The sequence below is a fragment of the Anarhichas minor genome, unplaced genomic scaffold, assembly GCF_050575085.1.
Source record: "Anarhichas minor isolate MPS153535 unplaced genomic scaffold, ASM5057508v1 ptg000030l, whole genome shotgun sequence".
NCBI classification, from domain to species: domain Eukaryota; kingdom Metazoa; phylum Chordata; class Actinopteri; order Perciformes; family Anarhichadidae; genus Anarhichas; species Anarhichas minor.
The window spans coordinates 2,850,214-2,969,716 of NW_027466476.1; the positions used below are offsets into that span (position 1 = coordinate 2,850,214).

Below are 119,503 nucleotides of genomic sequence, written 5' to 3' on the forward strand. Positions count from 1 at the left end.
ATCTGCAACTATAAGCATTCTCAGCCTCACACTTTTTGTAAAACACACTACTGTGTATGTGCGTGTGCTAAAAGTGGCTAAAAATTAGGCTACCCATTATGTAGACTGGCCTATTTCAGGATAATGTATATGTAAGCAGCACTGATGGAGCTGGTAAAGGTGCAGTTACTTTTATTTACTTTAAATACTGCCAAATTAATTCGTAAAAATTAGTGCTGGGCAACGATTAAAATATTTAAATCGCGATTAATCGCATTGTTATGGCAAAGTTCAATAATGAATTCAAAAGTAGTGTATTGCGCACTTTTTTTTTTTAAGTACTGCTATATGAACAAAAGTGCAATAACATTTGGTTCACGAGATGCAGGTAGCATGTTATATACTTAATGTGAATATAATTCATACTTTGTTGGCATCTTATTCTGAAAACCGGATGTTCATCTGAAGAAACCGGATGTTGTCTCACGTTAATGTTTCCGCTAACTTTCAAGGTCCTTCGCTCGCTCCCGATCTGTGCCGTTTAAATGCGTTTACCGTGAATTTCAGCATATAGGTGCACTAAAATGTAAGTGTCTGCTGAGTTGACCACGGAGATCTGAGTGTCTGCTGACTTTACCGCAGCGATGTCCAGTAGTCTCCAGGGAGAGCAACAGCTGGTGCAGCTTCTCTCTTTATTTCTGCCCCCCCTCGACCAGAAGCGGAAGTCGCCTTTTCTCTACGGCAACCCTGAAGGGACATATCATCTCCAATACAAAACGATAAACATGAGACATGAGTCTGTTACAATAATAATAAATTAAAAATACTTACCTGTTTTGTTTGTGTTTTGTTGTTGTTGTTTTTTAAATTATTATTATTATTATTTATTTGTTTTCCCATCTCAAAAGGCTCAAGGACATACACACACGTTCACACACGTACACACTGTAATGTAATGGTACTACTTTATCGACATGCAGAGCGGAGTGATCAGGTGTGTGTGATGTCAGACGTGGGCGTGTACAGTCCGCAGTCCGCACTGGGAGTTGTATGAATCCAGTCAGTCAACAGTCTTGGTGTTATGCTAATGTTGAGCTAATAAAGTTAGCCAAAGATACTACGGTCTCCTAACTTACTTTACACATAACACTACACACACACACACGCACACGTACACACGCACACACTGACTATAGGATGTTTGCTGGCTTTTATCCCACTGTTGTCATCCTCTTGTTGTTATGTCTATGTATTGTCTCTTGTCTTTCAATAAAAAAAATTTATAATAATACAGTTTTAAAAATGCGTTAACGCGCGATAAAATAATTGTCGGCGTTAATTAATGAATGCATTAACGCGAAAATAACGCTCTGCAAAAATACCACTCAAATTATTCCACAAAGTTGGACACTAACTTTAGAGTTTAGTTTCCTGCAGAAGGTTTACTAACACCAAACGGCCACACGGTGGTGCTCTTCTCCAGATAATTGATGCCGTTGGTAGGATTTGAAGTGGATGAGCCTTCGCCATCGTGGTCTCGTGGTCTTTGATCTTTCTTGCCCAAATGTAGCCTAAGCAAACCTACATGCACTGGGGGGAGTTCCTTTGATTTTGCATCTGTCGTGCAGAGTAGTATACGATATGAAGCTAGCAAGTGAACCTGGCTTAAGCCAATTTAAAAGCATGCCCTGCATTTTAACAAAGGGGAATATTTCATAAAAATACTTCTATTCTGTACAGTTCATATTCTGTCCCAGTCCACATTCATTGAATATAAGTGTGAGCAGTGACCTTTATCATAAAACACACATATCCAAAGCTATTATCCGAGGGTCTTTCTGTCTGCTGAGGATTGCCAAAAAAATCTTTTTTTCTACCAATTGCAGATACATTATTTTGCCAGCAGATGGGACTGTGTTATCACCAGCAAAAATATCCATATCATTCAACCATGAAATCTTCTTTACAATTTTAATTCAGACATTTCCACCTCTCTGCTTACTTTCGAAAGCATCTAACCAAATAATCTGCATCTGCATATTAAAAATCTCCATCATCCATATGTAGGTTTTATTGTTGTTCACAGTTCTTAAGAAAGGTTGTATTATTATGTAGCAAATAAATCAGCACCCTCATTTCAATGAAGAAGAGTCAAATAAGGCATCAGAAGACCAATAATAGACCACCAATAAAAACAAATGCTTTTGTTTTTCATCCTTTTTACTATTTGGAAGCCGTATCAACACCAAAAATAAATATGTCTGTACATCTAATCTTTACCCGTTAAAGACTAACATGTCTGTGTGGGAGTCAGATTTCTCCCTGACCATTTAGTAAGATGGAAATGTTTGGGGGATGAGTGTGGGTTTTTTACTTCTTCTTTCTCACTAAGTGAAATCATGTGTCAGCAGGGGCTTTATTTTGAAACCAGATAGCGGAAGTTGTATCGTTATGTTTTGACGTAATTGACACCAAGGGGGATTTCAACGGCGACCCATACAGGTGCTTCTGGACATTTGTGCGTAATTTGCGGGCGGCATGAAAATGCGTGTTTACGATGTTAATGCATGCTGTTTGGCGTAACAGGCAGAAATGCGCGTCTACAGCGGAATGGCTCTGCACCTCACACACTGACAACCGTGCAACTGGGGCATGCATTGACTTTAATTCAGATGTGAGCATGGCAATCACAATAGTGGTCGGTGATAAAGTCCCTGGACACAGTTACTGTATGAGACTAACCAATAATTCATCCTCATTTATTACACTCCACATGGAAAAAATGTATTTTAAAAATATAACGGTATATTAAAAAAACCTGCTAATATCAGCAATATTCCACTATACCTAAACTACTGAGTGGCTAATCAAAGAGTTTATACGTTAAATGTGGGTTCTGCAGGAGAGCGTGGGACCAACGTAGACTGGAGATTAATTACCTCTGTCCATAACAGTAGTATAACCTTTGCTTTGTTGACTGTAATTCTCTCTAATGACTGCTGCCTTTTTAAAGAAGACCAGATGTTTGTGTGCTGTGCTCCACCAAGACTCGCTGCGGCGGGGTATGTGCTTACATCCGTGATGCATGGTGTCAGGACGCTGTTGTGGTATGTAAACACTGCTCACCACTGGCGGAGTTTATGATCATAAGGTGCCGTCCTTTCTATCTGCCGAGGGAATTTACAGCGATTCTGCTCGTCGTTGTTTACATCCCTCCCACCCCCAACAACAGTGACAGAAGTGCGGCCCTTTGTGAACTGTATCAGGCCATCAGTGAACAACAGACAGCTCACCCAGAGCTCACAAAGGAGCGTACAAGGCCTCAACCCTACCCCACATAGGACTCTCTGACCACATCACCGTCCTGCTAATGCCAGCATACAGACCAAGAGTGAATGTCTCCAGACCGGTTATGAAGCAGGTACGGGTGTGGCCAGAGGGGGCCTCCTCCGCTCTCCAAGACTGCTTTGACACAACAGACTGGGGAATGTTTAAGCAGGCAGCCACATACAACAATCACACAGACATTGAGGAGTACACAGACACTGTTACTTCTTACATTAGTAAGTGCATTGATGATGTGACCCACATTAAAAACCATCATCACTCAAAACCAGAAGCCATGGCCACACATACACACAATACATTTAATAAATGCTCAACATAGTCACTGGTTTTATTATATTTGTTATAAAAAATATCTCTGTCATGATAAATACCAAATTCTAATGCCTTTCGATAATATTTTGTCATTTTATTATTTTACCCTCTAGTATAGAAACAAACACTCATAAACATTAAAACGAGTTGCTCCACACTTAATCATAAAGAAGGAAACCAAAGAAAGAGGTTTTTCTCAGTATTTTATTTGAGACTCAACAGCTGTGCTTGAGCAAACACAAAATGCCTATTCCATCAGATGTTTGGGTTAATAATCTTGCCCATGAAGAGAACTTTTTCTGTGTTGCGTTCAGTGATGATGACCATAAATGGACGATTGAACTTCAAGACAGGGATATGGCGGAAGGACATAAGTGTGATGCCAATGCCTGTGGCAGCTGCTGCAGTGGCTCCGGCTTCATCAACATCCAGGGTAGCTTGGTGAACAACCTACGGAGCGATGGAGGATAAGCGAGATTAGAGATGGATGGAATATAGACAAGGAGAAAATATGTGTGAAATAAAATAGGCTCCCTGTCCTTACATCTGAGACTGCCAGTTTGTGCGCATCTGAAATGCCACCGAAATTTGCACGATCACCAAACATGTGTGTCATTCCCATTTCAATCAGCACATCATTCAGTGTGTAGGAAGTCTTGATGGAGAACTTTGGAATATATACGTCATGTGTCCTGAAAAAAATGGGAAAAAGACAAACATCTAGTAATTGATCTGACAGTAATAACTGACCTGAGAGGACAAAGCTGAGTTGTTTATACAGTGTCAAATCTTCCATATTAGAAACCAAAAATGTGAGAAAGATTTTAGATTCTCTCGACCTGGACGTCATCCACTTTAACCATTTGGTGACGTGGGCTGGGCAAATGGCATTCTCCAGTGTTGACATGTCGTCAGGTAACAACAGCAGCATGGAGTAAGAGCTGTTGAAGGGCAGCTGGAGGACTGATGTGTTAATCGCCCTGTCGTAATAGGTATCAAAACGCTCCTCCATATTCATCATCTGGACTGGAACCTGAAAAATGACAGCTTAATCGTGAGGTCCCTTAAATGGAAAAGATACATGATGATGCATTATTGCTGTTACTCAAAACCATTCTGAATAAATGGTGCAACTTTGAACCTTGGTGTTCTCATCCACCATGAAGATGTCCTCCTTGGTGAGTTCGGGATCAAATGGAGTCGCCCACATTCCTGTTTGACGATGAGCAAAAATAAAACACAACTTATGGTTGAGACATAAAATTGAAAGGTGTGACCTCAAAACCAACCACATCTCACAAAACCTTTTACCTTTGTAGTAGATGTAGCTGATGAGATACATGACTGTGTTTGGATCCAGGCTTTCGACCAGCTTGTCTATCTTCCCGTTGGTCTTCTCCTCCACGTACTTATTGATGGTATTGGCAGTATCTGTGGTTTGGTTGAAGTCGACGCTGAACCCATCTGCTAAGTAGGACTGCTTCAAGGCCTCCAGGAACTCGGGATGTGCCTTGAAGTTGTTGTCCACGAATACAGCGGTCCCTTCACTGGTGTCTTCCTGAGGTGTGTTGTTTGTCGTTTTGAGGAGAATCTGGAAGGCCTGATCTACATCTGTCTGCGTCAGTAAGGTGTTGTTGAACCCCAGACCACTGAAAAGCTGACGGTGGGTCTCCTCCCGTGCTCCTGTGGACAAGGCAGCCAAGGCGACAGAAACACTAAACGGGGAGAAGAAGATATTCTTGCCTTCCGAGTCAGCATGAGCTGCTAATTTCATGTACAGACGGTAGGCAAATTCTTTGTTTGCTAAAGTCACCAGTGGGAGGCTGTTGGCACTGCCATCGGATGCAGTGTCTTGATCTACCTGATCATTGCCATGACTACCGTGGGCATGGTGATCATGGTGACCATGATCATGGTGATGGCCCCTCCCCATGCAGATCACTGCTGATAAGATCCAGATACCCACTGCTCCACGCATCATTGTGAACTAAGACAAAAGTTCAAAAGGGCAGCATTGTTAATTTGGGTTACACAATGTTTGCTATTAGAAGTACTCATTCACTGATTCTCCTAGAAGCACCACAAACATGACAATTTAAAGGCCCTAAAAAAATGATTTTCTTAGATCTCTTTATGAAGGGCTCCTGCTTTCTGCAGACATTAGTGCAGTTTTGGTTGTTTTAGATACATTTCTTTTTCTCTGTGCCTTGAATAAGATTCTGATGAGTAGGGCTGTTTGCTTACTGTCAGTCAAATCTGACCAAACTCCACCCACACAGTCCTTATGAAGCAAATCAGCAGAAGTATTAAGTGTCAAACTCAGAATAAATTATACTTAAAGATGTTTTTTTGGATTCACTAAAAGTTATGTTATTGAGAAATACTTAAAGTTTATTGGGGATTTAATTTAAAATTCCTGAAATTACAACATTATATGCAGTGAACCTCCAAAAAGAGGCTAAGAAGAGTAAATGTAGTCATTTCTAAAGAATTTACATTTACAGTTGTAACTCTCCACGTCCAATTCCAGTGTGCATAGTTGTATCTCAAACTCAAGACATCACACATAGTTGTAATTGTTGGCAGAGTAGTTAAACCTGTATGTGAAACACATACTGCTAAAACAATACATCTAAGCTCTCTCAATTCTTTTAACCACATACCTTCTCCTGGTGGAAGCACAGACAGCGAAGCACAGGCTGGACAGAGTGAAATGTCCCTTTTATAAGATTGATCAGAGCAACTGAACTTTGGCTTTGTTTATTCTTTATTCCAACCTCTTATTTGCTCTGGCCCTGCATTTGTTCAGTGTAATGATTACTGTCGAGCCATTGCATCAAACTGAGACTCTACAGGATGATAGCACAAGCCAAGCTGCCGATGTGTTCTTCAGCAACATTTACGAAAACATGTTCGTGACGATTATTGTCTCAAGCTCAGACTCTGTATCATACTGTGCCATACAAAATAAAGCAAATGACAAACTTGCAGCCGTCCAATCAAAACGCAAAGAAAACTTCTTCTTCTCGTAAATTGTTAACTCCAGCAGAACAGGCTCCACGAGGCGTGTTGCTGCCACCCACAGTCGGATGAGGAGACTGCAGTTGGTTGCTCTGATACAGTGTGACCCGGATGAAGGCAAATAAATAAATAAATGCAATAATACAACCCTGCTCAATAATGTACATAAGTGGCGTCCCTCTCCCTCCTCTCATAGGTTCAGAAACCTTATTATTGCTACATATGTCCCTTTTGGTGTCCCATCTTTGTGTCCCATGTGCTTGGTTCAGCAGCAGTCAAGTCCCACCTTGTTCAACTTTTCAAATTATATTAAAAGCTGTTAAACACACACACACACACACACACACACACACACACACACACACACACACACACACACACACACACACACACAATACATTTAATAAATGATCAACATAGTCACTGGTTTTATTATATTTGTTATAAAAAATATCTCTGTCATGATAAATACCAAATTCTAATGCCTTTCGATAATATTTTGTCATTTAATTATTTTACCCTCTAGTATATAAACAAACACTCATAAACATTAAAACGAGTTGCTCCACACTTAATCATAAAGAAGGAAACCAAAGAAAGAGGTTTTTCTCAGTATTTTATTTGAGACTCAACAGCTGTGCTTGAGCAAACACAAAATGCCTATTCCATCAGATGTTTGGGTTAATAATCTTGCCCATGAAGAGAACTTTTTCTGTGTTGCGTTCAGTGATGATGACCATAAATGGACGATTGAACTTCAAGACAGGGACATGGCGGAAGGACATAAGTGTCATGCCAATGCCTGTGGCAGCTGCTGCAGTGGCTCCGGCTTCATCAACATCCAGGGTAGCTTGGTGAACAACCTACGGAGCGATGGAGGATAAGCGAGATTAGAGATGGATGGAATATAGACAAGGAGAAAATATGTGTGAAATAAAATAGGCTCCCTGTCCTTACATCTGAGACTGCCAGTTTGTGCGCATCTGAAATGCCACCGAAATTTGCACGATCACCAAACATGTGTGTCATTCCCATTTCAATCAGCACATCATTCAGTGTGTAGGAAGTCTTGATGGAGAACTTTGGAATATATACGTCATGTGTCCTAAAAAAAATGGGAAAAAGACAAACATCTAGTAATTGATCTGACAGTAATAACTGACCTGAGAGGACAAAGCTGAGTTGTTTATACAGTGTCAAATCTTCCATATTAGAAACCAAAAATGTGAGAAAGATTTTAGATTCTCCCGACCTGGACGTCATCCACTTTAACCATTTGGTGACGTGGGCTGGGCAAATGGCATTCTCCAGTGTTGACATGTCGTCAGGTAACAACAGCAGCATGGAGTAAGAGCTGTTGAAGGGCAGCTGGAGGACTGATGTGTTAATCGCCCTGTCGTAATAGGTATCAAAACTCTCCTCCATATTCATCATCTGGACTGGAACCTGAAAAATGACAGCTTAATCGTGAGGTCCCTTAAATGGAAAAGATACATGATGATGCATTATTGCTGTTACTCAAAACCATTCTGAATAAATGGTGCAACTTTGAACCTTGGTGTTCTCATCCACCATGAAGATGTCCTCCTTGGTGAGTTCGGGATCAAATGGAGTCGCCCACATTCCTGTTTGACGATGAGCAAAAATAAAACACAACTTATGGTTGAGACATAAAATTGAAAGGTGTGACATCAAAACCAACCACATCTCACAAAACCTTTTACCTTTGTAGTAGATGTAGCTGATGAGATACATGACTGTGTTTGGATCCAGGCTTTCGACCAGCTTGTCTATCTTCCCGTTGGTCTTCTCCTCCACGTACTTATTGATGGTATTGGCAGTATCTGTGGTTTGGTTGAAGTCGACGCTGAACCCATCTGCTAAGTAGGACTGCTTCAAGGCCTCCAGGAACTCGGGATGTGCCTTGAAGTTGTTGTCCACGAATACAGCGGTCCCTTCACTGGTGTCTTCCTGAGGTGTGTTGTTTGTCGTTTTGAGGAGAATCTGGAAGGCATGATCTACATCTGTCTGCGTCAGTAAGGTGTTGTTGAACCCCAGACCACTGAAAAGCTGACGGTGGGTCTCCTCCCGTGCTCCTGTGGACAAGGCAGCCAAGGCGACAGAAACACTAAACGGGGAGAAGAAGATATTCTTGCCTTCCGAGTCAGCATGAGCTGCTAATTTCATGTACAGACGGTAGGCAAATTCTTTGTTTGCTAAAGTCACCAGTGGGAGGCTGTTGGCACTGCCATCGGATGCAGTGTCTTGATCTACCTGATCATTGCCATGACTATCGTGGGCATGGTGATCATGGTGATGGCCCCTCCCCATGCAGATCACTGCTGATAAGATCCAGATACCCACTGCTCCACGCATCATTGTGAACTAAGACAAAAGTTCAAAAGGGCAGCATTGTTAATTTGGGTTACACAATGTTTGCTATTAGAAGTACTCATTCACTGATTCTCCTAGAAGCACCACAAACATGACAATTTAAAGGCCCTAAAAAAATGATTTTCTTAGATCTCTTTATGAAGGGCTCCTGCTTTCTGCAGACATTAGTGCAGTTTTGGTTGTTTTAGATACATTTCTTTTTCTCTGTGCCTTGAATAAGATTCTGATGAGTAGGGCTGTTTGCTTACTGTCAGTCAAATCTGACCAAACTCCACCCACACAGTCCTTATGAAGCAAATCAGCAGAAGTATTAAGTTTTAAACTCGGAATAAATTATACTTAAAGATGTTTTTTTGGATTCACTAAAAGTCATGTTATTGAGAAATACTTAAAGTTTGTAGGGGATGTCATTTTAAATTCCTGAAATTACAACATTATATGCAGTGAACCTCCAAAGAGAGGCTAAGAAGAGTAAATCTAGTCATTTCTAAAGAATTTACATTTAAAGTTGTAACTCTCGACGTCCAATTCTAGTTTGCATAGTTGTAATTGTTGGCAGAGTAGTTAAACCTGTATGTGAAACACATACTGCTAAAACAATACATCTAAGCTCTCTCAATTCTTTTAACCACATACCTTCTCCTGGTGGAAGCACAGACAGCGAAGCACAGGCTGGACAGAGTGAAATGTCCCTTTTATAAGATTGATCAGAGCAACTGAACTTTGGCTTTGTTTATTCTTTATTCCAACCTCTTATTTGCTCTGGCCCTGCATTTGTTCAGTGTAATGATTACTGTCGAGCCATTGCATCAAACTGAGACTCTACAGGATGATAGCACAAGCCAAGCTGCCGATGTGTTCTTCAGCAACATGTACGAAAACATGTTTGTGACGATTATTGTCTCAAGCTCAGACTCTGTATCATACTGTGCCATACAAAATAAAGCAAATTAATGATTTTGTATGTAATCAGCACTGACGTGTAAATTGAATGCCACACATTCACCAAAAGCTGCATCAGATCCACATTTTTTAATGTAAAACTTAAATCCATTTAACATGTACAAATTTACAGAATATAAATATGTTTTAACTACAAGTTAAAGGCAATTAAAACATGATGCAGGAGATGATCAGTGCTGCAAGTCCCTTTTCAAAAACAATATTAGTACAAGTATATGAAATCCATGTATCCTATTATTATACTTTTAACAATATGCTTGAGCTATCTTTTGTCACATTTTGTTCTCATGTTCTGGACCCATGAAATCTGATGCTACCAGGCAGCGTTCAGTGAGTGCGAAAGAGACGGCCATCCAGTTTGATGAGCTGTCGGAGGAAACCTCGATTAGGGATGACACCCCGGTTATCTTTCACAGCACAAATAGCCTCCACGAGGGTCAGGTTCTGCTTCAGCATCAGGTAAGCCAGGACCAGGGTGGCGGAGCGGCTCACTCCTACATGACAGTGCACCAACACTTTGCCTGAGAATTCAGAGAAACATTGCAACATCAATTTGAAAACAGACATGCCTTTAAATGCATCCGCTAACCCTCCTCTCACCTCCTCTGCTGAGAGCCCTGTGGATAAAGTCTGCTGCTGCCTGGAAGTTGACGCTCATGTCAAAGCCACAGGAGTCATGAGCCTCTACGCCTATGTAGGTGATCTCCATGCCCTCGTAGATGTCTGGCTGTACTCCGCGTTTACTGTGAGCTGCATTGAGGATGTGAGTGACTCGATGCTTGGATAAATCAGCCCGGTTCACTGCACTGTGTCTGAAAAGCACAACGCTCTGTATTCACTGACAGTGTCTGACAAGGTGTACAATATACAGTCAAATGTTGCAGGTGTTTCTTGATGAACCATTTGCAAGTGTTGTTGCATGTTCCATTGCGATTGATTGGTATTTTTAAGTTGCTTCCAGACATGCGAGCTGAATTTATCAAGAGATCCGAGATGTGCTTTCATGGCGAGGCATCAGTCGAAACTTTCACATACTAGCATAGCTGTAGCTTTTACACATGTTCCCAATGTGGAAGGCAACTTGTGGGATCCTAAATGACTCATTCTGCAATTGAAACTGATTCATGATCAGTTCCTCTTTAACACGTGGACTAAATCAAAGTCTAGACTTGGGCAATATTTGTAAAAAGGTCTCAGTCCACTGTCTCTGTCACAACGCAATAATATTTGGAAAGTAACACAGCACAGAGTTACAAGGCCATGCTTCATTATCGACAGCCAGTCTGAGGCCCAATCCCAATGTCAACACTCACAGGTTTTGAGGCGCACTCCTGCAAAGTCTGTGAGGGTTTAGTTCTGTCAATCACCGAGTGTTTGAGGGCTCTCTCGCAGACATTTTGAGCCCTTTACGAACCCTTTCCGTAAGTCAGCATTTCTTCAGACTTTGCTCGAGGGGATTACCCAGAATTCATAGCAATGTGACGTTTAACATGGGGTTACCAGTGCAAAAAAAAATGTTAAAACGAAGAGGCAAATCACATTTACTCAGAAACATTTAGGACTAAAGATGGAACATAAAAACACATACAATCAGAGGAATGAGACTGTATTACACAGATTTATTTATCAAACATTTAATTATGTCATTGAAGCCATTGTGACAAAAACGAGTAAATGGATTATTTGAAATAACTTCTCATTTTGAGGAAAGCGCCTGGAAGACGTTCAAATTAGGGAGTATAAAATAAATACCCACAACTGTACATAATATTGCTGACGTTGTAATGGTAACGTGTTATGTTGCAGCAAAGTGCTGTTCCATTCCTATTTAAACCATTTCAAGCCCTCACAGTCTCTGGATGTTGGGATTGGGCCTGAGAGTTTTTAAAAATAAAAAAAGCGAGTTACTTACTGGTCACCAACATAAAGCCTTGGCCACACTTCATCTGCATGGCTGATGATGGCTTTGCCAGTAAACAAGAGTCTTTCCAACTCAAACACTGCTAAGCCAGGTGAACTCAGGTCAATTTCCACTTTGCGAGGAGGAGGGTTATCATTCCAGGAGGCAGGACGCTTGGATCTATAAGACATTGCTGTTTCTGTGGTGTGCCCTTAGGTGACACAGGCGTTTTCCAAGAGGCAACTTCTAGTCCTTTAGAAGTACTCGGTACAAAAAGTCAAAAACAAAAAAGATTGCAGCAGTTTGTAGCCACCTAGTTTACCGAAATGACTTCCAGAGTGAAGTTAAAAAGTAATCCAACAAGCTGTAGGGAACCACTGCACCAAACTAGGCAGAACGAATGGCACAGGTGATTTTAGTCTCAGGCTTCTTTGCCTCAGATGTACTCACCACAGGGTTTCCTAAGGTTTGTCAGGCCATCCGACCCTCGCATTAAATCCAGCCCATGTGCCTCAAGCCCTCAGGGGCCTGTGTTATGCTTTTGCATCAAAATAGCCATCTATTTAAAGACCTGTATGCTGCCTGGCAGATGTAGGACGTGTGGACCCATGCAGCAACTGCCACTTGACAAAAAAAAAATTAAAAAAAAGCAGTTTCTCATTCGTCAATTTTATAACAGGATTTTCTTTTTAGGAATGAAATACGCTCATTTATCGGCCCCCACCATCCATATAGAGCTGGATATTTCTTGGATAAATTTGCTTTCTAACCCGTCTTTGTACACAATATAAAACAAGTGAGAGAAAAAAAAATAAAATTCATTTGATCACAGTTTAAAAAATATACTGACATTTAATTATTTCTCTGCTATTTTCTCACTTAATAATAATTGAAATACTTATCAGGCAAAGATTCCCATCTTGTGTTGGAAACGTGCGTTACATCTTGAACTGTACAGTTATGCTCCATGTAAACAGAAAGTTAACAGCACAGGGAAATGAACACATTGACAGGCGATCTGTTTTTTCCATGCAAAGCTTGTGATCATATTTTTTATTTTTTTTTATTTCCAACTATATAAAACCATCCCCTGAAATATGGCACTCTTTTTTTAAATTTTTTTTAATGAATGATTGAAAAAAAACAAAAAAAAACAGACTTGTTCTAAACATGAAAATAGATTATGGTGCAAATCTGGATTTGTATAACAAGGGTATCAGTGTGGCAGAAAACAGAAACAAGGTCCAAATTAAACACTTGATCCAAGTGCTGTGAACAATGTTGTCATTAAGCACAAAACATTACTGAAAATGTTGAAGTACATACAGCAACTGATGGAACACTTAATTCTGAAAATACAATTCACTTGCTTGTCATGTGTATATATATATACACACACACACGTATATATACACACCCCAACCGTTCAAAAAGGGATAAAAAGAACATAATTTAACATATTTTCAAGTAATTCTTAAAGTTCCTTATGTCCTATGCATCTGTTATAACAGTAGTTCCTAGAGTAAAATACATGGCATTCATATGTAGGTCTGAATCTAGATCAGCACTCAGGAAGAAACTTCATCCAAAAGATGGAATAACAGGGAAAGCAATCTTTAGTTATTTTTTTTTTTTTACTAATCAGCTTTAGGCCCAATTAGGAGCTTTGAGATGTTCGGACTGTATTGAGTGCTCGTCTGACGTTACAGTGCATGCAGGGCTGGGAGCACAATCGAAAAGGAATGCTTTGCACCTATTCCTGCAGAGAAATGGAGAAGTAAGTGACAACGCAGTGTATGGCCTCTATCGGAGGGAGGACAGTATCGTGCAAACAGACTATGAGATGAAAAAAAGATGTAGGCTCAGACTGAAGCCAACCCCACAATCCTGACCGACAGCATGAATCTGAATCACAGGTTAAGAGACCACTAACAGTTGCAACGTGGCACTAAATCCATCATCCTGTGAGTCTGCCCTGCATTATGCTGGCGAAGGCATGACATTAAAGAGAAGCGGAGCAAGAGTGTCAGGTTGTGTAGCCTGCACAGCCACTCACTGAGGCTGAAAGTCACTTCTGTGTACAACCATCAATTTACACTTCTAACACCATCATATCACTTCGACCAGCATAATTGGGCAAAGGTTGATTCCAGGTAGCAATGATTGCTCTGCCTTGGTCTCGGGTCCATGCCACTTATGTATGGCATTGTATATCATGGTGGTGGAAAAAAACCTTAAGATAACACAGCTCAGAGAGAGAGAGAGAGGGAGAGAGAGAAGACTTGACCCTCATTGTGTCCATGGAAGATCTGGAAGAAGAAAACAGCAAGACGTAATGACCCACAAACTAGTAAATAAGTCCAGTTCAGAAGGCTTTCTTCTCCAGCTGGTCCAGAATGGCCTGGATCCTCTGTACGGCCTCCTTTCGGGCTTGCCGGACATTCTCCTGTCCCTGAGTCTCCACAGAGTCCAGCACCAGCAGCTCTTTGGTCAGCAGTTCCTCCAGACACCGATAACTCTTGTCTGACTTTTTGCCAACAAACTCATCAACATCCTCGTGGAGCAGTAGCATTCTGGCCATGACCTGTTGGACCTTAGCTAGGCCGTGGCTATCGCTCAGGGGATGAGGTCCAGCATGGCCTGGGCCTGGAGCTGGAGCCCGGGCCGAGGGCGGGGGCTCACCTTGCGAAGGCTCGCCTCTCCCGGTTTTGTTGTACATTTGGGGAGGTGAACTTATTTCAGCAGGCTTTCCATTGGGGGGATTTAGGGATGGGGTTGGCCGGGGTTTAGGTCCCACTTGTGGAGCACGTTGGTGCTGTTGCTCCTACAGCAACATAAAACAAAAGATTGTTAAGATATTTCATAATCCTCAAGCTCAATACCATACAAACACACCATTTTATCGCATTGCCTTAATCAAATAATCTATGACTATACTGTGGCAAAACATGACATTTTGGTTTCTGAGATCTAATTCTCTAAATGTGGTTTCATTGAGTCACATCAGTGTATTGCTGTTCTACTAAATGTCTGAGCATTAAAAACGTAATTCCCAAATATAATTAATTTTCCTAATATCTGTAAGATAATACAATTCAGATCAAGACATGTGTGACGATCCAGTTTTGAGTGAATCAACTCCTGAGAGAATACTAATTTGAGTGTTTTATTCCGGTCTTATATCGGCCTCTCTTCCTATTTGCATCATAAAAAAAAAAAAAAATCATAAAAACCACGTTGAGAAACAGTGGATGCCGACTCATACCTTGGGTTGGTACGGTGGAGGAGCACCACTTCCAGTCCCGGGCCATGCTGGAGGATGCGATGGACGGACAGGATTTCCGTAGTGGTTTTGTGGAGGCTGCTGGCCTGTCGGCCATTGCTGTTGTGGGGGGGCATACGCACCAGAGTGTGCCCAACCATCGGCCTGAGGGTTTGGGTGAAGAGCCTGGCCGGTGGGGTATGGGGGGTTTGAAGGCATAGCATGACCACCTTCACTGTAGTGAGGGTACGCCCCAGGAGGATATCCAGGACCCTGGGGAGTAGAGGCAAGACAGATATATGTAGTATTTCCAAAAGTACCTTCTTTCTTTTGTGTGTGAAAGTAATTTTGGTTCAGAGAAAGTGTTTTATTACTTCTATCACTTTGTATGTATGTGTAAGTCACGGTCAAAGACAATCAATAGTCATGTTATATTTGGCAAATCCAACATTTGACATAAGTGTGTGTTTAAATGAACTCACCCCTTGACAGTGTGGACCAGGATAGTGATGGTGCTGGTGTTGAGAGTGTGGCTGTCCAGACGGCCCGCTGCTCTGCTCCGCAGGACAGCCCTGGTTAGGATAAGGACCGAGGGCCGGTCTCTGACTGTCGGCACAGTAGAAAGGGTTGGACGGGTGGAAACCACTTGTTGGATATGGACTCTGCGCTGGGCTGTAGACACCATGGCCATTTGGATAACCTGCAGGCATTACCTACATGGAAAGCACAAGCGGGTCTGAATTATCAGACATACCATTGTCTGGGTGTAAATATATCATGCTGATGTTACTGTTCGGCATGACAGCCGACCGTTGGGACAAGGTGAGGGAAAGGTGAAAGCACTTAAGAGACTAAAGGATAATGAGTAGATCTAGAGGGGCAGGTTATGTTGCATCGCGAGCTGTACCTGTTGATTGTACTGAGGCTGGACCTCTGATCCCGAGGGGTAGGTGTTTGCATAGTGTCCCGTGGAATGAGACTGGGGATACCAGTAGTGTGAGGGGTAGCCTGGATACTGAGGAGCGTCCTGTGAACACAGAAGACCACACAGGAGTTATTTTAAGAGAACATCTCTGTCCTCGAGTTGCAGGAGTACTGTTTAAACAAGCTAACAGGAATCTGTAAACCACATGCAGCAACCGGCTAAACGGTGACAACAATGAATTCACTGCATGCTGAACCCGTTTAGCACAAAACAGATAAATACTGTAGCGCTAGCCGAAAACAGGCCACGGTTGAATACATTTCTCTAAACGTGCACGATGTGACACGACTGCAGTAACCTCTAACGTTACCATCAGCAGTGTCGTCACGTCCAGATAAACGAGACAAAGTCGGGCGACAGCTGAACAAGTAGTGTAAGCACTAACTATTACATAATGCCAGCTAGCTCCGTTAGCCGTCCAGCTAGCATGGGCTAGTACCCCGTAACGCCAGCTACCTGGGTAACAATGTTTTCCGTGCAAAGCCAGGTCGTTTTAAGATAACAAAGCACGCTCAAACAGCGGCAGAGTCACAGCGGACAACGGCTGTGGATTTGTCTCAGTGGTGTTGCTTACCATGGTGTTATTCCAGTTTCCGTTCGTATTTTCCGAGTTGCCAGTCGAGGGCCAGCCGGATTTCTGCATTTGATGAGGGTGCATCAAGCTAAGCGCGTTCCGCGATAGCCGTCCTGTTAACTGCCATCGTAAAAGACAAACCGGTAACTTAAAACTAACGTTGACGTATCCGAGCCGTCGGTTAGTCCAAACTGTAAACAACAATACTGCCGTTTCCCCAGAAGTGGCGATTGTCTGAATGGAATCAGGAAATGATGGAATGACACCAAAGCTTGTGCGATCCTGTCCTGTAGCTTTAACGAAGGGCACGCGCAAAAGTGAAGAGCTCTCACTCTGCTGCTGCTTTACGACACCACGAACCTCTTTACGGAGAGAGGGACGTTTTACTCATGCTGCATACAGATGTGAGATCATGCAGAAGGTCCACCGTCTACTTGTGTTATGATGAAAGATCAAATTTAATTTTAATAATTGTATGGCTACACAAGCGAAAGTGTTGCATTGTTCCGAATCTGTCACTGTCGATCGTATACGATCTTTGGTGTAACCCGTGCGTCAGTTGACGCTATTAGCCAATAGGAAACACGTCATTAAATATCCTATTATTTTTAATATGAACTACTATTTTAATTTTAATAAACGACCTGTATTTGATGTTACATTTATTTAAACATGTTTTATTTAAGCACCGGTCCTAAAAATATATTGAATTCACATGTATTTGGGTTGCAGCGCCCAAAGGGTTAAGCGACTACAGGAAGTTTATCCCGGGCGTGTATAAAGACGCTTCCTGTACTCCACTTGAAAGACACATATTTTGAAACATTCATGGCTTGACGTTACATTAAGGTACACGAAGCAAGTAAAAAAGAAACAGCCCAAGATGAACTACGTACCAGGGACAGCAAGTCTCATAGACGACATCGACAGTAAGTCTGAGGATCCGCTCCTTCGTAGAGAGACATGGTTTGCTGAAAAGAATCGTTTAAAGATGTGGCATCGTGTCTGATACCAACTGGATCCTTCGTGACCGTTCAATGTTGTAATTAAACATGCTTATGTTGGTTGTATCTTGCAGAGAAGCACCTGGTGTTGCTCCGAGATGGCAGAACACTGATCGGTTACCTCAGAAGCATTGATCAGTTTGGTATACCTCGTTTAATTATCTCCCACTTGTTTTTACTCATAGGGTGCAAAACACAAGCCGAAGCATTTCAGCTGATTGCATAGAGGCTCAATTTAAATGCCCATGCGATTCCCACTATCTGGTGTTTTTATTTAACATTTTAAATGTTATTCTTTCTTTATTATCCTGCACTTTATTTCCTTAACCTGTTTCTTTTGTGTCTTCCCCCCCCCCCCCCCCCCCCAGCCAATTTAGTTTTTCATCAAACAGTTGAGCGCATCCATGTGGGGAAAAAATTTGGTGACATCCCCAGAGGAATATTCATTGTGAGAGGAGAGAATGTGGTGCTGCTTGGAGAGATAGTAAGTGGGAATATCCTCGTTTTATTTCTCTGTGTGTTTGGTATGTAGCTGAAATGATATGAAGTGGGATTCAACAACATTCATTTGCCTAAGTCAAAACTATGTTATTTACCCATAACGTTAAATGTAGAAATGGGTGTTGGAGTGAAGATTCACATAACCATGTGGCCAAGGATCCAAACAAGTTTGAATGGAAACAACAAGGGAACATATGAACCTAGCTTATTAACCCAAAGTAACGTTTATATTTTCATCTTTCTGGGTGGGTTAGTCTCTAGGTTACAAACTAAGTGAATGAAACAGCTTGGATGTTTTAATCTGCCCTTTTTTTCTTTTTTAGTGTGACAAGATAAGCCTCATTAATTATAACGCAGCTTGTTTTGCAAACAAGGATGCAGATTAAGCTGTGTTGGTACATGGGAAATGGGATGGTGAGATGTGGCTTATGCAGCCTCCTACATGGCCAGTTAAAACATATTAATCCATCTGCCATGTTGCTGTATTGTAAAATAACCAAAACAAAAAGCGCCGTAATATATCTGAAACCTACAGAAAAAAATGTAACTTGTGCTTAGCCACTTAAACTTCTTATTCAGAACATTAAAGGAAAAGTTTAAGAGACTGAAACATTTATAATATTATATTTTAATCATCATGCATACATGTGAATTTGTGCAGTGACACGTTAAACACGTTACAGGCACATTGCAGTGACCGTATAGGACCGGCCTGAACACAGCTCAAACATGACTCATGAACCCAGATTCTGTATCTCCCTCCATAAATATGTGTCATACATTCAGTCAGAAATCTGCATTTTGACAGCAGCACAGCCTCTACAGCAGCTGTACAGCATGAAGCGAGTATAGCAGTTCATGTAATCAACAAACGATAGATGCAAAGAAGTTATGGGCATCATAGTGCATGGTTTTGTAATCACATTTGAATTTTTTAAATGAACACTATTGTCGGGCTCACTGCTCCACATCTTTTGTGGTAGGAGAGGTTTGCGGTAGCCAGATAATTACACTTTCATTTTGTTATTCATTTGTCACTCGCTGTTAATCAATTTATGTTTTCATTGCTGGAAAAAAGGGAGTTGTGAGTGGAGATCGAGTCCGCATTCAGGCTGGGTTTGTGGTTGAGTAAAGATGCATTTTCAGATATAGTGTCTCTTTAATATAGTGTCTTTTCAGATGTAGGTCTATCTGGTGAGGGATTGGATGATTACGTTTGGCTAACAGTGGCAACTCCAAATCAGCAGGAACATATTTACATGCAGAATGTTAAAGGTTCCTGTGCTAATCTTTAATCTGAAGTTGTTATGGGAGGAAAGGGTGAACAGTTTGCTGATGTACAAAATGTGTGCGTTTTGTCACAAGTCTGGTGACCGATGAAATGCTGTCCCTGTCTCTGTAGGATGTGGAAAAGCCCTGCGACACAGTCCTGCAGCAGGTCTCCATTGAAGAGATTCTGGAGGAGCAACGGTTGCAGCAGCAAGCCAAACAGGAGACGGACAAAGTCAAAATGCAGGCCCTGAAGGACAGAGGCCTCGCCATCCCCAAAGCGGATAACTTGGATGAATACTAACCTTGATTCCATGAGCCTCTTTCTCAGTTTGTATCAGACTGATAAGTTTTACTTTGAGGTTTTTTTTTGTTCAAGGCTGCATCACGCTGGGCCTGTGTACTGTATGAATTTCATTTGGAGAAAAAAATGTGATGCTCATTTGTTCAGATCCTTACAGCAAAATGAAAGAATCATGTGTTTATGTAAGATCACTCTGTCTGCAATTTAGTAATTATTTTACAGCAGCACTTTCTATTTTGTCAGTGATATGTCGAGCCTTTTTATTTGGAGATATGTGGGCCTGCTATTGACAAAAACTACATGCTATGCTCTAATAAAGAGTTTAGTTTTTCATTGTGGAAGGCGAGCTTGGAAAATTGTGTCATATACCATCTGACCATGTTGCCCATTCTGTTTTGTTGAATGTGATGCATTAGTAAGGCATTACGTGCTGAAATACAGTATTTGGGGACGATTGCAGCCAGTGCCCTATTGGTCCTGTGTGATGGCGCCACAATGTCACCATGCAGACCACGTCGCACGCTGCAATGTGACATCCAACCCATACAGTCTATGAATCAAACGTGCGACCCGTGCATTTGTTATGCCTCCAAAGGAAAGTGCATAATTGATTAGAGTAATTCAATGTAGACATGCGTCATATCGGTGCATCAAACTACCGCGTATGTTCTGTTTATAAAGATAAGAGCGCGTCCGGAGAAGTCGATCCTATCTGCCATCATCGGTCAATAACCAGCCTGTTAATCGTTTGGAAGGACACGGCGAGTTAAGATCGCCCCTTTGCAGTGGTTGAAGCTGCGGGCAGATAGGCGCTACTGGGTGTTATGAACTCTTTAAGTCTTTTATTTTTTTTATATTTTACAGGGAACACTACAGCAGCCTGCATGCACAAAAAAAACAAAGCGTTTCCAGAAAAATGTCAAGCTGTGTGCAGTTAAAACATCAATACCGGTCAACCTTCAAAGTAAAAGTCCTTACAATTACAGGAGGCATTACAGGGGCATACATTAATCAGGAGAGCAAATATTGAACAGTGTAAACATGCGAGGGACACAAAGTGTCTTTATTGCCCTGCCACTGGTAATAACCCATAGGTTACATCATGTAGGCCTACATATACTGCTTTTAGGTGCTGTGGAGATGACGGAAGATATGAGCCTCCCAACTCAAATATAAAATTGTCATACAATATATACTATAATACAGGTTGCATATAGAAACTTTTGGAATCCTATAATTTGGATCCTACTCTCTCAAGTGCTACCAATACGACATGAAGACACAGACTTACTGACCTGAATATGACAAACAAGTGTTGTTGAAATAGAAACTTGCAGCCATATGAACCAATTCAATCATGGCTCATGGCATCATCTGTTGATCTCAGCAGTGTGCAGAGCCACTGCACAAGTAACAGGATAACATTCTTTGACAGGGGCCCCAAAACAACAAGGGGCATTGCTGCATAACGCAATGTATCCATCATATTATGTAGTAAATTATGAAGAAGTCCTACCACCAGAGGGTGCCCTTATTCCCACTCAATCTTCACTACTACAGTCATTTGCGGATTTTACTCCCATTTGTGTCATTACAGTAGAGACAACGTGTAGTTAAAACCAAGATGAAGAAAAGAACGAGCATGCATTTGGCTTTATAACAAGGATTTCACAGACATGCAGCTATGTCCAGTTATATAATGTGTGACGAAGAACTTCTGCACATGAGGTGTGGCTGGTTAGACCTCTATAGGTTGGTGCTTTCCCCCCCTTTTTGCAGCCTTCAACTTCTTGTTCTGGCTATAATGCAACACGGGGCACTACCAGGAAAAAAATACTGATATATGCTCTTATTGTGCTGACAATTTTGCTTCACTTCTGGTGGAGTTGTTTCTCTCGCTGGTTTGACGCAGCTGCCACAGAGAAGCCCAACCCATTTTGATCACGCAGCAACAGGGGAGGGGGGGCGCGCGCTTGATGTCATTTCTGAAGCGCTCAACCAACCGCTGCTGTTGTAATGTAAAGCTAGCAGTGTCCTGGTGAAGCGCTGTTAAGGACCCGGTTCGCATACATTGGTGCCTCCGACTTGAATATTCTCTGCATCGGAGAGATTCCGCAGCCAAATTACGCATGGAATGGTTTTGGGGGAATTGGAGTAGAAATGCAACGCCGCACTTCCAGCCCACAACAAGAACCATGCCCAGCATACATTGCAAGCAAATCTATGACATCCTGTTTTATCCATTATTACTTTGATATGAGTGAAATTTGCTTGGATACTGACGAGGAGTGAAGAAAATACACACTGCATACAAGCTGAAGGACGTTGTTTTCGCTGCAGAAGCTTGTGAACCGAAAAATCTCTGCATTTAGGATTTCTTTTTTTGATGGAGCTGGAGAACATAGTAGCCAACACTGTACTGCTAAAAGCAAGAGAGGGTAAGTTGGCACATAAAAGAGCTGCAATTAGTAAGTAGACCTGACTGTGTGACAGTTTGCGCTTAATATGCAGAACAAGGTGGGAATTATCGTAATGACGGCAGTAGGTACCCTGTCTGCGGACTGTAGGGCTCAGTACAGCAGCAGGTAAATCCTACAGATGCCACAGAAAAAGCGTCTTACGCAATAAGACACATCTCATTTAAAATAATTCGTCTGGTGATCAATTCTAACCTTAAATCAATCTCATGTATCATTATTTATCCTCACTGATTTTGACAGATTCTATGCGTTTTCCCACATAGGCAAGGGGTGGGGGGGGGGGGTCTGCATCCCACATCCGCTTTCTCTTTCTGCAAATGAATGCGCTTTTTCGCAACGTTATACATGCTGAGGCACAGAGTGCAGCAGGGAATAACTCTTTGCACAGAGAGAATAAATGCGTGTCGGGAGGCTGGGATTTGAACGGTGATCTGATGATGTGTCTGGTGTTGAAATCGATGTATGGGGCCTGCACTGAGAGAGTCTGGTTATCAGAAACAGTCCAATGTCTGAGAAGGCCAGATAGTCTGGAATATAAAGGTATATAGTGTTATTACTAGCTGTTTTCCCCAGGGGTCTTCTGGGGGTCCCTAAACCTGTTTTGGGAACAAGTGGGTTAAAGAAAAAATCCACCAGCATTATACTTCCTTAAGCAAGTATAAATATATGTGTCATACTTATGTCTTTTCAGAATATTTTATGACATTTTTTACTAGAAATTCTTCTAAATAGGCCTAACTCAGTGTTGTGGCACACACATTTACAAGTGCACCCACAAGTTTGGTTTCAGGCAGCATGTGGTTCCATGTGGCAACAGTATCTGTGCTGTTGCGAGGTGACGCAGGAGAAGCCTGTGCACCTCTGGCAGCTCCTTCTATTTATCCCACATGATGACATACTTGGGAGAAAAAGGGGGCTGGTCTGCAAAGAGGGCAGAGAGAGAGTCATGGGAATTAACAGAGTGATGAAGTGAAACAGGAAGCCGCCATGCTGTCAAAACCCTTAACAAAGGATGCGTTCACCTGCGGGTCGATCTGGACATTTTGTTTTCTGGGGGCGGAGCACGACTGGGCTTGTGAATTCAGCTTCTTGAATTAATAAGAGCAGTTAATGACCCATGACAGATCTTGCTTGTCCCAGCTGCTCCATCGGTGCTCATCCAGTCCGTGCCTTGACTGTGTGGGGGAGAGAAAGGGCCTTTTACAAATTCACATTAAGGGCTGAGAAGGTTCTTTGAGTTAAAGCTGAAGCACGACTTTCTCTGCAGCTTGATTACTGGCCCTACAAATGCAGATCAACAGTTGAGTTCAAATGTGTTGCACTGCACACATTAAAACGTGTCACAGGTTGTTGTGAGTGTCCTTTAACTGTGTGACTCATTGGAGGTTTTATCTTACAGGGCCCAGTGCCAAAGAGATCCCGATGTGCTGCTGCTAACTCTCGTGCTACACAGAGGCTCACTTTAGGTTCACATTCTAGCAACAGTGAGGGGATGTGAATGGAGCGAAGAAAGAGTGTTTATTCCTGTTTGTATATGCGAGTGCGTGTTAAGCCGGAGCTGAAGCGAGAGGCTTGCATCCTCTTTCCAAATGCTCCCAAGGCCGAATTTCCACTGCGATCTTTGCCGTGTTTCATGCCAGCGTCCTCACACCTTCCATACCAGTAAAACAGTGTGAGTTGCAGGGAAGCCTAGAAATAAAAGAGTGATTTGATATCCCCAGGCCAGGAGCTGCAAAACAGGCCCTGTGCCAACTTCCATCATTCTTTGGCTCTTCTGTGTCGGACAGATCTGACGGTACAGATCTGGATTTTGCCTTGTGGACACCTCTCATTGATTAGAGAACTTAGAGATGGGAGATTAAAACCAGCTGGTACTCGTTTAAAACTTTAAGATCAAAGAGGATTTACAACCAATATGCTATTTCACGTTAATCCCAGAGTGGAAAATATAACTCATATGGATTTCCATAGAAAAAAAAGCAGCTCTCATCATATTGAACCATCTCGTTAAGTGACCGCTCTCTTACATAAAGCCAAATGGTATTATACACTATCAGTTAGATGCAGCCCATAAGCTATTTAATCAAATTGATTGTTACATAACAAACTGAGTGGGCTACTGCCATCCGAGCTCCATCTTCCTGTGGAGCTGCTCTCCGGTCTCTGCGGAAGATACTTTATGGATGATGAGTGAGTATGCAGTGAAATGAAACACCCCGATCTGCTGCCCGGTCATCTGAGTATCATCTGACGGCTGCAATACTGTTACCAAATCTTAAAAAGCTCTGCTGTCTGCATGATCTTTGTCAACTGAGGAAACTGGGGGATCCAGCAGATCAAAAAGGAAGTTCTGTGACGTTATTCATGGCTCTCTGTTTCAGTCAGCTCTGTTGGAAAATGCCTTTTCAATGAGAGCTGCCGGTTCAACACTAGGGTATATGCTGTAGATTTATGTGTGTGTTAGCAGATGAGAGTTGTGGGGGTGAATTCCTTTGTTTAAATGTAACCTGAATCCAGCTGCCTTTACAAGAGCAACATCAGTGCAGTAGAGCCTGGACTTAAAATGTGCGTGTCTGCCTCCCCATTCACAACTCTTGCTGGCAGCAGTCACAGAATCCAAGCCAGGCGAACAAACGTCATCGGCTGTCGAAGTGAATGAGAGTAAGGGGGGGAAAACTGCATTGCTGCATGCAGATGCCTTTCTTGAATTGCTGTAGCAGAGCCGGGTTATTTAGTTTGGGCTACTAGACTGAATTCCACTCCGATGCCTGCTGGCTTTTGCTTTCGGGGCTGTCGTGTTTTTGGAGGTTGTGGTTGCGAGATTAAAAATCACCTCTGTCACATTTGGTGTGTAGTTCAGTACAGGGAAATGCTTCGTACAGTGCAGCCAGTATGTTAAGGATATCTCTGTGGTAAAATCACTTTAGTAGTGAAGGATTAGTTTATTTCCAGGTACTAAAGACATTATGATGATGATGATGGCAAAATGGCAGCTCTTCTCTCCATTTGTTTGACTTTTTTCCCCTTACTCATCATTTTCTTAAACAGATTTAGATAATGTCATCAGACCAAGAACCAGACTAGTTGGTTTTGAAAGACTTTGTTATGACTGTGACCCTTTACAGTGATATATTTATTTGTTTTTGGAGTCTCTTTAATAAATGAAGGACCTTGCTTGAAAGCTTATGTATGCTGTGGATGAAACTCACAGTAGAATTTTAGAGGTGCAAAAATGAGTCAATCAATTATTTGATCAAAAGTGAATGAATCTGCATCTGCATGGATAATTGTTTAATCGTTTCCATAGTTTTTCATGCAAAATGCCCAAAATGTGTTGGTTGCAGCTTCACGGTGAGGCAATCAGCTGATTTTCTGTTTTATATGATTGTAAACTGAATATATTATTTCAGTTTTGGACTTCAGTTTTGGAAAAACGAGACAACCGAAGATGTCACCTTGGACTCTGAGAAACTGGGATGGATGTTGTTTTGCTGTTTTTTGACATCTGATAGACTCAGCAATTAATTGAGAAAATAATCAGCACACTATAGGAGTAATTTATCGATAGATCTGTAAAACTGAGTTTCTCCACAAAGAATCACACAAAAGCATCACTTCAAATGTTGTGTTTACTAGATATGTGCTCACAAGTTTCTTGGAAATAAGTCATTCAGCATAAAAAAAAGTATTAATTGTCAAAAGAAATTTTAGCCGACTAGGACCAAACCGATCAATTAGTCGACTTATAATGAAAGTAAAGGTTATTTGCAGCTTTAGTATGATTACATGTCTCAAAAATAGTAATTTAATAGGCCTGTTGCTTATCAAGAAGATCAAACGTAATAGGTAATACCTTGCAATTATCTGACATCGTTCCAGAATTAAGTGTTTTTTAATGAATGTTGGACTAATTTCAGTGCTGAAGTGTAAATGGGGTAATCCATAGAGAAAAGCTGTACGTGATTTGTACCTACATATAGTGCTATCCAATCATTTGGGATCTCCCAAAGTGCAATGGGACTGTAAAGAGTCCCAGATTCAGTTTTCAAAGAGTCCTGGTGTAATCTGTTGTGTTTGAAAACAATGTTATCATGATTTTTCTTTTCTTCTTTATTTTGTGTGGCCCCATTGCACTCTCAAGAGGATGTTTAGATTAGCCGGGGGTTGTCAACTGATCAGTAACTACAAGTAGCTACGAAAGATACAAGATAACATGAGATAAAAGGCATGAGGTATTTGTCTCTACAAGCGATTTGGGTCACAGTGCACAGTGTCTTTGAGCTCCTGCTGCAGGCGGGTGGGGGGTGGGGGAGTTGGGGTGGTGTTGCTCCATCATGCAATGCCACAGCAAGTCGAAGCAACTGGGGGAGCTGCTGTTGTTGGTACTGACAGAATTCTAGTGAAATAAGCCTGCTTGAATCTGCAGCCATGACTGTCACACACACAACACAGGTATGATCCTTCACCTGTCAGCTAATGGTAATGCCAGTATGAATAATATCCTGTAGACTCTCACATACTTCTCTCCCACTTCCACACAAACAAAAACACTTGCCTGGAGTGCTCCTCCCTCAGGATCTTCCTGAAAGGACGGAGCCATGATATAATGGCGTCAACTTTCCTTTGGTAGAGAGCCTTAATGGAGGGGAGAGTGAGAGTGAGAGTAATACACGAGCGGGAAACCAGGTTGTCGTTTCCTCACTTGGTTCTTCTGACGGGAAAGAAGCAAGGCATCGGAAAAGAAAACCTGTAAGAAATGTAGTTACAAATAGCTGCAGGGCTGCTCGTGACTCTCTTATTTATCAGCTCTCTTAGAGGTGATTCATGTTTGATTATAAAAGCGATAGTTTTTTTTATTTTTATGTTTTCACTTCCCGGCATGCATGCTTCAGGAGCACTTAGACATTAAATATTAGACCCAACAGAATGTACTGGCGGTCGGGGTTAGCCTACTGCTAACTGGTAATATTGAGTTAGTGACATCAAAAAATACTAGCGGCGTCGGTTTCTTTGGTCCGGACTGAAATATTCTAATTTAGAATATTTGAAGTCCAAGTCTACTGACACCAGCATGTTGACATTTTGTATTTTATGTTGGATGGATTGCTTTGAAATTTGGTTCGGAGTTATGGATTTATGTTTCCCACAGGATGAACTGCAATCATTTTTGTGGTTCCTTGAATTTCCATCTAGCACCATCAGCTCAGCATTTTAATTTGTCCAACACTTTGTTTTATGACCAACGGCTTGCAAAACGAGTGCCATTCCCATCAACCTCAGCTGTACTTTGGGCTGATTATCAAATGGTAGCATGAGCATTTTAACTGCGTAACTACAGCATGTTAGCAAGCTGACATCCAGATTTATTCAAAGCACTACTGTGACAAAGTACAGCCTCACATAGTTGCTATAGCATAACCGTATACTCTTAGTCTTGTTTCAATGTTTTTCAGTATTATAAATCCATCTTGGCTGCACCTCCTTCCCAACTTCAGGACATACGTAAACACAGGCTTCCATATTATTTGGAATTCTAGTTTCAGATGTTAAACCCAATTGTTTTTGGACCAATTTGGATTTTGTGTCTTATTCATGCAGGTTACGGTATAAAGTCATTATTTCTTGCTCAGATATTTTCAACACAGTTTCAGTTGAAATTGAAAGAAACCTTTCTGCATCATTTTTTTTGTGTGAGTTCTTCAGTATTAAAGCACAAGGGCTTTTTCTTGGCTTCCCATTTTCTACCAGTTGTTACATGGAGAAATAAACAAAAAAGTAGCAGATATACCCATTTCTCCATCATCAACGCACCACAAGGCTCGCCGTGTTTTGAGTAGGAGTGTGACTCATTTTTTCTTGAGTGGAAAAATTCTGCTCTCTGGCTCTTACTATCTCTATTGTTATTGCTGCCTCTACCCACACATACAGTATACATAACTCCGCTGGATGCAACAAGTTCACGCCTGTTCTCCGGGGGTTGTCGAGTGGAATTCTGGGAAATATAGGAGATCATTATTTAAAGTGGAAGTAGACAAGGTGGGCTGAGGGAAAGTGGATGTAGAAAAAATTAGAATTTTATCAGCTGGACTACTTAAGTACTCCAGGAATGCACCGAGCAGCCAAACTGATGATATACTTTTTCACCACGTTAGGCATACAGGTGATTACTCATGCAGCATTTTATCGTGTCTTGATGCATGCGCAGCCTTGAAACCTGCTTCCTGTGCTCTGCATTGCTGCCACATCTCTTTAATGGAACATCCAATAAATATTTGATGTGCATTAATCGTGGGATAATCAATAATGTAGCTTATGAAGCTTTTTCCCTCATGTCTCCTGTATGAGGAGCTAAATGCTAGACTATGCACTTTTTCAACATATCCCTAGCAAGTCGTGTACTCGTACACAATATGGTTGGACATTTTGAAATTACATGAGGCTACATATTTGAAGATAATAAAAAGAGAGGACTTTCTGTCATCAAATATTGTAAAAAACTAATAAATCCCAGACAACCACTGCTTTTTCTAGAGGCTTGCTGTGATGATAGTGAAAAAAAGACAAACAAAATTGCCCCATGAGTAAGTCCAAAATGCCCCAGAAAACCAGGTAAATGAGGTAAAAGCTGAAACAGCTGCTTTCTCTCAGCAGTTCAGCTCAGTCAAGGCCACAACACACACTCAAGTCCCTTTTTTGTTCTTTTGAGGGATGTTGCCATAACAGGGACAAAAGAACATGGACTGTCAACACGGGAGCAAGACGTGGAACAAACATCTTCATAAAGAGAGTGTGTGTGTTAATGTGTTTGAGGACAAAAAGGAAATGGAGAACAGCGAGAGAGGACAGCTCGAGAAGAGCAATGTAATCACTTTAACCCTATTTCCGAGATGGGTTTTTGTGCGCGTACAAACGCACATGTTCACTGCAATCTATCCACATACAGTACAGTGCACAGTGTGTTCCATCACTTTGATAAGTTGGACCTCTTGTTTTCATTGGAAGCACTGTGCTCGATGTTTGCTCACTTGTGATGTAACTGCAGAGTTTCACTCCGAACGAGAGGAAATAAAATCATCCCTCTTAGAGATTTTGGATAACTTTGCCGTAATGTTTTCGCCTTATCAAAACATTTATAGAGGTGAACAAACACTGTCAGAGCGTAGGAGCACCCCATTATGGCTAGCCTCATGTGGACTATGCTCTGTCCTCCTGGATCTTTATGGATGAGCAAACAGCATGTATTACCCAGCGTGCCCTGGGCTGTGTGTGGTGCTTTGATCGGACAGCCTGGTGGGTTATATCATTTCAGTCTATTGAATGTCCCCCCCCCCCCCCTTCACATTCCATATTTAACAGGAAACTTGTGGCACATGACTCTATCCCAGACAGGATATGTACCCTGCCTTCTGCTGCCTTTGTGAGATTTCTGCCCTTGCATGCGAGTTTTGACACTGGTTACCTTCCCGCACATGCTTGTTCACATATGAACACGCTTCACAATCGGACACAGTTACTCTAGCGGCAACTGTCACAGCTCACAAGCTCTGAGGTCATGGACCGGTTTGGCCACCTCGGTTTGTATTAACACTGCTCCTGTCCTTGGCCTGGTTGCTATTTATAGCAGTAATATTTACAAGGACATAAAGACAGGGATATAGTCACAGTTGTGTATTTTTTCTTAAAGCTTTGTGTAAATGTAGCTGTGAACATCATGTCACATACTGAATTTATGTCTAAATCAATCTTAAAAACATGTAGCTTTCCTGCTATTTACAGCTACATTGTTAGGTCAAGTTAGATTCAAATGTTATTGCCAACACAGCACAAATGGCACATCGGGATACAGCTGTGCGCCTGCACAGATACTGCTGATAAAATCGGTCTTTATTGTCTATGACTAATTTTGAGTTTATGAGCCTTCATTAAGTGATTTAACGTGACCCCCGCTGCAGCCAAAAGAATAGTCGAGTGTTGCCAGGTAAAAGGTGTACGTCACAGATGTTTGTTTTGAGAGTGCTAGCAGATGTTACAGCCGGGATTATGCTGTTATTATTGCGATAATGAGGAATATGTGGACAGAGAGGCTCGTTCAGGGGGATAATAAGGCGGCTGAACAGAGAGGGACCGGCATGACATCATGGCGAGCAGGGCAACAAAGAGGTTCTTCCTGCTATAGTCCTCCCCTCCTGCTCAGGTCTGGGCAGCGTTTCCCTCAGCTTCCTGTGACACACAGACCACACACACAAACACACACTTGTTAAACTAAACCTGAGAGCTAACCCTAAATTGTTTAACAACAGGTTTTTCACATTTAGAGATCAAGGTACTAAATAATAAGGCCTCATAATGTACTATAGGGTTGAATCAATGAAAAACCTGAACTTGTACAGGTTTTTACAATTGATTTATTGTCGTGATGTTGGCTGGAATGCATTAGCTTGTACAGATGTATATTAGAGTTTAGTTGATTATCTTCCATCTTTATTTATCTCTACATCCCTGCTCATATTGTATACATAGTAACCTGCAAACACGGGACTTGCTGCACAACCCACAAAAAGCACAATCTGGAAGGGTGTGATTTTATTTCAAGCAACTCCATCTCTGTCTTTTTTTGCAAGAGATGGACATCTAAAACAGTGGCATCTAGATGTTTCTTGACACCGTATGTTGTTAAGAATTGCTCTTCCGAGCTCTGAGAAGCAGGAACAAAATGTTTAACAGCGAGTGCCAATGCAAACTTCTCTTAAATTGCTTGATAGTCTGCTTATTGTGTATTTACTATTAATGTTTTGCATGCACAATATCACGCGCGCCCTTACCTGCAACTCTAATACAAATAATGTCCGTGTATTGAACAGTTGAACGTTGTGGGAGAGAAAGAAAAGGGAGACTTTGAGAGAACAAAGGCGTTTGTATTATCGTCTGGTACTGGTTGGCTTCACTGTGTTGGTACCTTGCTGACCACCACGGTGTGACTCAACTGCGAGGCCGACATTTAACAGATCAGACAAAGGAGGTGAGAATAAACGATGATCAGAAAGAGATAATCAGTTGTTTGTGATGCATGCGTAGAGTCACAGAAATCTACCAAAATCTCCCTTTCTGAAGAGTGTAGGTGTAGAGAACAGCACATATTCACTGTGCTCCTGCCAGCACACTCTGTTGCAGATGTTGTTGTTACATACATGCCAGATGCACAGCGTGAGCTTCAGGATGTGGTTTCGGCTGGTTGTCCACAGCAGATCTGACTGCATGTCTGGAGTAACGGTGTAAGTGGAGGTGTTTGAAACCAAAGAGACCGTGTGTGTGTGTGTGTGTGTGTGTGAGAAAAAGAGAGAGAGAGAGAGAGAGAGATACACACCGGTTGATGTCCTAGTTTATTTTGTGTTTCAACACTTTATGAATATAACCTCACAGTTAAGCAGGGAAGTTTTTTAGGATGGATGGGGGCCTGTAGAGCTGCCCGATAGTGTTAAATTGACCACGAGGACATTACTAGAGAGAGGTCACAGAGGAAACAATGTGAGCACACACAAACACAGATGTTTGGGATGCCGGTAACCCCCTGGTGTCGCGCCAGACGGATGTCGTTCCCTCTCTGACCTTATTTTTGCTTCACTTGACATGCCTTCATGATGTCAGAACTGTTAAGCAGAAACATAAATAAAAGGCGACCACACTGCCCTCATGGAACAAATTAGACTGACAAGTTCCTGTGTGCAGGGTACCAACGGCCCAGTGCATACTTCTACTCATGTGTAAGTGACACACGATGAAAGAGTGAGAACTGTCTAATAGAGAAAGAAAGAAATGAGGGAGCAAGTACAAAGGGTTTATGGACGACATTTAGGAGCATATTCATACTTTTAATAGCCCAGTTTTGTTAAACATGAACCCACAGTTAGTGATAACTAACACTTACAGATGAAGCTTTATTTTTCCTGCAGCTTCATACCCTGGTTTTAAAATCACTGTGCTTTCTTTTATGTTGATATTCACAATCCTTTTTGTAAACTTGACCCCCCCCCCCCGACTTAGTTTGTTAAATCTTGCCAAAATATCTCCCTTTTAGTAGGCAGATATACAGCAGATATACAGCAGCTGACGGCCACCAACAATGCAACACAGTATTTGAACTCATGTGAACCGATCACAGTTGTACATCAGAGATGTCAAAAGACAGGAAATTGCTTGTTACATCCAGATGGATGAGTCTCTTATGTGGAAATGAATAATTTATGCACGATATTTGCATGTTTGTGGGAGCGGTTGGTTGTGTTTGCGTACAGACGTTCAGGTCTTTGCATCAAACAAGCCTCTGCTGTTCCTCATGTTCCTTCCTGGAGTAAAATAGTTTGTTGCAGCTCGACAAATTTTGCATGCTGACAGGGTAGCTGGTAAGAGATTGGATGTTTTTATCTCCACTAAAACTTTCCCACACCCTAACTCACTTTTTTCACAAAAGGTAAAGAATGACATTCAAGGTTTTATTTGCCTTTATGAATATGCTATATTTGGCTCCTTAATTAAACATCTTCACTAAGAGTGCAGAAAACAAATATGTTCCTGCAACATCAACGTTTTTTACTCTAGCTTTGCTTTTTTCAATGAACTACCGGATAATTCCATCACCCCTATGTGTGACCATCAGAATATTAATAATAATTGTTTCAGTGTTCAAAAGGCCAAAGGGGAAGGGAACCTGATCTACAACGATGTGCTGTTTATATGCCCATAAAGCTGTAAACTTGCGACCTTGTCGAACCTTAAAACAAAGGGGGTCGATAGGCCTGAAGCGGCAAATGAGGTCAGCCATTGGCTGCCAGCGATGATGTAGAAGTTATGGTGACAGAAAATCCTCAACAGAGTCTGGAAAACAAAAAGATGGATTACAGGAAACAGAAAAAGAGCTGAATGTTCGAGGAAGGGGAAGATGAGGAGGAGAACAAAATGGAAAATATATATGGAGAGTAGTGAGAAGGAAAGAAAACCGGACACTGAAAGAAAAACAAGGATTATTTGTGGTTGTCTCAGCATTGTATAGAAGTTGAATGCCTGGGTGGAGCGCAGATGTTTGGTACAATTATTTGACATAGCGTTGACCCTTCAGAGGAAATCTCTGCCATTTGGTGGACACTTTTATCCACAAATGCCTTACAGTAGCATTCATTTTTAGCATGGTGGCCCCCATGGGATATGACCCTCTCCGCTGACTCTCCTGTTATGCTTTTCGGCAGACAATGTGTTAAAATAGATTAACACATTGGACCACGCAGCAACACAGCAGAGTGCGCTGATGTTTAGCCGCGGAGCATTGCTTTACATATTAACTGTTTTCAGAGAAGAACTGGTGCTTAGTAAATAAGGAAGTGTGCCTGTTTTTAGCTCGTTTGGTCTACACAGTAATGGTGATGAGGAGCAGGTGCTGGGAGTTAATGATTCTCTTAGGGGATATTTTGACTTGAGCTATTAATAAATTCAAGCTTCGTGTTTGTCCGTGGTGATATGGCTGCACTCTGTGTGTCAGCTGTGGTGACGCAGGGTCCTTTATCTAAAAACATACCCTACCTGAAGTTATTATAAGGGTTCCTACAAGCTTCAAAACCCCCTTTTTTTGTGGATTTTGTGGATCAAAAGTGTGAGGAATGATTTAAAAGTGTGTTTGTCTGCTCTAACATAAGCTGCAATCGTTGACCAAAACCTGTGTTGAATCTTTCCTGATATTTTGTGGGAATTCAACTTTTTCTTCAGTGGAAATAGAAAGAAGTAAACTGACATTCAGGTTCATGAGACTGTTGTGGCACAGTCATTATATTTGAAATGGTTACTATCCACCTGTTGGCCACAAGAAATACTTGCAAAAGATGCAGATTTTGAGTCTTTAATCTTCACATTGTTGAGTTTAATTTAAATGCCTTGAGTTTTTGTCCAAGTGAGTGTATCATATAATATTGGAAAGGCAACGCAGATTATTTGAGATTAATTTAAAACAGCAGAGGAGGGAGAGATGAGGCAGTAATGCAGAAGAACTGATGAGAAAACCTGTGAAAGCTTTCCCTCAGAGGCTCCAGCATGACGCCTCTTGCATTCCTGGGTTATTACCTAAAGATGTCCGCTTGTCACATGCTTCTCCTGCTCTCATACTCTCAATGTTGCCTCTCACATCAGGCCAGCCGCTCGCAGCCAATTTCCACTGCAGAGAGTGGTTAAAGGAAATCCCTGTCAGTTCATTAGAGCAGTCTTTGCATATTAAGAAAAAAATAAAACTGAGACAAACATGACGTAAGGCACAGCAAGCTGGAATGGATGGAAAACAGTGGAATAAGTTCTCACAGTTGTGTTTAAACAGTATCAAAGAGGAAAAGGCAGAGGTGATTATACCATGGTTTGGATGGGAAATGTTGAGAGGTCAAATGTGAGAGGCAAGATGAATTGGATTAATGGATGACTGCATGGAAAGCTTCCCTTTAGGAGGTGGACGTAAGGGACTTTTGTACACGTTGCTGCAGGAAGCTGATGCATGATTATTCAGAGCCGTGGAATCCAGTCTGGCAAATTCCCGGGTTCTGATGGGAACTGAGCTGGTCAGAATAGGCTTTCTGTCTGTGTGGACATAAACACACACACACACACACACTGTTCCACAAAAAAACTGAGTCAGGAAGAAAGTCAGCAGAGCGTAAGGAGTGATTTACGGAGGAAGTGAGACATAATCTATGAATTATATATACACACAGAGAGACTATGATTTCATTCAGGGGAGAGCCCCCTCCCACCCTTCTCCTACTCTCTTTAGCCGTTCGGCCTTCGTTTGCTCCTCGCTGATGAAAATAAACTTTGACAACTTTATTAAGTTCTTTCAGTATAATTTTTTCATCTCTGCTTTTCTCTCTGTCGCCACAGGTGGAGGAGGAAAGCGGAAGGGTAGGAGCAAAAAATGGAAGGAGATCCTTCGCTTCCCCCATATAAGCCAGTGCACTGAGCAGGGAAACGACATTGGTAGGTGTTTGTGTGCTCACCTTCATCGGAAGAGAGTGTGTGTGCCTATTGATGTTTCAAAAGGCAGAGTTTCAAAGTGTGTGTACTTTTTGTTTTTCCTGCAGAAAGGGACTATGTCAGCATCTGTGAGAAACAGCCTATCGGACGGCTACTGTTTCGTCTTTACTGTGAGACCAGACCTAAACTGCAACGATGCATCCAACTACTGGACGCATTGGTACACCCACCCACACACACACACACATACACACACACACACACTCACTTTGAGTGGGTGTTTTTTCACCAGAAGTTTGCCATTACGAATCCTGGAATATCCCCAGGAAAATATGGGAAGTGAATAATCAACTCTCTTTTTCCTTTTAATAATTACCATCAAAGTGTCTGTATTCATAGCATTTAACCACGAATAGACCGTTCACTAACTCTAGCTTTAACTAGGAACAGCAGGCCTCTGAAACTTTGGATTTCTGCAGTTAAGGAACGCGTAAGGGTTCTAATAACAGATATGTTACTTGGTATCCTTTCCCAAACCAAAAAACACAAGAGCAAAAGTGTAAGGAAGGGATAAACAGGAATGGTCAAGCAGTGGGAAAAGCAGCACTCTTTCCTGGATTACTGCAAGTGTGGAAAACAGCCCCATCCACTTTTTCAGTGCAATCACTTTCATTACAGTTTAGCCTGAAAGTACCTTGATGCTAGGTCATGCAGCAAGAGGAGACAATTAAACTGAGTAGTGATTATTCAACCAGCCGGAATCCCCCTCCCCCGGGTTGTTGTCCCCCCCCCCCCACCATTCTCTCTCTCTGCGTCTAGACGAATAGCTCCCACATGACACATTTAACCCTTTATCTATGCCCAGAATATCTTTGCGGGCATGAAAGACAGAAAGGACAGCATTGTTTCCCACACCACCCCTTCCAAACCCCCCCCCCCCCCTTCAACCACACAGCCCTAAAAATGACCATCACCCTCTGCGAGGGGGAAACCACTTACAGGCACTCATCCGAAACACATGCTGGTGTTAATTCTGCAATCCATGAGGCCAAACTCAGTGTTGAGCTTTATACTCACCACTCTCCAGACTAGCTATAAACCAGGCCCGAGGGTGATTACAACCAGGCAGGTGCTATTTGAAGTGATTCATGTGATTAACATGTGATTCCTCTTCAGCTATGAGGTTTACTAGAAACTGTTTTATTATGTAATTTGGACATCGTGCATTTACAGATCTATAAAACAGTATATTAGTTTTTCATCAGTCAGATGTACAGAAACATTTATGTGTGTGTGTCTGTGTGTGTGTGCAGTGCAGTAACCGCTTTGTCGTTGGCAGTAAGCTACTATGAAATATTACGGGGAACTTTGCCTCATTTGCAAAGTTACGAGCTGTTTACAATATCCCTGCAAGTTTTGTAGATATTCTCAAAGTCCAGACTATGTCAGGAAGCATATGCTTAACTCCGAGTCCCCGGAGGCAATAAATATATTAGAACCAGTTACTCGCAGGGCAGTCTCCCTTTTCTATCAGATCCTACACAACAGAGCTCTGCTGAACACATCAGGACTTAAGCAGGCGGAGGCGGACGAGCTGCATGCAGCACTAAAGAATAAGGTCTTGGACGTTTGTTTGAAGAGTATACATAACTGTCACACAGTCTCCATCATTCCAGCGAAAAGTTAATCAACTTTTCACTGATGTTTCACCTGTTTGTAATCAAAGTCTATGATCAGTAATTTAACACATTCTGTCTGGTCATGCAGTAAACTTCACATATTTTGGGCCATCTTTGAAACTGCAAGCTCCTTAGCTTTTGCCAATAAGAATGAAATGGCTGTTTTGTTTGGAATGGTGAGTACACAAAAACGTTAGTCTTGCTAGTGTAGAAAAGGGACCCTGCAGCCACAAATGATTTGCGGTTGTTTTTTATGTAATTATGACTGTGGTTATTGTTATTACCTAGGATGTCCGGTGTCCTTTTGTGTTGTTTTTTCTTGTTTGTTTGTATTCCAGCTGTGCTCACAAAAAATGATAAAAAACAGAGCAGGAGTGTGTAAGCCATGAGAAAGCATGAACACGAGTGTTTAGGTGGAAGTGGGATTGTGTGTGGGATTGTGTGTGGGAGGGGGGGGGGGGGGGTGTAACAGAGGAAGGAATGCGCTTGGGGGTTCCAGTGGTTTCTCTTACATCATGAGAAAGTGTATGTGCATTTTATGTGTGCGTATGTTGGATCCCCTCTGCTTCCAAAAGGCTAAAGGGGCGTCTTCTTTTCCATTTGGCTGACCCCCCGCTGGCAAAGGGTGGGAGTCAGATAGCTCATTTACTCTGTATGCGTGTGTGTACGTGTGTGAGTGTGTTATTTCTCTGGAGCCTCTGATAACAAAGCCTCAGTTAATCAACATTTGGCAGCAATCACAGTTCAACCCCGTCCCCCCGTCCCCCCCGTCTCTCTCTATGTCTCTCATAGTCCTATACGTTTGCTACATTTGTATATATGCAGTATGTATTTATTTCTGGTCTTCTTTTGGCTTTGTTCCGAAGTGTCAGTGACGCTGTGGCTTTTTAAAGCCTGTTTTTCCTAAAGCTCCAAGCTTATGTGTATATGTACTGAATATATACAAGTGTGTGTGTGTGTGTGTGTGTGTGTGTGTGTGTGTGTGTGTGTGTGTGTGTGTGTGTGTGTTTTGTAGTGGAAAGCTGGTGATGCTGGTGTGACACACTGTGACACTCCAGGACCTCAAGGAATCCCGCCGTGTTTACTGTGTGGTTGCCAAGCGACACAGGACCATGTTGGGAAAAAAAGCCCCAGATAGAACGAGGCCAGCGTGCAGCACAGGCGACATGTTGCTTCCCCCCTTTTTTGAGAAGTTAAAAGTGCTGGCTACGAAATGCGTCAGAGCGCCTCTGCGAGAGAGTCCAATATGTCCAGCGTGGAACATCCAAAACTGTTTGTGTCAACAGCTTCATATGTTGAACACGAAGCCAAGAGCGGCATATGTTTATGTGAGAGTGACAGCGACACAGAGATACAGAGTGAGAGGTGTGTGTCCTCGTCACCACTAAACAGCAGCTACTCTATCTGACAAGTTACACAACCAATTCAGCTAAATTGTTTTCGTCAAAGGTTTTCTTTTTCGTCACTTTTATGTATATAGCACAAATAGGTACCCCTTTCTGTTAAGTCACCCTTTATAATGTTGTAACTAATGCTTACATGATGTTGATATTCTTTATAGATTAGTTATTAACCATTATTAAAAATAATTTGGTTGCCAAGTTGTGAAAAAGTCCTTTTGCTGATGTTTCACTTGATCACAAATAAAGGTGAATGGGGATAGTTCATCAATTTTTCAGTTACAAACGTTATTTAAGTCATTAATGTACAAGTTACAAGTTAAATTGGTTTCTAATTAGAAACAAGTCTGTAGTTAGAAATGTTAGGTAATTGTTAATAAATCCATTTTGGATGCACAACTACATCTTCTGTAAGACACGTGGGTCTTGACGCTCACAAGATGAATACGCATACATGGCCAATAAAGCTGATTCTGATTCTGATCAATTCAGTGCTTTCATGTAATCTGTTGATATTTATAACGCTGTAGAATAATGTTTACGATATGATTTATTTTATTATTTAGGAAGACTATGAGGTGACACCTGATGAAAAGAGAAAATGCAGAGGGGACCAGATCATCAAGACTTTTCTCTCAAAACAAGTAAGTTTCTTTATCTGATACATTTTTCGATCTTTTTTTCTTTCACATTTTGTAGTAAAAGTGAATTTAGTAGCATTTTACAGTGCTGTTTAAACAGACAATAATGTTGAATAAAAACACTCACAAGGGTGCTTACAAAGGGCGTAGTAGTCAACTTACACATTAAATGTACAAAATAAACGAATGTACTGTTTGCACAGCGCGCATGTGCATAATGTGCTGATACTCTACGAAAAGTTAAGTGTGTTTCTCCTTAGTCTGATGTAGTGTGTGTGTAATAATAAGTAATGTATTTGTGTATGTGTGCACCTATGTCACTGTGTGTGTGTGTGTGTGTGTGCATGTGTTGATGTAGTCACCTCAGCGGGTAGACATAGCAGAGGTTTTTGCAGAACAGTGCAGAGAGAACCTCGAGCTCAGCCCATGTAGGGAGATCTTCAGCAACTGCCTCAAGTGAGTCGCCACTCTGTTGTTATTCCCTCTCACCTGTTTGTTGGACTCTCACCTGTTCTCTCGCTGCCTTTTTTTTTTTTACCTCATGAAAAGAATGTTTGTAACAAACAGCACAAATATTGCTGACTGATTTATAGCATGCATTGTATTCTCAGTTGTATCTGTTTTGTGTGGGACCAGGACCGTCCATGACTACCTGAGTGCAGCTCCATTCTTGGACTACCAGAACAGCATGCACTTTGACCGATTCCTGCAGTGGAAGATGCTGGAGTGGTACGTAAATGATCTAATATAAGTCGTTTACATAGGAGAGGTAAATTAGTTTTTAAAAATTATTATTATACAACTGAATATACAATCAGTGGCCGCTTAATTGGGTTCACCCGTACCATCTAATGCAGTTCAATACAACAGCGCTGCCACATATTTTAGCTTTACAAAATGTTTAATGTTTTTGTTGGAATTGTCGGATGTATGTAAATTGAATTAAAACGTTTATTGCTGAAGTTTACTTTGTTGCATTGCAACTTTGATTCAAACACATGAAATAACTCTTGTCAGATGTGATTTCCCACGACATCATATCAGTTTGAAGAACAAAGCAAATGGCAGGTGAAGAAACTTGACTTGGATAAAGTCACGCTTCCCTTCAAAGTCTCTTTAGAGGAGTATGATGACTCTTGGCAGGAAAATATTTGATGCAGATATCAAAGGCAGTTAGAAGTAAACAACAGGCTTTTAGAGCAGCCTTGATTGTATCCGTGTCTGGAAAGTGAAATTGCGCACAAGAGGCCCCACCCTCTGCACAGGAAACAGACTCAGGATGGTATTGAGTTCCGTTGATAACATCTCTGTCCTAATCGATACTATATGAGCATCTATTAATGGATTTTGCTGTGTCTGTGTTCTGTCAGGCAACCAATCACTAAAGACACATTCAGACAGTACAGAGTGCTGGGGAAGGGGGGATTCGGAGAGGTAAGAAACGATGATGATGATGATGATTGTAATAATAAATATGGATGATGATGCTTAAAGTATTGTGATTTTGAATGACAGCAATGTGAGAGATACGTAGCATTTTGTTTTTTTTCGCCTCAGGTGTGTGCCTGCCAGGTTAGAGCTACGGGGAAGATGTATGCCTGCAAGAAGCTGGAAAAGAAGAGGATAAAGAAGAGGAAAGGGGAGTCCATGGCTCTCAACGAGAAGCAGATTTTAGAGAAAGTCAACAGTAGATTTGTTGTGAGTAGAAAATGTAAAAGAAGGGTTTGAAGGTTATCTGCATGCCTGTTGCTTTGTCTAAGCACTTTGCATACCACTTAACACGTACAAGAAAACACTTTTCTTCTAGGTGAGCTTAGCGTACGCATACGAGACCAAAGACGCTCTGTGTCTGGTGCTGACCATCATGAACGGCGGAGACCTGAAGTTTCACACCTACAACATGGGCACGCCGGGCTTCGAGAAAGACAGGGTCCAGTTTTACGCCGCACAAATCTGCTGTGGACTGGATCATTTGCACAAGGAATTCATCGTCTATAGGTAGCACTCTATATGTTACACGGTCTTAAATGCATTCTGAAATGTAGTTCAGCTCAATTTTTTTATTTTTATTAATTTAAAACTTTCCTGCATCAAGTTTTTAAATGCTATAGATTATAACATGTGAATTAATACTTTTGTCCTTTAACAAATGCTGTGTTATTTGCAGGGATTTGAAACCGGAGAATATCCTATTAGATGACAATGGTGAGTTTCAGTTTATATTACTGGTTACTGCATAGCACAGCATTTTTTGCTGTGCTAGACAATTTCAAACCACATGCAGGCTTTATAATCCACTGAACTTTGAATAAATGAAATGCACCATGCTCACCACTGTTATGCTGCAGGACACATTCGTATTTCTGACCTGGGGCTGGCCATCAAAGTGCCTGAGGGAGAACTCATCAGAGGCAGGGTGGGGACTGTGGGCTACATGGGTAAGAAATACTGTAATCAACATTTCCGTGAGTACATTTACCTGAGTAATTACCAACTTTAAACCATAACAACCTATTTCCCCTCCTCTGCAGCTCCGGAGGTGATAAACAATGAAAAGTACGGCATGAGTCCTGATTGGTGGGGGCTGGGCTGTCTTGTTTACGAGATGACCGCCGGGCGATCGCCCTTCCGCGCCCGTAAAGAACGAGTGAAACGGGAGGAGGTGGAGAGGAGGGTGCAGGAAGAGGAGGAGGAGTATAACGACAAGTTTACAGAGGACACAAAGGCCATCTGTAGAATGGTAAGCGTTGACGGAAAAAATGTTTGTATGGAGAGACGGATGAATTAATTTAATTATTCATCTTTGCTTCTGCTCACTCAGCTGCTGACCAAAGACCCTAAGCAGAGGCTGGGGTGTCTGGCGGACGTAGCGGCGGGTGTGAAGGCCCACTCGTTCTTCAAAAAGATCAACTTCAAGAGGCTGGAGGCAGGAATAGTGGAGCCCCCCTTTGTGCCTGATGTGAGTATAATACAGTACATACTGCATGTTTAAATAGATCTCTCTGCCCACAAAACATATTCTGAAACTCTACTTTTTCTGTATTTTGTTAGGACCTTAAATGGTCCGAAGTGGCCACAAAAGCAAGTAAAATTCCATGATTGTAAATTATCTTTTTAGATAAACTTGTCTTCTGTTTTTCCTCTTAACCCTCGTCTTTTCCGTGGTCATTGCCCTTTCCCAGCCTCGGGCAGTGTACTGTAAGGATGTTTTGGACATAGAGCAGTTCTCCACAGTCAAGGGAGTAAATTTGGACCAAACTGACAATGACTTCTACTCCAAATTTACTACAGGCAGTGTTTCCATCCCATGGCAGAATGAGGTAAGTGTGTTAATATGATTTCTTTAAATGCTCGGTGCAGTTTGTGTAAGTGCTGGAAGACCTCACTTAACAAAGTTCAACACATATTCTCTTTCCTGTCCGTTTCTCTCCTCTTATTCAGATGATTGAAACTGAGTGTTTCAGAGATTTGAATGTGTTTGGGCCTCAAGGGATGAGACCTCCAGATCTGGACTGGAATCAGCCACCAGAGCCGCCCAGACGCAGCCTGCTGGACAGGATCTTCAGGAGGCATGTAAGTGAACACACACACACACACACACACACACACACACACACACACACACGCATTGATAAATACTTACAAACTAGCTGACACAAATCTATCTTTCTCTTTCTACGCAGCACCCGGAGGTGTCCATTTCCCACAGTCGTGTGCAGTCTTCCAGCGTAAACTCTGTGGACTCCATGTCCAACTCTGCCCCCTAGTGGCACAGTGACAGTGTGGGAGCCCCACACACACAAAGGGAAGGAGCTCTGAGGGGCTTCCCCGCTGCTGATTGGTCCACAGCCGGGGCCTGAGCAGCAGCCGGAGACAAGCCTAAATGTTCAGGCCATGGGGGGTGGGGGGTGGGGGGTGACCAGGCCCGGAGAACCCAGGCATTTGTAGTGGGATGGTCAATGTTGCAAAGACGTTTGGAAATATTCGGACAAACATTACTTACCCTCAGGATTGTTGGACTATAGAACAGAGCCACTGACGTTGATGACAACAAAAAAGGATAGAAAACAAGCTAATATTCAGGGGATCCACTGTATAATAGAGACCACCACAGGGAATAGACGATGGGGTCTTGGTGAATTTTTTGTTTTTCTAGAAAAGGAATTTATTTTTCACTCATTTCCAGTCCTTTACTTTCTGGCCTGTACCTTGTATCTCTCCATCTATCTACACCCCTCTGTGCTTCACGTCTATACAACTCTTACTGTAATTTATTTCTTTCTCTGCATTTCCACCTCCCATACTGTACCTCAAATATCACTCCTAAACATTCAGAACACATCACCTCAACAACCTCAACACATAAAGTACATTGCCTTGCGTACGCTCAGGCCAAAGATTACAGTTTAGTTTTGTGATACTGTTGTCATGTTGATTTATTGTTTTTTCAAGGTTTTCAGACGTCATTTAGAACCACAGGAGGATTAGAACATGTGATCCGTTTTATACACTTTCTCTAAATATGAGCCTACAGACTTATCATATCGCTTAATACATGCAGTACATACATACACAATCAGATAGACATACAAAGACAGAATTGTGAGAATCGTGTTGTGTTTTCATTGCATGGACAAGTGTAAGTATGGACAGATCCTTTTCGCTTCTGCATACCTCATTCCACTGATGTTACCATCGTACACCGTACGACACGCAGACGTCTCCATCGGTTCAGTGTCACTTTATATTTGACATTATGTGGAAACAAATGAATATGCTGTACAGAAACAGAAATCTTGACTCTTTTTTTTTTTTTTTTTTTGCTCAATTTTTCTGCACAGTCCCCCATGGAGTGGAGAGGAACACATGCACTCAGCCTGACAAGTTGCACAATTAAAGCTGCCATGCTCTTTCTTCTCCAAATGAACTTGTTTTTACCTCTGATCATTAGGGCACATTATTATACTGATATTGTAAAACACCGCTTGTTTACTGCGTCTGAATCGAAAGTGTTCTTGCTCTCTCATATGAGTTTTTTTCCATTTAAGACATATAGCTGCATCGCCATTGTTGTCACATGTACAGGTTTTTATATTTGGCTCCTTTACACTTAACATGCTCTTAAAAAAAGCCTCACAAATGTATAAGGCCTATCTTTTGTTTGTGCCCAACCGTAATCTAACAATCAGGGTATAAACGACTACGTAAAAGGTTTATCTCATCAGAATTTTATTTTAATCGGTCCAGTTCATCCATGTCAGAGCAGAGGAAGACGCCAGAGGATCCCGCAGACACCACACAAAGAAGTGGCCTTCTCGCAGCAGCACAACCAATTGAAAGAGAGGAAGAGCTCACTCTCTTCTGCTTGTTTTAAGAATGTGATATTTTCCTTTTATGACGTAGTGAGAGCTGGTCCATGCAGTCATTTTAATCGTCCTTGCAGATCTCAAGCAAGCAGCCTGTTTTTTTTTTCTTCTCTTTTCTGCATACTTGATATGGAAAAAAAGAGACTCTGAATTAGACTGAAGTGCCTCCTTGTTAGCATGATCTCCCAGACAATGCCCACACAGACATCAGGACTTTGTTTATTCTCTGACTGTCATGTTTGTTTTGCTGGGGAACGCGTCAACACAAATACACACAGACATACACAATTTTGGAGGGATTGAGAGGAGAGGGTCGATGAGGGATTCTTAATGTGATGCTGAGTGCATGTGAAAGCCAAACCCACTGTGTCCTTCAAGTCCCAATAAACTCTGTGCTATAGTTTGAGTACTCCACAGTTTGACGGTCTCTTTATTTCCCTGTCTCCTTTGTCCATGTGGCTGCAGAACATTTCCTTGTTCATATTAAAATACAGCTAAATGATGAAGATACTATTTTCTTACTCACCATTTTCTTAGAGTTCTTCATACATGGAACAGCAGACAGCAAAGCTCTTATCTTCATGGTGACACAATACTGCAGTGTTGTGTGCTATACTACAGTTAACGGTATTATTATTTGCAATACTTTAAGAACATCATTATAGGAATACAATATATTGCCACACACTCGTACAGCACAGATCTATGATAAAGTTATTGTGCAGGTGAATCATAAGGTGAGTGTTTTAAAAAGTACTTCAGATGCCTGCTTAGAGTCCATACCTCACTTTATCTGAAGGATAGTTAATTGTTTCAAGTTTCTAGTAAAACAATTAAGAAATATATATATATATATATAAAGCTGATATGAGGGTTGTGCAGTTTGAGTTTGACAAATCAAGAGGATAATATCCAAAATGACAGTGTTTTATCACTAAATTGAAAAAATACAAAGAGGATACTTAAAACACTATGACTAATACAGCAATGAAAAACAGTTCCATTGTACTTATGGGCATGTCTTGTTTTAAGACAGACCTTTCCTCTATGAAGACCTATTGTCTCCTGGCACATTTATAAACTGAACTATATTTATCTATTGTGCAAGAAGATTAAATTGACATTAATTCATGCCATATGGATGTAAAAAAAGAAATCAACATGATAAAGTTACAAATATGAAACATGACCCTTTGCCAGTCCATCATACTGCAAATGAAAGCCTGACTTTCACTACTGGGGAAAAAAAATGCAATGCATGCAAGTAAAACAAATTGTTCCAATGTCATTATCAAATCCAAGAAGCCTCTTAACTCACATCATCATTCATTAACGTTTTTTTGTCTGCACATCAAAAAAGCTAAAGTGCTTACAGAAAGGCACTTACACTTTTAAAATACTTTTTAACTTTTTAACCTTCTGCAGGTTCTTAAACCCTCACCAGTGTGAGATCCACATTAGAAAAATGCAGTTTGCCCCATGCAGGACTGAGGCTCATTAAAGCATAAGGCTGCTCTTGTCAAACAGGGAACCATTAGCAACAAGGATATGATCCACTTTAGCTCCTAATTCTCTGTCTCCGAAAAAAAGAGCTCTACTGTACAAGAGACATGGGCGTGTGGTCTGTCCACGGTGGCTGAGTAATGGGTCAGATAGTTCGAGGCCTGTGTGTTCCCATATTAAATGAGAGAACTCACCCTGCAGAAGGCCAGAGCAACTGATGGATAATTATGCCATCTAGCCAGAGGGACATGAGGTTGCAGGTTAAGGTGACTTCAGTCCTTCTTTGGGAGTTATTCATATGTTCCTGTTTTCTCTGTTGACTAATCAGATGGCCTGCTACTCTCTTGACAGGTTTCCATTCCTGTGGTCATGTGCACTGTTGACTCTGAATGCATGTTTGACGAGGCAATATTGATGTTAGATAGTTTGGATTGTGCTTGGATGGAGTAAGCAAGGTTGTCAAAATATATGAGCAGCTTGATAAAACATGTTATTAACAGATCATGGTTGCGCTATTGGACGGTTAAGCAAGCCTTTTGGGAAAAACGTCAAAAGAGTGATTCAATCTCACTCACAGAGCCTGAAAGCAGAATAATGAGGCTGATGTTTGGATGTCGGTATTATCAAATGGGATGTGTTTTACAAGTCTAACCGCCATGGAAAAACTGACATGGTTGCTCTAACCTTCACTTTTAAAGGGTAGGTTGACTGAGCATATTGCAGCCTACATGATCTGTTACCTTTTATATATATATATATTATATATTTAACAGACGACATCACCCCAATCCTGGCTTCTCTTCACTGGCTCCCTTTTCGTTTTAGAGCTGATTTTAAGATCACTTTTAAAGCACGTATGGATCTGGCCCCAACATATATTGAGGAAATGTTGACCCCCTATGAGCCAGCTCGCAGCCTTAGATCCTCAGGTGGGGCCCTTCTGGCTGTTCCAAAGTCGAGGCTGAAAACTAAAGGTGATCGGGGCCCCTCGGCTTTGGAACGACCTGCCCGAGGAGAGAAGGCTCGCAGAATCAGTTATCTCTTTGAAATCACTTCTTAAAACACATTTCTACAGACTGGCTTTTATGTGATGTCGTCGCTTTACTGTTTTATTTTGTTGATTTGACTAAATTATTTGACTAAATTATTTTATTTTATTTATTTATTATTTTATTTTTATCATATCGACTGTTTTTTTTCATTTCATCTATTGTACTGTTTTATCCTGGTTTAACTCTTACCTTAGTTACTTAGTTGTAGGTATGTAGTATGTAGTATGAAGGTAACAACAGTGTTGAGTACGTTTTTTGAGCTGTTAAAGAGAGCCTAAACTCAATGACCACAAACAGAACATTAAGATAATGGCTAGCCATTTCCACTCAGTGAAAATTATACCAGAGATATGCTTCTAGCTCAGATATCAAACATAATGTAGAAGAAACAAGCCAAACTGAATTTATTTTTTGTCTTCAAATTCCAATGAGTGTTTAAGCTGTAATGGACCATGATTAAGGGATGGATGAGTCACTCAGGGTCCCTCCCCTTGACCTCTCTTTTAGGTATGTTCATCACTGAAGAGAGGCTGTCTCTCCTATATCACCCACTGGTATGAGAATGTTTGTGAATGTGTGTGTGTGTGTGTGTGTGTGTGTGTGTGTGTGTGTGTGTGCGTATGTGTGCGTGTGTGTGTGTGAGCAATGCAGTGGGCCCGGGCACCGGACGTTATCTGACACAGTGTTTGTGAGAGTCTGAGACATGCTCGTCGTGTCCGCCACGCAACCTTGGCGACATGGCCAGTGAGGGGATGTGTGTGTGTTTATCTACGTGGTGATAGCCCGGCGACCTTGTGGGTACTGCTCTTATATATTCAGACACTTTCAAACCTCCACAGTTAGAAATCCAAGTCTTCTCTTCAGCACTCTCAGCCGTCGGTTCACTTCTTTCAAGAAGTTTTACAGCTCAGCCAAATATTGAACCTTTGTGCTCGACTTGCTTTTACACTTTTCTAGTTCTCTTAAAGCTGCAACAAACTCCTCAAACAGAAAATGCTGCCTGCAACCTTCAAACTGTTTGCTGGCATCTCATATCGGCATACGAGGAACATGACAGGTGAGTGGGACAGTCCTGTTTAGACATTGAACAATCTTGCTTTTTTAAATGTATGAGTTCTGCAGAGAGCCGAGGGTCAGTGTGGCTGAATGACAAAAATGAAGGAAGAATAAAGCTAAAATCTTCTTTTCTTGTGATTGTCTTCCTTTTCATATACAGAATTTGCAATCAATTGATTTAAAATTGTAGAAACTGTGTATTTCTTCCCTCTGCCTCAACAGGTTTAAGGAAGAATGCCATTGAGGCCATTCACCATGAGCTGAACAGACTGGCAGGTCCGGGCCCCAGTAACTGGATCAGTCAGGTCCGCCGACGAAGCTCCCTTCTTAGTGAGTTGTTAAATGTCGAAACAGATAGAAATAATGCTGACATTGAGTACTTTAAAATAGATACAAAAAATAAATACAGAAACATAACAGTGGAAGTTGACATATTTTACCTCCAAGGTTCTCGGATTGAAGAAGAGGAGGGGTACAACGAGGAGGAGATGTCTTACTTGAAGCAAGGTGAGGACGCACTGCAGAAGGCAATCAGCATCCTCAGCGAACAAGACGGCTGGACCATTGAAATTGTAGCCGTGAGTACTGAGACAAGGCACACAGAATAGAAGAGTATTTCACTAAGTATTTATAAATTCAAACATTACAGCAGTTGTCATGTTGTGATTAAAGGTGTGGGTCTGAAGAGTGAAAGTGCTGGTGATGAGAATAGATAATGTGACACTATCCACTGTAGATGTTTTCAAATGCATCCTTTCATTACTTCTTTACACCTCTCCTCAGGCAAACGGAGACAAAGTCTTGAGTAAGGTGTTGCCTGACATTGGGAAGGTGTTCAAGCTGGAGGTGATGTTGGAGCAACACTCTGACAATCTTTACGAGGAGCTGGTGGGAAACATGGAGCAAATGGGGGACTGGAACCCTAACGTCAAACAGGTTAAGGTAAGAGAGAGGCTGCCCTAGGGGTTGGAATATGAACAGGGATCCCCTTTAGATTCTGCTACCTAAAATGAAGTTTCACAATTCACAACGAGACATACTGCATATATCAATCCAAGAACACTGATAGATTTTCACAATGGCATCCCACAGATCCTTCAAAAGATCGGCCAGGACACAATGGTTACCCATGAGGTTTCTGCAGGGACACCCGGCAATGTGGTGGGACCGAGGGACTTTGTCAGCGTCCGCTGTGCCAAGCGCCGCGGCTCCACCTGCTTCCTGGCAGGAATGTCAACTCAGCACACGAAAATGCCTGAGCAGAGGGGTGTGGTGAGGTGAGCTCTCACCTGAGGGGGAAATCATTTACTTGTTGTGATACGTGCAAGCATTTATCTTAGGAGTAAATAGACTATTTTATGTGCAGTGGATGGATGAGAATATCTCATGCAGTTTAAACTGATGTTGTACATTGATCTTTTCCTTTTTCAGGGCGGAGAATGGCCCTACCTGTATAGTCATGAAGCCATGTGCCGAAGACCCAAATAAGACCAAGTTCACCTGGTTACTAAGCATAGATCTAAAGGTACGTGACTTTTATTTCCCACAGTAACCACACTGATCTGTATTGGAATGTATTCAAGAACTAAAAGTAAAACTGTGTAAAGTGTCTAATCATCATGTTATACAATCTAACATTGTCTTTCTCTTTGTCGTCTGCAGGGCTGGATCCCAAAGACGATCATAAACAAAGTGCTCTCTCAGACTCAGGTGGACTTTGCCAACCACCTCCGGCAAAGGATGGCCAATAATGTTTCTATGGAGATGGCTCATGCCTGCTGACTTGAGCTTTGGCACAGTGCGCTTGACAGTGGCAGAGGAGCAAACTGTGCTCATTCAAAAAATCAAACGTCAGCTTATAACTGCTGAAACAATACGAAAATCCAGAGTAGGAGATCAGATGAAGATGATGCTTGTCTGAGATCTTAGAAAAATCTGAATACAGATGGTTTCAATTGGCAAATGTGTGTTTTTCTTTCCCCTCTTCATAGAAAATCTGTCATGAGATATTGATTTCTGATACATTCCTTCATATCCCTCCGCTCTGCCTTAGCAGACACATTGAGTCAGTGTGAGCGGTAAAACGCGTACCAAACTGCACATTGTTTCCTTCTGATAACACACCAGTTATTGTTGCTCCCCCTTGCTGTGAAACTGCACTTTTATTTCAGTGTTTTATTTATTGATGCTGCGCAGATGCATTACATTACAATGACTGCCAAGTGAATAAACGATTGCAAAGTCATTGGTATTTATGTTTTTATGCTTTTATTATGCTGTTGTAAAAGCAATTTGGAGAATGATTACTCTGCCCTTTCCTGAATAAAAGCTCATAAAACATTTCAATGGTCGTGCTTAAGAATACAAACATATAGTCCACACATATACCTGGTCACACAGACTTTGAATACAGAGGTTCTACTACCATAAGAAGAAAAACAAAAAAACTGAAAGCCAAGAACTCATCTTGGAATTTACACCGCAATTGCACAATCATTCAATGTTGACAGGGAGGAGATGGATGGATTTAAAGACTCCTTTTTAAGCCATGAGAAACGTAGTTCATTAAAAAATGTTTCCCTGTTCCTTGATGGGTTCTCAGACTGACAGTCTGCCAGAATGAGCAGGTGTTTGGCCATTCGGATGTGTGAGGAGCCCAGCAGCGTGCAGTTCAGCGTGAGCCAGCAGCACATTCCACAAGATTGAGTAACGGCGAATTTCATCCCAAACAGGAAATCTGTCCTCCATTTTTACCAGTTGTGTAACATTTTTTCCTATTTTGTGTGTTGATCCAAGATACAACAACTCACTTTCTTGGGATGTAGTGCAGACTACAGGGGCCAGGATTAAGTTTAAGAGTAGAGGTCTCACTTTCTGTCTCACATGATTAAGTTGGCTGCAAGATATTCACCATCACTACTGCACAATTATTCAACTATGACATACTAAGGCCAGACTAGACTGAAGCCTGGAGGAAGCTTCTGAGGTGAAATAGAGGGTGAGCTGTGTTAGTACATTTCATAATCATTTTGAGAATTTAGCCCCTCGACAAATGCACATTTCGGTTGATCCTTCCTTCCTCTAAATAAAACAAACTTCAGCAGCATAGTTCCAAGGGCTGCCTTGCGCAATGCAAAACAAAAATATTTTCCTAGGAAGAATGTCCCAGAGGGTAATAATTGACATCTGTTTGAAATCCTTAAACAATTTAACATTAGCAGATGTGAGCAGAGTTGTTGCCACTTGGAGATCTTGTTCTATTATTTGTGTAACGCGAGTAGCAGAGAAATTCTGGGAAAGGGGAGGGGAAATTATCCAGTGCAGTGTAATAAGTGCACAGGAATACAAAACAAGCTCTATATCAGTCATATTGAATCCCTGTTACTGAGGACAGCCCTCATGAAATCTACTTATTGTTTCATCCAGTTCTCATCTATGTGTCGTTGACTGAAAAACAACCCCAAACATCAGCTTAAATCTTTGTTTTATAGGCCTTTAAATATTAACATACTTATTTCAGTTAAGAGAAAAAAAATGAAACTCTTCATTTTTAAGCAAAGAACAGTATCTGTGCTGAAGGGAGGTATAGATAGAAAAGGAGGTCTCTGAGCCCATCATATCGGTGAGCGAGAGAGAGAGAGAGAGAGAGAGAGAGAGAGAGAGAGAGGGCGCAATGACGTAATGAAGCTACAGTCCGACAGGAACCACAATTCCCAGGATGCACTTGAAATTACCGTGGCCACTGGACGGGGGAAGGGAAGCTGAGATTGGAGGGAGAAACAGTCAGAAACTGAGGTACTTTTGAAATGCTTCATATCGCATAATATAGTCGGACAGCTCACAGCACGCAATGTTTTGTAGCGCTTTTTAAAATATACCTTTGAAACAAAAGCAGGTTAATCCGTTCGGTGCTGTCGGATTTGTGCACAGAGTCCATCCCCGTTACAGTTCACTAGAGCTACAGCTAGCCCGTTAGTTAGCCTGACAGCTGGCTTTTTCTTGTGATAGCTATTAGGTCTCGACCGCTTCATTGCACTTCATATTCATGACACAAACTGTTAAGCTGTTTGCGGCAATTTCTGGCTGGCTTTGCATGCAACCTGTGCAAGTAAGTAGCGCATTGTCGGTTTGAGGAGAAGCTGTAGCTGCGTCTGTATGCCTGCGGGTTGCTAGCTGACATATTGCTAGCTTTAAGGTTGCTACAGATAATATTGCTAGCTTGCTACTGTACCGTTAGCTGTCAGAGCAAACTGTCATCTCACAAAGATGGACTCGAGACATTTTTGTGATTTTTGTGATTTTTTTATTTATTTATTGATTTTTTTAACCATGACACAGTGCATTTAAATCTGCAGTGATTTATTTTGACACCTTAGTTTTTACATAACGTTATATCTTTCTGTGATTTAGAGGAAGTATTCAGATTACTTTTATAAATAGTAATGCCATTCTGTAAAGATACTCCATTACAAGTAAAAGCCATGCATTAAAAATGACACTCGAGTGAAATATACAAAGTATGAAAAATAAAAGTGCTCAATGCAGAGAATTGCTACCCCTCTGAGTCATATGTGTTATTTAATTATGATTTATGTGCAATTAGCATTTTTTGTTCGTCCTATTTTTAAAAGTACATGAGCTCTTTATATGTTGTATATGTAAAATCTCAATTTGTAAAATACCTTGTATAGCTGTAAAATAAATGTGAAGTGAAGTACAACCACCTCACATTTGTATTTAAGTATTGCAAATGTTTGTGTATTTCAATGGTTCTCTTTGTTCTAGTTTTCCAGATATTCTGTACATATGACCGCCCCTCCTCAGGACTCTGACCATACCAGAACCCTATCCAGGACCCACACCTCCCTGGACACCTTCACTTCCTACTTTGGACGTGTGCGGCTGTTTCATGTGAGGCTGAAGACACAACACAGCTCTGTTTCAAAGTGAATTAAACTGCAACTGTGCTCGTAACCTCTCGGTGCGTACTGGATTTGTCTTGAGTGCCAAAGAAATGAAGTGTCTCGGACAGGGAGAGCCCAGCCCGGAAAAGCAATGTCATTATCCAGCGTCTGTGCACGTCTGATGGGGCTGAGCAGTGGACCCACTGGCCAAACACATCTGCAGAGAAGAGGAAGGAGGCAGGTTTCCAGGAATGCTGTACATTGATGGATAGCCATTTCCTCGTGTCAGCTCTTGCAGACCGATACCTGCGCATTCCTGTCCGTGTACACACTCAAGGTTGGACTTTATAGTAGCTAATAAAACCCAGCTGCCATATCAACCACACAATCATCGCTGTAACGCAGAAAAGGAGAACAATATGATGTGCACAGTATGGATTTCTTCTGCAAGCGATAGCTTTGGTAAATCATACTTGTGACTGTGGACATTTGAGTTCTCTCTGTACATGAGGAGAAAAGCATAGATATTTGCAGGCACTACTAATGTGCACTACAGAAACCATGGTGGTCCTTGCATCAGCTCCTCAGCCCATCTCAGTCCATGACCACAGAAGCCTTTAGAGGCCAGGATCAGGAACACGCTCGCCAGCCAACATGTATAACTCATATGCAATGGAAGAAGACATTGATGTCGCATCCCACACTGAGGTAATATTATTTCACCTTTTGGTCTCAACATTTGTAACCGTTTAATGTCATTCCAGTGTTTTTGTTTACAGCAACTTAACACCATTAAAACATAAAGCAACACCTGCTGTGTTGGTCGACAGAATGGAAGAAGGTGCTGTCGTACCATTGTAGCCATATTGATTTAGTCACCCTCAGGGATACATGTTCCTCTCCTGTACCACACTGTTTAATAAACAATTAAGAGCTCATTTGTTTAAGCAGTGTAAATGAAGGCCTACGGTTGAAAGTTGTCCCTCTGCTTTAGGTGTAATCTGTGGTCTGGCTTGCAGACAGGGCATTCCCCTTATCCCCAGCTTGGTTTTCTAGCCGTAACATTACTTATTGCTCCCTGGTCTCTATCCTCGTGTACTGCTTTTTTTGTAAACAGTCGGATAAGTATGTCCCCTGCCTGGCTGGTTGCAACGTAACAGGCCAGGGACACTTTTCCTCAAAGGAAGTGTACCCTCAAACTACCGGATCTACCAACACAAGACGCATCCGAATAAGACCGAATAAGTGAGGTGTTTCCAAGTGTTCAACTTCTGAGATAGCTCTGAGATTTAATTTGGCTTGTTGTACTCAATGTTTTTCACTAAACATAGATTACAGGGACGTCAGAGCTACAAAAAAAAAAGTGAGAATAAAGAATCGTGCCATGATAATGAATTGCTTGTCTTTAAAGCAGTGAAAGCTGTGCTACTTGTACATTGTATACATGTCTGAAGCATCTGCTCTGTGTTGCTGGCCTCCTGTTAGGGCCTGAATGGTTTGTCCCGTGAATGTAAACCATTAGAGGATATCACCAATGGACACTCCAACCATAAGCCTGTGAGTAAAAATATATTTCCGTTGATTCATCGCAATTTGTTTTTCTTTGCAAGTCTTTTATTCATTAACTGACAATTCAAACTTTTGTCTTCACAGGTCATGAACGGACTGATAATTAGTCACAGTGTCAAAGACCACACCAACGGCAATGCATCACTCAGATCCCTGCCGGTAATTACATTTCATTCTCCGCATCGCACTGCAACCAGCATGTGCCTCCTTCAATGTAAGGTAATCCATTATTTGGTAATTGTGCAGATTTCAGCACTGAAGCAGAACGGTCTCCTGCAGACCCTGGCAGCCGGAGAGGACCAGCCTAAACCTGCAGGTAATGCACACGTACTGTCACACAACCTCCCCTTTGTCTCGCATCCTCTTCCCACCGGAATGTGAGACGGTGTATCCTAGATACCAGGCAGCTGCTGCTGCAGGTAAAGCCTCCCTCAGGAGTGCAGGTTGCCTGCTTGGAGGAAGCACGGGGTCTCAGTGGCACACTCTGAGTGATGCAGGTCTGTTGGAGAGGAAGGATTTATGACTGAGAATGAATTGGATGGGTGTCGGCCATCGCACCATTGGCTGAGAAGATACTCATCACCTATCTGTGCTCCTGGTGTGTGAGAGTGTGCGCGACACAGTCGGGTGTTTTAGTTTGACGTCTTATCTTTTTTTTTTTTATTATTTTATTTTTTTATTATCTCTGCAGAGGAAAATGTGGAGTTGGAAAAGGCCAGAGAAGAGTGGGAGGCTCTGGAGAACGTCCAACCAGGTCAGATACATCTTACTGTATCACCTGTTTGCGTTAAGATACTGTGACTGCTTTGTTGAATTTCATTTTATTTTGTCTTTATGTTGCCGTTCCAAAAGATTAACGTTATATGTGATATCCTCCAGCTATCACTGAGGACTCAAACCCAACTCCGCTCATCTCCTTCAATGAAGCGCTGCAGTACTTCCAGACCACAGACCTCGGGGACTTGATGGTAAGGAACACTACTTGCCCTCAAATATAGAAGCTGATATTTCAATAAAGCTCTCAAATAATAGCAGAAGTAGCACTTTGTTTGAACAAATAAAGGCTAAATTCAACAAAATGTATATTTCCACCACATTGTTTTGCTATTTGCAGACTTTGAGTTTGATATCACAGTAAAAGATTCCCAGGGATGGAAAGGGAACCAGTTTCTTAAAGCTTCTTAAAGCTTCTTAAAGCAACAGCAAATTAGAAACGTCATTTTGACCTGTCTCACATGCGTCACTTGTCAGTAAGGGAAATAAAGAATTTACAGTGTGTGGGTAAAACAGTGACATGCATACGTTGAGCCAAAACTATAATTATTTTAGTAAAATGAAATTGCAATTCTCTTGTCTAGCTTTTATTATGATGCAAATATTTACAAACTGTAAGTATCAAGTGGATTACTTTAAGAATTGTACTGATAGTGCTAACTATAGTGTTAAAGCGGTATTGTATTTCTGCTCTAACTCTCATCTGTAGAAGAACATCCAGCCAACCGTACGCAGGACAGGTCTGGCAGCGATCACACATTTCCTCTTCGGACCTCCGCGGCTGCACAGGGAACTCCTGGAGGAGAGGGATTTGGTCTTTGCCATCGCACAGTGTGAGTGTGTGTGTGTGTGTGTTTTCTGGGCTTGTTTGTGTAAACATCCCCGCCATGTGTCAAAGTTACGAGTGTGTCCAATAAACCACTGATTCTCACTCCTGCATATTTTTGTGTGTTTTTTTATAGGCCATGTGGACAACAGCCAAGCGGTCCACATGCGTGTCCTCCAGACCATTTACAAGAGGCTGATTGGCAGCAGGCTGGACTGTCCTCGCTTCGGGGCGCACTGGGAAAACATCGGTTTTCAGGGTGAGAGACGTACTCGGTCCGCTCCTTCGCTGTGGATACAGCGGTCCAAGTCTGTGGATGTTCACATTAAAATAATCTTGCTAGTGAACTGCTCTTTAATTTCACAATGTAATTGTTAAAGAATGTTACGGTTCATTAGGAACGGTCAATGCAACACATGGTGGTTCAGTATGAAATGCTTCTCTAAATATATGTCATTAGCTGAAAGATAGTTCTGAAGCCTCTGTGTGATGCGATAAGTTTTATTTTAGAAAAGAGGGTTATATATCCCAAATAATTGACGGTATTTATAACAAGGAAACATCATGACTCAATGTGTTTTGTTTTCTGTGCTGCAGGTACAGACCCAGCCACCGACCTACGTGGCACTGGTTTCCTAGGACTGATGCATACGCTGTACTTTGTGATGGACCCAGAGACTCTCCCGTTGGCTCGAGACATCTACAAGTTATCACAACACCCGACGCAGGTATCACCGAGGCGCAACCGGCTCGCAATTCAATTGCCCATGGCAGCAGAGTCGGCTAATGTGTGCGTGCATGCGTGTGTTTTATTCTGGAATCAGATTTCACTAATCCCTCGGAGACACTGAAACACCTCCCACTCCAGGCGTGCTACTTTTGTAGCTGACCCTGACCCTTTGTCCTGCCTGCAAAGGGAACTACAGCGAAAAAGAGAATTCCCCCTCAGGGATCAATGAAGTCAGCTACAGAGCGAGCTGGTTTCAGGCATTGCTCCTGTAGCCTCTATCAGTACTACGTGTGGACCGACGTTTCCTTGTGTCTTTTCTCTGGTTTAGAACTTTCCATTCAGTGTGATGTCAATCAACATGACCCGCATCGCTCTGCAAGTACTCAGAGAGGAAGCCATGTCCAAGTAGGTCACTGATCCTCAGTTTCTTTGTTTTTACTGCATCCTCTCGAGTATGTCTGTGGCTCGCTGCCTATTTGTCACACCGCACGTCTTCACCAACTTTTGTCTTCGGTCACGCCAGGGAGTGCAATCGTCGCCAGCAAGTGGTTGGTGTGCTGAATGAGTTCTACGTCGCCACGTATCTGCACCTGTACCAACTGTGGAAGACCCAACAGAAGACCATCGTTGACTCTGGCTTTGTACTAAAAGGTAAAGAGGGTGGAGTATGGTTTCTAGGCACTTTGTAAAGGATCTCTGTTCACTTGTAATGAGAAGATCTGTCGTTCTGTTGCAGATGCATTTTATTCCGGTGAAAGTGTCGCACGTATTGGAGTCAGATCGAGACTACATAAGACACAACTAGCATAACACACCTGAACCTCTAGTCGCATTGTTTTGACAAATAAGAAGAATGAGTGAAATGGAAAAGTCCTAGTGTTCTTTTAACTACATGTTTTTGCCCTGATTTTTACGTCCTCTTTTCACCAAACAACCACATTTAATCAGACTGAAAGTTATGTGAGTGGTATCAATCTTCTCATGTATACTCAAAAATGTCGAACTCGTCCTTTAAAACACGAGTCGCGTGTCTCTGCAGTGAACTCAAAATCCGACTGCAGAGGCACAGATTGTCACACAGTTTCTGTGTTTTCCTAACCCTTCAGAGGTGGAGTTGTTTGCCAAAAAGAACCCCAAGCAGATGCTGCGCCGACTAGAGGTCTTCCTGAAAGAGAGGCGGGCAGGTGGAATCCCCCGTGGGACGTCGCCAGACCCTCAGGCCCAACAGCCCTCTCCCAGCCTGGGGGCCAGAGCCGGGACGGGACAAGGAAGCAAGGGAAAGGAGATGCACTTCACAGGAGTGTGTGAACTTCCGCCAGACATGGAGGGAGAGGCCAGACTCATCTAAGCTAGACTCTGTGTGTGTGAGTGAGAGTGTGTGTGTGTGTGTGTGAGAGAGAGAGAAAGAGAGAGAGAGCAATCCTGTTTGTGAGTACATCTATCACGGTATGTGTGAGTGGCTTACTCTCAGAGAGCTAAAATGCCACCAGTCACTGATCTAGGACCTGCTATCTGAACCTATTCAAACACTTCCACTCCTTCCATTGACGCTGGGGTGCTGCACTTTGATCAGATAAAGCTTGGGGGGGGGGGGTCTTTCAGATTTCGGTTTGATTTTGTTTTAATGTTTAATTTATTTTTGTAAACAGAACACAGAACAGTCAAATATAAAGAGCTGATGCAGGTCAGAAACACAAAGTGATTGTTGCACTTTTATGTGGATTTAGTAGCCAAATTAGATAGCTGCCAAATTCTCGGTTAAACTCTACCTTCCTAGAAGTCCAAAACGCAGAAACGTATGTCCCGAGGATCTCTCAATCAGGGTCTGTTAACACGGCAGAGTGGGGGAGCGTGACGTCCCCTCTCGCTCCAACATTACAGCTCCATCACACGAGCAGCCTAACGGCTCATAATGCATATTGTTAAACGCTCTGTTAACTTTATGGCGATAAGAGAGAACTGAACCACTTTCAAGCCCTTCTACGGAGCAAACAAGAAGCAAGTCTTCTGTCGGCGCGAGTGGAGAGCGGCAGATGGGGAAACCCAGGGAGGTTACCGAATTCTTTGAGCAGGGAGACGACATTGCCAGTAGATGCGGTTCTCAAATATCTCACACTGTAGACTTTGAATGCAGCTTGCTTTGAAGGTGTGATGACTTTTGCATTCTCTATTGGAGCGCGAATGAAATGTTGGTCATGTGAAAGAGGTCCAGATGTGTGGAGGCATAGCCAGTTGTCGCTGTTGCACGTGGGTCTGATAGACTTAGTCCAGAGCTCCCACTAATGGGGGGAATATATTTTAAATAACTAAAAAAAAGATGACTATTGTAGACCTTTCTGAAGGGACAGCTGTCATAACTTCACAGTTGTCATGAAGGCAGTTCAGAACGTTGTTATTAAACTGATGGCTGAGTGACCGCGAGAAGGGTTTTTAACTCTCTTAAACTCCACCAGGATGTAAGAACATCCTCTCGGTTCTTAACTTCTCGCGGTTAAAGCCAAGAAGACGTTTCATAACAGAGTCCGTGTGCTCGGCTTGGTGCCGGCTACAGTGGAAGGTCTGGTATGAGCTTTCTCTACATTCCGTTATAAAGCATGTGATTGTAATTTTATTTGACCAGTTGAAAATGTATTCCAGTGTGTGCGTGTAGGCTCGTGTGTGTGTGTGTGTGTGAAATGAAATGAAATGAATGAGCTGATATTGATGAAGGGTGCCTCTCCTAGGAGATGTATAGTACAGTATGCAATCCCAGCTCTCACTCAATGATAATCAAAACGATAGTGCTGTGTGACGATAGAAATCGTTCCTAACTTCAGGGTTTGTGCGCTTGTGCAAGCGAGTGTGTGTGTGTGTGTGTGTGTGTGTGTGTGTGTGTGTGTGTGTGTGTTGTTTGACAGGAACTGACTACAGATGGGGTGCTTTCATCTGCACACAATAAGCCAGCTTTACTTGATCCATCAAGCTGCAAAGACGGTACTTTTGTCATTTTAAAAATGGTACATAACATTCGTGAGGACAAGATTTATCCCAAACAAAGAACACATTCTTTGGTTTTAAAAAACAAAAACAAATATTGGTTCTGGACACAAGCTGCAGTCAGCGGCTCGGTGGCCTGGGATGGATAGAGCTCCTCAGCAAAGCTGGTTCCTGCTTTGTGCTAATGTGAAACCGTCTCCCATCGTCGTAGTCTCAATCTGTAGCATGTTCAGGTAGCACTAGTACTGTAGCATCTTATAGCCTCCTCCTCTTCGTAAAGCTTGTCGATGTCATGTCTCAGTTACAGTCCGTAGTGTCAATTGGTGCGCAAACTGTTACTACTATAGCACATTTATTTAGTATTTGCATTAAGCCTCCTTCGGTAGACACGCATTTAGTTTGGCGCAGCGTATGTGTTGGAGAGATGTGGGATAGGCTTGACACGTTATTGAGCTCAACCTTGTCTTCTAAGAAGGTAACAGTTAAAGCGGTGCCTACATCCAGTGGAGCCATGTGGGGTAGAGCGCTGGTTTATCCTTCTTTCCTTTCCTTTCTCTCCTTTTCTTCTTTCATTTGATCCACCGTGCCACAGTAGACTTCCTCCATTCATGTAACACAGTAAACAAGAGTTGATGTGACCCCCTAAAACATGCAGGCCTAATGGATATATATATATATATATATACATACATAAAAAATACACACGCATGTACATTTTCCATGTCAACATCTACTCGGATAGTTGTACTTTGTCATCTCGATCCTCAACCATATAACTTCAAAAATGAGCTGATGTAGTTTAGCCACTTGTTTGCGAGTGTTTTGATCGAACAGGACAATTTGCACTGTTGTAGATATTTGATAGTATGTGTGACGTATGCAAGAGGAAACAGGCCATCTTCAATAGCCATAATGTTCATCATCGCCCACCTCATGAAACAGGCTTCGTGAAGTCCGACTCCCCTCCTCCCTCTAAGAAAAATTGCACCATGGACATGATCTCGCATTTAGTTTTATTCAATTTTAAACTGAGGAGCAGTACAGTGTATGTAAATCAGGAAGTTTGTATATAGAGAATTAATGATTGTAACTGTATGATTGTCTGTAGGGCATTATACTGAAACACATTGCTTACCTCAAGACTTGAGACAAATCTCTCCTTTCTCTCTCCTGATATCAGTCAGACTCTCTCTTTTCGTTTCCTTGTACCTAGGCCTTCTCTCATACCAATTGGACATGTTGTATAATGTGTATTCAACACCTGAAGTACTACGTGATAGCAAACTAACACAAAAGCTGGTCAATGTTATGTGTATTCTATTTAAAGACACATTTATAGACTATATAGGCCCACACACATCTGCAGATGATGAAATCCTTTTTAAGACGATCTTTAATTGGCTGATGTTTACCATGTTTGAAATAAGCTGGTTCTCTTGTGGCTTCAGTGGTGGTACAGTATACTTTTGCTGTGTTTTAAGTGTTTGATGTCCGGGAAACACTCAGAAACAATCCGGTCTTTACAGCTACAGTCACAAACAAACAGTTCAGTATATGATTGTGAAGATATAGACTTGATAAGCGGTCATAATACGTCGTATGCTTTGAAGTTGGTATATATTCAGTATCCAAACTAGACTTAATTTATCCTCTCATATTACCAAAAGTCATATTTTCAGCAGTTGTAATAGATCATATTCTTATGCGTTGATCATCGTTTGGAATCTCTTCAGTTGTGACACCAGAACCAAGAGAAGAAGAAAAGAAAAAAAAAAAAAACGGGTTCTTGCAGGATGTCGGATGCTCTGAGAGGTGTGGTGTGAAGTTCTGCTTCAAGTACAATCACTTCTCTCAATATCCTGCGCTTTATATGAAGGTGTTTTCCTGTTGCCGTCGTCGTCGTCATGTCCCTCAGAGCATTTTATGACTGTACCTTGATTGTAGAAGCCCTATTTTATACTGAGAGTTATTTCAGAATACAGTATGTGCTGTTGTACATTAAATGTATTGTATGGAGAAAGCTAAATAAATGCTGTTTAAAAACGAATGTGTTTTCTCTGTGGAATCATTGAGCCCTTTGTGGCCTTCTAATACTTTTACTGCCGGCTTCCAACTCCACGCTGTATTTGTCTGTGAGAGAAACAAAACGGCAGCAAATCTTCACGTTGGCAAAGCTGAAACCGGCAAATATTTCCATTTCGGGCCAGATTAAACAAATATGATTTATTGTTAAACAAAGTTGTTGCAGATTGATTTTCTTTCGATTAATCAACTTCTGTTTCAACTCTAACTTTGTTTTCCAGCAGTGAGCAGCTTTTATTTGAGAAAAAAAAAGCACACTCTAAAATCAAGATTTTATTTTACACACTGACATTTTTTTGAATAGTCAAACATTTTGTATAATTATGATGTAGTTTTGAATTGAGACAATATGGTTTGCATCTATATCTTTTCTGTAATTCCGCCACTAGAGTGCACACTTCAATAGATCTGCAACTAAAAGGACTGAAGCTATAAGAGAACATCTTACAGGCTACAGGTGCTACATTATTCACAGTGTTTTATGTATTGTAGTACCACAAAATACCCTCATGTACACAAATGGCAGACGCTTAAGTGTGATTTACACATCACAACCTCCATTTGTCAGTGCTTTATCTTTCAAAGCGGAATCAGCTAACTCTTGTGAAATGTAAACCTAATCCTTGTTTATTTCCCCTTTGGTTGTTTAGTTTCAAGTGAACCTCCGGTGCTTCATCTTTAGGGCGGAGGACCAATATTGGCAAGACTGTGTAGACAATCTTGAAAGTCTCACAGTTCAAGGCTCTTGCGTCTGCACTTCTCCTTTCATCACGGAAACAAATTGTGAATAACAAATCATTGAAGCACTATTAAAAAGAAATTCTAGTAAATGTGCCTCCCTTGTGCCATAACAAGGCCACTACAATGTTGAAATATTTGCAATGATCTGAGAAAAAGGGGATTTTGGTCCCGGGTCAAAACATTTGGGATGCCTCCAAAGGAATTGGTGCTGCGCACTTCTCTACATCTGCGCTTAATCAGACTTGTGGCTCCAGTCCCACGCTGCTAGATGACTGGGCTGTGGTGGACCTGCTGAATCACAGCACACACAGGGTGGAAAAAATATTTCTGCCAACCTTTTTTTATCACTAATCTGTCGAAATCTCAGTTCCATAAGCTGTTTTTCATATCTGCTAATACTTTTCTGTGCTGTCTGCACTTGTATTGGCATTCTTTGCACGTGGTTTCAGTGGAGAGCAAAGGGCAAATGCAAGACAACTGGAATTGTATCACTCAGGAGCCCATTAAAGGGTAAATAATCTAATACACAGACATCAGTTATGTGTCAGATATCCTGAGGGAGGGTTTAGGCGTCCACGTGCTCAGTGAGCGTGAAAGGAAAAGAGCAGGATGGAGTTTTTTATGTGTTTCCATTCGTACCTAGTGAGCCTGCTGGAGCATTTCTTACTCTCTCTCTCTCTCTCTCTCGTCTTCCCTCCCCCAACTCTCTTCCTCCCTTTCTCTCCCTCTCTGATGTCATTGTTTCCTGCCCAGTAGATGCTGACGCTCAGCTCCAGGCTGTGTGCACAGACCCTAAACTTATGCTCTGCATAGGTTGCCTAATAGGGATTTATAGACGCAAATAAAAGTGATGTAATATCCATTAAAAGCAAAGTGTGCTGGTTTCTGTTGTCTGCATTGCAATTATGTGTAAGTGCTAAGTGTAAACAGTTGTCCTATCTAAGGTAATTTAAGGCCTCCAATGCTCATCTGCTCTTTGTGATCATGCATGCTGTCTTTTCTGACACAATGCACTCGAGCCTCTTTTTAAAAAAGTCACTCTGACTACTGCCTTAAGAGTAATCACCATGTGAGTGACATGAAAGCTCAGGAGTTCTTGTCTTCAAGTCCTGGATTAGTATTTTTTGTGTTTCAGTGTAGCCAACACTATACTATTCTTGTGTACAACGGTGGGAAGGTATTCATATCCTTTAAGTATGAGCTGTAAAAACACAACATTACATGTGAACAATGCAAGCAGAAAGGCTCCTGGTCGTTTTATGTCAGTGGTGGAAAGTCAGTAAGTACATTTTCTCAAGTACTGTACTCAATTACACATTTTTTACACTTTGTACTTCAGTATAAATCAGAGGGAAATACTTTTGATTTCTGATTCTGATTCTTTTGACTCCACTATATATGTATCTATAGTTATCAGTTACTTTCATAGGCTGTATATAAGAAATACTTAGCAAATTCAGATTTAACATACATAAAATACATCAAGTTATAAACTATGCATTGTTACAGTTAAACTACCTGCCAGTATATACAATGTGTTTGATCTCGACCAACTACAACAATAAATGTTTTTATTTATAATTACTTCAAAATTTAATTTGTAAAAAGACAAATGTGTTGTCGATTATTTGAAAAGTTACATAGTTCCGCTAATATTTGGAGCTAATATTTGCTAGCTAGTATTTTTTTAACAATCTCTACTTTAGATGTCAAGTAAACAGCAAATTAGTATAATATTTGCCTATTAATTGTGAAGCAGAATTATCATAATTAAGCAAAGTAAGCTCCTCAAAATGTTACAATCTTCCCTCGATCACTAGATAAGACATCAGTGATCTCTTAACAGGAAGTAGCAGCTGTGGCTTTCTTCTAATCCATGTTTTATTAGTAAATAATTGAAGCGATTCACATGTTTTTTTTCCATGCTTTCATTTGGTTTTTATTACTGAAGGCATCTGTATTGTGAAATAGCTTAGGTGAAAAAAAGAGAAAGCCTCTCCCCCACTGCCCAGTATGTGTCTGTATCCTTGCCAGTTGAAAAGGCCTCTGCTTGACCTTACTGTAGTCAGAATTATCTGCTGCATTTTTCGCCGCCTCAGTCATATCCTCCATAGATGTGTTTTTCTTCAAATCAAATTCTGCACAGCTTAATGTTTGCATGCTTGGGTGTTTGTCTTGCCTGTAAATGTGCTCATTGTGAAACCTCACCACTTTACTAGAATTAAAAGGACTTCAGTGGGCCGTGTAGTGTGTTGATTCTCTCTGACATTCTCTCCAAAACAGTGGAGAGAGGAGGATGGGGGGGGGGGGGGGGGTGTAAGCGCCAAATCTTTAGGTTGTTATTCCATCATGTGCTCAAACAATTCTCGCGTCCTGTGTGTGTGCTCCTCCATGGCCCCCTTACCGATCACTACTTTTTCTTCCGAATAGAGAAAGCGAGCTACGCAACACCATGACAATAGTTTATGGTCTACTCCTGCCTGTTTATATTTTCTTTGAATTCCTCCCTCTGATGATTAGTGGCGTTTGGTTTTGTTAACACACAAAATCCCTGTCCTCCCCCTTTTGCCCCTTCCTCCTCCTCCTCCTCCTCCTCCTCCACCTCCTGTTGTGGAATTCGATGTCCTAGTCGCTCCTCTCTCCTGTTTTTCTGCTCTGTGGTAAGTCTGCAGAGCAAAGGCTTTCTGCCGAGGAATTCAACGGGAGTTGCGGACAAAAAAGGAGCTGGCTTCTTTCACAAACTCAAGAGGTGCAAGCCCTGTAGTCTGAGGTCTCATCTGCCCTCCCTCAGCCCCCCCCCGTCTCCTGTCTGAGCCCTGCACCTGTTCTGACTCGTCAGCCAGGTGAAGGGGATCCTCTGGCCTTGTGCTGTTTTTTCAGCTGACCGTAGCTGCGGGGCAATTAGGAACCCAGTCTAGTCATTTGACTGGATTGCTGCTTTGCTCTGTATCCCTCTGTGTCTCCCTCTATAACCCACCTCCCTGCATATCCCTACCGCCCTCCCACTCCATCTCCGTCTAGCCCAGTCTGTGCCTGGTTGACAGTGTGGCTGTGAGTACGTGTGGAGCTGCAGACATTTCCGTGCTGGAGTGAAAGTGTGGATCACATTGCAAAGACACAGGGGAGGAAAGGGTGAAACAATTCATTCTTCTGGTGGACAAAGTTGGATTGAGCATTTGGACGGCTGCGATTGAAAAGTAAAGACTACAAACCAAAAGTTCTGCAGTTGGAAGAGCAGCAGGTATGAAAAGCCAGACCGTGGTTGTGTCTGCGGCTCTGCTGGCCCTGTGCTGCCTAATGATCCCAAGAGGAGGGGAGAGCGCTGGGGGGATAATTTCTCTCCGGCAGACTGAAGGGGAGAAGCAGGCAGAGGATCAGCTGCAAGACGAGTCCCTGGATGATCCAGAAAGTGAGCAAGGACTCACAGTGGACTCACTGGGAAGCAGCAACAAGGACAAGAGAGACACAGAGGAGGCTGCACGGGTTGGTGAGTGGAGAAAATTCTAATTTGAACACGCACAAAAATACAGATATGTTACACAGACGAAACATCGAAGCCATTCAGGTATGGTCTGAGCTCCAGCAGGGCATGGGAGAGCAAACACAGACACAAACACACACCAATTCAGTGTCTGACAGCTCCAACAGGCGTGAGAAAGTCCAGGTGCTCACCTGTCCACCACTACTTCTCCACAGCAGAGAATAAAAAGGATAGACTGATTATTTTTGGCTCACACCAAACAAGAGAGGAAGACGCACAGTCAGCATCTTGCAGACAGATTTTATGACACTGACCATTTTCCACTGCCTCTGCATAGTGCCTATAACCCTGTATGATTAATGCACTCTGGTGCACATTCACGGTGGGAGAATGGACATGGAAGACTGTTGCACATTTGTAATAAACCTCTTTTCTGGAGCTTTCTACCGAAGCTTTAGATATAATACACTTCAATGAGTCTCACTGGGTTTATGGTACATCGGTAAGATGTTGCTGAGGTGATAGTGAAATGTTTATTGAGTATCTGGACAGATTTGTGTCATTAAAAATGAAGTCTAGTAAATGGAGCATGACTAATGGAAAGAGAGAGAGAAGTTTTTTTCCATGAAAATGCCTCAAGACTTCAGACAACCTCAGAAGGAAATACTGATGGAACTGAAGCAACGGCTGAAATGCATCTTGTCTGGGTTTTCGCTGGTAGCATTGTGTTTTGATATTGCAGGAAAGAAATCGTTGCATAATTCAATTCTCACATTGCTCGTAAATGATACTAAGCGTTATATAAGCTTTTACTTCAGTACTCAACATGAATGTGCTTTTATTGATTTAGAATTTTATAGGTATTTACAGATTACGAACCGTTACGAAATATATTAGTAACAGCTGAAGAGGGATCATTTTAAAGTCGAGATGAATGAAAAAAGCTTCCTTCACCCTTTTAGATCACATCCCCAGTCATACTATGCCCCTATTTAACAATATACGCAAAAAAGATTAAGGAAAAAAGATTTGTATTTTTACATCAAAATGGAATAATCTTTTCTTCCTGTGAAACAAAATATGAAGTGTGCTTAAGTAAGCTAGTACCGCCCAATTTCAACCAATAACATCCTGACATCCATCCGCCAATTAATCTGCACATTTTGGCGACAAAGGAGGTGTGTGTGGGGAGCTACTTTCTCAGCTGGTCCACTTATTATTGGTCAAATATTGAGTTTCACTGGGGAATACGTAACAATGCAGACGCTAAAGTGATCTAACTTCTGTTTTACTTTGAAATCAGTTCAGGGGGATATTAGGGGGAAAAGGACTATGATTTTGCATGAATATCTATTCAGATCATGAGTGTTGTGTGCTTATTTTGATTCTGAACAAAAGTCAATTAAGTGAGTTTTCAAAGACCTCTTCCTTCTTTGTTTTTCCAGGTTTTCCAGGCAGGTTGAGGAGAGCACCAGATGAAGGCAAAAAGAAGAAGAAGGACAAGAAGAAGAAGAAAGAGCCAAAGGACCCCAACGCCACGAAAAAGCCTAAAACTGCCAAGAAGGGAAAGAAGAAGGACAAGAAGACAACCACAACTCTACCACCAACCACAACAGGTGAGGACAGAACAGAGCAGGGACCCAAGTTTCTACTTGAACGACTTTGACGTGAATGGATGTTGTTGACTTTGTGTCCGTCTGCTGCCTCCAGTGATCCCGACTGAACCACCCACTGAACCACCCACTGAACCTGAGCCATACACAGACTACGCCTATCCTGACGGTGGTGAGTAACACACACCCTCCACAGCACTTTATTTGGACCTATACCTGTGACTTAGAAAAGAAACTGAAACACCCTCCTCCTAAGTACTGGGCTGGTACAACTCATTCCAACATTAATCAGGCAAAACATTAACAATTTAAAGTGGAACTCCAACCATTTATAACATATAAATCTGTTTACAGGTCTTTAAGTCTATTGTGGCTCCAGAGGGAGCCGTGTGTTGCCTGATAAATTGCCTCAAGTGAAATGAAAAAAAAATCTGGGAATGTGTTGTTGGAAAGAAGAGAGTTTACCAGACCTCTGTTGACCACTCCTCGTCTCTGCTTAAGGCTATAGACGCTACATTAGCCACCACTAGCGTAGCACCGTGGATATCATGGGTGTCATGTTTTGACAAGGAAAAATATTGTGTGGAGTTAAAAAGCCAAAACATATAAGTCACATTACCTCAGCAACAATTAAAAAAACACTACCCTTCCCCTTTTCTGACCTCCCCTCCTCCCTCTATTGAAATAACAATTACATAAAAAACAATTTTGTTCCAGGATGCACAAACAAAACTAATTGTTTTACTGCTTGCTTCAGTCTGCATCCAATAACAGTTGCTGTATCATATTTCTGATAAAGTCTTATCATTTGTTTGTAGTTTTGCATATTTCAGTAACATCCGGTTTAAAATCAAAAGCCGTGTAAAATAAAATAAAATAGATTAAAACTTGAGAACCATACAAAATATTCCAGTCTAGACATCTTTCCATCTGTTTCTCTGGCAGACAATGATTACTGGAAACCAGACGATGACTACTGGGATGCAGAGCCCACACCACCCAGGCCTCAGCCCAAGACTCCGACCACAGATCTTCCGTACGACGACTGGGACCCGGAGGAGGAAGACCCAGCTGCCCCAGTGACAGACGCCTACCAGGACTACTGGAAACCAGAGGAGAGAGGGCCGTCCACTCTGGCGCCTGATGCCTACGAGGACTACTGGAAACCAGAGGAGAGAGGGCCGTCCACTCTGGCGCCTGATGCCTACGAGGACTACTGGAAACCAGAGGAGAGAGGGCCGTCCACTCTGGCGCCTGATGCCTACGAGGACTACTGGAAACCAGAGGAGAGAGGGCCATCCACTCTGGCGCCTGACGCCTACGAGGACTACTGGACACCAGAGGCTCCCGTGACTGATAACTATGACAGCTACTGGAAAGAGGTGGACCCGACGCCCCCTGCCCCTGAGGTTGATGGGAAGGCCGGGACAGATGACACCGATTACTGGGACTCCACATGTAAGTCTGACTCTCTGTTTCCTCCTGCTTTGTTTTGAGGATGTTTGTGGGATGACAGTTTGTTACACATGAATCAGAGGAGCGATGAGACGATTATGATCCCTTAGGACTGTTATTGTTGCATTGATTGTTGAGATTTGTTGCTTTTTAGATAACTTAAAAGTTTTAAAGTAGACAAATTGAAGAAATGAAATTGAGCTAACAACTATTTACATATATTGCCGAGAGTTGTCTAATTCAATTTCTATGTGCTTTTATTTTTCGCTAGCTGTTTTCAGGTTTGATTCTAGCACCACACCGCCTCATCACTGCTGCTTTTACTGTGTCGCTAACAGCCAAACAGGGATCAGTGGTTTGAAATCTGTGTCTGAAATGTGTTTCAAAGAAAGAGTGCAGGAAGAGGTTTTAAAGGATCTCCATCTTGGATAATACTGTTTTAATTTAGATCAAAGAGAAGACACATGTGACTCATCTGAGACACTTGAAGAAACATATTACACATGTTTGACAAAAGGTGGTTTCTGGGGAATTTTAACTCAATACAATGCATGCTGGGTAGTAAGCAGTAAGCCCACAATGTTTCTAAACAACTTGATTTGATGTATTTGATAAATGATCGGTTGGTAATAAATAAATCTGCTAAAGATTTGAAGTTATCGTGACTTTTGTCCACCAGAAGTCCTCAGTGACTGCACTAGTTTTTTCCACAGGCTCAGATGTAGGAAACAGTGTGTTGTGTGGCTCTGTGACACTCATCTGGACCGGACTGACATGTTGTCATTACTCTGTGTTTCCAGCATACTGCACTGTACCTCTGCTCTCCCAACAATTCCACTGATTCATTCACACTCCCCCGTTTCTGTCACTTTCTCATGTCTCTCAGTCTGCTTCTGACACTTAAATAATTTCTCTGTTTGACCTTTTATGGTTTTTTATTTTGTTTTATTTTTTTCCAATGTTGCAGTTGAGGTGCCGGAGAATCTTCCATTCCCTGATGGTGAAGAGGTCAGCCCTGAAATCAAAGTAGAAACTCTACCAGGTAACTGTCACTTCAAGTCTATTAACATCCATTAATTGAGATGTAGAATTCTCAGTTAGGCAGTTAACTAATAAGAAATCTCTGTAGACTTGTGACGCAGATGAAATGTCTGTTCCATCTGTGCCTTTTGGCTGGAAGCAGATGAGAAATCATGAGCGATTCAACACATGGGAATAACATAATAGTGAGTCTGTGAGCTAACCTGCCCTACTTTTCAAACACGAGTGGGTGGGTTTACCCGGTTCCACAGTCAACAAAACTTTCCTCCGTTTTGATGTGGAGTTAAAAAAGAGCCCTGTCATCAGTTCACAACTCTGTTATGATACTTGTAAATGTAAATTTAAAGATTTAACAACTTAATTACACAGTAGGCATCGCAGTGGCATCCAAATAGAAAAAGCAGTTGTTGTGGTTAAATAAATCAGGGCTGTACTAACCTGTAAAAGTTTATTAAATCATGTCATCTTATAAATTGTCACTTGTAATGTAGCAGTGCCTTTGACTGACTGAACGAGTTATCTGACTTGATGTTTATTTTTATTCTTTTTACACAGAGGAACCCACTGCCACTCCTCCCCATGAGGGAACGTGGTATGATGATTACGACGAATATGGAATGAGTATGTCCACACACACACACACACACACACACACACACACACACCTAAAACATATCCATACTGAATGTTTTATATTAGATTCAATAGTTAATAAGCTGCAGTGAGACTTCCTGCCAACAACACAGAGAGCAAGGAAAAGGAATAAGCAGCAGTCGGGTCAATAACTTTCCAGATTTTTAAATCCTTTGGGAACTTTTTACTGTTTATGGTTCCTAATGGCTTTCAAAAACTTGGTGACTTGTACACTGCTGGCAACAGGAATACTGTTTTTTTAGGTATTTCTATAAAAGCCATCCTTGATTTTCCACAGGGAGGAAAGAAGACGAGAATGACGATAAATGGATGGAAAAGGAGAGAGCGAGAGCAGAAAAAGAAAGAGCAAGGGAAGCGAAAGGTAAGAGAACTCAGATGTGAATCTTTTTTTTTTCATCCTTACACAACACCACTCTACGCATGTCAGAATGCACTCAATAATGTAGTTGCCAAAGCAAAGAACACAGACTGTGACCCGAGGGCAAAAGTACTAACAGATAACAGCTCTAAGGTGTTCCCTCCTTTGGATCACATTTCTGTCATAAGAGAAGATGTTGATTTAACTTGCATCGAAGGGACAGAAGTTCATCCCTCTGCAACTGAATGGAGATTGTTCCAAAGAAGTTCAGAAAGCTCTTGTGAGCTAACGGAGAATGATCCACATGTAGTGGATTAGTGCGAGTAATAAAGGAAAGAGGCAACAGGGGAGAATTAGCAGGCAGAGGATGTTGCAATGCAGGGCTCTAAAGCGAGGTTAGCTGGTGGTTAAGGCTGGAGAGTGGAGACGATGATATACGACACCGTCAGGACTGGCGTCAATAGGGAACTTCCTGTGTGGACGGTTCACTGCTATCTGGGTTTAAGCTGAAAAGCATTCTTAGCTGATGTAAGTAAAAAAATGTCTGCAGCTTGAAGCACTCATCTGTGACACAGAGGCACAGAGGCAGATGTGCATCTGCACCTAAACATATCAGTGTGTGTCAGTGGGTTCGTGTGTTTGTCCACTTGTACATGTGTGTACGGTTGGCCAATGAGCTTACAACCTGTTTCACATTCCCACTCTCAGAAAGACTTCTGGCAGCCATACTACCAACAATAAATTACATTATGTGCCACAGAGTTCAGTGTGTGAGAATATGAATAATGATAATGATGTGTGTGATTCAGCAGTCTTCTTCAGTATTGAACTCCGCGGGTCAGGAGGATGTGAGTTTGATCCGAGCACATTTGGACTGGGAGGGAAATCACAACATCTGGGATTTCTCCAACCCTGGGGACACATTTTGACATAAAACAAAATGTACAAAATAACGATGAGTTCTTCGATGTGAGAGAGAAAATATTCATCAATTTATTTGGCATTAAGACTGTTTTTCTGACTTCTGCCAGAGAGAGCACAGAAGCTGAAGGAGGCAGAGGAGCGGGCCAGGAAGAGACCACGTGTTTTCAAAGAGCCAAAGAGTAAGTCAACGTCTGTTCAGATCTGGAAAGCATCGCATAAGCTTTTGCGATAATTAACATCTCACTTGATTTTCTCTGGCAGAGTGTCCTCCCCTGGGGATGGAGTCCCATAAGATCGAGCCAGACCAGCTTTCAGCCTCCTCTATGTCTCAGTATAGTTTTGCACCTCAGAGGGCGCGCCTCAACATGCAGGTACACAACAATCAGAGCAGGACCGCCGTGGTCTGAACGCTTACATATAGTACAGCTATCACTTACATACCGCCAGGCCTTGAAATAAACACCAGCTACCAGCCACATGTAGGAAAATACTGTTATGGCTGAGTCTGTTGCTTCCATTAGCTGCTTTGGGTGTTTATATTCACAATCTTTATAGTCAAAGAATACATTTTAGCAGCTTAGTTAAATCAGCCAATGAATCTTCAAGTGCTTCTGCTCACCACTGCTGATTTTTTTTAGTTATCATGGCATCTGTGATGTATGAGCTCAACGACTTGCATGTCAGTGCATAATAAGCTCATATTTGAAGGATATGTGTGAGCTCAAAATGCAACTGAGTCAAAGGACCCATCAGCATGTGTTCTGGTCTCTGTGGCTCCCAGGGCTCAGATGATGAAGAAAACATGAGAGGTGGAGCGTGGTGTGCAAACTCAGAGGACAGAGACCACTGGTTTGAGATTGATGCTCGCAGGGAGACGGAGTTCACAGGAATCGTAACACAAGGACGGGACTCTTTGAACGAGTAAGACGCAAACACACAGATGAGTACACTGTATTTTCCTTTTCTAAGTCTAACATGTTGCCCACATATTGTCTTGTTTCAGGAATGACTTCGTGAAGTCCTACTTCCTGGCCTTCAGCAATGACACCAGAGAATGGACCACCATCCATGATGGATACACTGACTGGGTGAGCTCACCTAAAATTACTTCACTTATTAGGCACCATGGAAAATGTTTCCCTGACTCATCTTCCTTCCACGTATCTCCCCCCTAGTTGTTCTTTGGAAACAGTGATAAGGACACTCCAGTGATGAACCAGCTGGCAGAGCCCGTGTCGGCCCGTTACATGCGGATCATCCCTCAGAGCTGGAACAGCTCTCTGTGTATGAGGCTGGAGGTCCTCGGCTGCCCCCTACCCGGTGAGCCTCAAACACATTAACATGCTTATAGATGCACAAACACACACACTGAAAACCACGAAAGGAATAACACATTTTCTTCTTTTTTTGCTTCACAGATCCAGCGGATGTTCAGTACAGGCAAAACGAAGTCACTCCAGTGGATTACTTGGAGTTCAAACATCACAGCTACTCAGAGATGGTTTCAGTGAGTATCCTCACACACTGTACAAGTCTCCTGCATGTCTGCCGGCTGATTAAATTCCACAGGAAATCCTCCGTTATTTTCCCAAAGAAGAAAACGAAATAATTTCCCAGACACAATTAAACATTCAACAAGGAGGTCTGCATGTATCCACTTTAATATAAACTGATATTAAAACCCTGCAGAGGGCTCATTCTTTCTAAACGTGTTGTTTCAGCCATCAGATGCAATGCTCATCACAAACTTTCAAGAGCACTATTGATGATTTTTAGTGCTTTCTCACACAGTTAAATCAGATTGACCTTTTGGTAATTCAATAAGCTGCAGGGATTTGTAGCTGCTGTGACAGATCTGTGAAAAAGGTCTGCTAATGGTTTAAAAGTAGCCATTAGCTGTTACATAAATAATGTCTAGCTATAATGATATATTTTTGCACACTGACCGTTTTCATAATCTCATGTGTTCAGTTCATGAAGTCAGTAAATGCGGAGTGTCCCAACATCACCAACATCTACAGCCTGGGCCGCAGCTCCAAGGGACTGGATATCATGGCCATGGTCATCTCTGGCAACCCCACAGAGCACGAAATAGGTGGGAATGTGTTCATACAATCATGAAACAGGCAGATCGAAATATTCTTTAACAGTTAAATAAAACGCATGAGGACTGTAGTTCCTCGATGGCACCAACGATGATTGCTGTAAATCCATATAAACACCAGGTGGAAGGCAGCAGATTAGAGTTAGTGGACAAACAGCTACAGTCTTGTCTGTTTGTCTCTGCAGGGGAGCCAGAGTTTCGCTTCACGGCAGGTCTCCACGGAAATGAGGCCGAGGGTCGGGAGATGATCCTGCTTCTCATGCAGTACCTGTGCAAAGAGTACAAAGACAGAAACCCCAGAGCCATGCGACTGGTGGAGGGAATACGCATCCACCTGGTGCCATCGCTCAACCCTGACGGACATGTGGAAGCTTTTGAAGTGGTCAGTGATTATGATCATTAAATCATTAAATGTTTCTACTCAACTGGCAAACAAACGAGAGAGAAAAAAACAGGAAATTCCAGTGAATTATGCTGTGGTAGTGATCTGGGATGACTGCTCCATGTCTCGCTTGTGAAACTTCTCGCCCGCAGGGATCGGAGCTGAGTGGATGGACCACTGGACACTTCACTGACGACGGCTTTGACATCTTCCAGAACTTCCCCGACCTGAATAGTATCCTGTGGGATGCTGAAGATAAGGGCATGGTTCCCAAACTCACCCCAAATCATCACATGCCCATACCAGAGAACTTGGAGACCAACAGCTCGGTAAGGAGGAGGGTACTGTTGTGTCTTACGACCAGCTATTCATAAAGTCTGGGGACAGAAGACCTCCGGTTAAGGGTTGTTGTAAGGCAACTGTTCCCTTGAAAGCTCCTCTTCTCATATACAAGTGCTTTTTTTTTACTTAACAATGGATTTGAAAGTCCTTTGTACTTTTACAAAGGTGGTCTAGTCAGTAAACTAAAATGAGGGTATACTGTGCTTGCATCGTTCTTCCTGTTTTTGTTCCAGATTGCTGTGGAGACTAAGGCCATAATCTCCTGGATGAAAAGCCATCCATTTGTGTTAGGCGCAAACTTGCAGGGCGGAGAGGCAATTGTAGCTTACCCTTATGACAGCTTTCGTCTCAACAAGCCTGCCGAGAGCCAGAAACCCCGCAGCCGCAAGAAGAGACAGTATGACTTTTCCTCTCCTTTTGCAACTGCGTTCTGTTGTTGTTGTTTCCCAGCTTTACACACTTTATCATTTTCCATAACTCTCATGTTTCCTCGTCTTGTCTCCTGCATAGCTCTCCATGCACCGCTTACAATCATTCATTAACAATCATACTAAATAAGTCAACTAGAATCATTTCTTACAGGTATGAAGAAGAAGCATTAGATGTGACAGAGTGGGGAAGGGGCTACCAAGAGGAGCCAGAGGAAGACTGGAGAGGAAGGGGATATGCACAGCCAGAAGAGGAGAGGGGGGGCCAGGGCTACGACCAAGGTTACGAACGTGGCTATGACCAAAACCAAGGTTACGACCGTGGCTATGACCAGAACCAAGGTTACGACCGTGGCTATGACCAGAACCAAGGTTACGAACACGGCTATGACCAGAACCAAGGTTACGAACACGGCTATGACCAGAACCAAGGTTACGAACATGGATACGACCAAAGCCAAGGTCATGGCCATAGAGAGGAAGAAGAGGACGATAGAGGAAGAAGCGCCGGCTACCAGTACTCTGAGCCCGAGGATGAGCCTCGGGTGATCGCAGACGAGTCCCTCTTCAGGTGGCTGGCTGTCTCTTACGCTTCCACACACCTGACCATGACACGCAACTTGCACGGCTCCTGCCACGGAGACACCGATGCAGGGATACACGGCATCGTCAACCGAGCCAAATGGAAGCCAATCACAGGGAGTAAGTAGAGGCCATTAGGTTTAACATATCTTTTAAAGGTATTTTAGCTTTCTGTATGGATTTATAACACACCCTGGTGGACAACATGTGCAGTGCGACCTTTGGGGTTCATGTGTATGTGTATGTGTGTTTGTCACCACCTCTCCAGGTATGAATGACTTCAGCTACCTACACACCAACTGTTTTGAGTTGTCCATCTTCCTGGGATGTGATAAGTTCCCCCATCAGAGTGAGTTGGCGAATGAGTGGGAGAAGAACAGAGAAGCAATGCTCATCTTCATGGAGCAGGTCAGTCACTCACACAGCATGTGATATACAGTACACCGTCTGCTGTACTGTAATACAGATATTAAAATGGTACTCAATCCTGGCAACATGAGAACGAGTTACGTTCCTCTCTTTTGAACTTTTCCCCCTCTCTATCTAGGTGCATCGTGGCATCAGAGGCATTGTGAAGGATCAGCAGGGGAACGCCATTGCAAATGCCACTGTGACTGTAGAGGGGATAGACCATGATGTCACTTCAGGTCTGGTGAAAGAATTCCTCTTTTCTCCTCCTTACGTCTAATGTGTGTTAACTCAGGTGCTTTAACGTACAACGTAGCCCCCTCTGTGCTTAAAACAAAATGCCCGTCCTCTGTCTGTCATTGCAGCACCAACAGGAGACTACTGGCGGCTGCTTAACCCAGGAGAGTACCGCGTGACTGCTCGAGCTGAGGGCTTCGCCCCTGTGACCAAACTCTGTGTGGTGGGTTACCAGCCAGGAGCCACCACCTGCAGCTTCAACCTGGCCAAGTCCAACTGGGACCGCATCAAACAGGTACGGCACTTCCATCCTGGAATGACCACACCCTAAAGACTTGTCAATCTAGTACTAAATAAAGTGTCTTACTTCATTTCTCTGCAGATCATGGCCCTCAATGGCAACAAGCCAATTCGACTCAGCTATGGCAACAACAGAGCACAGAACCCTGCAGTTGCTACAGGAAACAGGCGTGTGGTCGATGGCAACACCGGGTATTCACCGAATTCAGGAGTCAGCACCGAGCGTCAGAGGAGGCTGAGGATAGCTCGTCTCCGTCGCCTTCGGCAGCAGAGATTACTGAAGTTAAGATCGACGACGTTACCCCCGACCACAACAATCACAGTTCCCACAACACCAGAGACCACCACATCCTGGTATGACTCGTGGGCCATAGGGGAGGGACAGACTTCGACGCCTGGCGGTTTCACAGACTCCATCCTGGATTATAATTATGATTACAAGATTGATGACTATTAATCTTAAAACACACACAGCCCAGTTCAGTAAACGGTCCTTTCCTAGAGGTAGTTCCCATCGCCATGTTGTCCTCTGAGCAGGCTGATAACGAATCAAATGAGGTATCCTGTCTTTGTATGACACGTGAGCAATGGGAACGTACAGAGTATTAACTATAGTTGTATAAGGATAGTGTATCTATTACTTAACAAAATGCCTCTGCGCACAAATTGACCTTGTTTATTATAATAGTATTTCTGTTTGACGGTTTATGCTGCATTTTTCAGTCTTTTTGCTTCATGAAGTTTATTGTGAATGCACATTAAAAAAGAAAAGACATGACAATTTATTTTTACTTGGCAGAAATATTTTTTACAGTATGAACAGTCACTGGAGGTTTAAAAAGCATTTGTTCAAACTTGGTAACAGAGTTAGAGGAGGGAAGGAGTCTTGTTGCCTCAGCTGGAGTAGAGTATTTTTCAAATAAAGGCTTGTTAATACACATCGCGTGTCTCCTTTTTCTCTCTCACAAAAAGAAAACAACACACCATAAAGGAAACACTAGAAGTAACCTTGTATGTCAGTTCTAACAGCTTTTCATTGACCATTATGATACTGGACAGCATTAGTGTAGCGGTCTTGGCCCAATGTTGTTGTGACTCCTCTGTGGTCAGGTGAAATCAGTCTTAATATTCATCAACAGTGTCCAAGAAGTGACAGCACATTTTCCTGCATGTGGGTATGGATCCTCAGTGGCTGACATTCATCTCACTTTCCTCATCGTCGTCAGCAGAGAAGGCCGAGAAGCTGACTGGCTCACACGCAAGAGTGCGTAAATTGACCAGGCATGCCGTTTGGGTGCTGCTGAAGTGTGGAATAGTAACCAAAAGGACTTCCTGGCCATCAGGACCTGGCAGGAAGAGAAGAAGAAATGTAGTAGTACATTAGTAAGAAGGAAAACCATTCATATACAATAATAGAGCTGAAAATAATGTCTGTTTAGAGTCTAAAGAAAGACCATTGTCCAACAAGTTTCTTATGTGTACATCAACATAACACACACTGACCTTTGATGAGCTTGGACTCAAAGGTTGGGGCGTTGCCACTGAAGTAAACGTGGGGACACTCCTCCAAGATGAAAGGGTCTTTTTGGTAAAATGGGTAACAACCTGACACAAAATGTAAAGTAAACAGTGTGAATACTTAAAACCGATCAGCCAGAAGGTTTGTGTTTTATTCTGCATCAACTGGTCCGACTAACCCAGAGTATCCGGTGCAGTAGGGGCCAGGTGTCTGAGTCGTAGCGTTTCCTCCAGGATTTCCAGGTGATTGTCCATGCTGCTGTACCTCTGAATGTCACAGATGTTCTGGCCTGATGTGCCCAGGAACCTTTTTGGAAGACACACACAAAGTCTCAAATATACGCACGCTAACTTGGGATTCAAAGCTAAACGCAAGATGGAGGATAGTGACTGTGTTTGATGATGCTTACCTCACTCCATCAATCTTAGCTTGGTGTGGATTAGAGACCAACTGTAGTGTGGGGTACACGGAGGACAAGGGGAACATGCAGCGGTGGAGGGGCTGCTGAGGGAGGGTGTAGTTGGTGGGGTCGTGGTGGCCGGGCATTACATCCACTGGAACTGAGGCCTGGAAGGACAGGAGGCAGTGACACACATATCTATATTATCACGTTTTGGTTTTTTAGTTCATGAAGATTTTCTTTACACTTGTGTCGAGCCAACTTTGGTCACAGGCATCAGTTATCACTAATGTTTATGACCTCGGAACTTCATTTATTTAATATATATATGCATTTTGGGGCTGCTGCAGCTAACAATTATTCAGTCAATCATTTAATAAATGAATTGTTCTCAATTAAATTTCCTTTTATCGACTTATCATTTAATCAACTCTTTCAGATCTAACTTTTCTTATTCTGGCAGATAAATAGTGAAACATCACTCTATATGTTATGCATCACAATTTTGTAAATATTTTGTAAAATCAATTAAGACACCGTTTATGGATGGACTAATTGAGAACAGGAATAATACAACCACATATATTGAAGAGATAGCAAACACAGTGTAAACAATATGGCAAAATATCTGAGGGTATGCAAATACGCATCAACTTAAACAGCATATAGAGCATTATCATACTGCACAAAATAAAAATGTGTACGTGTGTGTGTGTGTGTGTAAAGGGGGAAGCATACTCACCACCAGCTGACACAGCAGCTCATCCAGCAGACGGATGGCCTCCACGCTGCCAGCCTGAGTCTTCTTGGTGAGGTACTTGGGCTTGGCACACAGAGAGGATAAAACAGCTGTTTTTAAGTGAGCCAGTTCATGTTTGCTTCTTTTCTAAAAAGAAAAACTAATAAAAAAAAATGTGTGACAAGGTTAAACCAGTTCCAGTTACCTTCGTTGATGCGTCCTTGTCCTGAGTGCTTTCGCTCAGGAGGTTTCCAGCCAGTAGGACCCGGGAAATTGTTGCTGCCCCACTCTGCTCCCCCTGGTCACCAAGCTGACCAGTTACCATGTCAACCAGCAACTGTAGCCCCAGCATGCTGTCAGCATGACTACTGCCGAGACCAAGTCCTGAGACCAGGAGCACAAACCTGGATGGGGACAGACAACGGCATCAGAATAAATGATCACCGAAGGCTGGGATTTAACTGTGTGTGTGTGTGTGTGTGTGTGTGTGTGTGTGTGCGTGTGTGTGTGTGTGTGTTTACCTGTCAGAGCTGAGCGCAGGTCTTGGTGTCTGCGGCGGAAGATCAGCCATGCAAAAGTCCTCAACTGTGAACTTGCCATCATTCTTCTCGGCTCCATATATTGCAATAACACTCCCTGATAGAGAAACAGAAGAGGCAGCATGACATACAAGAGTCCATGGCTGCGTTTGAGTGATGTAATCCTTTAGTGATGCGATAGTGACATCCTTCTTCACCTGTCCTGAACTCAAGAAACATCCTCACCTGTGACAAACTTGTCTCTGTCAATTTTGCCCTCCAGCTTGATCCTCTGTAGCTCATCCTCCAGAATCAGCTCATCCGTTTCACTGATGTATTTGGCTCGTGCAGGCTGAGGCAGCAGGTTGTGCTAAAGGAGAGGGGAAAAACAAAGAGACTTTATCCATGACCCCTGCCAGGTTGTCTGGGATGTAGAAGGTCAGCTTTTGAATTCGGCATGACCGCTGACCTCCTCGCTGATCTCTTTCAGAATAGATGGCTGCAATTCCATACGCTTGAACAACGTTCCCACAATGCAACACTGCTCCCCTGTCTCAAGATCACACAGCTTCCTGATGAGCACATCTGGTCCTGTCAGAAACAGAAGGAGACAAACCGATTAGAAAGTACATTTCAGATGCTTTAGGAGTTCCCAGGTGTAGACTGTCCTGAGCTTACCCCACTTCTGCTGGGCTCTCTCTGAGAGCAAGGGCCTCATCTGCATGAGCCGTGCTGCGTAAATGTGAGCATACTGGCGACTGAAGCTCCGCTCCCCGACTGTGTAGCGCTCGGAGCATGGACTGTAGGCCAGCGACGTCCTCTCAAACACCGGCCCCTGGTCCTCGGAGGCAGGGCGGCAGAGCAGAGAGGAAGCCTCCTTCTGGGCGCTTATGTCGGAAAACATGACTGTCCTGAAGAGGAAGCACGGGGGAAATTAGCACACTTAATGTGTGCCGTGCATGTTTATAATGTGGGGTTGACAGGCTTGCAGGTTAATGGTTTTAGCAGAACCTAAAGAGTTAACGTTAATGACAACTAACGTTACTGCCGTCTAAGCGCTTACAAAACATGGCGACTGTTTTTAGAATATCGCTGCTGTAACATATTTAACAATCTTACCTTAGTAGATGGAAAGTCACGCTTTAGCTGTTCGTCGCTTTACATCAGCTATTAAGTTATATTTTTAGATATCACTGGTTGTTGTTTTCCTTCTCAGTGAGCGAACGAAACAATTCCCGCGAAATCACCCGCTCAACGTGAACGTGTAGTCTCGCGAGAAACTGTTCACAGCAACAAAAAACGGTCAAAAACGAACTAATGTACCAGAAACCTTAACGAAAATTGCCTACATGAACGTTAGAAGAAGCAGGGTTGTACACACTGAACGTTGTATAATGTAAGATTTGACAAAAGCCGACACCGGTCAGATTTGAGTGTGTCTCGTACCGTCGCACAGAGAATACGTCACACATTTATCTACATCAGTCGCATCACAATGAGGTCACAATAACGTCGGGGCAGCACGCAGCGTCGCCATTTTTGCAGCTCTTTGTGCGCCAGTCTTTGCTAAGAGTTTACGTGTTTTTGTCGAGCGATTCGTCGACTCGGGTTTTAAATCTTTTCCACAAAATGCAAGGAAACAGAGGCCCACAGCAGAACCACGGGTCCTACCGCCCGGGAGACCAGAAAAAGCCCGGAGGAACAAATGCCAACGGCCAGCAGACGGAGCACCGCCGCCCGACCAACCCCAACGAGGCCTTAACCCTGGATCTGCATAGCTTCAGAAAGCCCGGTGAGAAAACCTTCACCCAGCGCAGCAGGCTGTTTGTAGGGAACCTACCAACCGGAATTACCGAGGAGGATCTCGAGAAGCTGTTCAACAAGTATGGCAAGGCAAGTGAAATCTTTATCAACAAGGAAAGAGGTTTCGGCTTCATTCGCCTGGAGACCAGGATCATAGCAGAGATAGCCAGAGCCGAGCTGGATGATGCTCCGTTCAGAGGGAGGCCCATACGGGTGAGGTTTGCAACACACGGTGCTGCTTTAACTGTGAAAAATCTGCCTGATTTTGTGTCCAACGAGCTGCTGGAGGAAGCCTTCGGTTCCTTTGGTCAGATTGAAAGAGCCGTGGTCATAGTGGATGACCGAGGGAGGCCCACGGGGAAGGGAATAGTGGAGTACACCTCGAAGCCAGCTGCAAGAAAGGCTCTGGATAAGTGCAGTGATGGTGCCTATGTTCTCACAGCGTTTCCTCGACCTATTACAGTAGAGCCTATGGAGCAGCTCGACGAAGAGGAGGGACTGTCAGAAAAAATCATAAACAAAAACCAGCAGTATCACAAAGAGCGTGAGCAGCCGCCACGATTTGCTCAGGCGGGCTCCTTCGAGTTTGAGTACGCCATGCGTTGGAAGGCCCTGATGGAGATGGAGAAGCAGCAGTATGACATGGTGGACCGCAACATGAAGGAGGCTCAGGAGAAGCTGGAGGCTGAGATGGAGGCCGCCAGACACGAGCACCAAGTGATGCTGATGAGACAGGACCTGCTGAGGCGGCAGGAGGAGCTGCGGAGGATGGAGGAGCAACACAACCAGGAGATGCAGAAGAGGAAACAGGCTGAGATCCGGCAGGAGGAGGAACGCCGGAGGAGAGAGGAGGAGATGAGGATGCGCAGTGAGGAGATGCTGAAGAGGCAGCAGGAGGGCTTCAGAGGCAACTTCTCTGAGAATAGGGAGCAAGACATGAGGATGCACATGGGCAATCACGGGATGAACAGAAACTCGCTGGGCGGCAATGCTGGTCCTGCAGGTACTCCCGGCATGGCCGCTGAGAATGCTCCACTGATTCCGGGGCCAGGGAACAACAACATGCCCGGAGGAGGCCAGGCTGGCTTCCCTAGAGGCCTCCCTGGGCCTGGAGACTATGGACCTAACAAGCAACGCAGATTTTGAATCGCATGTCTCTATTGTCACAGCCCGGCTCAGAGACTCACTCACTGCATTTTAAAGTTCAGGAGTGTTACTTTTTTGAAAAATTTTGCATGTATTATTTTTCTTTATGTACCTTTTTATTTGTACCTTGAGTTGTGTTTTTAGTACTAAAATGTCATAACTCTGAATGAGCCATGTCTTTCACTTTACCTTTTCACCTTTAGTGTGTTTTTCATAGGGATAGAAAATGTTTTCGTCCAGGACATGTTGACTATTGTGGAATAAATTCATGATTCCCTAAGAACTTTGTTTCGACATTAAAGATTTCTCTATGTCTTTCAAAGCAGCGTCGAGCCTCGTGTGTCACCATCAAACACCGTTTGTCTACATGTCGGTAATGTACACATAGGGCTCATTCTGGCCTTTGGTTTACTGTGTATACTCACAGCTGTCGGCTGGGTTTCTGGCATTGATTAGAGTATTGATTTAAGGAGCACTGATGAATCAATGGCCTGAAACAATTCCAAGGCAGCATATAATCGATACCATCCAACGCCATTGAGTCAGGCGTAATATGGTGCAAAAGGTCATGTAAAGTAAAGGTTGAGCAGTACAAACTGTAGTGTGCTGACATTTATTTCAACATAGCTGTAGCTAATGTAGTTAGTTGGTCAGTCTAAATTAATTATACTTGGCCCACGTTAAGGTGTGCCACCCATTATGGCTTCCTGGCACCTGAAGTTGAAACAGGGCTTTTCCTGCTATGGCATCATAAAGTGTGTGCTGTTATAAAGGCATGTAATGCTCACAGATTTATATTGATTGTCGACTCTCCGGGAAATCCTCCACCTACCAAACTAGACGTTTTGTGACTCATCCACCCTCTGACCAAGGAGGAAGCTTAGAGAGTTGCTAATCACTCTGACTGAAGAATAAAGCACAGTCCAAACACTCATGCCCACACAATGTGTGACACTCAGGGCAATAACACCTGCGTACCTACACGGTGACAGCAGTATACGTGAGTGTCCTAAAATGTCACAACCCACTGACTGCAGACAGAAGGAAGGTGAGTCTATTTTAAATTGGCAGTAGGAGGAGGGTGTGATACAGATGCACATTTTTCCAGCTTAATAAATGGGATGGATGTGGCTCACCACACCAGAAAAAGTACAGGTGGTGTCAATTAAGCATTCGAACGATAAGCTTTTCATTTACAGCCCTGTGATCGACTCAGTTTTAAGGTCAAAGTTCATCGATCTCAGTAGTGTAAGACACAGGTATTTAAAGTTTTCAAATACTGTTTCAGCTTGCTCCTAGTGCTGATCTCAGTACTGATTCATGCCATGTCAGCAGTGTGTTGTGCACATCCTGCTCTAGTGTTTGAGTTTCGTGAAGAAACCCCTCATCTAGTGACATGTCAAGATGAAACCCAAACAGCATGCGGAGGAAGTCTGCTTTGTAAACAAATGCTGTGTTAATGGTAGTTGACTGAAACTGTTAAAGCTTGCATAATAGTCAAACAGTTGCAGTGTGCATGTGCCAGACCAGTGCAGTGAAAGGAGCCAGGTTATATCATTATTCTTTGTCGCTCTGGTTGAGCAACTGCTCAGTACAAACCAAACATCAATGTTAAAGTTAAAGTCAGGGAAGTGACAGTGGTTAGTTAGAGAATCAAATCAAGTAGCTTAGAGTCTCCTGCTAAACGTCTTAAGTGTCAAAACATCCAGCTGTTAGATGATGTAAATTGAAGATAATTAAAACTGAACTTTATTTTTTTTTTATGGCACCTTCAAACAAACATGTAGCCCAAAAATTAATACATTTTGTTGCAAGACTAAAATCTACAACAATTAAACAATAAAATGCTAAAAATCAATCACTTAAAGTAAAAATAATCACCTGGGATCAAATAAAATTGTGTAAAAACAATGATTAAGGCCTAAAAACGAATGCTATAACATTACCCTGAATTAAAAGCGATATTAAAAAGATGGGTCTTTAATTTCCTTTAAAAATTCAGAAGGAGCTTGTCTTTCGGTTTAGGGGCATAACAGGGGACACTCACCGCTGCTTTTAAGGGGCACAAAAGGAACATTTAAACAAACAGTGGTGGAGGAGCATAGTGATTCAGATTGAACATAAAATTAAATCAAATCTCTGAGTGTTAGGTTGTTTAAATCTTTATAAACTAGTACAAGAAGTTTGAAATTGATTCTAAAAGATAGAGGTAGCCGGTGCGTTGTCTTAATCTCCATCACGCAAAGGTTTTATATCTTCTCAGACAGCAGCTGATAGCAAAGACCTTTCTAAAGAAACCTTCACCTGTATCGGAGTCCAAAAAGTCAAGACCATCCTGCCCGCACAATAAGAGATCAATAAATGTTTTTTGATAAGGACTCGATCATAAAGAGAGGAAAGTGTGCATTAACTGGATGTGAGATCAGCAAGCTCTCCGAGAAAAAATAGTCAAGAGAAGTCCTTTTTTGACCCCCTGTACCTCGGAGGATATAGCTGGCAAGAGATTTTCTCCAGCTCTCTCTGTAAGATTTTTCTTTTTCATTTCGATCATGAAAAGAAAGAAAAAAATCAGAAAAAGAAAAGCACCGTGATTACGTGGATCTTTGTCACCAATTATTCCTTATATTTAACATTCTGTATATGCAGTACATAATTATACTGCATATTTGCATAATCATTTAAAGCCTTCGTGATTATATAAATGCAATAGATTTCAGACTATAATAAGTATCACACCATGCAGTATAATATTACTTCAAACAGCATTTACACAATACATACTAATACATAATATCAGTTATTATGTCTGAATCTTTTTCATTTGCACCACAGAAGGACATGTTACACCCATATGCACCAAGGGAAAATGTTAAACAGTGTCAGTGCACATAACATAAAAGTTCTTATTGAGTAAAGTAGTAATTTTCTATTTCAGTGTTAAAACACAGAAACAACCAAAAAAACAAACTAAATAAAAATGTAATAATGTAATGTGACTGGTGTTGGTTTAAATGAACAACTGTATCATGTTTTATGAACATGATCATATGCTTTCCATGTAAAAGCTTATTCTATGCAATTTTAGTGATAAGATGAATATAGTGCAACAAAAGTATGTTTTCCAAAAAATTTAATTAATAAGTACTTGTGTAGGAACTTCCATGTTTGTAATCCTTTATTAATGTATTTGGGACAATAGGAACAACAATAGAAAAAAAGGTATAATACAATGCAATCAGATCCACCATCAACAACAGAACGATAAAAATGACAGTAGCTTTAAATCAATATTTCTTTGACAGCCTCAACAGAAATATAACATTATCAAGGTAAACATCGAGGTATAGAATAAATTCTACCTTCAAAAGGTATCGTAAAAATGTTGCGTTTTTGTTGAGATTGTTGTTGATAATCTTTGTGTTGTATTTTATTTTTTATTTTATTCCCTCAAATGTTTTTGTTTTGTTTCCTCTCCTCAAGGAACAACTGGTTTGTGACTCTTAATTACTTGGTATTATGGTGCTCAACCAACTAAACCAACTAAACATGAATATTGCATGCAAACCTTTGCATATATAATACATCTGTTGACGCTGTTGTCTGTTCTTAAATATTGAATTATTCTTCATAAAATGTATTTTTGTACATTTAAAACCTATACAGTATATGTAGGCTTTGTAATCAAGACCTTACTGTTTACGCTGAAGCCCAAAATGCAGCAGCACACATTCAAATCTAGCCTCCGCACTGGATTTTGGGATTTACCAGGAAGTTGATTATTGAATTTTGTAAAAAAAACAATTTTATGAATGGGCAGAGTCCCTTGGAAATGTGGAGATAAGCGCTCATAAAGAATGGGTGCCAGTACCTCTCAGGGTTATTCAAACATGATAATAAAACAGTGGGAATAAAATGATAAATAGATCAACAAATAACAATATAAATTGATTTATTCACAGAGGTAAAACACTGTAAATATAAAAAGCAAGTACTTTTTCAAAGTAATAAATTCAAAATAATTTCAGCGCTCCACAGCCACTGTTACATTTGATTAATAATGCTGATAAATCACATGATTTTACATTTGTGATTTGAATAGTGGGCAGTTTTTGGTTTGCTGAGGCCAAGTTACAAAATTCGATGTGTTGTCGTGACTTATCAGCATAAGAAAGACCAAAGAACGTCACCATATCTGCTCCATTTCTTCTTGTCTTTTTTACCATCTCTGTTTATCACAAATTGAGATGCTTATGCACCTTCGCCCTGATAGCTCTGATGCACCTGCGACATGATCGTGAGTCTTGGTTGAAAGTCTTATCTCAGCCATGTCCTTGACATGTGTTAACAACACAATTAAAAAGTTGATCAGATATTGTGGGATATGATCAAGGACGCAATTAGTCATGTTCACTTAGAATTAAAGCCTACTCATTTCACTGGGTTTGTTGTAAGATGTTTATACAAAAAGTGATTAAAAAACGTCTTGTTGGGACAGTAGCAGATATGGTCCTCTCTCCGTACATTACAGATCAGATAGCCTGCACACACCAGTGTCACTTAGATGATGGTCTAAAGGTCACATTCAGTGAACAGATATTTTTTAGGTCAACCAAATGTGTGTATGTGTCTTCAATGGGCCAAAAGTGGCAGAGCGTGAGTAAGTGTATATGAAGTGAAGAACTGGGTGCAGTTGTTATGTCAGATTCCTGTGGTTTCTCACTGCTGCTTCGGATCTCCTAAGCAACCCTATCGAAATTCCTCCCATTATCAGACAGGAATTTAGTCATCCATAGCTGTGATTGGCCAGCCGCCGCATCAGACCAGATAAGAAAGGTGTGACATCACAGGACCGATGACCCTGTACATATCATGATGTTTCTCCTTCCCCGACCCTATCACTGTTGGACGGGCGGACAGACGATAGAGAGACTGTCTCTCACTGTCTTACTTTTTCTGATGTATCATCCAACAGGGCAGAAGTGATTTATATACACTCAATTACATACTGTACTTGTGGAGCCTGACTCTTCCCGTGCTGAAAAAAAAATCTGGAATCATGTTCTGTGTCGCAGCCCTGATCACCTTTCTGTCTTGTGTGGTAAGTTGGTGCGGTCATTTTTCTTAGGAACCTGTGACTAAGTTGTGTAACTGTATTCTCAACACTGTACACTTGTTTCAGTCAACAGCATAATAACTTCACATTGCTTTGTCTTCATACTCCAGCGTTAACATTTTATAGGTCTGGGACCGGGATTGAAAAGTAGAGGAATACATGTCGGTATTCATTAAAATGACTACGGTTGAATTTGTTTCAGCAGTAAAGCACCTTAAAGTTCAAAGCAAAACTGGTATTAAAGTGTATTGTCACGTCTTTGATTCAAAGCGAAGGTTAGAGAAGTGTTCTCTAACAAAGACCTATAGTCTGTTATATAAATATTTCCTCAGATAAAATGGATAAGTAACTGTCCTTTTTACTAGTTTATAAATTAAAAAAATGTAACTGTAAGTAAAGAATATCATGCAAGACTTACTTTAATATGATATTAATTATGATACATGTAAGGAGTTGAGATGTCTCGAATTGTCACAAGTGTGCCTTTTTCTTCAATTACATACAGCACAATGTGATTTCCCCTTCTTTGATAAATCCTTCTTCTGTGCAGGCGCTGTCAGAGGCCCAACATGAGCCGGGCTACTGCGCTTTCTATGAGGAGTGTGGTCGTAACCCGTCAGTAGGAGGATCTCTACTCCCTCCTATTGTCCCCTGTTTAGACTACAGCCGTGCCCGAGCCCTCACAGGGCAACACTACAGGAAGCTCAAACAGGTCTGTAGATCCTGCTTAGCGTTTTAGTGACGAACAGGATTGAATAAAGCCTGGTAGAGTAGGTTTATTCTTAAGTCTTTTTTGTCTATTCTTATAAAATCATTTTCAAAGTGTATTTGAGTCTGTCAGTGTATTAAACCGCTCCTGTTCTCGCTGCAGGTGTGCCCCATCTTGGACCATGGAGAGAGCAACACTTACGCCTGCTGCTCCATGAAACAGTTGTCGTCCCTTGAAATGAGTCTGACCCTGTCCAAGGCGGTGCTGGTCCGCTGCCCTTCCTGTGCTGAGAACTTTGCCCACCTGCACTGCATCAACACCTGCAGCCCCGACCAGAGCCAGATAGTAAAAGTCGCAACGGTGATGAACGTCACTATCAAAAACGAGACGAGGGAGGCCGTGACAGGTTACCAGGCGTTCCTAAGCACCGCCTTCGCAGACAGCTCCTTCCAGTCGTGCAAAAATGTCAGGATCCCCGCCACAGGAGGCTTCGCCATCGCCACCATGTGTGGTCGGTATGGTGCCAAGCTGTGCAACCCCCAACGCTGGTATGACTTCCAGGGAGACTCCAGTAACGGCCTGGCTCCACTGGACATCGACTTCCAACTGATACAAGAAGGAGACACTGAGGGACTACCCAAGGGTGTGATTCCCTACAATGGACCTGCTCTGAAGTGTAACGAGATCACATCATCCGGAAGTCAGGCCTGCTCCTGCCAGGACTGCCAAGAGTCGTGCCCGAGGATGCCACCTCCTCCAGTGCCGCCCGGCCCCTTCACACTCTTGGGGGCAGACGGATTCCTCGTGATTTCTATCATCATGCTCTGTCTCCTGATGTTTGCCTTCATTTTCTACCTCTCTGTGTCTTACTTGGTGAGGTTTCAGAAAAAAAAGGACGTAGAGAAAGGAAAGGGAAAAGGCAAAGATCAGAACAGTAACGATGTGACTCAGCAAGTCATTGATCCGTCAGAGGTGACTTGTGCTGACAGGAACAGCATGGCTGCTCAAGCTTTCCTAAGCTTAGAGTTTCGCCATTGGGGAACCCTCATGGCCACTTATCCTCTCACGGTTAGTTTCACCAAAGTACTTTTAACCAGCAAACGTAGAACACATAATATCAGGCATTGATACAGACATCTGCTTTGTTGATTTACTTGAAAGGTTCAATACTGTGTAACTTTTGCTGTCTAAAAAAGGTTGTCAGCCAGATGGTATTAATATGTTCATATTTTATCTTTATTCAAGGTGCTCCTGCTGTCGGCTGTAGTCGTGGCTGTTTTCTCTGCTGGCCTCAAGTCCATCGAGCTCACCACGGACCCAGTCGAGCTGTGGTCTGCTCCAAACAGCCGCGCCCGACAGGAGAAAGACTTCCACGACTTACACTTTGACCCTTTCTTCAGGACTAACCAGCTGATCTTGACAGCGCCAGGCAGAAAAGGCCACATTTACGACTCTTTGCTGTTTGGACCGCAGAACTTCAGCGGAATTGTATCCAAAGATCTCATCATTGAGCTCCTGGAGCTCCAGACACAAATCCGGGTAAAGAGACCAGAATCCAAATTGACAGTCACCATGTGTACACAAAGAGAGTATACCACCTTGACTTAATAGTCACATTACATCGTATCTAATCTAGGTTTACCCTGCCCTCATCTCCTCTCTCTTTCCGTCACTTCCTTCACATTCCCCTTCCCTACTATTCTCTCTCGTCTCCCCCTTTTTCTCTTCTTTATTGATGATGTATCACTTATTTTTCTGGAACAATAGACTTCTACATTGATAGAGAACCACCCTCCCACTCTACTGATTAGTGTAACAGTGTGCAAGCTGCTGACAATAACCCTGATGAAGACCAATGTCGCTGCGCGTTGGTCATTAGTCAGCGTCGTTTTATGTTCATATTGCCATGTAAAATAAAGGTATTGTAAACCTTAGCGTGCCTTAGGTTGTATTTGAAGAAGACCTGCATTTTATACTTTTTTGAGACCATATTCAACCCATGCAATGAATCCTTTACAAGATTAAATAAGCACAGGACACATGAAGGCTCCAAAGAGCACCTGTACATAATCACCACAAAGACACAGTTGACAGCGTTTAAAAAAAAGTTCAATGTATGATTTTAACACTCTGATGCCTCTTCTATGCCCTCTTTAGGACATTGAGTTCTGGTCAGAGGATCTGAAACGCACAGCGAGTCTGAAGGATGTGTGTTTCGCACCACTGAACCCATCCAACCCCGCCCTGACGGACTGTGCAGTCAACAGCTTGCCACAGTACTTCCAGAACAGCCGGGACAACATTAGCGCTAAGGTTAACATGACAGAGCTGGGAGTGACCAAAGAGGTGGACTGGAGAGACCACGTAATCTACTGCCTCAAGTAAGGATTCATCAAATGGACTTTCAAATCAAAAAGGAAAAACACTGATCGATCTGTGATTGCTCAGAAACTTTAACACAACTTTGCCCTTTCTTCTTCCATCGCTTCTCAAGCTCTCCCCTGTCCTTCCAAGACATCACTGACTTACGTATGAGCTGCATGGCCGATTACGGAGCCCCCGTCTTCTCCTTTCTGGCTGTGGGAGGCTATGAGGGTGAGTAACTTTCGGCACTATCATCTACACACGAAAAACAGCTGTACAATAAACACAAGAAAGGCTTGAACATTATTCTTCTTGCTTTTGCCAGATGACGACTTCACCAATGCCGAGGCTCTCATCATGACCTTCTCCCTCAACAACTACGCTCGTGACAACCCCAAGTACAAAGTGGCAATGCAGTGGGAGACAGAGTTTCTGAAAATTGTCCAGGCCTACCAGAAGAACCCAGCATGCAGCTTCACCTTTGCGTACATGGCAGAGGTGCAGTAGAATATGGACTCTGGCACATAACAAAAACATTCACAACTGTGCATTTTTCTGCTGTCACAGCTTTTTTTAAGGGGCATGTTGAGTTCTTTCCTCCTCTCTACCATCTCTATTTTATGTCCATAATTCTTTTCCTGACTCTGGTTTCCCCCTCGGTCTACAGAGGTCTCTGGAGGATGAGATTAATCGGACAACATCAGAGGACATCCCCATCTTCATGATCAGCTATGCTGTAATCTTTGTTTACATTTCTGTGGCACTAGGAGAGTACTCTTCATGGAAACGCATACTGGTGAGATTTCAGAGCGTAGTGTCTATGTTTTGTAATAATGCAATATTTCACTTTTACTCAGCTTTTTTTTTTGCCAATTGCGGTTCGTCGGTCCACTATTTTGGCTAAGCCTCCACCAAGACAGTAAAACTGATAAAGCAGTACTTATCACATACATAATAGGGAGAGACTGCAGTATTATGGCTGGGATAGCGCTTATCTTTATGGTGACAGTGAAGTTATACAATACAGAAGGCATGATACAGCAAAATTGATGGTGCAGAGAAAGGATTCACTGAGTTCAATGTGCATCTGGATTATTATCTCTGCCTACTATAGGTGGACTCCAAGTTCCTGGTGGGTCTGGGTGGGATACTGGTGGTCGGCTGCTCTGTCCTGGCCTCTATGGGCTTCTACTCCTGGATCGGCATCCCCTCCTCGCTGATCATTCTGCAGGTCGTGCCTTTCCTGGTGCTCGCTGTTGGAGCTGACAACATCTTCATCTTTGTTCTGGAGTACCAGGTGTGTATACTTGTGTGCACAATACATGTCCAGTGCTGCTGACTCTGTAAGAGAAGTATATCATTTTTAGTGACGTTACCCTTCGATCCCTTTCCGCAGAGAGATGTGCGGAGGGCCGGAGAGAAGAGAGAGGAGCAGATTGGTCGTGTCCTTGGAAACGTAGCTCCCAGCATGCTCCTGTGCAGTCTCTCCGAGTCTATCTGCTTCTTTCTAGGTAGGAACATTTGCACAAACTACATGAGCAAAGCAATACAATTCTGTGCACATACAGTGTGTAATAAGGGACCATTGAATTTGATGTGTTAATCTCTAACTGTGTCTGTTCTGCTACCCAAGGGGCCTTGTCCACCATGCCAGCAGTGAAGTCCTTTGCTCTGTACGCTGCTCTGGCCGTAGTCATGGACTTCGTACTCCAGATGACAGCCTTTGTGGCGCTGCTGTCCCTGGACGCCCGGCGTCAAGACAACAACCGCTGTGAAGTGCTCTGCTGTGTAACAGTGTCAACCCAGCGTCCCAAAAAGCCAAACGAGGGCTTCCTGCTGCCCTTCATGAGGAAATACTACGCCCCAGTCCTACTGCACTGTTACACCAGGATCATAGTGGTAAAGCTACTAACCCTTAAACTATGATATGAGATTAGATTATACTTTATAAAACAGTTACTCTCAACCCGTTACCTCTGGTGTACCTTTAAAGTTCCAGTGTGTAACATTTAGGGGCATCTACTGACAGATATGGAATATGATCAAATAAATATGTTTTCTTTAGTATATAATCAATGTTATAGAGTAAAGAAAACGTCCTTAGGACGAGCTGTTTATATCTACATACAGAGCAGGTCGTCTTTGCAGAGCCAGCCGCCATGTTTCTACAGAAGACCAGAGCGAATAAACCAAACACTGGCTCTAGATAGGGCCATTCGCATTTCGTGATATCGTAGTTCCCCTTTATGGTTGGCACGCGGGAGAAGTTACAGTTGTTTGCGATTTCCTACCTCACCGATAGATGCCGCCAAATCCTACACACTGCACCTTTAATTAGTTAGCGTTGACATAAAATCTAGCAAACTGAACATAAACTCATGTTCTCACAAAACATTTATTTGCTTATCATGCACCAAGGCCCTTTAACTGGATATTTGTTGAAGACATTCTGCCCTGTGTTCTCTTCAGATGGTGGTTTTCATCTTCATGCTCTGTGGGTCCATATTTCTCATGTTTAATGTGACCGTGGGTTTGGATCAGGAGCTGGCTATGCCTCAGGTCAGTAAGCACTGCTTCATAAATATATAGAAATGAATGCCTGCACACTCCTGTTTCAGTTTAACCTTACAAAGATTATTCTGTTTTTGGTGCAGGGCTCTTATATGCTGGACTATTTCCAGTATCTGTACAAATACTTTGAAGTTGGAGTCCCTGTTTATTTCGTAACAAAAAAGGGCTTTGACTTCACCACTGTGGCGGGCATGAATGCAACCTGCTCCAGCGTGGGCTGCGATCAGTTCTCACTCACCCAGAAGATCCAGTACGCCACCAACCACCCTGAATTGTGAGTTTCTTAATTTTCTTAATATGGACAAGAGAAACGATAAGCTTTTAGACAAGCACCCTTTTTTTTATTACAGTATTAACAATATGTGGCCGCTCAGCTAAACTCTATAGTACATCAGCCAGTTCCTCTGCTCAGTTCAGTGTAGTGTTTCTCTCCCTTTGTCCTTCACGTTAGTATTTTTCATTGACAGATCCTTGAACCTGCTGATACCAGAGTAGCAACCTCTTACATACTAGCCAATCAGACCAGTTAATGATGAACTTGGTTACATGAACGCCTCTGAGCAGATAAAGGGTGCTTCTAACTGATCGGGCCAGAGAGCAAACACCTAAAGAAATCCCCTAAAATGACTGGTTGTGTTTTATTCAAACCATTGTGTTGTGGTTATGGTCAGGCTGATTCGTAGAGTACTACATTTATGCCTGTATTCTGCAGTATAATATGTATGTTTCCACTAAACAGATAAGTTGTGACGCAGATCTGTCTCTCCTGCAGTCTTGATGATAAACTAAGCTAACTAGCTGCCAACTGTAGCTTGATTTTTATTATACAGACATTATTTACATCTCAGTAAGTATTAATGGACGGACAAACACACTGTTGTTTTTGTTCTATTCGTGGGATTTGGTTACAAGAAAGATTTAGAATAATACTTGTCTTATTCTGAAATACGAACATTTATATTCCTGCCTTCCTTAACCCACTGACAATGTGATCTGTAGATCCTACTTGGCTATTCCTGCTAACTCCTGGGTGGATGATTTCATTGATTGGCTGAACCCTGGATCCAGATGTTGTCGTCTGTATTCCTTCGGTCCAAATGCTGGAAAGTTCTGTCCAGCAAGCGAATGTGAGAATCACCACATTAATACACATTCTTAACTGAATTTCCTGATATGATGAAAGACATTACCCTTCTTTTATTAACACCTGCTCTGTTTCCATGTTTCAACAGCTCCTTTCCTCTGTCTCCAAAAGTGTATGAGTAATCCTTCAGATGGCGTCCTCAGGCCCAATGTGGAAGAATTCAACCGCTTCCTCCCTGACTTTCTGGCTAACAGGCCTGACCTGCAGTGCCCCAAAGGGTGTGTATGCTAGTGGAACATGTGCACATTATACACAAAAACAATAGAACATGAAAACAACTTTCTCACTGCTTATCTACCCTTTTAACAGTGGTCTTGGAGCCTATGACAAAGCTGTGGTGAAAGATCAGAGTGGAGAAATTATAGGTAAGTCATCTTAAAGCAGTCTAAAGCTCTTTTAATCTTTTAATGGAAACGGTGAAGTAAGTGAACCTTTTCTTCCCCCGTGTTCCTAGCCTCTCGGTTCATGGCTTACCACACACCTTTATCCAACTCTCAGGAGTTCACTGCTGCACTGCTGAAGGCCAGAGAGCTGGCCCACAACATCACAATGGGCATGAGAGAAATACCAGGCACCTCACCTGACTTTGAAGTGTTTCCTTACACGTATGTACTTTTACTTCCAGCACTCCATCTAATCTTCCCTCCTCTACAAGAACCAGTATTGCTTCTACAACTCTGTGGGCTCTTTTCATTATTGACGTGGTGATTGTCATTAAACGTATGCAGTCTTGTCATTTCTGACTAATATTTTTCTTCCCTCCTTCTCCCAGGGTGACTAATGTATTTTATGAGCAGTACCTGACTATTGTGCCAGAGGGACTCTTCAACATCTCCTTGTGTCTGCTGCCGACCTTCGTAGTGTGCTGTCTGCTGCTGGGTTTGGATCTGCGCTCTGGTCTGCTCAACCTGATCACCATCATCATGATCACAGTGGATACCGTTGGTGTCATGACACTGTGGGGCATCGATTACAACGCAGTGGCCCTCATCAATCTGGTCACGGTAAGAACATGTCTGTGATGGGGATTAAAGACACACTCCACCGATTGTCCAAATTAAGCTTGTTGTGCTTGTCATGAGGGGCACTACTCATCCAGTGAGGACAGCTGTACAATGTCTCCAGTCTCTCTAGAGGGAGCTTTTTAAAGTTGAAAAAAAATAAAGAAATCCTAAAGACGTCATGGTGACGGGGTTATGTTGACTTGGGCTAGGAGACTTCAGATTTATGACAGAAAGCCTGTGTTACAAATTGGAGGTTTGGAGTTTGAAAAGTGTGGGTGTTCACCAGGTTCCTACCTAGTGAAAGATGCTATTGTTCACCAGGTCCTTACATTCTCTTTCTTTGCAGGCGGTGGGAATCTCTGTGGAGTTTGTGTCTCATATGACAAGAGCTTTTGCACTCAGCACTAAACCCACACATGTCGAGCGAGCTAAGGAGGCTACAGCCAACATGGGCAGTGCGGTAAGTGAACACTGTTAATCCCTCACTGTGAAGAACTCTCTGATCCACTGTGGTCTTTGTCCTGGCAGCTCTTTGTCTTGCAGGATCTGGGTCGTCGGTTGATGAGCCACACCTGGGCCCGGTTTGGGTCTGGCTATAAAAACTTACCACCTTAACATGGAGTCCATTTTCTCTCTTTGCTGACCTGGTTGCTTTTAAAGTTTTGTTTAAGACATTTTCACACATCCAAACATGCTTACATTACTGATTACAGACCTCCACACTGCAACACAAATGAAGAATCAGAAGAGTTAAAATTGATAAAGCAACAATAAATAAACCAGCCATGGAAGTCTGTAATCAGTAATGTGAAACTATCTGCCGCTAAACCAAACAGCAGCCGTGTCAGCAAAGGAAGGGAGGGGACTCCATGTTAAGGTGGTGAGTCTTTATAGCCAGAACCACACCAGGTCCAGGTGTTGCTCATTAGCTGACGACCCAGATCCTGCAAGATAAATAGCAGCTCACGACAGTCACGTAGAAAAATAAAAATTTACTTTTAGTGACACACACAGTTGATTGTATAAATATACACATACAAAAACAGGTGTTATATTTGTTTCATATATATATATGTATTTGTTTTGTACTCGTTAGGTGTTTGCTGGTGTTGCTATGACCAACCTGCCGGGCATCCTTGTGCTGGCATTTGCCAAAGCACAACTCATTCAGATCTTCTTCTTCCGATTAAATCTTGTCATTACACTTTTGGGGATGGCTCACGGACTCGTATTCCTCCCTGTGCTGCTCAGCTACTTTGGTATGTACTTTGTATCTGCCTGTTTATTTATGCAACAAAGAGGTTTGAAGAACTACTGTATATTAAAACAGGATACATTTTTTTCACATCTTGATGTTTCGTTTTCTCAGGTCCTGGTGTGAATAAAGCAGTGTTGCTGCAGCTCCAGCAGGAGAAAGCAAAGGCCAACCAGGAGCTGGAGCTGAAAAACGGCATGAGACATATCTATGATAACATGAGCTATGAAGACAATGAGAGAAAACAGGTCCCAGACTCAAACTCCACAAAGGCCCCCACAGACGCCTGCAGACCTTCACAAATTATGGAGAACCAACAGGAGGAGAGAGGAGAGAGAGCAGAGAGAATTGACCATTTCTGAGCAGCAACAACAGAACAGTTTTTTAAGCTCTGATGAGTGAATACCTCTGTAACTGAACAAGGATGGACACAGAAAAGGACAGAGATCACAAAAAAGAGTCATGTGTTTGTCTCTGTATGGAAATTATTAACTTAACTATGTACCTGAATCAGAAATGGGACGGTGGGACTAAAGTCAACAACAAACAGTTGTGCAATATTTCTGAGCAGTGCAAGAGTGGGCTATTGCAATGAGAGTCAACCTTCCTGTCACAGTGTGGAAAAACTACACGCCTGTCTTCAAAAGCACTACAGTTATTGTTCAATTGTGGAAGTATATGGGACGGGAAGTCGACGAATGTTTTTGAATTAGTCATTTTGTGTTTTTTGTATTGAATGTAATTTTTTGGTGTGTGAATACTTCACATTCAACACTGTTAAGAGTGAATTCAGAGGAACACACACTCCAGCTTCTCATATTATAGTTTCTTTCAAAGCAGTAAGGTGGCATTGCTGTAAAATGTGCAATCAGTGACAAAATATTAAATACGTTTAAACATTTGGCATCGTAAGTTATTTGTGGTACTAAAAACAAGCCTCCATACAATACTCTTCTTAAAAATATGACTGAAAGTCAATTGGCTGTGTAATTAAATAAATACAGATTTTAGTGTCCATGTGTTTTTATATGTACCACCTGTTAATGCCCTTCCAGCATTTAGCAAATGCTTTAAGCTAATTGAGCAGACACTTAAATGCAATGATTTCTATATATAATTATTAATAGATATATTTCTATTATATCTGCATTTTCTGTGAGGCAAAGGATTTGTCTGGTCACGAGAGCATCCTGCTCTAAATGTCACCACCATTCACCGTCTCCTGATCCAACATACGTGTCACAGCTGATCTTTAATGTCTTGGCTGTAACTATGTTTTAGTTTTGTTTTTTACATTTGAGAGTCGCCGTGCATGAGTAAATTCAGATATGACTTACAAATGAAAAATAAAGATAAATGAGGAAAGTGTCAAACGTTTTGGGTATTTCAAATTTTGTTTTATTAACAATGCATCCCTTTGATAGGATTGTATGTTTCTTTAGGTCATCAATGCCCCCCAGAAACATACCGTACACATTATACAAGGGAAACCACAATTCAGGCAAAAAAAAAAAAAAAAAGAATAAAAACAAAGTTTAAATTATAATACAGTCTTGAGGAAAAAATATAAATAACTTTTTTTCTTCTCTGGTTGAGCTCACTCTATGGTACAGACATATAATAAATAGATCGGATCTGACATTACTCAGCTGATCTATGAATCATCTCTCTACGAGTCCATTTGTGTAGCAGCATTATAGCAAAAACAAGCCAATGGAAACAGAGATCCCCCCGCTTCCCTGGAAACCTTTTACAAATCCTTTAGTCATCATCACGACCCCCCCCCCCCTCCATCTCAGCCAATGACAGACAGTGATATTGCATTGTGGAAACAGATTCAGGGGGAATTATATTCCTACAATGTAATGGCATCATTTAATGGCAACCTACTTATTTATCTTTTTAAGTTTTACAAGCAAGAAACACGTTAAGGTGACATTACAACTTTGCCATGCTTGTTGCACATGCAGTGGAAGTGAAGCACAGAGGTAAGAAGGGACAGAGTTGGGGTAGCTGCTGGGCTTATGCAGGTTTTGCAGACGTCCGTGAGCAGAGTTTGGTACTAAATCTGTAATGAATCATTCTACAGACAACTTGTACAACTGAGCATCTTTCCAAAAGATCAACCCACCTTCTGAGAAGCTTACCAGTAATGCAATGGCTGAAGAAAAACATTAAAGGTCCTCGGCAAGTAAAGGATGGCATAAACTAGCTTGGAATTACATGCTATTCTCCTCATGTACTGTGTTGGGGTGGCATATATAGTGCTTTAGAAAATACAATACTAGTGATGTTTGATTGTCTGAGATATAAGAAATAGAAAAGTAATTGGCTGTCTGTGCGGACGAGAGGCTACAGGTTGTAGGAAGTGTTTAGGCAAGAGAAGCAAAAGCACATATCTGGCTAGAACAGATCACAAGTCGGGGTGGGATATGAACCAGGGAGGCTCCGGATAAGTTTTAAAAACAGCAGGACCCCTTCTGTAGTGTGTTGTTTCATAAGGAAAAAAGAACGCGGGGGTCCGAGGAATCACTGGGTAGACACAACAACATGCCTTATTCATTTCATTACAGAAAAACACACACACCACCTCTGGAAAGAGATCAAATGTTGATAGAATTTTTTCTTTTTCTTTTTTACTTCTTTTAAACACGTGAGTCTTTGTGTTAATGATCCCGCTTGTCCTTTAGCATTATGTGGATGTATTATTGAGTGTTGCTCAAGATTGCCAACCAATCTGAAAACAGTATTTGGTTAAACTGCTCCCCCTTTTTCCTGTTAAAAAAAAAGTCTTAAACAGCATTAGGCGTGTCGGGTTAAATTTTGTTTACAGATATCGACATCCTCCGTTTCCAACAAAGGCGAGCAATGACCACCTCTTCCTCTTCCTCGGCTATGGTTCTCTGTTTTGAGCAACAGAAACATGCCAGACGCCTCCCCAACCTTATAACTTATATACTAATCGGTCGTTTTTTTTCTTCCATGTATGTAGGGTGGCAGGTCCGAGGCTGTGCAGGGAACACAAGGGAGAGGATGATCAGGATTCTGCAGGAGGGTCACCATCTTCTTCAACAGGTTTTGGTAGCTTCGTCAGGATTGCCTCTGCTTCCTCATACATCTTAAAAAAAAATGAAATAGGAATATAATACATGGGAAGGCAAACACAAAGATGTAGAGTCTGACAAAACGCAGAAGAACTGGGGTATAATGTCTTACAGGCATGAATTGCACATCCTGGAAGAGTTCCTGTATGAAACGTCTTGACGTCAGGCGAAACATACAGTGGGCTAAGAGGTGGGAAACCTCGGAGTACAAGCAGATGTCGTCAAACGCGTTGGGAAACTTCTCCTTTATGCTGCAGGAAAGAACAAGTTAAAAAACAACTTCTATTGTTCTGCAATTGAACATGAATCTCAAAAAATGTACAGAGAATAAAGAGGAGGGGGAGCTTTACGTCAGTAGTCCTGTTTCGTGGCCTTTGGTTCCTACAGAGGAGCTGAGGTTGATGATGAGGCGGAGCACCTCCTTCCTCAGCAAGACCCGGGAGGCGGGGCCGTCTTCTGATATCGCCTTGCTGCCTACAAACATTCAATATTCACCACAATGAACACAATATAAAGCAGTGCCACGCAGAAAATCCTTTTTTGGTTTATTTTGTTATGGAACTAATTATATATTGATAGAATCAAAACACACACTACAACAGCTTCACTGACCCGATAAAGGAACAAAAAGTCATTTTACAAATGCGACATGTTTTTTGTTGTTGTGTAAAACATGGACCTCACACCCCTGCAGGTTGTAGTTACTCGTGGTCTTACCTATAACAATATCATTAGGCGTGGGCGTGCTACAGATTGAGCCCTGTGACACAGCAGCGTCGCTGCAGCCCGACACCCCGGAGAACTTGGACTGAGGCATCACCTCCAGACGATGGCCGCTCTGCCCTCCCCATGATGGGAAGTCGACAAAGTCTGACACAAAAAAAAAAAACACAAAACATAATTTGTTATATTCTGCACAGAGTTTAAAGTATGACCATGTGAATGAATGAGTGTGTGTGTGTGTGTCGCTCACCCGTCCGAGGGTGTGTGCTGTTGATCTGTGGCTGTGTGGGGTATCCGAGTACGCTGGCTCCTACACAGTAGAGGCAGTTTTCTTCAGTGTGTTCCTGCAGCCCCGTCTCCTCTGAACCCACCGTGTGGTTCTGGGTATCACCTCGGCACACAATCAGCTCAGTGATACTAAACTGTTGCTTCAGTGATGGTAGAGCAGGGCGATCACCTACAGAGGGGGAAAACCAGGGTGAGCACAAACACAACCATCTGTTTTAATTAAAATGTTTAAAATCAGGCATAAAGTTGAACTCACCGTCTCCATCGCCAAAGAGGAAGCGTTTCCGCTCTTCCGACGGCGGGCTGACCCTCTGCTGAAAGTAAGCCGATTCTCTGATGTGGAACATGTCGTTGATGTCCATGGGCAGCGCTAGGCCAACATAGTCGTCGTTACACCCGTAGGTGGCGCTAGAAACCATGGAGCGCACTGAGGAGCAGCGGTGTAGAGTGCTTTGGTTGATGGGACTTAGTAGATCCTCTTTATCCAGAGAGGCAAAGCTAAGAGCCTTCAGAAACCTAGGGAGGGCAAGAGGAGAGGTACGTGAGAGGATCCGGGGAGAGAGACTGGGACAGAAAAAGGATCATGAGGAATAAGTGAAAAAAAGTGTTGGATAAAAGCAGAGAGACAGACTTAGTGAACAGAAAGTTAGAAGGAAGTTGGGATCACGACGGGCTCTAAAGCCTGAACCACTGCAGCAAGCTACCAGGCCAGCAGCTTCAGGTAAACCCACAGTGTGATATCAGTCTTAATGCAATGTCAAGTACCTAGAGGCACAGCTTTGAATACACTAAAGCAAGGATTAGAAAGTTAAAGCTACACATGAAAAATACCTAGAGGAGGGAAAAACCAGCTGCTGACCGTCTACACGTGGCTTATTCACACTACAGGACTGCAGGAGTCAAAGCAATGGGAACACAACTGCAGGCATAGAGCTAGAGCGAGGACGTCTTTGTCTGGATCTGTGCTAGAAGCTACATCTCTACTGAGGACACTGGGTCGGTCCACCCACCGCGGTGCAAGTGTTCTGGACAGCCTGCGGTACGGACTTAAGACGCTGGGGTCTGGACAGGTACCCCTCCTGTCTGATATCCTGACAGACACAGAAGGTGCAAAAGAAACACACTCACACCCGTCATTGCCAAGGAAGACGGAAGTCAAACGCTACCCTAGGCACAGAGCTGCTTGAGCTACAGCAGCAAAAATGACTTCATTCACATCTTCAGCGATGGCTGACTTACCTGCGAGGCGAAACAGACAATTTAAACCAGAAGATTTGGGAAATTGTGATACACAATTTTCTTCCCTTTCATCGAAGAAAAAATCAATAGATTAATTAAGAAATGAATTAAGCGATTAAAGGTGCAGTCGGGGATTCTAATCCAACACACTTTTTGTCAAATTGTGTAAAAAAAAGATTTGGTGTTGGTACACAGCTTTGGCCCTGGAAAAGGGAAACAGACAAAGTTGCTTGGACAAAGCAACACAAAACTATTCCAGCCAATCAGCAACAGGGAGCTTTGTACTTGTGCACAGGACAGGACGGGGGAAAGGCCGTGGATGTACGAAGAGAAAGGCAGTGGGAGCGAGAGGGAGGGTCAATATTTTATATTTATTTGGGTGTTAAATTCAAATATCAACAATCTCTCTCCAGAATCGCTGACTCCACCTTAATTGATACATTTTTCCTCTCATCATTTCTATAGAATGAGATTTAAATGCTGTGCAAGACTGTTAATCTATCACCGGAAATTTAAAGTTATTATCAAATAACTATAATGGGTCAAATGCTTCACGGGGAATGTGAAGAGAGAGTTTAATACACAGTGAGAGTTAAGAGCTGATGTCCTTCCACTTTGACACTTTAGTGTCAGAGGTAGAGCTCTCCTCACACTACGTTTACACATATGTTGGTCCTGCCTTCAGCCACCTTTGTTTAAACATGGATGAGTGACAATTAAACACTTAAAATCAGAACAAACACAATATCATGTCACCTATTTCTACCATGATCTCTACCTCTAGGAAGGGTCGCAGCTCTAGGAGGAGGGAACAATCAGCTACTGACCGTCTACACGTGGCTTATTCACACTACAGGACTGCAGGAGTCAAAGCAATGGGAACACAACTGCAGGCATAGAGCTAGAGCGAGGACGTCTTTGTCTGGATCTGTGCTAGAAGCTACATCTCTACTGAGGACACTGGGTCGGTCCACCCACCGCGGTGCAAGTGTTCTGGACAGCCTGCGGTACGGACTTAAGACGCTGGGGTCTGGACAGGTACCCCTCCTGTCTGATATCCTGACAGACACAGAAGGTGCAAAAGAAACACACTCACACCTGTCATTGCCACCGTAGACAGAAGTCAAACGCTACCCTAGGCACAGAGCTGCTTGAGCTACAGCAGCAAAAATAGAGTCATGTTTAGAGTTTGTCTCTAAAACGACTTAATTCACGTCTTTTCATTCATGTGACGACAAACATATTCAAAAACAAAATAAATACAGATGCTTTCTGTCACATTGTAGCGATGGCTGACTTACCTGCGAGGCGTTAATCTGGAGTCCAGGCTGCCGGTCTTCATAGTGATGGCGTCGGTGAACAGCACGTCTTTGGCTGGTGAAGTCAAAGCTTCGCTGTGAGACAGAGACGGGTGTATCCTCTGCTGCTGCAGCCTCTTCAGCGTAGCGTAGCCCAGCGCATCCCGTGGGCTGGTGTACATGAAGCTGCAGTCCGCTAGGCTCTTGATGGTGGTCACTGAAGGAGACTTGAGGGACTGAGCTCGTCGGGGTAGAGTGTGTGAGGAGCCAGGCGGTACCAGAGAGACAGTTGAGGACTTAGACGTGGACATGTGGTTGGTCTGAGCCTGGGGGGTGAGAGAAGAGAGCGTTTTGACAGTCTTGGCTGACACCACTGTGTTGAGGCTCACGCAGTCGGAGGAGTCGGGTTCGGGTTCTGGATTCTCGGGGTTTCCCACCGTCTCCCTGGAGGGACTGGAGCTCATGGAGCTGATGCCGCTGGTTGTGGTGTCCGTGTTAAAGCTCTGGCTGCGGCTTTTAAACTGAGTACCTCCGCCGCCTCCTACGCCCCCTCCCACATTGCCTCCGCTAGACGAGGAGCCCCCATCTCCTGCCAGACGCTCTCGGCTGCTCTGCTCCCTCTCCCCGCTGGGGTGCTCCACGGCCCCGTGCCCTGCTAGACCACTTAGTCCAAGGCCTGAGCCTCCTCCCCTGGCCAGCCTGCCCTCCACAAGCTGCTCCTCGGAGCCCCCCCTGATCCCAACAAAGGATGTCTCCAGGCTGACCGTGGGACTCTTTGGCATTCCTCTGCCATTAAACACAGGGGTGAAGACGTCCCCCTGGTTTGGGCTGTAGACGGAGGGCTCCGTCACTGTCCTGTTCCGCCTCATACTCCCCGTCTTGAGTTCAGTAGGTGTGCGAGAGCCTGCTGGGGTCTTGGGGTCGCTGGTGGAGCGCAGCTTCTTGCTGGGGAGGGACAGGGAGTTGAGGAAGCGAGTGCGAACAAAGCGCGTGGAGGCCAGGATGGTGAAGGGGCTGCGGTCCTTGACTGGTTTGGAGTGGAGATAGAAATTGGGCTCGTCTGACTGGTCCAGAAAATCACACTTGTCATCGTCCAGGATGTACATGTCTGAGAGCACAAGGAGTGAATTAAGAAGACAATAGCAGCATAAGAACGTCTATCATAATACCCAGGGTACCTCAAAGACACCTGATTACTATGATAGTGTCTGTCTACAAACAGTGGCAATAAAGCACAGACAAAGTACGTCCTACGCACTTGGTTGAGACTCGCTCTCGCTGTTGTGGCGCGAGCTGGTGGATTCAGAGTTCAGACTGAGCGTGCTCGGTACTGAGGAGAGTTCAGAGGTCAGCGGTGTGTCGACCTCTTCTGGAGTGACAGGCCACAGCGTCCTGCGACTGTGTCTGACTGAATCCCAACCATACTGCTTCAGCACCTCACAACCCTGCCGGGTCTTGGAGATGACACCCAGCACATAAACACACGTCCTGTGGATGAGAGAGGACAGTTAGTAAACACACGAAATGTACAATTGAGTTCCGTTGACCCATTACATATTTTCAGAAATATGTGTCATTGCTTGGTTTGTGCTGTAGATGTTCCGCGACTAAGATGTTTTACATGACTAATCCAATGTAGCGGAATAAAAGATAAACATCCTGCTTCTGTAAAATTTCTGAGGGGCAGCTGGAGTCAGAATCCTCATCTCAATAGTTTTGGCAGACTGAGAGACCAGAGTATTTTAAAAAATAGAGATCTTTTTCAAAAATCAAACAATGCAGATATATTTTTAAATGCCTCAATGCCTTTGGGGGCGTTCATAAGCAGCTCATTTCTATTTTTTGCATTTTACTCCAGACAGTTTATATATAGATATTTTGAGTTTACTGTGAAATGATCAGCCTACCCTCGTACTGACAGCACGTCGCAGTGCTGAGCCAATGTGAGGATGTCAGGAATGACATTCTCCTCCTGCAGGAGATTCAGTCCCCAGTTTGAAGAGCCAATGTTGCCCTGCATGGGAGAAAAAACCCAAATCAACCAAAGCCATGTCTTTGTAACTATTATTGTTATCGGGACAGAGTAGCTGAGGTGACATAAATTGATAGCAGGTGATGCTGACCAGAGCCCAGAGAGCAGCCTTCAGCTGTTTGATGCCCTCCCAGGTGTCCAGCATCGGGGAGCGAACCGTGTAGCTGAGGTCAGGAACCACACTCTGGAGACAGGCGGGGATAAAGGCAGACGTTAGGAAGAAAGGCCGCTAAATCTGCAGAACCCACCGCTCCCCAGACAGCGAATGTAGAAAATGAAAGATTTGAAAGCCAACAAATAGCCTGAAGCAGTTACCTGTGCCTCCAATAGATGACAGCCCGTCTTATCGTGGACCAGCTGACCATACAAGTGCACGGGGAGATAGACATTTGGTCTTTGTAACCTGGAGAAACAACCAGAGAAATTAGGCACACACTCACACTCGGCGTATCCTGTGACCCGTCGCCAGGTGATGACACACTCCAGCTTCTGACCTTTGGTTGCTGCGTCGGACGTAGTTGTCTCCATCGACAGGTTTGCGGTAGGTTGTTAGTGCTTCGTTGAGCTGCTCCTCTATCAGGTCCACGTACTTAAGGTTGTATTCCTGCAATCAAAAAGTAAAACAGAAGCCTCTATTGAAGTGTAGTCTTAGTATAATATAGCAGCCAAATTAAATGGGAATTTCTTTTTGTGCTGTATGCCAATGTCCTGATAATACCTTCTGCCATTTGTCCAGCTGTTTGCTGACGTAACCTCTCTCATTGAGGTAGGAGAAACCTTTGGGAATGGACAGGAACCTAAACAGCAGAAACAGTGTATTCAAGAAGGCTTTTGTACTACATACAAGGACTGAAATGATTTACTCTCAGCTACTTCTGATAAGCAGCGCTGCTGTAAACACCCACCTGAGGAGCAGCAGGAGGCCCTTGTCGCCCAGGTGGGACAGAGCTGGTTTCAGCTGGATTAGAGCGTGGAGGTTGGCCTGTGAAGCAGCACGACATACCGAGTTAGACAACAGGAAGGGTGGACACACGGCCACTGTGAGACAAACACCGTCCACTCAAACTATTTGCATTTCAACACATTCAAATTAATATATCCATTAACACTTTTCAAGTAAAAGTTAGTGTTCTTTTTTACTGCTCAAGAGAGGGAGTAATGCATCCTAATCTGACAAACTGTACTGACAGTACTCAACAGTACTTCAGGCAGTCACCTTGTCCTCGCAGGCCTCGTCCAATATGTCCAGGGCCTCCATGGACACAGCCTTGCTGTGGTCGTGAAGCTGTGTGACCAGCAGCTCCATGCCCCAGCTGCTGAAGAACTCCACGTTCGCACGCAGCAGCACACGGAGGTGTTTGGTGGCATACAACCTGCACGCCTGAGCCATTGTGGGAGAAAGAGGGGACATCAGGATGCAGATCTTGTGGGTGGAACAATGCAGCGAAGAGTGCATCATTTTGTATCCAACAACTCTATAATTTTCACAATCTGGGGTGATTGAATACTTGTGAACATGTCCTGCTTTATACGTATTTATTTGTTGTGGTTGTATGAGACGCCCTCTTGCTGGTGTGGCTTTCTTACATCAGTAGCAGCAGTGAGGATCTTGGAGAGGATCACTCTGGCCAGACCGTCTCTGCTGTAGTCCAGTGTGGATACAGCGAGTTTCAGGACAGCATCCTGGTTCTTCACACAGCACAGATTCAGCAGGCTGCAAAAAACAGAAAAACAAAGGAGTTGTCGGCAGAACCTCAATAGAATTCGTCAATTTCTCGAACAACCATTTCTGAAATCCTCACATTCTACAGTATGTCTGTACACGTACCACTGAAACAGGCCACATTTCTCCAGCAGTTTGACTCCCTGCGGGTGTGCAGAGAGTGTCCCCAGGAAGAGGAAGTAGTGTTGGCTGAGTGTGGTGAGCAGACCGTTACTCTGCAGACAGCGCTCAGGCTTCAGCCCTGAGGATGAGGACAGCCATGACACCATGTCCCTCACCACGTCCTCCAGGTAACCCTGGCCATCCTGGTGACAGCGGGAGGAAGGGGACAGAAAGGGTCGACAGGAGAGCCAAGTTAGAGAAAGACAAAAGGTGAAACCGGTACGTGTGTTTTTCCGTGTACATGCACACTTCTCTAACCTCGTCTGACTCCATGAGGAACTCGATAAACTGACAGCCAACCACAGTGAGTTGTCTGGCCTTTGGGTGATCCAACGCCAGCCCTGCGTACAATTTACTACTGGGCTTATAAAAGTACAGCAGCCTTCGCACAAACCTGCATCACACAAAATAAAAGGTATTTAAAATAAGAGGTCAGTAAAATACGTCAAAGTATTTTAAATGCTGCACTGGGTTTTGATGATATGTGAAGGAGTCTTACTTGTGCATATGTTCATCTTTGTTGTTCCTGAGGTTTACATGTGGCCACTAGGAGAGAAAAAAAACACAACTTCTAAACATTGAAGAGGAAAATAAATACACGACAGAGTCTGTGGTGCTCCTTGACATCATCCTCACCTTAAGGATGGTGGCAATGAGCAACCAGTTCCACTCCAGGTTCTGCTTGTGGTTGAGAATGTGACTGTCTCTAAGGTTCATCATCAGCGCTTCCTCTGTGTCCTGAACACAAACACAGAAAACAGGGATTTGATAAGTAAAAAAGGGGAATATAAAGATGTAAAGATATCAAGAAGCACTAAGAATAATGCAGCTCTGATAGCTTTGCACCATTTTTATTCATTTCTTTAAAACATCTGCTTTACATTGTGCCAAACAGCATGTTTAGAACAAACACTGAAAACCTGTAAATAAGACAAGAGAAGCGAGGTATTTCTTTTTTAATCTGTGATGGAAGCTGGCTTCTTCTCACTTTTCAGTGTTTGTGCCACGCTAAACTAAACACAAACCAGACCTTCGTACTGAAGATACATTAGATGGAAAATAAGCATGTTTCCCAAATGTGTTCTTTTAAACTACTTCAACATGCTGCTGAGACACAGAGGGTAGAATCCGGAAAAAGCATGTTCATGTTTACCTTTATGGCATAGATGTCCCTGTGGACACGCGAGTGGGACTCTCTGCGGTTATGGGAAGACACAGACTTGCGGATGATGTGGTCCAGGTAAAGACTGTGTGGTTTCAACCCTTTCTTCTTCTTCTCATGGAAACACTTCAGATTGTTGACTGCTGTGCTTGCCCGACTGTAACGATAACATACACGGGGGAATGTTTGGATTTTTCAGAAGTTAGGTTGAAAAATGTTAACATACGTTATGTTAATAGATCACTTCTGTACTGTGTTCACTGTTACAAGAGCCATTCTGTTTACCTTCATGAGAGAGAGGACGTTCAGAGACAAATATGTACTGTAGTTCTCATAAATAGATTGGGGAGGACTGAGAATAATCACTTTTTTATTTAGGAGAGACAGACGCACACATGCAATTCTGATTGTACTTACAGTCGTTTCTGCTGTGCGATATCAAAGGAGGCTGCCAAGTTGATGAGGGTGGGAAGGCAGTGCAGGTGGTGACTGTGAGAATGGGGAAGGATGGTGTTTGCCTAAACAAGAGAAGGGCAGGTGGAGGAAAAAGAGGGGACGCATTTCTCATTAGAATCACAATAACTCAGTCGTAGCTGTGACAGACAAGCACAAGCTTTAGTTTGTTCTCTAGATTTCATTGTGGCAAACAATACTTTCTCAGCTTTTCAACATAAAAGTGTTGGAGATGCATTTTGCATTTTAATATCACCATGTGTAGAAGTTCTCCCAAGAGGATAGTGGCTCTTATAGCGAGCTGATCATCGCTGCTGGTCACAACTTCAACAATACCCTATGGTGACGACAGAGAGAAGGATATAGTTTAATAGCAACATGGTGTGAAACTTTAACACAATACAATCAGAGAGGCCATGATGTGCGATACCCCTAAAAAACATTCAAGCTGAATATTTGATATATCAGCCCTATGGTGCAACGGTCTAAAGAAGACACACTGCGTCAGCTCACCTCTAACAGCCCGCTGGAGATGAAGGCAGAAAGAACAAATGCCAGGTAGTTGTCCATCAGATCAGGCCTAATGACGCAAACAGGAAAAGAATAACTCCGTGGCTCATATAAACACTGAACTAGCCGTTTTGTCATATTATTTGCAACTTCTATTCTCTCATATCATCTCCCACCTAGAGCGGGCTCGATGGGGCAGGATGACTTTGGCCTCAGCAGCAAGAAACCCATCAGAGAGTCTCCAGGTGTCCTGGAACCTGGCGGGGTCTGAGGAAGACCAGAGCAAAGATGAGCTTACTCTGTGTGTCTGAAGCATGGACTTGTTTGGGTTGAAATAGTACCAAAGCATTTTAGAATAACACTTTGCAGTATGCTCATGATCATACAAGGCCACAAAGTCAAACTGCAGTTACATATAAATAAAGTACTGCATGTTAAAACACCCAAATTACTAGGAACAAGATGCTGGGAGGAAGTATAAAAAAAGAATTCTGAAGATACAAAAGGTGTTTCTCTCACCAACACTTAGAAGAGCTTCCGTGAAGTCTTGAGTTACGATGGGCACAGGGAGCCTGAATATCTCATATAACACCTCCAGCAAGCCTTTCTGCAGGGAAACGAAATTGGAGCAATCAGACACACACTTGACTCGGCACAAACTACATCTGCGAGCGCTCAAAAGAGCACTTCTAATATCTCAATGTTGGGGCTGTGTCGTGCAAGACTCAAATTACTAGAGAGCAGCCGTAATCTTGCCCTGAAGCCACAGGAAACAGAGTGATAATGTAAAACCTGTGCCAAGGCTGCCTTCGAGTACACGTATGTATCTCACTCTGTGCTCTGATACTCCAACCAGACTCGGCCCAAAAACAGGCAAAAGCCTTTTTTTTTTTAAGTACTCCATGTTAAAAAACAAAGTTAATATGCTGTAATAGATGTCGTGGAGGAGTTCAGGCTGTTGACCATAGAAATGAGTGTGAACGTAACAGTAAAGCAGCAAAATGTAGACAGTTGAGGCAAAATCTCTACAGGCAAGTTACCGATCCATTGAGCCCTAGCTAAGCCCCGCCCCCCACTGCTACTCCGTCAAGCTATCAGCACTAACGTTACTATGCGTTTATGGATAAATCCAGCAAAACGTGATTCAGCAGCAAAAAGATAAATATAGAAGCTAAAGCCGACAGATCACAGTGTAAGAGTGAACCAGCACATCAGCTGGCGAGGCAGAACAACACTGTTCCTGTTAAGCCGGGTAGGTCTTTATTCACTGTTACAATCATTAAAAAGCAAAAGCAAGTGTAGGCATTCAGTTTACTGTCAGTGCTAACGTACTCTGCTCATGTGAGCTCCACAGGTCTTTATGTAGAAACGTTACGTTTCAGGAAGGTGTATCTCCTTCCAACCTCTCTGGGTAACGAGTATCACTAACACACAAAGTTTAACCATGACGAGCTCAAAATCCACAAATCCAGCCTGAAAATGAAGAAAATCTGATACGACTGCATGAGAGTCTATGGAGCTCAGACCACAGAGAGGGTTCATTTTAACCCAAACCAGGATCTAACCAAGTTGGTTTGCTGCCTAAACCGAAGGAGATTTCTGGCAGATGAAGGTGAACGTCTCCCAGAGGAGACTAGCCGTTGCTACGCTGTGATTGGCCAGTCTGTGTTCGAGGGGAAAGCATTTTAGTGTTTTAATACTCACCCTAACTTCCATATTTGGTATGCAAAGTAAGCCAATTAAAGATTGGATTCCAGAATTTCCAGCCTTGCATAGGTTGATAATCCCTGAGAAAGAAAGAGACAGAAAGTAAAGTAAAGTAAAAGTCAATCTATTTACAAATAACTACATTTATTACTACATCCAAGTCCTTACCAGACCAGGAGCGAAAGGCTGCCACTATGGCCATTCTACTCGACAAGAAACGGGCCTCTCTGTCCTCCCTGTGAACAGGAAAACGCACACAAACACATTAAAAACACGACACCACAAAGGAAGGGATCAAACTACACCACGTAAGAAAAACACTGAAGGACGTCAGGGAGAATCACAAAAAGGTCTTTTTATATAAAAGCTAATTTTCCAGAGTGATTTAAGAGATTATCGTGATTTAGCCAGCTTCACATCCTCGGGCAAGTCATGCTGAAGTCAAGCAGTCCTGATAACAAGGGTCACATCAGACGACCATCTTTTTGTTTCTAGCGTAACAGTGACATTCTTCACACACTCACTTGAGCTGTCCTTCAGCCGTGTCTGCGTTGTGACGGTAGTGAAAATCTGTGAAAGGCGCGAGGATTTGCTGGAGGGCCGAACACAGACAAGAGAGGAATGAGTGCCAAACACAACAGACTTCATTAGTTCTTGAACATTAAGGGCAAGCATTCCTAAAATACCCCCCACGAAACATCTTGCAGTGATTATGAACCTGCCTCAGATCTCATATGACATCCGTGTGGATAGTATGAATGAGGTGATGAAATGCTTCTGTCCCAGGTGTCTGTTTACAGACCACGAGGCTTTAGAGAACTGCTGTAACTGATTACTGTAAGCTCCATGGGAAAGAGACGGGCAACCTGCGGCGGCTAATCCTGACCGGAATGACTCCCAGCACACTGGCTCATTTAGAAACAGCAGCTTCCCCAGAACTCATATATGTGTGTGTGTGTGTGTGTGTGTACCTCCAGTTCGACGTCAACACGCACGTACTGACGGGTGCGTGGGTGGTTGAGTAGATGGAGGATGGTGGTGATCAGAGCTTCGTTGATGCGACTCAGCTGACAGTCAATCACACTCTTCAGGATGGTGCTGAGGCCTCCACGTTTGGCCACCACCTCTGGGTTCTTCAGAGCTACACAGTCAGCGACAAAGACATATTAGTGGCTTTTCACGTTTTTGTATCAAACTAGGTATTTTCACGAGGTATTTCTGTCCACTGAAGTCGTGACTTCCCTCACAAAGTGTGTGCAGAATGAATGCTTCGTTTACATCGGCGTTGTGTGTTTCCGTCTCAAAGGGCCAGAAACTCACCCAGCTCACATACGATGGCGATGGCCGCGCGGACCATGCGGTCTCTCTCCTGTAGTCCATCGGTGCCCACGGCGATTAGAGAGTTTGCAACAGAGGAAGGGAACAGCATCGCATTGACAGTGATAATCTACAGAGGCAGGGAGAGGAGGAAGACGAGAGTCATTAAACAAGTCCAAACAGAGGCAGAAAAATAGCTTTTGCGTTGCCAGTTTTTCTAGGACTACTAGAAAATGAAGATACTTTTGCATTCTAAGAAAAAAAAATGTGATAAGAGAAATGTATTTCATAAGAGGCTATGTGTCATGGAATCAACGGGGGGGTTGTTTCACTGCATGGATTGCCAATAGTCCTTTTCTGAAACCAGACCCTGACTCTCTCTGTGTGTGTGTGTGTGTGTGTGTGTGTGAGAGAGAGAAGAGAGTTTACAGTAAACTACAGAAAGGGCTATAAATAACTGTGTCTGCAACCTTGTGCAAACTGTCCACACACTGACACTGCTGCTAAACCCAATGATCTTTCTGGTGGCACTAAGGCTGAGCACTGAGGGCATCTTTCTTTAGCATTACGACAGTGACTGAATCAATTGGAGAAAGGCATTGAAGGTATGGAATAAAGAATAAAAACATAAATACATATGAGCTTACCTTTCGGACTAATCTCAGAGCCTGAGTCCTCTCCCCCTCATTGCTCTGCTGGATGTCAATACATCTAAACAAGCACACAGGCTTAATTAGTCATGACTTTTTCTTGTTACTACAGCCGGCAAGCAGGAGAAAAGAATGAAATGTTTCCAGAGCAGGATCTCACCTTGCTATCAAATAGTCCACCTGTAGTCTGAGGACCTTCTGCAGCACGGTGGTGTCTCTAATGAGGTAGCGGAGCGCCCGCAGCCCTGCAGCACGCACTTCCTTAGCCTCATTCAGTAGAGCTAGTCGCAGACTAGAGGTTCAAAATCAAACACTTAGACGAGCATGTCGATAAAAAGTACTTGGTGTACAATTAGTGACTACTGGTCACTTACCAAATGATGATTTCTTCGTATGTAAACCCGAAGTTTTCCTCACGGTGGCTAATGCTGCATAGCAGCTGTAACACAGAGACCGAACAAAACATACATTAGTTGATTCATACAAGGAATTGACACGGCTTTGGTCAAGGATATTGTGGTAGCACTACAGCCACTCAAGGTGTTTATAAGAGAGTTCAGCAACTCTAAAATGACACCATCCTTCAGCGGCAAAGCTCGGTGTTTTACAATGTTTGAGTCAAAAAAAAGCATCAAACTAACAGACAATCTAACCTAACAAACAGTACAACACTATCCGGCCGAGTTCTGCAGGGGCCATGCCGGTGTGTTTGTTATATTTGTCCACTCGTCTGTTAAGTGCAGACTCGTTTGGAGTAGGTAATGTTATGCTTTCACTGGTGGTAGATGGAGGTTATAATCACAAAAGCGTTGGGGCAACACGTTCACAGGTCCAGTAGTGGGAGTCAGCTTGTTGTTTATGAGTGCACTTGCACTGTATATGAAAATAGACGGTGATAACAGAAAGTAAGAAATAGGTTCTGTTGTATTATTCTGCCTGTAGCCTATTAGTTCCTGCTTTCTGTACCCTATGAGGCTTAGCAGTGGAAAGCAGAAACTGCCACTTTTAGAATGTTCCTCACCACAGCTCCTCCGTCATTAACGGAGCCCACACACAGCTCGTGTAAACAAGATTCAAATTCCATGCACACAAAAGCCGTTCATTTTAGAAACAATAAGCCTTCAGCGACAGTCAGTGTCAACCAGCAGACCAAAGCTAACGGCACAGTCTGAAACTCATTATATGCGCAAAGCAATGAGCTCCTTCGGCAAAGGATGCTGCCATTTTGGAGCTGCCACCTTTTTTTTTTAATCTGCACCCTGAGGCACCCTAGCTCTCCCAACAAGTCAGCGCTACTCCATCACAGTAGGTCACCCTTGCAGTCCTGGAACCCTTATAAAGAATCAGAGGCACGGGGCTCTCTCACTCACACACACACTCACACGTCATGGCTATTACCCTCCTGTTAGTTGTAAACAAGAGAGTTAGGCCCACACTCAGCCTTCATCCTGCTACAGTGGCAGCTGCAGTTTTCTGGAGGCCAGCACTTATTGGCTGCACAGCTTCCAACGAATGGTCAAAATATGTCCATGACAGACGACTTGGTTAAAAGCGGCAGGTCGCTCAGCTGAAATCAGCAACGTCTGGGCAGGAACTGAGGATGGAGTAAATGGCTTCGATGCCTCCTACTGTCCATGATCACTTGTTTTATATTTCAGTTCACCTGCACACACACACGTTGCTTTCATTGACTTGTGATAAATTTGGATGCACATCGCACCATATGTACCGGGGAATCTTTGCTTTGCCCATCAACACTGCAGTGCAAAACTAAGACAGGACTGACCGTTTATCATCCGTGCACAAAGCGCTCACATTGAAACCGACCGATTGGGAAAAACAGACGTTTTAGAAATGAGAGCTTCTGAGGTTCATAAGAACGTTAAGATTAGAAATCCCAAGTTTCAAAGTCAAAGTGTTGCTCGTGATGCACATAAGGTCAGAGAGCTTTCCCATCCCTAGAGCTCCGGTTACACTCACTGTCAGCATCACAGTGACAGGCACAGCTAGGCCTGCTGGCAGCAACACCCAAGTGGAGAGGATCAAGGAGAGGTTAGTGGTGACACTACAGAGGAGGGGAGAGCACAGCTAGTCTTCACAGATGTGAGAACAGAGAGTCCATCTTCTTGAAAAAGCTGCATGTTTGTATCCACAGCTTCAACGGGGTGTTGGTTTTGGTAGATAACTCATTCTCAGTGTTGTCAACTTCTGCCCAGAGTAACAAATAAAACAGCATAACTTGACAGCATTACCTTTATGAAGTTGTTCAGGTGGCCCAATTTTCGCATGTTACTGACTCCATGTGGTTTGGCCACATTTTGAAGGATTTCGCGGAAATTTTCAGATGGTTCTGCCGGAGAAAGAAAAAGGAAATACAATGTAACTAAGACAAGCATTTAGCCATACTGCCATAATATCGGTCGATGAACCGTAATTAACATGTTGCAGGAAGGAAGTTGTTTATCTGGTCGAACATATTTAGTGTGTACAGTCAAAACAAGGTCTAGGCAGTAAAAGCAAGTCTTTTTTTGTTTACCGATTACCGTATGTGTGCTTCTGTAATAATAAATCACCACATTGGACAGATGTTTTTTTTAGATGCGTTTTCTCCTCAGCAACATAGTTCACCAGAGGATAAGCCAAATTTAGTTTCAATCTTTCAAATAATAGTAATAGCTATCAGTATTAGTCATCAGTCAAAGCCATAACTTAAACACACGAAAAGAACAATTAAAACCTTTAAAATATGAGGCTACTGCAAACTACAAAAATGTACACATTTTCATTTATTGATAAGAGAAAATTACTAAACCGAAGACTCTGTGATATTAGATTTGAAGAAATTAAACAAACATTGAAAAGGATTTTAAACCAATAAGAGGTAACCAGAGGTGCATTTGATGTCAGGGCAGCGATGTGAAATCTATCAATACCTGCAATTCTCTTTCAAATGAATTTGGGCTAGTTTGAGTGTGTGTCCCCTGTGAGTGTGTATGCAAGATACAACAGTCAACCTGGACGTTGCCTGGACATTTTGGGCTTCATGGTCTTGAATCCTTGCACACAGACAGAGCTTTGGGATCGTACAAAAACGCTTGTGACAAACCACCATAATGTTTTACACACAAACGCACACAATGAGTTGAGCTGAAATGAAGCATTGAGGTTGACCAGCATCCTTCACACAGTTATGTTTCAAACCCATGATGAAACAGCTCACAGATTGAGCCCATCCGTATTGGCCGTAACATTTTTTTTTTTGGTGTTGCATTTATCTGCAATTTCGGGTGCAAAATATCCTCTGGTTTACACGGTTACATCATAAAAACCAGCCGGTGTCTGAGTTCTACAGACCGCTGCTCCATGTAAACAAACTGCTGTATGTGCTGCTGCTGTAGAAGTCACTCTGACCAAAAAAAAAAAAACCCTGCGCTGACTAAATGCGACTCATCTCACAGCCTTGTAACCAAATGTATCACACAGCCAGCAGATGACCGATGCATGACTACAGCACCTTGGCTAAATAACAGGCTACTCACGCCAATCAAAACAACAAAGCGTCGTCATGGCTGGTTAGCCGTTGCAAGCTAGCTAACGCTAAATCAGCTAGTTAGTTAGCCCGCTGCCTGTTATGATACCGCATTGTTATTACACGAAACAGAAAGAGAAAACCGAAATGACCACAGCAGTGACAGGACAACTGCACGGACTAACTGCATTTCCACGTAATAGGGCTAGTGTTTGCAGAGGAGCCCCTCATCCATTTTGAGCAATAATCTCTTTGAGGGTGATGTGATGAAGCTTCACGTTACCTCTGGTCAGATCCAGCGGTACGTTCTCCTCTCCGCTGTCATTTCGACCTGTAAAAAAAACACACACACCGGGGACACGGTGAGGGCTCACACCGGGGTCATCACGTGCACGAGAACGTGTATTTTTGTAATGTGCCACGATTACAGACACCACCGTGTCGAGTTTTTCATGCTCACCTCGCATCCGAAGACTTCGGATAGGACGGCCGCGGAAGCTGGCCGCCATGTTTCCAGGAACATACACAACACCGGAAACTTCGCGGCTTCGCGCGAGACAAGAAAACAGACGGGGGGTTGTCGCGAGCAGTAAGCAAGCAGACTTCCCACCGACCTGAGATCAGGTGGATCCTGCTCAATTCCCCTCTAATCTGATCTAGACTGATTTATGGTCAGTGAAGAAGACGCGAGCAGCTTGACACCGGACAGTTTTCATCTCCGATATAACATTGTAATTTTTCCAATTTCCAATGAATAAACCATGATGAAATTATTTTTTACATATTTGTAAAAGCAGGTCAAAGACTCTTTAGAAGCTCAGCGCCACCAAACTGAATAATATAAAGTGAAAGTAACAAAAGGGTTTGCATCATTATAATGACCAATATCACGTATAAATCATAACTCCATTAATACATGCATTATATATGTAGATACTCTTTATTAACTATGTTCATTATTCAAGAAAATGCACAGTGATTTGAAACATAAATGACAGTCACTAGATTCAACAACAATGTACAAACATTGCAAATTAAAATGATCCAGGGTTCTGATCCATGCCCTTTACATTGTCACAGGCATTACTGTAGATTAGACAATTTCATAGATACAGTCTGTAGAAAAACGAAAACATTTGAAGTAGGTTAATCTTTTTTTCTTTTTAATCTTTGTTTACAATGAATCCCAATGAATATTTGTTCTGCAGGGGAGGAAGATGTATGCAGATCCTTTACATTATCACAATGTAAAATATACTCCATTCAAGTAAAAGTAAAAACACTGTATTCAAGTTATGTAAAAGTACAGAATAGTTATCAGTTGACTGACTTAAAAATAATTAATGTTTTATAAATTAATGTTTTTTTGTTGTTGTAAAATCTGAGTTACAATGTGTTAATGCAGATTAACAAGTAATAAATAAAATGCAGTGGAATAAAAATAACAATATAATCCCCCCCCCCTCTCAAAATTGCACTCAAGTACTTGAGTTGCCTAATTTTCCACCTCAGACCGCTGGTCTATTGATATTATATTTTGAGTAAATCGAACATACCTTCTTTGACAGTAACATAATCACTATCCTCATAGTCAACATCATCATCATCTGTGGGCACAAAGACAATTCATGTTTAGTATGTTATATTGCCATGTCCTCCATAGTGCCAAACACATAAGAAGAAATGTGGACACATTCACCTCCATCTGTGTTTGGTTGTGGCAGCGGAAAAACTCTGATGGGAAAAGAGACAAATCATTATGAAGATGCTGTGTGATGCGGTTGAATCAGAACTGAGGGTTGTAAATCTAAAAGTTTTAAATAAAGTGTATACGGACAGAATACCATAAACACCTGCAAAAAGGATTGGCCTGGTGTAAAATGAACACTTCTCTGACTCGGTCTCAACAAAAAGTGTACATTATAAGATCCAGAAGCTATTATTTGTATAAAGGCATTGTGTTGTATTCAATTAGTTCACACACATTTGAGATTTTCAAGGTTTCAGCTGTAAAAGCAACATGGCAGCAGTTTATGATAGCTGCAATATGCAGGTCAACCACTAGGTGTCACCCATACATAACAATCCGCATTATGTCAAACTGGACTGGAGCGGACTGGAAAAGGATGTAACTAACTATTTTAAATAATTATTGTCACTTGCACTATAAGAGCATTTCTTTAGACTGTAAATCACATTTATTTCTGTGTAGATCAATTTGGTTGGTTCTTTTAAATGAAATTACTTACATTTTTTGGTTAAACATTGAGCTTTTGTCTCCCATATCATTACTTTAAATGCAGCCACTACAATTTCTAGAGTAACGAATGATCAAATGTGATCCGTCCATTCAAAACAAATACAAAAAGAGTGCAACCGTGGGTCTGGACTATTAACATCAACATTAACATCATCCTC

At 42.6% G+C, this 119,503-nt stretch overlaps 13 protein-coding genes across 19 annotated transcripts; 7 read left to right on the forward strand and 6 right to left on the reverse strand.

Moving 5' to 3' along the window:
* Positions 1–3,892: 3,892 nt before the first annotated feature.
* On the reverse strand, positions 3,893–6,409 carry LOC142964463 (serpin A3-5-like). Its single transcript, XM_076104792.1, has 6 exons — positions 6,303–6,409; positions 4,951–5,626; positions 4,781–4,851; positions 4,479–4,672; positions 4,184–4,331; positions 3,893–4,089 (listed from the first exon to the last, which is right to left on the reverse strand). Exons 2-6 carry the CDS (start codon positions 5,618–5,620, stop codon positions 3,895–3,897), a joined length of 1,278 nt encoding a protein of 425 aa, XP_075960907.1. The 5' UTR covers positions 5,621–5,626; positions 6,303–6,409; the 3' UTR covers positions 3,893–3,894.
* A 919-nt stretch (positions 6,410–7,328) lies between these two features.
* Positions 7,329–9,835, reverse strand: LOC142964537 (hibernation-specific plasma protein HP-55-like). The gene is made up of 6 exons (XM_076104895.1): positions 9,691–9,835; positions 8,385–9,045; positions 8,215–8,285; positions 7,913–8,106; positions 7,618–7,765; positions 7,329–7,523 (listed from the first exon to the last, which is right to left on the reverse strand). The coding sequence occupies exons 2-6, from the start codon at positions 9,037–9,039 to the stop codon at positions 7,329–7,331; spliced, it is 1,263 nt and encodes a 420-aa protein (XP_075961010.1). The 5' UTR covers positions 9,040–9,045; positions 9,691–9,835.
* A 232-nt stretch (positions 9,836–10,067) lies between these two features.
* Positions 10,068–12,611, reverse strand: LOC142964288 (dual specificity protein phosphatase 26-like). The gene is made up of 3 exons (XM_076104549.1): positions 11,930–12,611; positions 10,618–10,829; positions 10,068–10,538 (listed from the first exon to the last, which is right to left on the reverse strand). Exons 1-3 carry the CDS (start codon positions 12,106–12,108, stop codon positions 10,345–10,347), a joined length of 585 nt encoding a protein of 194 aa, XP_075960664.1. The 5' UTR covers positions 12,109–12,611; the 3' UTR covers positions 10,068–10,344.
* Positions 12,612–12,936: 325 nt separating this feature from the next.
* Positions 12,937–17,033, reverse strand: bag4 (BCL2 associated athanogene 4). The gene is made up of 5 exons (XM_076104548.1): positions 16,739–17,033; positions 16,087–16,206; positions 15,662–15,892; positions 15,183–15,452; positions 12,937–14,741 (listed from the first exon to the last, which is right to left on the reverse strand). Exons 1-5 carry the CDS (start codon positions 16,820–16,822, stop codon positions 14,283–14,285), a joined length of 1,164 nt encoding a protein of 387 aa, XP_075960663.1. The 5' UTR covers positions 16,823–17,033; the 3' UTR covers positions 12,937–14,282.
* A 475-nt stretch (positions 17,034–17,508) lies between these two features.
* lsm1 (LSM1, U6 small nuclear RNA associated) lies at positions 17,509–20,162 on the forward strand. The gene is made up of 4 exons (XM_076104550.1): positions 17,509–17,667; positions 17,817–17,885; positions 18,111–18,226; positions 19,646–20,162. The coding sequence occupies exons 1-4, from the start codon at positions 17,622–17,624 to the stop codon at positions 19,814–19,816; spliced, it is 402 nt and encodes a 133-aa protein (XP_075960665.1). The 5' UTR covers positions 17,509–17,621; the 3' UTR covers positions 19,817–20,162.
* Positions 20,163–21,792: 1,630 nt separating this feature from the next.
* Positions 21,793–44,793, forward strand: grk5l (G protein-coupled receptor kinase 5 like). 3 transcript variants are annotated; one of them, XM_076104689.1, is made up of 16 exons: positions 21,793–22,254; positions 35,203–35,298; positions 35,403–35,515; positions 38,941–39,018; positions 39,374–39,471; positions 39,652–39,744; positions 40,386–40,449; positions 40,573–40,713; positions 40,823–41,013; positions 41,183–41,220; positions 41,364–41,453; positions 41,547–41,755; positions 41,837–41,974; positions 42,198–42,335; positions 42,457–42,588; positions 42,699–44,793. In XM_076104689.1, exons 1-16 carry the CDS (start codon positions 22,203–22,205, stop codon positions 42,780–42,782), a joined length of 1,755 nt encoding a protein of 584 aa, XP_075960804.1. In that variant the 5' UTR covers positions 21,793–22,202; the 3' UTR covers positions 42,783–44,793. The 3 variants fall into 3 exon arrangements, with proteins under 3 accessions (XP_075960804.1, XP_075960806.1, XP_075960805.1); XM_076104691.1 differs by lacking the exons at positions 21,793–22,254; positions 35,203–35,298; positions 35,403–35,515 and adding an exon at positions 38,028–38,339 and having other exon boundaries at positions 39,627–39,744; XM_076104690.1 differs by lacking the exons at positions 21,793–22,254; positions 35,203–35,298; positions 35,403–35,515 and adding an exon at positions 38,028–38,339.
* A 3,130-nt stretch (positions 44,794–47,923) lies between these two features.
* Positions 47,924–49,774, forward strand: star (steroidogenic acute regulatory protein). The gene is made up of 7 exons (XM_076104594.1): positions 47,924–47,993; positions 48,215–48,322; positions 48,440–48,570; positions 48,776–48,934; positions 49,085–49,269; positions 49,424–49,517; positions 49,655–49,774. Exons 1-7 carry the CDS (start codon positions 47,930–47,932, stop codon positions 49,772–49,774), a joined length of 861 nt encoding a protein of 286 aa, XP_075960709.1. The 5' UTR covers positions 47,924–47,929.
* A 1,966-nt stretch (positions 49,775–51,740) lies between these two features.
* On the forward strand, positions 51,741–61,818 carry elmod3 (ELMO/CED-12 domain containing 3). Of its 2 annotated transcripts, none has more exons than XM_076104741.1 (13): positions 51,741–51,787; positions 52,778–53,604; positions 54,382–54,453; positions 54,550–54,624; positions 54,712–54,781; positions 55,157–55,219; positions 55,345–55,433; positions 55,949–56,072; positions 56,202–56,324; positions 56,663–56,793; positions 57,124–57,200; positions 57,319–57,446; positions 57,902–61,818. In XM_076104741.1, exons 2-13 carry the CDS (start codon positions 53,551–53,553, stop codon positions 58,141–58,143), a joined length of 1,248 nt encoding a protein of 415 aa, XP_075960856.1. In that variant the 5' UTR covers positions 51,741–51,787; positions 52,778–53,550; the 3' UTR covers positions 58,144–61,818. The 2 variants fall into 2 exon arrangements, with proteins under 2 accessions (XP_075960856.1, XP_075960857.1); XM_076104742.1 differs by having other exon boundaries at positions 55,952–56,072.
* A 3,850-nt stretch (positions 61,819–65,668) lies between these two features.
* On the forward strand, positions 65,669–78,119 carry aebp1b (AE binding protein 1b). Its single transcript, XM_076104438.1, has 22 exons — positions 65,669–66,081; positions 67,530–67,691; positions 67,786–67,860; positions 68,634–69,146; positions 70,111–70,185; positions 70,740–70,805; positions 71,116–71,199; positions 72,228–72,299; positions 72,382–72,491; positions 72,902–73,041; positions 73,124–73,208; positions 73,296–73,440; positions 73,539–73,627; positions 74,092–74,215; positions 74,410–74,606; positions 74,759–74,935; positions 75,182–75,345; positions 75,531–76,078; positions 76,227–76,366; positions 76,506–76,605; positions 76,732–76,898; positions 76,986–78,119. The coding sequence occupies exons 1-22, from the start codon at positions 65,838–65,840 to the stop codon at positions 77,358–77,360; spliced, it is 3,852 nt and encodes a 1,283-aa protein (XP_075960553.1). The 5' UTR covers positions 65,669–65,837; the 3' UTR covers positions 77,361–78,119.
* On the reverse strand, positions 77,662–81,349 carry pold2 (polymerase (DNA directed), delta 2, regulatory subunit). 2 transcript variants are annotated; one of them, XM_076104439.1, is made up of 11 exons: positions 81,199–81,349; positions 80,758–80,990; positions 80,549–80,670; positions 80,326–80,449; positions 80,083–80,197; positions 79,767–79,965; positions 79,565–79,645; positions 78,832–78,989; positions 78,601–78,728; positions 78,407–78,508; positions 77,662–78,249 (listed from the first exon to the last, which is right to left on the reverse strand). In XM_076104439.1, exons 2-11 carry the CDS (start codon positions 80,981–80,983, stop codon positions 78,089–78,091), a joined length of 1,416 nt encoding a protein of 471 aa, XP_075960554.1. In that variant the 5' UTR covers positions 80,984–80,990; positions 81,199–81,349; the 3' UTR covers positions 77,662–78,088. The 2 variants fall into 2 exon arrangements, with proteins under 2 accessions (XP_075960554.1, XP_075960555.1); XM_076104440.1 differs by having other exon boundaries at positions 80,758–81,021; positions 81,199–81,345.
* A 222-nt stretch (positions 81,350–81,571) lies between these two features.
* nono (non-POU domain containing, octamer-binding) lies at positions 81,572–83,350 on the forward strand. The gene has a single exon (XM_076104441.1). It carries the CDS (start codon positions 81,709–81,711, stop codon positions 83,026–83,028), a length of 1,320 nt encoding a protein of 439 aa, XP_075960556.1. The 5' UTR covers positions 81,572–81,708; the 3' UTR covers positions 83,029–83,350.
* Positions 83,351–88,084: 4,734 nt separating this feature from the next.
* Positions 88,085–97,550, forward strand: npc1l1 (NPC1-like 1). Its single transcript, XM_076104985.1, has 21 exons — positions 88,085–88,126; positions 88,692–88,853; positions 89,013–89,918; positions 90,096–90,389; positions 91,008–91,231; positions 91,345–91,445; positions 91,540–91,712; positions 91,882–92,010; positions 92,329–92,511; positions 92,611–92,725; positions 92,848–93,113; positions 93,684–93,773; positions 93,869–94,059; positions 94,785–94,912; positions 95,018–95,147; positions 95,239–95,294; positions 95,384–95,534; positions 95,702–95,933; positions 96,280–96,393; positions 97,030–97,192; positions 97,303–97,550. The coding sequence occupies exons 1-21, from the start codon at positions 88,085–88,087 to the stop codon at positions 97,548–97,550; spliced, it is 4,098 nt and encodes a 1,365-aa protein (XP_075961100.1).
* Positions 97,551–98,563: 1,013 nt separating this feature from the next.
* Positions 98,564–117,634, reverse strand: LOC142964155 (rapamycin-insensitive companion of mTOR-like). 3 transcript variants are annotated; one of them, XM_076104348.1, is made up of 39 exons: positions 117,546–117,634; positions 117,369–117,416; positions 115,809–115,906; positions 113,931–113,995; positions 113,717–113,848; positions 113,554–113,617; positions 112,910–113,036; positions 112,561–112,730; positions 112,114–112,181; positions 111,758–111,825; positions 111,587–111,669; positions 110,402–110,489; positions 110,059–110,149; positions 109,886–109,952; positions 109,629–109,709; positions 109,337–109,437; positions 108,911–109,076; positions 108,394–108,495; positions 108,257–108,303; positions 108,016–108,151; positions 107,701–107,900; positions 107,460–107,586; positions 107,089–107,253; positions 106,778–106,854; positions 106,591–106,669; positions 106,367–106,476; positions 106,188–106,275; positions 105,964–106,056; positions 105,748–105,854; positions 105,099–105,328; positions 103,844–104,948; positions 103,521–103,601; positions 102,314–102,394; positions 101,560–101,819; positions 101,266–101,472; positions 101,010–101,162; positions 100,643–100,766; positions 100,405–100,543; positions 98,564–100,306 (listed from the first exon to the last, which is right to left on the reverse strand). In XM_076104348.1, the coding sequence occupies exons 1-39, from the start codon at positions 117,592–117,594 to the stop codon at positions 100,226–100,228; spliced, it is 5,358 nt and encodes a 1,785-aa protein (XP_075960463.1). In that variant the 5' UTR covers positions 117,595–117,634; the 3' UTR covers positions 98,564–100,225. The 3 variants fall into 3 exon arrangements, with proteins under 3 accessions (XP_075960463.1, XP_075960466.1, XP_075960464.1); XM_076104351.1 differs by lacking the exons at positions 117,369–117,416; positions 117,546–117,634 and adding an exon at positions 115,537–115,621 and having other exon boundaries at positions 115,809–115,898; XM_076104349.1 differs by lacking the exons at positions 102,314–102,394; positions 103,521–103,601.
* Positions 117,635–119,503: the final 1,869 nt, after the last annotated feature.

Coding starts and splice junctions, on each gene's coding strand:
- LOC142964463 (XM_076104792.1), bottom strand. CDS start 5,620: ATGATGCGTGGAGCAGTGGGTATCTGGATCTTATCAGCAGTGATCTGC. Junction 4,852..4,950: donor CAGCTACATCTACTACAAAG/GTAAAAGGTTTT, acceptor ATCGTCAAACAG/GAATGTGGGCGACTCCATTT. Junction 4,090..4,183: donor ACAAACTGGCAGTCTCAGAT/GTAAGGACAGGG, acceptor ATCGCTCCGTAG/GTTGTTCACCAAGCTACCCT.
- LOC142964537 (XM_076104895.1), bottom strand. CDS start 9,039: ATGATGCGTGGAGCAGTGGGTATCTGGATCTTATCAGCAGTGATCTGC. Junction 8,107..8,214: donor TGGTGGATGAGAACACCAAG/GTTCAAAGTTGC, acceptor GTCATTTTTCAG/GTTCCAGTCCAGATGATGAA. Junction 7,524..7,617: donor ACAAACTGGCAGTCTCAGAT/GTAAGGACAGGG, acceptor ATCGCTCCGTAG/GTTGTTCACCAAGCTACCCT.
- LOC142964288 (XM_076104549.1), bottom strand. CDS start 12,108: ATGTCTTATAGATCCAAGCGTCCTGCCTCCTGGAATGATAACCCTCCT. Junction 10,830..11,929: donor AGGCTTTATGTTGGTGACCA/GTAAGTAACTCG, acceptor TGTGCTTTTCAG/ACACAGTGCAGTGAACCGGG. Junction 10,539..10,617: donor CAGGGCTCTCAGCAGAGGAG/GTGAGAGGAGGG, acceptor CTGAATTCTCAG/GCAAAGTGTTGGTGCACTGT.
- bag4 (XM_076104548.1), bottom strand. CDS start 16,822: ATGCACCCTCATCAAATGCAGAAATCCGGCTGGCCCTCGACTGGCAAC. Junction 15,453..15,661: donor CTGGTCCACACTGTCAAGGG/GTGAGTTCATTT, acceptor TCTACTCCCCAG/GGTCCTGGATATCCTCCTGG. Junction 14,742..15,182: donor CTCCACCGTACCAACCCAAG/GTATGAGTCGGC, acceptor ATGTTGCTGTAG/GAGCAACAGCACCAACGTGC.
- lsm1 (XM_076104550.1), top strand. CDS start 17,622: ATGAACTACGTACCAGGGACAGCAAGTCTCATAGACGACATCGACA. Junction 17,886..18,110: donor CAGAAGCATTGATCAGTTTG/GTATACCTCGTT, acceptor CCCCCCCCCCAG/CCAATTTAGTTTTTCATCAA. Junction 18,227..19,645: donor TGGTGCTGCTTGGAGAGATA/GTAAGTGGGAAT, acceptor CTGTCTCTGTAG/GATGTGGAAAAGCCCTGCGA.
- grk5l (XM_076104689.1), top strand. CDS start 22,203: ATGGAGCTGGAGAACATAGTAGCCAACACTGTACTGCTAAAAGCAAGA. Junction 40,714..40,822: donor AAGTCAACAGTAGATTTGTT/GTGAGTAGAAAA, acceptor CTTTTCTTCTAG/GTGAGCTTAGCGTACGCATA. Junction 41,014..41,182: donor AAGGAATTCATCGTCTATAG/GTAGCACTCTAT, acceptor TGTTATTTGCAG/GGATTTGAAACCGGAGAATA.
- star (XM_076104594.1), top strand. CDS start 47,930: ATGCTGCCTGCAACCTTCAAACTGTTTGCTGGCATCTCATATCGGCAT. Junction 47,994..48,214: donor GCATACGAGGAACATGACAG/GTGAGTGGGACA, acceptor CTGCCTCAACAG/GTTTAAGGAAGAATGCCATT. Junction 48,935..49,084: donor CTAACGTCAAACAGGTTAAG/GTAAGAGAGAGG, acceptor GGCATCCCACAG/ATCCTTCAAAAGATCGGCCA.
- elmod3 (XM_076104741.1), top strand. CDS start 53,551: ATGTATAACTCATATGCAATGGAAGAAGACATTGATGTCGCATCCCAC. Junction 54,625..54,711: donor CATCACTCAGATCCCTGCCG/GTAATTACATTT, acceptor GTAATTGTGCAG/ATTTCAGCACTGAAGCAGAA. Junction 56,073..56,201: donor GGTCTTTGCCATCGCACAGT/GTGAGTGTGTGT, acceptor GTTTTTTTATAG/GCCATGTGGACAACAGCCAA.
- aebp1b (XM_076104438.1), top strand. CDS start 65,838: ATGAAAAGCCAGACCGTGGTTGTGTCTGCGGCTCTGCTGGCCCTGTGC. Junction 72,300..72,381: donor TGTTTTCAAAGAGCCAAAGA/GTAAGTCAACGT, acceptor TTTCTCTGGCAG/AGTGTCCTCCCCTGGGGATG. Junction 74,936..75,181: donor ACTTGGAGACCAACAGCTCG/GTAAGGAGGAGG, acceptor TTTTTGTTCCAG/ATTGCTGTGGAGACTAAGGC.
- pold2 (XM_076104439.1), bottom strand. CDS start 80,983: ATGTTTTCCGACATAAGCGCCCAGAAGGAGGCTTCCTCTCTGCTCTGC. Junction 80,671..80,757: donor GAGAGCCCAGCAGAAGTGGG/GTAAGCTCAGGA, acceptor TGTTTCTGACAG/GACCAGATGTGCTCATCAGG. Junction 78,729..78,831: donor GCTAAGATTGATGGAGTGAG/GTAAGCATCATC, acceptor TCTTCCAAAAAG/GTTCCTGGGCACATCAGGCC.
- nono (XM_076104441.1), top strand. CDS start 81,709: ATGCAAGGAAACAGAGGCCCACAGCAGAACCACGGGTCCTACCGCCCG.
- npc1l1 (XM_076104985.1), top strand. CDS start 88,085: ATGTTCTGTGTCGCAGCCCTGATCACCTTTCTGTCTTGTGTG. Junction 90,390..91,007: donor AGCTCCAGACACAAATCCGG/GTAAAGAGACCA, acceptor TGCCCTCTTTAG/GACATTGAGTTCTGGTCAGA. Junction 93,114..93,683: donor GTTACACCAGGATCATAGTG/GTAAAGCTACTA, acceptor TGTTCTCTTCAG/ATGGTGGTTTTCATCTTCAT.
- LOC142964155 (XM_076104348.1), bottom strand. CDS start 117,594: ATGGCGGCCAGCTTCCGCGGCCGTCCTATCCGAAGTCTTCGGATGCGA. Junction 107,587..107,700: donor AAATGTGGCCTGTTTCAGTG/GTACGTGTACAG, acceptor TGTTTTTTGCAG/CCTGCTGAATCTGTGCTGTG. Junction 100,767..101,009: donor GCCTAATGATATTGTTATAG/GTAAGACCACGA, acceptor GAATGTTTGTAG/GCAGCAAGGCGATATCAGAA.